At 46.9% G+C, this 142,800-nt stretch overlaps 5 protein-coding genes across 10 annotated transcripts; 1 reads left to right on the plus strand and 4 right to left on the minus strand.

The window, feature by feature from the left end:
- Positions 1 to 12,455: 12,455 nt before the first annotated feature.
- On the minus strand, positions 12,456 to 37,915 carry Gja3 (gap junction protein, alpha 3). Its single transcript, NM_024376.3, has 2 exons — positions 37,717 to 37,915; positions 12,456 to 13,846 (listed from the first exon to the last, which is right to left on the minus strand). Exon 2 carries the CDS (start codon positions 13,827 to 13,829, stop codon positions 12,579 to 12,581), a length of 1,251 nt encoding a protein of 416 aa, NP_077352.2. The 5' UTR covers positions 13,830 to 13,846; positions 37,717 to 37,915; the 3' UTR covers positions 12,456 to 12,578.
- Positions 37,916 to 44,572: 6,657 nt separating this feature from the next.
- LOC102549747 (MLV-related proviral Env polyprotein-like) lies at positions 44,573 to 51,492 on the minus strand. Its single transcript, XM_006252084.5, has 2 exons — positions 50,678 to 51,492; positions 44,573 to 47,314 (listed from the first exon to the last, which is right to left on the minus strand). The coding sequence occupies exon 2, from the start codon at positions 47,003 to 47,005 to the stop codon at positions 45,119 to 45,121; it is 1,887 nt and encodes a 628-aa protein (XP_006252146.3). The 5' UTR covers positions 47,006 to 47,314; positions 50,678 to 51,492; the 3' UTR covers positions 44,573 to 45,118.
- A 39,994-nt stretch (positions 51,493 to 91,486) lies between these two features.
- Positions 91,487 to 109,327, minus strand: Gjb2 (gap junction protein, beta 2). 3 transcript variants are annotated; one of them, XM_017599765.3, is made up of 2 exons: positions 109,185 to 109,327; positions 91,487 to 93,652 (listed from the first exon to the last, which is right to left on the minus strand). In XM_017599765.3, the coding sequence occupies exon 2, from the start codon at positions 93,628 to 93,630 to the stop codon at positions 92,950 to 92,952; it is 681 nt and encodes a 226-aa protein (XP_017455254.1). In that variant the 5' UTR covers positions 93,631 to 93,652; positions 109,185 to 109,327; the 3' UTR covers positions 91,487 to 92,949. The 3 variants fall into 3 exon arrangements, with proteins under 3 accessions (XP_017455254.1, XP_038949485.1, NP_001004099.1); XM_039093557.2 differs by lacking the exon at positions 109,185 to 109,327 and adding an exon at positions 103,125 to 103,291; NM_001004099.2 differs by lacking the exon at positions 109,185 to 109,327 and adding an exon at positions 97,197 to 97,463.
- A 6,329-nt stretch (positions 109,328 to 115,656) lies between these two features.
- On the minus strand, positions 115,657 to 126,159 carry Gjb6 (gap junction protein, beta 6). 4 transcript variants are annotated; one of them, NM_001393806.1, is made up of 3 exons: positions 125,538 to 125,648; positions 123,151 to 123,318; positions 115,657 to 117,125 (listed from the first exon to the last, which is right to left on the minus strand). In NM_001393806.1, exon 3 carries the CDS (start codon positions 117,109 to 117,111, stop codon positions 116,326 to 116,328), a length of 786 nt encoding a protein of 261 aa, NP_001380735.1. In that variant the 5' UTR covers positions 117,112 to 117,125; positions 123,151 to 123,318; positions 125,538 to 125,648; the 3' UTR covers positions 115,657 to 116,325. The 4 variants fall into 4 exon arrangements, with proteins under 4 accessions (NP_001380735.1, XP_063130801.1, XP_006252142.1 ...); XM_063274731.1 differs by having other exon boundaries at positions 115,658 to 117,122; positions 125,538 to 126,159; XM_006252080.5 differs by lacking the exon at positions 125,538 to 125,648 and adding an exon at positions 124,352 to 124,650 and having other exon boundaries at positions 115,658 to 117,125.
- A 6,899-nt stretch (positions 126,160 to 133,058) lies between these two features.
- Rpl23al4 (ribosomal protein L23A like 4) lies at positions 133,059 to 134,060 on the plus strand. The gene has a single exon (XM_063274867.1). The coding sequence runs from the start codon at positions 133,437 to 133,439 to the stop codon at positions 133,929 to 133,931; it is 495 nt and encodes a 164-aa protein (XP_063130937.1). The 5' UTR covers positions 133,059 to 133,436; the 3' UTR covers positions 133,932 to 134,060.
- The last annotated feature ends 8,740 nt before the right edge of the window (positions 134,061 to 142,800 follow it).

The following is a 142,800-nucleotide window of genomic DNA, read 5'->3' on the forward strand; positions in this document are numbered from 1 at the left end:
TGAGGTGCAATGTGTGCTTTAGTAAGGTTTCTTTTATGAATGTAGGTGCCCTTGCATTTGGAGCATAGATATTTAGGATTGAGAGTTAATCTTGGTGGATTTTTCCTTTGAATATGAAGTGTCCTTCCTTATCTTTTTTAATGACTTTTGGTTGAAAGTCAATTTTGTTTGATATTAGAATGGCAATTCCAGCTTGTTTCTCAGGTCATTTGCTTGGAAAGTTGTTTTCCAACCATTTACTCGGAGGAAGAGACTGTCTTTGTCTCTGAGGTGTGTTTCCTGCATGCAGCAAAATGCTGGGTCCTCTGGGGACTTGAGTCTGTTGATGTTGAGAGATATTAAGAAATAGTGATTGTCACTTCCTCTTATTTTCATTGTTAAAGGTGGAATTATGTTTGTTTGTCTCTCTTTTGGTTTCATTGCAAGGAAATTATATTCTTGCTTTCTGTACCGGTGTAGTTTCTCTCCGTATGTTGGAGTTTTCCATCTATTGTCATTTGTAGGGCTGGATTTGTAGAAAGATATTATGTAAATTTTGTTTTGTCATGAAATATCTTGGTTTCTCCATCTATGTTAATTGAGAGTTTTGCTGGATACAGTAACTTGGGCTGGCATTTGTGTTCTCTTAGGGTCTGTATGACATCTGTCCAGGATCTTCTGGCTCTCATAGTCTCTGGTGAGAAGTCTGGTGTAATTCTTATAGGTCTGCCTTTATATGTCAGTTGACCTTTTTCCCTCACTGCTTTTAATATTCTTTCTTTGTTTTGTGCATTTGGTGTCTTAACTATTATGTGACAGGAGGAATTTCTCTTCTGGTCCAATCTATTTGGAGTTCTTTAGGCTTCTTGTATGTTTGTGGGCATCTCTTTCTTTAGGTTAGGGAAGTTTTCTTCTATGATTTTGTTGAAGATATTTACTGGTCCTTTGAGCTGGGAGTCTTCACTCTCTTCTATACCTATTATCCTTCGGTTTGATCTTCTCATTGTGTCCTGGATTTCCTGGATATTTTGGACTAGCAGCTTTTTGTGTTCTACATTATCTTTGACAGTTGTGTGGATGTTTTTCTATGATATCTTCTGCCCTTGAGATTCTCTCTTCTATCTCTTGTATTCTGTTGGTGATGTTTGTATCTATGGCTCCTTGTCTCTTCCTTAGGTTTTCTATATACAGGGTTGTCTCCTTTTGTGCTTTCTTTACTGTTTCTATTTCCATTTTCAATTCGTTCACCTGTTGGTTGTATTTTCCTGTAATTCTTTCAGGGATTTTTGTGTTGCCTCTCTAAGGGCTTCTACTTGTTTACTTGTGTTTCCTGCATTTCTTTAAGGGAATTCTTTATGTCTTTCTTAAAGTCCTCCATCATTATAAAAAAAATGTGATTTTTCAATCCAACTCTTGCTTTTCTGATGTGTTTGGATATCCAGTATTTTCTTTGGTGGGAGAACTGGGCTCTGATGATGCCAAGTAGTCTCGGTTTCTGTTGCTTAGGTTCCTGCGCTTGCCTCTAGCCATTGGGTTGTCTCTGGTGTTTGCTTGTCTTGCTGTTTCTGAGAGTGACTTGACCCTGCTGTAGGCCTCTGTGTCAGCACTCCTATAGAACTGTTTTCCTGTTTTCTTTCAGCCTTTCCTGAGAACAGGTGCTCTGATTACAGGTGTGATGGCACTGGTGGAGACTGTCTTTCAGCTCTAGGTGTGGGCAGGAAACAAAGGGTCCTGCCCCTGATTGCTCCTAGGTCCTTGAACCCAGGGGGCACAGTTGTCACTAGGTGATTCCCTCTTGGGTCTGGACTGTGGGCAGAGGGTAGTCTCCTCTGACTTCTCAGGAGTATCTATACTTCTGAGGGTCTAGCTCTCTCTCTCCCCCATGGGATTTGGGTGCAGGCAGCTGTTTGGATGGTTCAGTTCAGTCCTGGGCGCAGAACAGAACCATTGGTCCCCCGGCTCTCTGTTCCTATATCCCTGTGTCCAGAGGCACTGTGCAGTTTACCCTTGGACCAGGGATGTGGGCCGAGGTATGCAGAGGTGGCAGTCTGTCCTGCTGCCTCAGGATGTCTGCACTCCTGGGTGTTCAGCTCTCTTTACCATGGGATTTGGGTACAGGGAACTGTGGGACGGTATCAGTTAGTTCACTCTTAATCCTAAACTCTTTTGTTATGTTTCTTGTTCTGTGATAGCAAGTAGATGTAGGAGACCATATTTGGTTATCTGTGGCAAGGTTAGACAGGCACTCAGGGTTATCTGACATCTTCCCTTCTCACAGAAGAGATAAAGGTTCTGAGTGTCTCCCTGTAGTGCAGTTGCTCATGAGTCTAGGCAGGTACAACATTCCCTGGCAACACTAATGCTGTGGATATGGTTGAATTCTGAGATGTCTTCCCTCAATCTGGGAGACACCTATGCTTTCCCAGTGAGTGTACTTCATCCATTTAAGAGTTGGGTACATGCTGTAACAAGTCTAGCAAGACAGCATCCATAAACACTCGATAACTGAATGAAACCATTTCTGGCTAATCAATGTGCAGCCAGACTTTCTGAGACAAGGTGGCATGTACACGTGTGTGACCTTTGACATACTCATCACCTCCCTCTGTCCCTACCAGGTCCTTTTGAGAGCCCGTGGATTGAGCATGAAATCTGGATCTTCCTACAAGAATGGGAAGTGGTTGAATATGAAATGGGGCACCAAGCCAATATCAAAAATAAGGCCAAGTCCCTTTCCAGGCGCCTCAATACATGGGGTGTGTGGAAGAGCTGGAATAGCTGCCTTCAACAGATGTTATCCATGATGGACCTGCACAGAATTCTTTGTACTGAGAGGCCAAGGACTGAACCCTTGTTTTCTCCTTATGCATCGGAACTGTACAGGATCTTGGGTTACAGATCCCAGAGAGACCACATCCCAGGTGAGTCTCCTGTGTAGAGAGGACTCTTCAGGTCCCAGAGAATAGCATCAGCTGGACATAGGGCAGAGCACACAGTTGAGGGAAGTCCTTTTCCCAAAATCCCTTTGCTTCACACAGCACCCTGCTCTGTGTGTCTACCCTTCTCTGTCACCCAAAGTCAATGGAATTTGGACCTATTCACAGGTGACTATGAACCAGAGGCCAGGCAATTCCTTACAGTGAGTCATGGAGAGTGAGGGTGACATTTTCAAGGTCTCTCTTTTTGTTTTTTTTTTTTTTTCTCTCAGGTGCTCTGTATGATTGGTCTGGTAACCCCATGGTGTCCATGTACCCTCAACCTCCAATAGTGATGTCATCTCAAGTTCAACAGCCATGGGCTTCTGCCGCATCTATACCATCTGGACAGCTCCATGGGAAGCCATCACTGATGATATACAGTCAGAATTCACTAGATTGCAGATGGTATGCCTGGAAGGACACCTATCCATTGTCAGTTCCGCCTGTACTTCCTGCCTCTGTTCCTGGAGACACCAACCTTCAGCTGCCGTGTTCTACTTGTGATGGCAGCCCAAGACCTTAGTGAGGACATGTGGAGACTTTTTTTCTTTTCTAAAAAAGCATTCTTTGGATGCTATTCATAGTAAGCACTCTATGGATACTCAATTTCTCTATGTCCTTAGAGGAAAATAGGAATTAAATAAATTTCTATGGCATAACTGTCTCACGTTTTATTTTGTCACTTCAGTGGAGGCCATAAGGATAGGGAGGCAAAGGATGTGGTACTTAATGTTAGAGGTTCCTTTTTATGGGGTTGGCACCTCTAATGTTCCCTCTGTTTATCAGACTCTCAACACTTTGGCTCCTGCTCCTCAAGGGGAACCTCTACTTCCCAGACATCAGCTCAGCGATTCATTCTCTCTTGCTGTAGAACTAGGGTCCATTGTTCTCAGACTCAAATTCTTCAGAATACAGGGAAAACAGATAGGAAATTCAGTTGTCTATGGGTGATGTATATAATACCCATTGAGAGAATATGAAAAATGTCAGTGTTGGATACCCAAAGAATGTGTCTTTGCTACAATTCTAAATTTGTCACTCATTTACAGGAGGAAGAGGGATTGTTATATCATGGTAGGTCTAATCGTGGCCTGGTTTTATATACAAAGTGCATTTGCCATTCCACCTGGAACAGTTACATCACTTTAGATTTAATAAGGAACCAGTTATTGTTTATTTTGAAAATCAATCCTGACCGGAGGTGATATGATTGTCAGTCAAGTTAATATTGTGATTGACTTCAACTCGATTACATCTAGAAATAAGGAATGTCCCAAATTCCTAGGCATCCTTCTGAGGAGTTTAGCTTAATCACTTGAAGTCACACGTTCTACTTCTCATCCAGATCTCTGAGGTGGGAAAATATACCTTTCCCCAATCTTTAGAGATGAAAAACCAGCCTCTTGTCAGGAACACGTTTCTGCTATAAGTCTATATGAAGGCCACAAAAGAAGGAAATTCTCCATTACCTGCACACGTCATACTCACTGAAAAGTGCAACCATTGACTGTGGTTAGAGGAGAGATTGTTCATTTTTGGCAGTGATGCCTTTGGAGTTAATGAAGCTAACACGGTAGTCACCTAAGGCTATGAAAAATACCCGATATGTGCCTTCTGATTTTTAATATTAGGAGCAAAAGTTTTATGAAGTCTCAAGGACAGCAATTTCATGGTTGGGGCTTACAAAAACCTGAGGAATTTCATGAAAAGTTTCCAGATATGGAGGTTAGAAACCACTTTTCTTGAAGATATGATGGAAGTCATTGCTCCTGCTTTGACTTTAATGAGAAGGAAACCAAGGGACAACATAAATGAATGTCTTGAACAGGAATTGAGGTGGTGGGAGTAGGGAAGGCCTCCACAGACTCATATTTGCATGCTTGGCCCACAGAACTGGTACTATTCGAAGCAGTGGTCTTTCTGGACAATATGTGGCTCTGTTGGCGAAAGTGTGTCACCCAGGGACAGAGCAGGCTTTGAGCTCTCCCATGCTTAAACTATGACACATGCTGCACACAGCGCCTTTCTGGTGCCTGGGGATCAAGATGTAGATCTCTCGGCTCCTTCTTCAGTAACGTGTCTCTGTATTGTACCTTGATTTCCACCATGGTGATAGTGGAATAGCTGTAAGCCAACCCCAGTGAAATGTTTTCCTTTATCACATTCACCTTAGCCATAGTATCTGCTAACAGACATAGAAAGCCTTCTTTAGATACAAATTGCTACCAGGGACTAGGTATTTGTTGTGATGGGCCCAGCCTTGATTCTTTTGGAGGCCTTTGAACTTTGGGACATTGTATTAAGAAAGAATTAGCATATTTTAAAAGCTGCTTAATGGACCATAGTAATAAGACCTTGGAAGACTGTGTTCCTGTGAGTGATATGAATTGTAGGGCCTAACCCAAGTGTCTTCTGGGGAATAGAATATGAGCATGTTGCCTAGACATCATTCAAGTAATAGTTTGATGAGGAATGTGTTTGTTTTTGGTCCTGTTGTGAGAATATCCTGAGGCTAAATTGAAGAGGTTTACATTAACTGCATTATCAGAGGAAATCTTACAACAGCAGACTCTAGACTGTGTTGTATGGTTGCCACTATTCATTGAGAGATTGAGGAGGAATGGGACAAGAAGCAGGAGAATGTGGGGAAAGTCCTATGTTTAAGGAGATAAACAGATTAATAAATAGAATAAAAGTTGTAATGACTTCTAACCCAGCTACACTTCCAGTTCATGAAAAGGAATTATTGAGCCGTTTAGGTTTAAGTATGGTAGTTCTGACTTTTATTCCTGTGATGGCTATTCTCAGTTGTCAAAGTGACTGTATCTGGAATGAATGGAACAACATTGCAAATTTGGAGGACACACTTGTGTTCAAGATCTTGAAACTGAAAGACACAAGCTATGATCATGGCCATGAGGCATGATGACCATGAAAATCTTAGGACCATGAAAGATTCACACTTTTCATCCCAGAGCACAAAGGCAAAGAGATCACCGCCTTCAAGGCTGTCAGACTGGGAATGGATAAATTCTAAGAACAACTTGTTTCCAATTGTGTCATTGCATACCGCTTTGATCCAGATTCTACCATCCAATGCAGGACCACATAATTCCCCTGGGAAGAGGAGCCGTCCTTTCTTCTCTACTTACTTGCTCTGAACAGTCCATCTCTTGGATCCGACTTCTTCAGGATTCCATCTTATCCACAAGACCGTCTGAAACACCTAACTTCCTGGGACTGAGCAACAACTAAATTCTTGATAGTCCCTCTGACATATGCTGATTGTTGAGTTAGGTCAACTCCAGGCTCTAAATCATTCCAATAAGTTCTCTTAATACCTACAGCATTTTATCAGTTCTGTGAGTCTAGAGAGTCTTGAGCAAGAAAATCCTATCACTTTGCAGACAGAAGCAAGCTGAGCTCTGAGTCCACAGTCAGCCTGGTCAATTCCAGGATAGGAAAACTTAGACTTGAAGGAAACCATTGCTTTCTACAATGGTAATAATGGACTAAACCTCTTGTCTTGGTTAGGGTTTCCATTGCTGTGAAGAGACACCATGACTAAAAAATCTTACAAAGAACAACAATTAATAGGGGATGACTTACAGTTTCAGAGTTTTGTTCCATTATAATCAAGGAAGGAGCCAAGTCAGCATCTAGGGTGGCATGATGCTGGACTAGCTGAGAGTGCTACATCTGGGTCCAAAGGAAGCCAAGAACAAACTGATTTTAGGCAGCTGAAAGGAGGGCCTCAAATCCTACACTGACCATGACACACTCCCTCCAACAAGGTCACAGCTATTGCACAAGACCATACCTCCTAATAGTATCACTCCTTGAGCCAAGCATATTCAAACCACCACATTCCATCCCTGGCCCCTTGGTTAAACACATGATTCTATGGGGGCCATACCTAGCCATAGCAAAATGCTTAAAATTTAGTCCAACTCCAAAAGTCCCCACAGTCTATAGCACTCTCAAAAATCAATGTTTGATGTTCATCCAACGACTTAACTGTAGTGCTGTATAAAATCAAAATAAAAAAGCAGATCACATTCCTCCAGTGTCACAGGTGATATACCTCTATCTCTATCTCTATCTATCTATCTATCTATCTATCTATCTATCTATCTATCTATCTATCTATCTATCTATCTATCTATCTCTATTCCAAAATGTCACAGTGAGGAAATAGTGAACCAAAGCAAGACCACAATCCAACTCAACTTGGCAAACTCCAATCTCTGCATCTCCATGTCTCTTGTCAAAGCTGTCTTCAGATCTCCAACTCCTTTCACCATTCTTGACTGAAACCCAATTCTTTCTCTGTAATGGTTCCACTCCTTTTTAACATCTTTCCTATGCCTCTGGCCTCTCCAACACCTTGGGTCTCCAAGGCAACTTAAACTTTACAACTTCTTGTTCCAATGTCTGGGATCTACACATGATCTTCTGGACTCCTCCAAAGGGCTTGGGTCACTTTTCCGGCTCTGTCCTCTGTAGCACTCTATGCTCAGGTTGATCCACTCCACTGCTGCTGCTGTTCTTGGTGGGCATCCCTTGATATTGGCCCCTCTAATATGTGGGTCCTTTTGCTGCAACTAGACTTTACCCATAGCTTTTCATAGGCTCTCCCACCCCCGTTTTTTTAATTAGATACTTTTTACTTATATTTCAAATATTATCCCCTTTCCCCATTTCCTGGCCATAAACCCCTATCCCATCCCCCTCCCCTTCTTCTATAAGGGATTTCCCCCTCCCCAACCACCCTCTAACTCTTGCCCTTCCCTCCTCCCCCGACATTCCCCTGCACAGGGCGTGGGGAGTTCAACCTTGGCAGGACCAAGGGCTTCTCCTCCCATTGGTGGTCAACAAGGCCATCCTCTGCTACTTATGCAGCTGGAGCCATGGGTCTGTCCATGTGTAATCTTTGGGTAGTGGTTTAGTCCCTGGAAGCTCCAGTTGGTTGATGTTGCTTTTATGGGGTTGTAAGCCCCTACAGTTCCTTTAAACCTTTCTCTAATTCCTACAACAGGGACCCCATTCTCAGTTCAGTGGTTTGCTGCTAGCATTCGCGTCTGTATTTGTCTCTGGCAGAGCCTCTCAGGAGACATCTATATCAGGCTCTTGTCAGCATGCACTTCTTGGCTTCATAGATAGATGTTATCTTGTTTTGGTGGCTGTGTATATATGGGCTGGATCCCCAGGTGGGGCAGGCTCTGAGTGGCCGTTCCTTCAGTCTCTGCTTCAAACTTTGTCTCCATATCCTCTCCTATGAATATTTTTATTCCCCCACTAAGAAGGACTGCACTTTCCTCATTCTTCTTCTTGAGCTTCATGTGCTCTTTGGATTGTATCTTGGGTAAATCGAGCTTTCAGGCTAATATACACTTATTAGTGAGTGCATACCAGGTTGGTTTTGTTTTGTTTTTTGTTTGTTTGTTTGTTTTTTGTTTTTTTTTGTGATTGGGTTACTTCACTCAGGATGTTATTTTCCAGTTCTATCCATTTGCCTATGAATTTCATAAAGTCATTGTCTTTGATAGCTGAGTAATATTCCATTGTGTAGATGTACCATATTTTCTGTATCCATTCTTCTGTTGAAGGGCATCTGGGTTCTTTCCAGCTTCTGGCTATTACAAATAGGGATGCTATGAACATAGTGGAGCATGTGTTGTATGTTGGAGCATCTTTTGGGTATATGCCCAGAAGAGGTATAGCTGGGCCCTCAGATAGTGCAATGTCCAATTTTCTGAGGAACCTCCAGACTGATTTCCAGAGTGGTTGTACCAGTCTGCAATCCCACCAACAATGGAGGAGTGTTCCTCTTTCTCCACATCCTCGCCAGCATCTGCTGTCACCTGACTTTTTGATCTTAGCCATTCTGACTGGTGTGAGGTGGAATCTCAGGGTTGTTTTGATTTGCATTTCCCTTATGACTAAGGATGTTAAACATTTCTTTAGGAACTTAGCCATATGGAAATATTCCTCAGCTGAGAATTCTTTGTTTAGCTCTGTACCCTATTTTTTTTGATAGGGTTATTTGATTCTCTGCAGTCTAACTTCTTGAGTTCTTTGTATATATTGGATATTAGTCCTCTATCAGACATAGGATTGTTAAAGATCTTTTTCCAATCTGTTGGTTGCAGTTTTATTCTAAGGACATTGTCTGTTGCCTTGCCGAAGCTTTGCAGTTTTCACATGTTTGGTTTCAGGGTCAGTTGGTGTCTAAGACTCTAAATAAAGAGATATAACAAGAAGTAGCCAGGTGATGCTGGCCCACACCTTTAATCCCAGTGCTCAGGAGGCAGAGGCAGGTGGCTCTCTGAGTTCAAGGCCAACCTGGTTTACAGAGTGAGTTCCAGGACAACCATGGCTTCACAGAGAGACCCTGTCTCAAACAAACAAACCAGGGGCTGGAGAGATGGCTCAGTGGTTAAGAGCACTGATTGCCCTTCCAGAGCTCCTGAGTTCAATTCCCAGCAATCATATGGTGGCTCACAATAATCTGTAATGAGATCTGATGCCCTCTTCTGGAGTGTCTGAAGACAGCTTTAGTGTACTTGTACTTAAACTAAAAAAATAGAAAAAGAAAGAAAGAAAGACCAAAACAAACTAAAACACACACACACACACACACACACACACACACACACACACACACACAGAGAGAGAGAGAGAGAGAGAGAGAGAGAGAACATAGTGCAGATTAAACATTATATGTAAGTATAATAGTTATATACAAATATATGCATCTTTAATGTTTAGAAAATAATTTTCAATTAAATCAAGAGAAAAATAGTGTTGGTGAAATCTGTTCATTAAAAGGCCAGAAAATATCTTTGTGGCTTCTTGCCCATAGAGGTGATTTATATATTTTTTTTATTTATTCACTTCACATCCCAGATCACTGCCCCAGTCCAGCCACAATCCTTCCTTCCCTCTCCCCTTCTCTTCTCCTCTGAGCACATAGGAACCCCTCTGAGTATCCTCCACCATTCATAATAGCCAGAAACTGGAAACAACCTAGATTTCTGTTTTTAATGCACAAGTACAGAGCGATTCCATGCTACTGAATACCATACTTCAAATAGCAACACCATGCAAGACAAGCTTTTTCTTTTCATGGTTCGCCCACTGTGCCAAGAAAAATGCTGTAGATAATGTCTTACTGCAAGATACTTTTATAAACCAGCGACTTTTAAGACAATATTCCTACCTATTAACTCAATAGGTCAGTTAGATGATGGCTAATCAAATACTGTGCTGTGTTTGTGAGCAGATTGTGGACAGAGCTCACTGTGTATGTGTGCTTGTATGTTAGAGAATGTTGCATGTATCGTGCACATGTGTGGGGTATCTTCCTTAATTGCTCTCCACCATTTTAAGGCAGGGTATCTCACTGAACCTAAAGGTAGCCTATTTGGCTAGGCTGGCCAGCCAACTCCAGAGACCTCCTGTCTCTGTCTCCCCTGCTTCAGACTGCAGGCACATGCCACCACATCCCGTTTAAAATAGTCATGGGTGCTGCTCCCCCAGTTTAGTCCTCATGCTATCCTCCCAGTCCCCATCTTCAAACGTGAAAACTAAATACTCTGCCAGAAATCGACTGTGGGTAAGCACAGGGCTTCCATACCATAAACACTTAGTCCAATTTGCAGAACTCAGAAAAGCATTCACACCCACCCAAGACTGCAAAGAACTCAGGAAGCATCCACAGTCACCAGTGACTGAATAGTGGTTCTTTGGTGACTTTAAGTGCATTTTAAAAACACTTCAAGATGTTTTATCTGAATTCTCTTAGCATGGGTTTCTTCATAACCCTTCTCTCTAAAGACTGACACCCTGCCCCCTAAGCTGTGCCGAGCCAGCATTTATGTATCTAGAATTTTCCAAAGGAGTTAACTGTGGCCCAGGCTCCAAATGGAAAGTCAATGTATTTGAAACATCAGTGATTACTCACTGCACTGTACAGCAAGCAGAATGAACCATGTATGTGTGTACACATGCAAGACTGAGTGTGGAAATTACTTTCTACCCCTTTAACACTGGAGACAGAAAATGTGTGAGGTGTGGCCCCAAATTCACCATCAGATTAACTTATAAAAAGAAATGAAATGAAAATCCGTGATGTCTGCTGAATAAGGGTGAATGCAGAGTGGCAGTGAAGAAGGGAGGCAAACCCTGCATGACCACTACTCATTGGTTTATAAAAAGAAGGAACCCAGCAAAGGCTCCAGTGCGGCGTGTACCGCAGAGGGAATCCAGCCCCTCCCAGATCAGCCCGTGTACATAAATAGCCTCCCTAGAGCACAGTGCTCAAGTGGGTGGAAAACAGAGGAGACACCCACAATCAGCCACGCGTTCTTACACAGGGAGTAAAACCAAGACAATTTTATTTACACTTTAGAAAGCAAAATGGTCACACACAAACACACACACACAAAGAAACCCGGTCCGGAAGCTTGAAGTGTTTTATTTTGTACTCTCTTTGAAGTGTAGGTCCTCAGTGACTGCATAAACATTTCCCTGGTGATAGTAGTGATCCGCCGGCAAAGAAACTTTGAAACTTCAAGTATTTGAAACGCACGTGACTCCCCCCCGAGTTTTCTCTAGCGTGCAGTCTCACAGTGATTAATTCATCATCTAGACATCCTCACAGTGATTAGTTGGCCGACGCGGAAGGTGGATTTGTTTTAAAGGAAAGGAAAATCTTAGCTAATTAAACATCTCTCTGATCAGTAATCATTTTAACAGTACTATTTTTTTTTTTTATGAAAGGCAAAAATGTGTGCACGTGGGGGAGGGGTGTAAATCCTTTCACCATCCAGGTTAAGCACAAAATGTCATCAGAGAAACACCTACGGCTGTACCTGTCATACTACCACCTTCCTTCTCTGTTGAAGGGCTTTCCAGGGTTCCTACGCCTCCACCTACCTCTACCAGGAATGTCTGTGGCCCTGTCCCACGGAACCAGCACTGGAGGACAACTGTTCTCTTCCGCTTTGCCCTGCAGCCTGCAGTTGGATGTCCTCGACTTCACATGCAACTCCAGAAGCTCAGCAACACTAGATAGATCCCCTCTAAGTCTTTTTTTAGTACAGTTTGGCAAATATCCCAAAATGAAATTCAACTCTAAGTTAAAACTATCAAACGGAGATAGACCTTAAGTGCCTCTGTGGCTCTCTGCGCTGCTTGGAGAGCTTAGGAATGGAAGCCCAATTGTCCCCCCACCGAAGGGCTGCTGGCACCTGTTGCTTCATCACCACAGAATAGTAACTGCAGATGGAGGAGGTGCAGCAAGAGCAAACACTGCTCGGAACATCTTTAAAGGCCAACAGCCGGGTCCCCTCCCCCCACCTAGATCTCAGACATGCTGGTGTCACCCCCACTCTATCCCATATAGACAAAAACAGCAAGCATTAAAACCAGACCGATCCAGTTTGTTCAGTGTTTCCCTCAGGGGACTCCAGCACTGTCAGGTTTTTTGTTTTTGTTTTTTCTCTTTCTACCTGTTGATTTGAAATGCTTTTTGGTTCTGTTTTGTTTTGGTTTGGTTTGGTTTTGGTTTCTAAGGGGTAAAGAGAAGGTTTATAAAGGTATCTGGAGAGACTGTGGCTAGATGGCCAAGTCACCTGGTCTGGCTCGTCCGCTGCTGGACTTGCTGGACCTTTCTGGGTCCAGGAGGACCAACGGTGGGGAGTGCATCTCCACTGTGGTCGCCAAAGCCTGCTCTCCCTCTGGTGTCACCACCAAGGCACTCTCCTCTAAGCTGCTGCCACTGCTGTCAGTGAGCCCCTTGCGGCCATGAGGGCTGGAGGCTGCTGAAGAGGGCTTGCTGGCTGGAGTCTGCGGCTCTGCCCCTAGGCTGGCCCAGTTCTGCTCTGTCGTCAGGTGGTGGCCATTGCAGTGCTTGACCGGGTGGCCTCTGCCTTGCGCATCGTTTAGGGTCACCACTGTGAAGTCTGCTGGTAGCAGTGGGGCCCCAGGAAACCCTGTGGCCTTTGCCTGTACTGTGGGACAGGCAGGGTGTGTGTAATAAGGTGGCAACCCAATGGAGACGCTGGGAGGGCCAGAGTTGGCGGCCTCGGATAGGGGGTCCAAGGGCTTGTGCCTGACTTCTGAGGCATCTGGGTTGAAGTGGTTGGTAACTCCCTGCTTGAGCTTCTTCCAGCCCAGGTGGTAAATCTCTAGCATGTTGAGCACCAGTGACGCACAGGCCACAGCCAACATGAAGATAACAAAGATGGTCTTCTCCGTGGGCCTGGAGATGAAGCAGTCCACGGTGTTGGGGCAGGGCCAGCGGTCGCAGCGGTAAAGCGGCTGCAGCTGGAAGCCATATAGAAAGTACTGGCCCGCGATGAACCCCACTTCGAAGAGCGTCTTGAAGATGATGTTGAAGACGTAGGTCCGCAGCAGCGCGCCTGCGATGCGCACCTTGCCACGGTCATCGCGCAGTGGCGGGTCCCGCGGGCTCCCTGTACGCATTGGTTCCCGACCACGGCCGTGCTGAGGGTTGTCTCTCCTCAGCAGCTCCTCCTCCCGCTCTTTCTTCTTCTCCTCCATGCGCACGATGTGCAGCACGTGGCCCAGATAGATGAGGGTGGGCGTGGACACGAAGATGATTTGCAGCGCCCAGAAGCGAATGTGCGAGATGGGGAAGGCACGGTCGTAGCAGACGTTCTCACAGCCTGGCTGCTGTGTGTTGCAGGTGAAGTCCGACTGCTCATCACCCCACACCTCCTCGGCTGCCGCCCCCAGCACCAGAATGCGGAAGATGAACAGGACGGTCAGCCACACCTTGCCGATGACTGTAGAGTGCTCCTGCGCATTCTCCAGCAGCCGCCCCAGGAAGCTCCAGTCGCCCATTGCTCCCGACTGCTAACCTGCAAGGGAAGCATAGCTGTTAAGACTGGGGAGAGCAGGTCAGCGCAGCATTGGGGCAGTGTTGCTTCTGGTCCCACCAACTTCAGATCTGAAGCAAGTGGAGGCCTGGAGTAGACTACATGTAATCCCCAAACCAAGGAGCCTGTCCCTCCCCCACCCCCAGTAATTCCTTGTATTTCTATTACCACCACCACCACCACCCTTCTTTAGTGGTAAAGCTGTGCTAACAACTTGAGTTAGATCCTGGGAATTCACTTGGAAGAACAGAACTGACTGCTGAAAGTTGTCCTTGACCCCTACACACTGGCCATGGCACCACATATATTGTACATATAGATACACAATAACAGTAATTAATTTGAAATGTGGGGTGGTAGCGATTGCTTTGTATCTGCATTTTCTTGTCCTTATCCCTCAGACAATACAGTATGGTAACAATTTCCATAGCATTTCCCTTGTATTCGGTATTTCAATGCATCCAGAGACGATGCACTACAAAGGGATGGGATAGGTTCTCTGCAAATACTTTGCCATTTTATAGGAGGGGCCTGGATACTGGTGATTTTGGAATCTGTGTGGGTCTTAGAGCCAATCCCCACAGACACTGTACATATCCTGTCTCGCCAGGCAGGTGACATTGGCACCAATCTCTGATACTACTCAATAGATGTCACAGTAAGCAAGTGCTGGTGTGAGTGGCTTGACCACCCCCCACCCTTCACTTCAGGGCTGGAGAAAATGGGGGTGAAGGAACGAGGAATGAGTCCCCTGCCTCTAACTCTGGGTTCCTTCTCTCCAGAATGACTCGAATACAGCTAGGGGCTTGGCTAACTCCTGACTTGGGCCTTTCTGTTCCCATGACATTAGAGAACATTTGCAAAGGGCTGCCCTTCTGGGGCACTGTCGAAATTCTCGCCTTGCTAATCAACCACCTCACCTACCATCCACTTTCTTTTTCTTCTTTATAACGCTTAAATTAAGGCTTTCTTCTACTATTATAAAGTAATAGTTCGAGTACTATAAAAGCAGGCATACCAGAAATAAAGGGCAGCTTTAAGAAAAAAATACATTGGCATTATTCAGGAGGTAGGAGGGTTGTCAAAAGTTCAGTTATCTGCTTTATTTAGCCCTTTCCAGGACATCTATGACTACATATCAACACCTGTCTCAACACAAACAAACTAACAAACCACTGATAGCATTCTACTTGATGATATTGTTTGGCAAAACCACTGATTAAACATTCTTTATCCAAAAAAGGATGAAGAGGCTTAGAAGGGGGTGAGGTGAGTGGGCAAACACCTTAACCTTGGCACTAGTGGGCGCAGGTGGGAGAGCGGAAGGCCCAGATCACCCTTGGCTCATACAGTAAGTTTGAGACCAGCTTGGGATACATGGGGCTTACAGACAAAAGAAATACCAAAAACAAGCACATAAAAACTTCCTCGGCAAAGGTGACTGGCTTCCAGCTTCTTCACAGACGATAAATACCACTGTGTGGTGTCGCACAGAACCTGTCACACCCTGCTGTACACTTCAGATCATCTCATAGGTGGTGTGGTGATTAATCTCCAGTGTCAATTTATCCAGATTTAGAATCACCTGGGAGACAGGTGAGACTCACCTCTGGGTGTGACTGAGGGGTATTTCCAGGGGCGATGAACCGAGGAGGGCAAGACCCACCCCTGTGTGTGGACAGCAGCATCCGAATGGGTTGGAGGACTGAACAGAGGGAAAAAGGGGAACGTAGGAAGGCAGCAGGACATAGGTTACAATGTGAGCTACTTTCCTCTTCCATGTCCCATCGCCATACTGGACTGGACCCTCTGAAACCATGAGCTAAATGGGTATTCTTCCTGTAAGCTGTCTTTCTGCTATCTTGCCATGGTGATGAGAAAGATGGCTAACACAGTGATATTGCATTGTTTAGGGAAACCCCACAAAGACAAAACCCTCTCGTTGGGTCAGTCTGCTGGGAGTTAGGGCCACCATGAAGAAGGAAACAACTGATAAAGGGTCAATTGTCTCACTATTGCAGTAATTAACAGACCACCTAAGATCACCTCACCTATCACGTGTGCAATCTCTGTGGCCGCCATAGAAGCCCAAACCAGATACCTGGACAACACTGGATGGGACAGCTCAAGAAGCACCCAGAGTTGGCTGGCCATGGCTACCTCGCTGGGACCAAGGCTCCAGTCCAATAGTCACTCAAAAGCATTAGTGGGCACACAACATGTCCCCACTGAGCTGCTGGTGTTAGGGAGTCTCACACACACACACACACACACACACACACACACACACACACACACACACACGATACCGTATAAGTATTAGCATACTAGCCAAAGACAAGGGGAAGAGGCCCAGGGGCTTTGGAGCACACTCCCAGCAAAGTCTGTGGGCAGGAGGCCTTCTCCCTGTGAGCTTGGTCACTGAAGGCCTAACCACGATGCTCAATCTCGTCAAGTTGGTGAGACGCTGAAGCAGCAGGAAGTAAACCTCCAGGCGTGAGGGAGTTTCTAGGTGAGCTTAACTGGAGTGAGAAGACCCACTGCACATGGAGGCAGCTTCACTGCATGGGCTAGTTTCTTGGGCTGAAGGAAAAGGAGGAAAGGGCTGAGTAGTAGCATCCTCACTGTGGGTGCAAAAGGGCCAGCAGAAGCTCCTGCCAACACAAGTGCATCATGATGGATTGTATATGAACCTTTGAATTAAGAGCCCAAATCAAACCATCCTGTGCTTAAACTGCTTTTGTCAGTATTTTGTTGCAACAATGAGAAAAGGGAAAGCAGGAACAGCCATGTATCCACACACAGGGGTGAGGGAGGAAGATGTGGGCCTTCTGTGAGAAGCATAGGGGACAGAGAGAGGAAGAGTTTCTTCATTGCTGCTGCTCACTGGGACCAGACGCACGTGAGGGAGTTCAGTGAAGAGACAGCTCCCATGTTCTCACAGCCTCTCCGCAGTGAGGAAAACCATCACGGCTGAAAGAGTATGTTCCAGTGAAAGACCCCAGCTTAGCAGCAGTAACGCCATTTTGCAAGGCTGTACTTAAGATGACTGGTTCAGGGAAAGGTTAGAACACTGAGTACACAGCGGCTGCCAAGCAAGATATGTTTGGTTGAAGGCCTGGCAACAGGACGACTTCGGTTGAGCACCTGACAATGAAAAAAAGCCCCAGGAGAGGTCCCACACCCTGGTGGGGGGCCGAGTCAGTCGTTATGTTCCAAGAAGGTAGCTAAGAAACTTGCCCCCGGGCTGAACCCTTGGGGGGCCGAGTCAGCCGTTATGTTTCTGGAAGGTAGCTAGGAAACTTGCCCCCGGGCTAAACCCTTGCCATATTAGCTGCTCCCCAAAATCCTATAAAAGCCCATCCTTGGTTCCATGGGGCGCGCCAGTCCCCCGAGTGACTGAAGCGCCCGCAGGTGCCTGTGCCTGTGTATCCCGACAATAAACCAAATCCTCTTGCTGATTGCATCCTGTGGTGTCTCGGTCTGGTCTTTGGAGTTGGAGGGTCTCCATCCCGAGGGAAAGTTCTCCCTGAGAGCTTTTCACCAGCAGCAAGCAGAACCCAGAAAGTGCTTCACTTGGAATTTTAAGATGTTAAGTGACAATCAGTGAGTACAGTGTCTGCCTCACAAGCATGAGGACCCAAGTTCAAATCCCCAGAACCTATGCAAAAGGGCAGGCTTGGTTGTACATGTCTGGAATTCTAATGCCAGGCTGGGAGGGGAGTGCATAGATCTCTGGAGCTCCTGGCAAGCAAGCCTACCCTATTGGAGAGCTTTGTGTCCAGTAAGAGATCCAGTTTGAAAAATATAAAGTGAACAGCAGCATGGAAGGTACTTGGGAACTTCACACACACACACACACACACACACACACACACACACACACACACACACACATTTGAACTGGAGAATTTGCTCAGTAGTTAAGGACCCACGTCTGATTCCAAGGGCACACATGGCAAGTCCATAACTTCATTCCCAGGAGATCCTATGTACCCACTCTTCTGGCCTTGTGGGCACCAGGAACTCACATGGTACATAGACACACATGTAGATAAAACATTCATGCACAGGAATTTAGAAAATGAATAGGTCTAAGATTTTTAAAAATTATTTATTTCGCCTAGGAAGCACAAGGCCCTGGGTTCGGTCCTCAGCTCCAAAAAAAAGAACCAAAAAAAAAAAAATTATTTATTTCAGTGGAAGCCAGAATGGAATTCTCAGGAGTTGGACCTCTTCTACACTGTAGGTCGTGGGATCCAACTGAGGTAGACCAGCCTGGCAGAAAACTCCTTTATCTTATCCTCTGAGCCTTCTTTTTTATTTTTACTAATTTTCTAAAGATTTATTTTATGTGTATCAAAGTTTAGCCCGCATGTCTGTATACCTCACGCATGCCTGGTACCTGTAGTGGACAGGAAAGAGTGTCAAGTTCCCTGGAACTGGAGTTGCAGATGGCGGTGAACCATTATGTATGTGCTGGGAACTGAGCCCTCTCTCTAGTTCATATTCCAGCCTCGATGCTAATCTTTAAGAATAGGCTTGGAATTAAATAAAACTTCACTTACTAGCAGTCTAAAGAAACAGCTAAATACTAGCTTCAAGAACTCTTCCAGTTTTCTGCTTATCGGGTCAAGATAGAAAACAAAATCTTACTCTTGACAAATCCCACAGCCCCTGTCCCTGTGGTGACACACATTGCTCTGACGTTTTTAGAAGGTAAAGCATTGCTCTTCAAGGACTTAAACTGCTGTATAGGAAGCAGCCACTCCCTGCTGATGATAAGAGAGATGGGAGATGGCAGGGATCCTTTCTAGCTCCCACTGTCTTCTCTTCTAGTCAGCCCTAAATCTACTCATCCTTCAGAACTGTCCCTAAAAAGAAGGGTACTCACCTGCCCGAGTACCCTTAGTATCAGGAAGGTCCCTTACCAAGGTTTCAATAAGGAGCCTAACTCAAGTCCTTAGGTCATGGGAGAAGGGTGGGGCTGATCCCAGCAGAGGGATGTGCATGAAGTTTAAGAATTCTTCTGGGAAACTTCTTGGGATGCTTTGCTTTTCTTTTTTAAACAATTTGCTTTATTTTTAACTATGTATATATGTGTGTGCTGTGTGTGTGCGTGGGGGCGGTGCAGATGCCCATAGAGTTCAGAAGAAGGTATACAGATCCCCTGACAAATCCCACAGTCCTGTCAAGAGGTGGGGCTATAATACAGGCGGCTGTGAGCCACAGGCCCAGTGCCACCAGTGCTGAGACCTGAACTCAGGACCTTGCCTGAACAACACATGTTCTTAACTGCCGAGCGTCATTCCAACCAGGGTTGGCTTTCTAAGAAAAGACTGTTTTTTGTACTCCCAAGTTGAGCTCAGGCATGGTGCCTGGTGTGGTGGTTTGAATAGCAGTGGCCCTCATAGACTTCCGTATTTGAAGGGTTGGCTCATAGGGAGTGGCGCTATTAGGAGGTGTGGCCTTGTTGAAGTAGGCGTGCCTTGTTTGGGGGAAGCGTGTCACTGTATGGGGTGGGCTTTGAGGTCTCTTATACTTAGGCTAAGCCTTCTGTGGGATCCATTCTCCTCCTGCTGCCTGTGAATCCAGATGTAGAGCTCTCAGCTCCTTCTCCAACACCATGTCTGCCCGTATGACTCCATGCTTCCCACCATGATGATAATGGACTGAACCTCTGAACCTGTAAGCCAGCTCCAATGAAATGTGTCCTTTATAAGAGATGACTTGATCATGGTGTCTCTTCACAGCAGTGGAAACCCTAAGATATGTGGAGATGGGCAGCCACCTTGTAAGCATTAGTCAGTAAGACTAAGGGCAGAGTCAAGAAAGTGTCAAGATCATCACTGGCACACTACAAGGCTGCTAAATCAACCTTGCCAACTGCTTCCATATTTTTTATAACCAGAGGAAAACCCACCATTGGTTCAGGCTACATTTTTTTTTCTTACCTGTAGACAAAAGAGTAATAAGGCCAGGAATAAATGAAAAATTATGGTTCATTTATAATTACTGAAAAACGAAATTCACATGATCCCTAACTACTGATATATAATATATATAAATATTAGTATATGTCATATACTAATACTAATGAAGTATAATTTTAAGCATGCCAGTGACACAAAGAAACACTACTGCTGTAATGACAAATGACAGGCACAGCCTGATGCTGTCACTTCACGCACACAGACATGCTCTCAGAGAAGGGAAGGAGCCACACCGAAGGAGTTATGGTTACTGATAATAGGGTGCTTCCTCTCTTTCCTTTCCATAACAGTAAGTCACATGTGTAACCACAAAATTCACAGCCATTGCCAAATGTGATGGAGCAGTTCGGTAATCCTAGGACCCAGTAGACTGAGGCCAGACTGGGTACACCGAGAGACGTGGTCTCACAAAATGAGGAAGACATGGAGCCATAGCTTTAGCTCAGCCTGTAAGGGGCTCGCCTTGTAAGCATGAGGCCCTGAGTTCAATCCCCAGAACCCATGGAGACAGCAGGTGTAATGGCTCCCGTGCTTGCAACCCCAGCACTGGGGAGGCAGAGGACCCCGGGAGCTCACTGGCCAGTCGGTCTTGCTTGACCACTGGGCTATGACACTAACGAGAACCCCTGGCTCAAAGAAAGTACATGTCATTTCTAAGGATGACACCAGGGTTATCCTTTGGCCTCTACACACTACAGATCACCTCAGGCCACATACGCACAAGAGTATGTTCAACCATGTGCACATGAGTAAGCACAACTGTACACACATAAACATGCACAAATGTGTGTGCATGTGTATGGAAAACAAAACCAGGCTCTTGCCTGTAATTCTAGCACTTGGGAGACTGGAGGAGGATTGCCATGAGTCTGAGGCTAGCCTGGGCTACATAGTAAGGTCCAAGCCAGCCAGGAACAGAGTAAGATCCTGTCTCAAAACATCAAGACGCAAACAAGCCAGAGACTTACGGCCCTGCCTCTTGTCTTCTGAAGCTCCAGTTTTGGAAACAAACCAGCCAATCCCTTCTATTGCTCCCTCCCTCCCGCACTTTAACTGCACCTGTGATGAGCAGACAAAACACAAAGGCTGCTGGGAACTGAAGTCCTGAAGGCCCACCACCAGTTCTGAAAATGTGGATAATGAATAAAAGGCCAAGACAAGCCCTGCTGTCCCTGTGCCAAAGGGATAGTTCTCAGATAAATGTGGGCAGGCCCCTGGAGGGGACTGTGGGACCCAGCTTCTCTTGCTTCCCCTCTGTCGCTCAGCTGATGTCAGCACCCCACTCTTGAGACTACCCTGTGAGCAGTGTGCCTCAGGTATATATATGTGGCTGCTTGATATCGAAGGCGACCCGAGTGTATTCTCTTCATAGATGGGAACTGCTTAGCTCTGTGAGGCACGTACAGTTTAATGACAGGATGCTGCACCCAGCGTTATGACAGCACTTTAAACAGTCGCATGCTGCATAGCAACGCCGTGGTGCCTGACAGACCACAGAGCAACAGGGTCTGATAAGATTGCATCACCGGGGACGGCATGCTTTAGTTTGTATTCCTAAGCTCTGTAGTCACACTGTGACAAAAATCAACCTGTGGCAGTCGTCAGAACAGGTGGAACTGATCTATGATGGTGGTAGGTAGGGACTGGGGCTACATCCCGCCTGGAGGTGACATTTATCTCTGTGAAATGGTACCTGGTCTACTTGGTACATCTTAATTGGAAAAACAACAACAACAACAACAACAACAACAACAACAACAACAACAACTGAAGGCCAGACACGGTGACCCAAGTACATAATTCTAGCACCTGCGAACTGGAGGCAGAAATAGCAGAGGTTGAGTGCTAACCTGGGCTACTTGGTGAGTCTGAGGCTAGCCTCAGGAACCTGAGTTGCCTATTGTACTGCTACAAAATGCTGCAAACAACAGCAGCCTTAACCTTATGTCACTGAGCACCAAACAGGCCTTCGGTTCTCAAGTCTCCCGGCTGCTTTCCTGGCGCTTGGCAGCTCTATTTCTTTTCAACAGTTATGTAATTTTCACTGGGGGCCTTTGGGATCTGTTGATTTTCCAGTCAGATCAAATGGTGGCTGTTCTGGGGCAGCCTGGGGTTTATTTCTGATGCACAGGTTTGGTGGACAGTTTAAGATATAACACATCTTTTCAAAATCTGTCTCTGGGGCTGGGGATTTAGCTCAGTGGTAGAGCGCTTACCTAGGAAGCGCAAGGCCCTGGGTTCGGTCTCCAGCTCCGAAAAAAAAAAAGAACCAAAAAAAAAAAAATCTGTCTCTGTAACCTAATGTGTTACCCATCTGAAATGTCTTGAAGCCCTCACATTCAGGACATTGAATTCAGGAGGGTCTGAGTTTAAAAACAAAAGTAGAGAGAGACAAAAAGAAAGAGAGAGATACAAAGAAAAGCAAAAGAAGAAAAGGAAAGAAAATGGATTTTTTTAAAGATTTATTTTATGTGTATGAGTGTGTGAGTGTGTGAGTGTGTGTGTGTGTGTGTGTGTGTGTGTGTGTGTGTGTGTGTGTGTGTCTGTGTCTGTGTCTGTGTCTGTGTCTGTGTGTCCTGGCTTCTTTTATGTCAGCTTGGTACAAGCTAGAGTCATCTGAAAGGAGGGAGCATCAACTGAGAAAATGCCTCCGTAGGATCAGGCTGCAGGCAAACCTGCAGGGCATTTTCTTAATTAGTGCGTGATGGTGGAGGCACTAGCCCATTGTAGGTGGAGCCATCCCTGGTCTGTGGTTTTGGGTTCTTTAAGAAAGCAGGCTGAGCAAACCATGGGGAGCAAGCCAGTAAGCAGCATCCTTCCACGACCTCTGCATCAGCTCCTGCCTCCAGGTTCCTGCCCTCCCCAAGTTGCTTTTGGTCATGACATTTCATCACAACAAGAGAAACCCTGACTTAGTCTGTATGTCTTAGTTACATGCCTGGCATCTGAAGAGGCCAGAAGAGAGCATCTGATCCCCTGGAGCTGGAGTTACAGATGGTTGTGAGACACTAAGTGGCTGCTGGGGACTGAACCCTGGCTTCTCTAAGAGCCACAGAAGCTCTTAACTTCTGGGTCCTCTCTCCTCCTCCTTTGTTTTCACTGTTGTCGGTTTGCATTTTGTTTTGTTTTGCTGTTTTGCTGAAGCCTCAGCTGACAAGCACCCAGCGTCAATCTGCCAACTTCAGCTTCTCTCGGGCTGTGACCACAGAGGCAGGCCACCACACCCAACTATGTGTGGAGAGGGATTTCAGAGAGATGGGTGGTTAATACTCAGATGAGCACCGAGGGAAAGCTGGGGGAGAAGCAGAACTAGAGCTGGGGTTTAGAGTGCTGCCTCTTGATAGAAGACAGCGGAGCCACAGAAGTGGGATGGGTGTGACCTGGTATGACAGTATCAGAGCTGGGGTTAGAAAGCGGTGACTATGTGGCCCCCTAACTCCTCAGTAAAGCCAGATGCTCTACCCATATTGCACCCACATTACTGAGCACATCGCAGGTACAGCCGTGTGCTGTGTAACAGGCAACAGAGACTGAAGACTGGGGACACCGCAGAACTATTGCTGTGTCCAGTGTGTATATGTTGAAGTCAGACCAAGAAAAGACATGGAAGGATGATTCCCTTTGAGGGGCCTGGGACCGTGTGTGGGAAGGTGGTATTGGATTGGGTGAGGTAGGGAAGACACGAAGACTCACTAAGGATGAAACCCAGAAGGGTGTTGTGCCTTGACTGTAGGTCAGATGAGGGTCTCCAGAGAAGTCAGTGCACTTGGATTTTAAGTTCTTGGAGTCTGTGCTCTGAGAAATGATCTTTCTTTCCTCCATACTGTTCCAAGTCTTCATTTCCATTCAATTTTGTAGAAAGTTAGTTCACAAACCCCTCCCCCTTTTCTTCTCTCTATTTCTTTTCTTTTGGCTTAAAGACAAGGCCTTACTCTGTAGCCCACGCTGACCTCAAACTTGTAATTCTCCTGCCTCAGCCTCTTGCGTAGCTGGGGATGTAGTAGCTTAGGAGTGGTCAGGCATCTCCTACAGTGTCTAAAGTCAAAACGGGGCTAGCAGGTGTCACAGGAACCTGGGAGGGACTTGAGGACAAAGGGACACAGGAATATCACTCCTGAATCAGAAGCCAGCACAGCACTAAGGGCCATAGAGGGCTTTGATGAACTCTGTGTCAACATTTTAAAAGAGTGTTCAACATGGAAGCCCAAGACCCTTTGATCTCAGAAGGAGGAGGCTACCAACAGTCCTCAAATGACCAGACTAGCAGGAAGGTAGGAATGGAGAGTCTAATCATGAGGTTACAAGGCAGTAGGTGGGAATAAATGGGCACTTACTTAATAAACCATAATTAAAGGAGGAGTCAGCTCTGTCACAGAGGGTCAGGGCCCCGCTGAAGGTGTTTTCAAGCCATGGAAGCCATGGATATAGGACATCAGAGGGTGGAGTCAATAGGAACATTGGGGGTCAAGACATAAGGAGCCTTCTTTCCCAACAGCAGTGGAGAGAGCAACTGTGGGAAGAAACCTTCCCTGAAGTGTAGACGAGACTCTGTCAGTGAGGTCAAACCTCAGTTCCCAGGAGGATAAGTTTGCTGAGAACACACCCACAGGCTGCAGCCAAGGGCAGAACACAGCCCGGAGAAACGCTGCCGCCGCTGCCGCTGCCACTGCTGCTCTACTCTGGGCCTCTCAGGGCTGAGCACTCTTGGGACTAAACCCGTCCTCACAGCACAAGTCAAGTCAAACTACCAGAAACAGAAGTTGGAAACAGGGGTCCTCATGGCCCGAGGGCAAGAGGAGACACGTAAGGCAGAGACATGGTTGTGGAAACCAAACAGAGGGCCTCAAGTGCAGAGCAGAGCACTCCAGGAAGTGACTGAGTGTCCCTACCAGGCATGAAGGATGGGATGAGGGCACAGTAAGCCAGGAGAAGCCAGGTTGCAGCAGGAGGGACAGGTACCTGGTTCTCATTTATGGAAAGACTTTTGAGGGGTTGAAGGGAGTGACAGCACAGAAGCTTAGAGGGCCTCTAGTGAGGACCACCTACCTCCCTTGCTGCCATCTAAGGAGGTCACTGCCCACAGGACAGGTGGTGAGACAGCTGAGCCTGCCTGATCACGCTAGTGCGACATTCGGAAGACTGAAGCAGACCAGCCTGTCTGGAGAGGACAATGGAGCTCATGACTCCAACTAGAGGAACAAATATGCTCTTTTCCAAGGTGGGCCATCAGAGGAGGGTCAACAGGGAAGAGCATGGTGATTGTGAATTCTATTTGGGACACATGAAGCTTGAAACGCCTTAGGTGGGCAAGTGTCCAAGCTTGAGGTCCCATCTGGGAGTTGTCACCAAGCAGAAGGTATTTAAAACGTCCAAGCTGGGTGTGGTGGCACACTCCTGTAACCCCAGCACTTTAGAGACTAGAGGAGATTAAAAGTTCCACACCACCCGGGGATATTGTGGAGACCCTAGCTTTAAAAAAAAAAAGTCAAAGTAAAAATAAATAAATAAACGAAAATTTTAGAGTAAATTAGATCAGTCAGGGACAGAAGGAAGGTGGCTGGCATCTGAATCTGGAGCTCATTGATGTCTACAGAGTGAGAACAGGGGACCCACAGGCAGCTGACTGAAAGGCTTAGATGTTTTTTTTTTAAAAGATTTACTTATTATTTTATGTGTATGAATGTTTTGTATGCGTGTATGCACATCAAGTGCACGTATGATGCTCTTGAAGGTCCTAAGAGTGTGTCAGGTGCCCTGGGACTGAAGTCACAGATGGCTGTGAGCCCCATGTGGATGCTGGGAGTTGAGCCTGGGTCCTGGGCAAGAGCAACAGTGTTCTTTTTTTTTTGGTTCTTTTTTTCGGAGCTGGGGACCGAACCCAGGGCCTTGCGCTTCCTAGGTAAGCGCTCTACCACTGAGCTAAATCCCCAGCCCCAGCAACAGTGTTCTTAACCCCTGAGCCAATACTCCAGTCTTAGGAAGCGCAGAATTTCCTAAGACCACAGAATGGTATTGGAGTTGAAAGACCGAGTGTGTAGCATTCTTTATTCCCTTTTACAATAACATTACAGAGCTAATATAACTCGGGCAGGGTTAGAGAGAGCAATTTTGTATGCAGTGTGTGAGATGGCCTGGCACACCACCAAGTGGAATTTTAAGGGTCCTATAATCCAGAGTTCTATTTTCAGCTAGTAATGTCTGCCTGGATTTGAGAGAGAGGGGGAGGGTGGTTTAGGAAATAATTTTTTGCTGCCCCTGATTTGGGATATACTCCTAGGGAACTGGTGGGCTGAACTTTTCACAAATATGAACCAGCTATAAATGGGCTGATCTAGTAAACTCGTTAGTCATGGAAAAATGGAAAGACTTTACTACTAATGTCTCAGGTCCCTTATTTACTCATTCAAGCTTTCCTCCTTGAGACAGTACAGTTGGCCTTCCAGACTCTCAGAAGAGAAATAGTTTATAAATTGCGTCTATAATATACAGACATCCTTATCATGATTTGCTAAATCATACATTATGGAAACTCTTTACATCACACTAATGTGTGCTGGGTACTGGAAGTCGCGATATGTGTACACACAACATGGCACGTCTCACAGGTAGGGTTTGAGCATCATGGACTTCCGTAAGGACATGTGGGTCCTGTTTCCCATCCCCAGCAGATAACCAGGGTTGACTACGCCTGATTCCTGGCTCAGGACTCCCAGCCTTGTTCTCCAAATGTATCTTGACTATTTTTGGCCATCATTTCTTCAATGAGATTTGAATGTACCCAGGGCCTTCTGTGCCTGACAGGGACCTTTACACCCAGCCTGGTTATTCCTGTTAGGTTTCAATCTTGTATGCAGCAGTCTGTTAGGAAGTCCTAGACAGAGCTAGCAGGAGGTCCCTCTGGGTTCACTAATTATGCAGACTCAACATATCTGCTATTAAACACAGATGGTTGCCCTTCCTAATTCTTCCTATTTGTCTGACACTATGCCTAACTCTGAGACTCGTCTGCAGCTTGTGATTCTCCTGCCTCAGCCCCTTCCCCCTTGTTTTATATAGATAGATATAGATATAGATATTTTGTTTGTATGTATGTTCATGTACCATATGCTGGCCTGGTGCTCAAGGAGGCCAGGAGAGAATGTCAGATCCCCTGGGACTGGAGTCTACAGACAGTAGTAAGCTGTCATGTGGGTGTTGGAAATTGAACCTGGGTCTTTGGGAAGAGCAACCAGTGCTCTAAGCTGCTGGGCTATTTCTCTAGCCCTGTGCTTCCGGACTGCTGGAATCACAACCCTGAAACACAATATCTGGCTTCCTGTTATCTCTTTTTCATGCTGTTTTGGACCAAATAGACAAGGTAGCATGGTGACATCTACCATGAATTCAACACAAATGCTTCTAACGTGTGACTACTGCTTTGATTTCTTTTATAATTTGAGACTTGGCCTCATGTTGTTCAGGCCGACCTCGAACTCACTATGTAGTTGAAGTTAGCTCTGAACGTCGGGCCCTCCTGCTTCTATGTCCTACAGGCTGAGACCACAGGCGTGTACTAGCATGGCTGCTTACACGTGTCTTTAATATCACGTGTTCACTTTTATCGGGCTAAGGCAGCATCTGGTCCTGGCTGGCTACAGATTCTGTGCTTCCCGTGTCATTCAACATTACCACTCAGTCCTGGATTTAATATTCTTCTTTTTGAATATATTTGAGCTTTAGCTGATGATCATAGCACTTCCGGGGTGTCTGTATCATGACTTACAAGTAATAGTCAAGAACACTCACATTCTATCATTTACTTTAGATTCATTTATTCATGTGTCAGATGGACCAATTTTTGTACTGTCATTATACTTTGACATATAAATTATTAAGCCCAAAAGGTTAAATTCTCTGAAGCATCTTGTGTAAGGAAGTCTCTTACAGGTGTCTGGGACTAGTGTCTTTCTCTGCAAAAGGTGGCAGGAAGATTTGAGTAGATTCCCACTTTATTAATAGTTCTTGACATGTGGGTTTGCTATTTCTCTTGTCAATTTTGTCTTTCAGGAAAATTTCCACTTCCTAGACATTTTTAAATTGTTAACAAATTAATTGCAATGTTAGCTTATGATTTCTAAGGTGTGCCGGGGTAGAGCACACCTTTAATCCCAGCAGTCGGGTGACAGAGGCAGGTGGATCTCTGTTAATTCAAGCCTAGCCCGATCTACAGAGTGAGCTCCAGGCCAGCCAAGGTTACATAGTGAGACCCTGTCTTAAAACGAAACCAAACCTGGGCTGGAGAGATGGCTCAGCGGTTAAGAGCACTGACTGCTCTTCCAGAGGTCTTGAGTTCAGGTCCCAGCAACCACATGGTGGCTCACAACCATCTGTAATGGGATCTGACGCCCTCTTCTGGTGTGTCTGAAGACAGCTGCAGTGTACTCATATAAATAAAAATAAATAAATCTCTTTAAAAAAACAAAACAAAACAAAAACCAACTAACCAAAACAAACAAACAAAAAGCCAAACAAAACAACAACAACAACAAAAAATACTAAGTCCAGTGGTGCTTGTACTGAAGTTTATAATTTAAAATGCTGTCTTTCATACGTGTTTTTGTTTGTTTTCTCTTTTGGAACCAACTTTGATATGCTTAAAGAGAATGCCCGTTTCGCTATTTAGCACTATTACTATAAACGATACATACAAGGGCAGTCTTTGCTTTAGGGTAAATGTAGTTATTGTTTCTAACCCCTCCATTTTGGGAAATCATTGTTAGTGGTTGGGAAACATCACTCTGCTAGCAGGATGCTGCCATCTTTTTTTTTTTTTTTTAAAGATTTATTTATTTATTCTATGTATGTGAGTACACTGTTGCTGTCTTCAGAACACCAGAAGAGGGCACTGGATCCCATTACAGATGGTTGTGAGCCACCATGTTGGGAATTGAACTCAGAACCTCTGGAAGATTAGTCAGTGCTCCTAACTACTAGAGTCCAGCTCTCTAGCCCTTATTTTATGTGGAAAAAAAATGCATATTCTTTATCAAACTTATACTATTTTTTAAAGATTTTTTAAAAAGGCATATGCTTGCGTATATACGCAAGCACATGTACGTGCATGTGTATGTTTGTGTATATGTGTGTGTGCATGTGTGTATGTGTGTGCATGCATGTATATATGTGTGTATGCATTTGTGTGTAGGCATGTGTGTGTGTTTGTGTGTGTGTGTGTGTATACAGGTGCCGTGGGGGACAGAAGAAAGCTTCAAGTGCCCTGGAACTGGAATTATAGGTGGCTGTGCCAGACGTGGGTGCTGGGAACTGATCTCTGGTCCTCTGCAGGAACAGCACAAGCTCTTAAATATGGAGCCGGGTTTCCAGCCCCTTAGTGTATTTACTGAGACAAGGTCTCACTTTGTAGTCCATGGTGGCCTTGAACTTGTGCCAGTTCCCCTGCTCCAGCCAGGTAGCTTCTGACTGCTACCACTCCTGAATTTTTACTTAACTTTTAAATCCTGTCATGCTCAAAGACCACTTTCTCCTAGAATCCATGATGTAATGAAATTATAAACAGTTCTTTGTCCACATTTCCATCCCAATCTATCGCCCGATCACTGTCAGAATATCATTCTGATGTCAAAGGATAGAGCTCCAGAGAGACAAGATTATATTTAAATTCTACTCTTTTAAGTTCATGTGTATACAGTTTGCTTCTCCTCACCTCCTGGTGGAGATCAGACCGGAATTGAGTGTTCTCCAGTCAAGCACACAACCACTGAGCTGCATCCTGGTCCTGAAGCTATACTTCCAACCTACGTGGGTGACTTTTGAAATAATTGCACAGGAAGCACCTCCTCTCGTCTTGTTTCTTAGGCTCCTGCCAAGGGGAGCTCTCACTCATTTCTGATGGCCTGAGGGGTGGCCGCTCCTCAGTGGACACTGGGCTAAGTGCAGGAATCCTGGTATGATCACTTCACCTCTGAATCAGTTTTCATTTCCGACCTATTGGAATGTGAAAGCCTGGTGAGAATTGTTTTTAACCTTATTTTACTGTGACTGTGTGTACGTGTGTCCCAGAGAACAATCTTGGGTGTCACTCCTTTGGAGACAGAGTCTCTTATCGGTGCTCAGCAAGGAGAAGGGACTGGCTGGCCAGCAAGTCTCACGTATCCCCATGTCTGTTTCTCCACCACTAAGTGCACAAGTGTGCGACACCATACTGAACCTCTTTTTTAATTAACTTTTTTGGTGTTTAATGTATGTATTAAGGGGTGGATATACATCAGTATATGCACAGAGGCCAGAGAGGCTATGTGGCTATGTGTCTTGTTTTGTCATTAACCACTTTACTCTCTTTAGTCAGGGTCTCCCCCTGAACCTGAAGCAAGCCCCAGGGACTCCCCCTGTTCTGTCCCTGACAGAACATGGGCATGATCATGGCCACACCTGGTTTTTTATGTGGGTGCTAGGGAACCAAACTCAGGCTCCCAGGGTAGCATAGCAAATTCTGAGCCACCTCTCCAGGCTCCTGCCCGGCATTGACACACAGGGTCTAGGTATTAAATTCTCATGCTTGCAAGGCAAGCACTTGTCTTGATGTTATTTAGCATGGTTTTGAACTCCTGTGCTGGAACAATCTACCTCAGCCTCCCTGGTAGTTGGGACTGCAGGGACACCACCACGCCTGGCTGCAGTGAGAGCTCATATTAATTTGTAAGTAGTGGAAACAAGTGCTCATTTCAATATAAAGGTCTTGGGACTGGAGAGATGGCTCCATGGCTACAAGTGCTATTGCTCTTCAGAGGACAGTGGTTTCAAAGGTTCCCAGCACCCACATGGTGGCTCACAACCATCCATAATTCCAATTCCAGGGCATCCATGCCCCCTTCTGACCTCCAAGGGCACCAGGCAAGTATGCATAATGCACATACATACATTCAGGCAAAAATCTAAAAAAAAAAATGTTTAAAAAATAAAGGTCTTTACTGCTTTAAAGAAGGGCAACTTAACAATACACTTACTTTTTAAATCGAATTCTATCTTCTTGAGATGCTTGAACAAAATAAATATCCTCTCTGGGAATCAGCTTTAAGTGGCCTTTTCTACAGAGCTCTAACATCAACAGAAAGATAACAACTGGCCATGCCTCAAGGCTCACTGTCCCGTGTCACACTGAAGCCTTCGCCATCCAGAATCCCATCTTCTACCCTGGCCAACTCTCCAGTCTCCTGTGCCAGTTACCCAACGGCGTCACAGGTCTTTACATGACTTCTGTGAAAGATCCATGAAGCCCAATAGAATTGTCACTTAGCAAAACACTTTACTAAACATCGCTTGTTAATTTCGAAGGACTCGCTTCACTTCTTCCTCCAAGAGTAACCACTGAATAATGAAAAAGTAATTACCTTCAAATGAAACGGGACTTACCAACACTGTACTTTCTAAGGGATGGTTTGGGCAAGGATATACTGCAGTAAAGAAATCATGGGATGCTCTAATATACTAGAGATCTCAGCAGGCTCTTGGTATGCCTAAAATGCCTAAGTTGGGCAGCCTGATTGGCTTTTCTAGCACGGACTCTGTAAACAATTAAAATGTAATTTCTGGGGCTGGAGAGATGGCTCAGCGGTTAAGAGCACTGACTGCTCTTCCAGAGGTCCTGAGTTCAATTCCCAGCAACCACATGGTGGCTCACAACCATCTGTAATGAAATCTGATGCCCTCTTCTGGTATGTCTGAAGACAACTACAGTGTACTTATATATAATAAATAAATAAGTCTTTTAATAAAAAAAGGGTAATTTCCCTGTATAGCCAGAGTGATGCCATCTGGAGTCTTACCTGCTGCACCTGGCATACAGAAATAGCGTGGTTGCACTAAGAAGCTCAGAAGTGTCTCATTTATCTTCCTCACTTACAGCCCAGGAAGTGGCAGCCCAGAGAGGGTATTGAGATTTGCCTGAGGTTGCACAGCCCACAGTGCCAATCCCAGCAAGGAGTCTCACCTGCAACTCTTGGTCACGTTCCCTCTCACGTGCCTTTCGGGGTAAGCAGCAGGCAGACCGCTCAGGTTCCACAAGTTGCCCTTTGCATCCTACCACAGTCTACGCACTCGAGCACATGCGTTAAAACAGACAGGTCTCAGTCCACTATAAGCTTTTGCCAGTGAGGGTGGCTAAAACAGGGCACTTCCATCAAAATTCCCCCTGGCTGCTGAGATGGCTCACCAGGTAACACAAGCCTGATCACTCATGTTCAATCCGCAGACTCTGCATAACCTTAGATCAACTTTATAAAGGCGGTATCGGTGCTGCAGCCTGGAACTCTTACTCCGTGTGTACTGAGGCTCACACGCGCCACACACACACACACACACACACACACACACACACACATATGCAGACTCCCTAAAAGGAATTAAGGACACCCCAGTGACCTTGTTCACACTGGCACTGGAAACATCATTTTAAATGCAAAAATTTCTACTCTTAGTGAGCAAATTCCACACCTCAGTAGTTATAGAATATTATTGTCCACTTTCATAATAAACAGAGACTGTATGTCAAAATATTTTGCTTTTTTTTCCAGCTTAACTTGTCAGGGAACTCATGTAGTCTAGGATGTCCTCAGACTCACCACAACCCTGCCCCAGCGTTCCAAGTGCTGGGATTACAAGGCACACGGCACTATGCCCGGCTAAAATATTCATTTTTAAAGTAATAAGAAAAAGATCTTCATGAATAGACTAGCATTAATTTAGTATAGAGACAGTGGGATGGGTAGCCTGAAAAAAAAAAACAAGCAATTTTCATACTTTGTACCGTGAGTTCGTAAATGGTTTAAATAAACGGATAATTCTTCAAATGAAAGAATGAAGTACAAAGCCAATATTGGTGACATAGGCTATTGCTCTAGCACTCTTTTGGGCATGTGCCCAGGAGAGGTAGAGCTGGGTCCTCTGGTAGTTCAATGTCCAATTTTCTGAGGCACCTCCAGACTGATTTCCAGGATGGTTGTACCAGTCTGCAATCCCACCAACAATGGAGGAGTGTTCCTCTTTCTCCGCATCCTCGCCAGCATCTGCTGTCACCTGAGTTTTTGATCTTAGCCATCCTGACTGGTGTGAGGTGGAATCTCAGGGTTGTTTTGATTTGCATTTCCCTGATGACAATGATGTTGAACATTTCTTTAGGTGTTTCTCAGCCATTCGATATTCCTCAGTTGAGAATTCTTTGTTTAGCTCTATACTCCATTTTTTAATAGGGTTATTTGATTCACTGGAGTCTAACTTCTTGAGTTCTTTGTATATAGATATTATATTGGATATTAGCCCTCTATCAGATGTAGGATTGGTAAAGATCTTTTCCCGATCTGTTGGCTGCCCTTTTGTCCTATTGACAGTGTCCTTTGCCTTACAGAAGCTTTGCAGTGTTATGAGGTCCCATATGATCTTAGAGCATAAGTCATTGGTGTTTTGTTCAGGAAATTTCTCCCTGTGCCTGTGTGCTTGAGGCTCTTCCTCACTTTTTCTTCTATTAGTTTGAGTGTATCTGGTTTGATGTGGAGGTCCTTGATCCACTTGGAGTTGAGCTTTGTACATGGTGATAAGAATGAATCGCTTTGCATTCTTCTACATGCTGACCTCCAGTTGAACCAGCACCATTTGTTGAAAATTCTTTTTCCCACTGGATGGTTTTAGCTCCTTTTTCAAAGATCAAGTGACCATAGGTGTGTGGGTTCATTTCTGGGTCTTCAATTCTATTCCACTGATTTATCTGCCTATCTCTGTGCCTATACCATAGAGTTTTTTTGTTTTGTTTTTGTTTTTTGTTTTTGTTTTTTTTAAATCACTATTACTCTGTAATACAGCTTGAGGTCAGGGTGGTGATTCCCCCAGAAGTTCTTTTATTATTGAGAATAGTTTTTGCTATCCTGGGTTTTTTGTTATTCCAAATGAATTTGCAGAGTACTCTTTTCAACTCTGAAGAATTGAGTTGGAATTTTGATGGGGATTGCATTGAATCTGTAAATTGCTTTTGGCAAAATGGCCATTTTTACTATATTAATCCTGTCAATCAGGAGTATGGGAGATCCTTCCATCTTTTGAGATCTTCTTCAATTTCTTTCTTCAGAGACTTGAAGTTCTTGTCATACAGATCTTCCATTTGCTTGGTTAAAGTCACACCAAGGTATTTTATATTGTTTGTGACTATTGTGAAGGGTGTCATTTCCCTAATTTCCTTCTCAGCCTGTTTATCCTTTGTGTAGAGGAAAGTTACTGATTTGTTTGAGTTAATTTTATACCCAGCCACTTTGCTGAAGTTATTTATCAGGCTTAGTAGTTTTCTGGTAAAATTTTTGGGGTCACTTAGGTATACTATCATATCATCTGCAAATAGTGATACTTTGACTTTTTCCTTTCCAATTTGTATCCCTTTGACCTCTTTTTGTTGTCTAATTGCTCTGGATAGGACTTCAAGTACTATATTGAATAGGTAGGGAGAGAGTGGGCAGCCTTGTCTAGTCCCTGATTTTAGTGGGATTGCTGTAAGTTTCTCTCCATTAAGTTTGATGTTAGCTACTGGTTTGCTGTACATTGCCTTTACTATGTTTAGGTATGGGCCTTGACTTGCTGATCTTTCCAGGACTTTTATCATGAAGGGGTGTTGAATTTTGTGAAATGCTTTCTCAGCATACTCAAAAGATGCTCCAACATATAACAAGGACACATGCTCCACTCTGTTCATAGCAGCCTTATTTATAATAGACAGAGCTGGAAAGAACACAGATGTCCTTCAACAGAGGAATGGATTCAGAAAATGTGGTACATCTACACGATGGAGTACTATCAGCTATTACAACCAATGACTTCATGAAATTCATAGGCAAATGGATGGAACTAGAAAATGTCATCCTGAGTGAGGCAACCCAATCACAGAAAAACACACATGGTACGCACTCACTGATAAGTGGCTATTAGCCCCAATGCTTGAATTACCCAAGATGCAATCCACAGACCATATGAAGCTTAAGAAGTTAGAGGACCAAAGAGTGGATGCTTCAGTCCTTCTTAGAAGGGAGAACAAAATATTCACAGGAGGAAACATGGAGACAAAGTGTGGAGCAGAAACTGAGAGAAAGGTCATCCAGAGATGGCCCCACCTGGGGATCCATCCAATAGACTGTCACCAAACCCAGACAATATTGTGGATGCCAAGAAGTGCATGCTGACAGGAGCCTGATATAGCTGTCTCCTGAGAGGCTCTGCCAGAGCCTGACAAATACAGAGGCAGGTGCTTGCAGTCAGCCACTGGACTGAGAACAGGGTCCCTAATGGAGGACTTAGAGAAAAGACTGAAGAAGCTGAAGGGGGTTTTCAACCCCATAAGAACAACAGTACTAACCAACCAGAGCTCCCAGAGACTACACCACCAACCAAAGAGTACACGTGGAAGGACCCATGGCTCCAGCCACATATGTGGCAGAGGATGGCCTTATGGGGCATTCATGAGAGGAGAGGCCCTTGGCCCTGTGAAGGCTCAATGTCCTTGTATAGGGTAAAGCCAGGGCGGGAGATGGGAGGGAGAGAGTGGGTGGGTGGGTGAACACTCTCACAGAAGCAGGGGGAGGGGGAAGGGATAGGGGGACTCCAGAGGGAAAATCAGGAAAGAAGATAACATTTGAAATGTAAGTAAAGAAAATATTCAATTAAAAAAAAGCCAAAAAAAGGGGGGGGGTGACCAGCTCTCAGAGGTTAAGGCAGATAGGTCTCTGTTAGTTTGAAGGCCAATTTGTCTACACAGAGGGTTCTAGGTTAAGCCAGGGATACTGTCTCAAAGACCCTGTCTCAAAAACAAAACAAAAACAAAAAGATAAAATACACAAGTATAAAAACAACTCTCCAGCCAGTCACACTTGTGAGCGGTTTTTAAAAAGCCAGCTCCGGACAATCTAATTACCATGGAGGGGGATTTTCCCACCTCGTACATTACTACGAGGGAAAATGTAGATGATATCTATTATTTTCTTGCCTTTATGCATTATACTGGAACGGCAAGCAGACTGTTCCCATGTGCTCTTATGGCCCCGTGAGCCATAGTGGGTGCTTTTCTCTCTCCAGGAAACATCTAGTGCCTCCTGTGTGTAGCTGTGTATGTGCTGTGAACACTCAGGTACCAAGACTGTGGTCCTTGCCTCCGGAGATTGGTTTGTAGGCTGTGGAAGAGGCAGGCATGGGGGAAATTGATAGAAATACAATTCGGACCCTGGCTACCTAGTCCTGGGGACCCCCAGAAGGATGAACAGACACCGGTGAGTCCGGCCACCAGCTGAGTTTGGCTGGGTTTCTTCACATCCAGATCCTAGGACCAGGCTTTCTGCACAAATCAGTCCTCTGAATGTCCTCACACATGCTGGCAAGCTACGGATGTGAGTGTTTATCAATGTACTTGGGACCGTGAAGCGGTGAAGAGCCTAAGGCTGTGTGTCCTAGGTACTAATCGGCAAGTGTTCAAGCAGGCCAGGGTGTAGTTCCAGTTACCTCCATAAACCAGGCTGGGCCGCAAGGACATTTCAAACCCATCATGTGTCACTTAGCTATGAAAAATGAACAGAAAAACCTGACATGTTAGTATCGTTCAGGAAATTTGGTTAAAATTCTTTCCTTATCGACAGAGCCAACTTTTGTTTCCTGCCGTTTTAAAACCCGACCACTTCCAGCCACGTGCTGGTCAGCAAACTTCACTGCCTGTCCCCACGGGACCGTTTTTTTTTTTTTTTTTTTTTTTTTTGTAAACGGCTTCACACTACAGGGCAGAGTGATGCCCTGTTTGATGCTTATCTCAACAGAGGCCAGACTGCTGAGCCAGGAGACTTTGTGCCAAGTTAGCTCATTTTTACTTCGAACACAACTGATATTTAGAAAAGTCCCTCCCTTACTCCACTTTAATCTTTCCATGTTTGTCTTGCAATATATTTCACCGCCCCACAGAAGGGCAGTGTGTGAAGTGATTCACAGATTACAAACCACTGTAGCTTTGAGTGCTCGGGGAGAGCCTGTGCCCAATTCACTTCCCGGCTGTTTTATACAACTGCTGTTAAGTGGCACATTTTGGGGGCATCTTGACAAAACGAAAACTGGAGAGCTGGCGTCCCTTTCACAAATATTCAGGAATCAAGACGGCTGATCAAGAGGGCGAATTCTAGTTACCAGTGTAAAGAGTGGACAGAAAGCAAACAGCTGCCCAGCCACTGGAATTTAATGACACTACAAGTCTAGACGATTGTTGTAGAATGCAGCTAAGGGCGCTCTTCTGAACACGTACATTCTTTACTCGGGCACACCATCACACACGTATAGATCAAGAAGTTGGGCTGTGGTATTAATAACTAAAGTAAAAGAAAATATAAACTTCAAAAAGTTTCTTACGAGCAAAGTGAGCCCACCTTGTTTCTCTCCAATAACACTACGAACTTAAGGGGACACTTGCAGGCCACTGCCTGTAGTTGGGGCGGCTGCAAAAAGGACCTTAGGATCCCTGCTCTTTGGAGATTTGATTGGTTGCTTTCCCCAACCCAAGGGCATACTATCTTTGAGAAAACCATCTCCACCCAGCTTCGGCCGGCCACCAAAGAGAGCAGGCGCTCCGCCCAGGTCTTTAGGAGCCTAGAAGAAGAGTAATCATTCCCAAAGTTTATCAAAGTTTGCCAAGGTTCAGCTTCCCCAGCCTACAGCACCCCACAACAATCCAAAGGATCACGAAAGCCTCCTAAGTTCAGGGAGCAACAGGGCCTTGCCCAGGGATGGCAGCGCCGAGTCCGGCCACCCCCGGTGCAGCCAGGTCCCCAACATGGCCCTGGGGCTCCCACTCTGCCTTACCCCGCTCTGCCGCGGCGGCACCGGCGCTCCTCGCCCAGCCGGGCTCGGCCTGCTCTGTAAAGGAGGCTCCCTCTTCACTCGTGCGGCGCCCCTTCTTCCCACGAGCGCCCCGCGCCAGGGCCGGGCTTCTCCGCCCCGGCCGCCATCCCCACCGCCGCGGTACGCACCGCACTTGGTGCCCCACGCCGCTGCCCCGCCGCCCTGCCACTCCCTCGCCACCTCCCATCCTGCCGGCCACGCCTTCCCGCCTCCCGCAGGCCACGCCCCCGCGAGCCCCTCGGCGGGATCCAGTCTGGGGAAGCTAACACCTGCTCCTTCCTCGCGCGCCCGCATCCTCGGGCGTCACCTGCACCCCAGTGCGCACCACGCGCGCTCCTCGTCCCGGCTCCCGCAGTTCGGCCGATCCGCGGCAGGTGTAGGACCGGGGCTCCGGGCCACAGACACCCCAGGGTCCGGTCCTGCATGGCTGGAGTGATCAGCCGGGGCTCAAGGCACAACCTACTGCCATGGCAGCCTGGGCGCTGACTGCGTGGGCGTCCGGAGGGCGCCTCGGTCGAGCCCGGGTGTCGCCGCCTGGGGATGCAGACTTGTTCCTCGGGCGAGCCATGGCCGGAATTCCGTCCCTCCCTGGCCAGTAGAGACGCCCCCGCGGGCAACAAGCTATAAATAGCGGCCACCAGCCTGCTTCCAGGCGGACACAAATTAGCCGACAGCTCCACGGATTCTAATTTTTTTTTTTTCATAACTTGTTCCAAGGCGCTTGAGACTTGGCATGGCCGGAAGTGTTGGGGAAGATGTCCCTGCGGGCAACTTGTTCCAGACGGTCTTGGGGATGAGATGGCAGAGCGTGGTCAGGCTAGCCTGTCCGCATCGGGGTGAGGCTTTTAATGTGTCTAACCCTGGGAGTTTCTCTCTTTGAGAATCACAGGACACCGAGAGGGACAGAATCCTGGCCTTGTCTGTTTCCTCTGGCTTCCTAGGGTCTAGCAGAGGGCTTGAACAACAGAGAACATTAATAAATAACAGTTCACTGAATTTTGGTGGCAGTTTTGAAAGCGATACCTAAATTCCCTTTTTAACTGATGGATTTATTTTAGGAATAAGGAAAAATGTGCGTTTCTGGTTGTTTTACCGTCCCCCTAAAGACTCCATTGCTTTATTCAAAAGTTTGGCTCCATTCGGATTTGCAATTAGCTAACGTTGAAGAACTCTCGCGTTCTGTTCAGATCTGAATTTAAACTTACTCGGATGAGAAAACAAGCAAAGCCTATAAAGTCACACGAAACCCCTCTCCGGCAGAACTTGGTAACACAGGGATGCAGTTTTGTTCTATTTCGTTTTGTCTCTTAGACAGGGTCTCGGGTAGCGGGACCTGGCCTTGGTCAGATCCTCCCACAGACATCCGGGGCTGTGATGACAGGCCTGCACTGCACACCTGTCTCTATTCTTATTAAATCCAGAAATGTTATTCTAGAAGGTTTTAATTGCAGTTGTTTTTATTCTAAGAAGTACAAGAATACTTTCCCCCGCAGAAGCATCAAAAGTATTAAAACTCTTGCACGCTCTTGGACAAACTCTGGTAAAACCAGAAGTATAATAATGATTTACAACGTTTTATTAGAAATAAATGTATGGGTGGAAGAGTGGCTCAGCGGTTAAGAGCCCCGACTGCTCTTCCAGAGGTCCTGAGTTCACTTCCCAGCAACCACATGGTGGCTCACAACCATCTGTAATGGGATCCGATGCCCTCTTCTGGTGTATCTGAAGACAGCTACAGTGTACTCACATAAATAAAAAAATCTTGAAAAATAAATTAAGATGTATAACTCCACTCCAAACAGTATTTGCACACCCACTTCATGTCACTATTCAACAGGGGGAAGTACTTATAGTCCAGGGAAATATTTATGGCCCCAGCATTTGAGACCCAGGCAGGTTTGGTGGGAATTTGAGGCTGTTTTGAGGTAGATAGGGATACTCTGTTTAAAAACAAAACAAACGGGTTGGGGATTTAGCTCAGTGGTAGAGCGCTTGCCTAGCAATCACAAGGCCCTGGGTTCGGTCCCCAGCTCCGAAAACAAACAAACAAACAAACAAACACAGAGACTAAGGTATGGAAGCACACACCTGTCTTCCCAGCACTTGGGAAATGGAGGCGGAAAGACTGGGAGTTCAAAGCTAGCCTGGGCTGCCAGAGATCCTGCGTCAAAAAAAAAAAAAAAAGGTATTATGTTCATAGGGATAGGAAATAAAATGGTAGTTTCTGACACTCGTGGAGCGGAGAATGCAGTGTTAGTGGTGGGTGGTGAATTTCAGTCTGGGAAGCAGAGTTCTGGAAACAGATGGGGTGGCTTTTGCAGTATGGATGTACTTAAAGCCACAGGAACCGTGTATTTAAAATGCGGAAGACAATCAGTTATAAATTACATATTTAGTACCATGAACATCTTACTTGATATGATGCAAAGACCAGAAAGACTTGCACCTGTCATAGCACACATTTTCTAGGTGACAACCAATACAATAACTATATGCTTTAATAGTTAGTTGTAAACTATTTGTTTTTAACAGAGACTGCATTTAGGTTACTTGAGAATATATATACATACACATGCACACATAAGACAAACTGACTAGACAGGGATTCTCAGTTGGGTCACATATCTATGTTCTAGCAGTATTTTGAGTGTGAAGACACACAGTGAGCCTGGCTCTGTGGTAGGTGCCCTGAACCTGGGTGTTGGGAGAGAGAGCTTCACCCCATTAGCCACTTGAGTGAAAATGTGTTTGTGTGTGGCGTCCCCTGGTGGTCAGGACAGGAATTGCTTCTCTGAGTGAATTTGCTTTGTGTGTGTGTGTGAAAATTCAACCCGTATTTGTTGACTGTGTCTGTCCTTCCTCACTGTGACAGCTCAGAGTAATAGAGCAGTCTTGTGTTTGATCTTGTTAGGACAGAGTTTAATGGGACTTTAAGCACCAAAGTTTAGGACATATAAAACTCTCCTACTTGAGTTTTTAAGAAGCAGCAGACAGCATGGTTCAGTAGCTACTTGACTAATTGACAGGCACAGTGTCTCGCTACTTGGGGATATAAATGTCCTTAATAGCACATCTATAACAAGCCCAATTATTTATCAAACATCTGGTCATCTCAGACTTTGGGCTGGGGGTAGGGGAGGCCCCACTTCCTGTACTCAGAGCGTCTAATGGTGCTGGGTTCTGCCAATCTCTGTGCTCCGAAGGATTAACAGTGTTTATTACAAAGTGATTTCACAGGCACATGTAAGTCTTGATGAGACAATGGTAGTCAAAGAAGGCCTGCTGGCACAAGCCTGTGATCTCAGGATTTAGAAAGCAGAAGAATTACTGTGAGTTTAAAACCAACACAGGCTATACAGAGATAATCTGTCATAAAAAACAAAAACTAAATAATGTTTCTCATCCTGAATGACCTCCAGCACATTCAGGGTCTATGTAGAGAACATCTCAACCATGGCAGGACTAAGTTACATCACATGCTATAAAGCTCAGGGGAGCTCTGAAGAGGGGGTGAGCTTGTCTGGATGGCCTTGGGTTCAGTCTCCAGCATCGTGAAAACAAAACGATGGGATCAATGTGATCATTCTGATACTGCTGTGCTTCTCAGCTGCTGGGAGTCTAGACATAAGCCCCCGGCCCAGCCCAAATGTGGGGTTAGCGGTGGGCCTGTAGGAAATGGCTGGGATTCCCTAAGGGCATTGGCCCAGCCTGTGGTTGATACTAGACGGTCTTTGTTTGGCTTTGCATGAATTTTGACACAGAATCTCACTGTGTAGATCAGGCTGGCCCCAAACTTGTGGTGATCATCCTGTCTATCCCAAGTTCAGGTTCCTTCTCCGGTGGCTCCTTAGTGCTCTTGTCTCTTATCATGTGATACTTCGTGTCACCTCCGACTGCCAGCAACGCCATTGCCAGATGTGGCCTCTATACCTTTGATCAAAACAGTGACAGGAACAGACATCTGCTCTTGTAATTTGTCCTGTTCGTAGCACTGCATGATGGGAACTAGGAAGTGGTGTTCATGGAAGAGTATGAAAATCTGTGGAATAGTTTCTCAATTAGTGTTGCCAGGATCCAAACTTGGGTCCCCTAGAGGCGAGTGCTCTTCACCCCCAAGCTGTCTTCCCAGCCCTGGGAAGGGTTAATCTAGCTCATGTCTGCACTATTTTATTTCATTAGAGGCTGGTGATTTTGTATTGTCTTCATAACGAAGTTGTCCTAGAAACGGATCACTTGGCGCCTTCTCTTCTCTCCTTCCAGGCCACAATGTTCGTCTCTTACAATAGCCCATGTTCCCTTCTCAGTTCCCTCAGCACATGCAAGCCTCGGTATAATCTTCTTTGTAGTGTTAGCCTTGGTAGGAGGCACAGCATGGCCACCTCTTCATAAATGCTGGCAGCCACACAGCTGCAGAGCCATCTCCTGTGGGAGGGCCTAATTAAGGACTGCCTGAGAGACCAAGGATTACTGACACAGACAATGCCAGCCAATCAGGAATTGTTGTTTAGAAGAGATGCTTTCTTGGAACCAATGGAACATGGCTGGAGGGTATTAAAGAATCGTATATCAGGTTCAGAGCTCTTGCATTTCTCGCCTGCTCCCGGAGTCTGTGCATTGAATCTGTGCCTCCCTCACTTCCAACCCCCAAGGACAAGTAGGGTCAGGCAGTGGGCACAGACAACAAGCCTTTTGAGGAAAATAGGCTTACTCTGCCCTCCAAAGCCACTCCATATCCTGTCATAACACCGCTTTCCCTGGGGAGACAGAATCTTTGCCGTTTGTGGAGTTGTGTCACTTTGTGGGGCTAGTGCTTGCCACTGTAGACTCTGGCAGATTTTAGGAACAGCAGTCGCGTCTTGTTGACAGGAATGCTATCAGCACAGAAAGAGGTGGGGTCAGAAAGGAAGTAGATTTCACAGTTGCACATGTTAGTCCACCATTTTAGAGAATTCACAGCCCTCGGAGCTTGGGAGAAGCTGTTAGAGCTGCAGCCATTCTAATGCTCAGCTCCTCTTTACTATACAAAATTCAGGAGCCTCTGCTTAGGGAATGGAGCCACCCATTATGGGCATATCTTCCAACCCCAATTAACATAATAAAGATAATTCTCCAGGCATAGTCCTTTTCCCAATTGATTCCAGGTTTTGTGAAGTTAACAATTACCACTACCCATTACATCTGGGCTTCATATGACCTAGTCTCCCACCCTCCCTGGAGGGAGATAGATAGCTCAGTGGTTAAGATCACTGACCCCTCTTCCTAGAGTTCTTGAGTTCAATTCCCAGCAACCACATAGTGGCTCACACCCATCTGTAATGGGATCTGATGCCCTCTTCTGGTATGTCTGAAGAGAGCAACGAGAAACCAAAACAGAGAAAGAATGAGCAGTTAATGCAGGGCCCTGGAACAGTTTGGGGGTTGGGGGGATCCAGAATTACCCTCACTATGTAGATCTCTCTCAGAGAGAGAGGGAGGTGGGGGTGCAGTGGAGTAGGTGGAACTTAAGGGTTCTTTGGAAAGTCAGGATGGTGTTTTGCTGGGACAAACACAGGAAGGAGTGTTTTTCTGAAGCGGACACAGGTGAAAGGCTAAGGCAGACTGGTGAAGGAACGTTTCACTGAAGACACAGGTGAAAAGACGTTCTGATAAAGCAAGCACGTGGAAGGACATGTGAAGAAGGATCCTTTGATAACGACGTGCATGTTCAGTCCATCTTGCTTTGCATAGTTGAGCCCCATTTGTCAGGACTCCATAGGAAGAAACTCACCAAAAAACCTTCTGGCAGTGTACCTCTATCTCTTGCTGCTTTCATGGACTCTAGTTGGCAGGATGATGTCAGCTGAGACAGACAGACTCATTGTGCTGAGGCAAGACACTTGGTGAGGCAAGCCCCATGGATGTTTGGAGGGAGTATAAATAGGACTCCACAGACTGTGAGATGGGCTTGCTTATAGAGCTAGTTATGCAACACTTCAGGCCTTGCATCTTTGCTGATCTTTATTTGCACAGCCGAGAACTTCTCTTGGCATCCTTGTCGGCTCTGGTTCCTCCTGCTGACTCGTGTTGAGGCCTGGCTCTTCCTGCTAGGTCGTGCCATTGCTGCCACTAACCTGACACTTCTGAACTGGACTGCTGCTTACCTGAGAACTGAACCGCTGATTCCCTGACAATGCTGATGGGATTTGCTCCAGAGAACCATTTCTTTTTTTTTTTTTAATTTTTTTTATTTATTCATTTATTATATATAAGTACACTGTAGCTGTCTTCAGATACACCAGAAGAGGGCATCAGATCTCTTTACAGATGGTTGTGAGCCACCATGTGATTGCTGGGAATTGAACTCATGACCTCTGGAAGAGCAGTCGGGTGCGCTTAACCGCTGAGCCATCTCTCCAGCCCCAGAGAACCATTTCTAAACAGGTCCACTTCAGAGAGAGAGAGCTTAGAGTTGCCTGGCATCCTGATCCAGGTACTGGGCAGAGACATTTACATATTATAAACTCATTCAGGCTCCACTTTCTGAAATCCACAGAACTTTTCACTGAGGAAATGGAGGCTCAGAAAGTTGACAGCTCCCTCTGGAGACTACACAGCCAGGAGTTTGATATGAATCATTGCCCCAAGCACCACTCTTAACCAGCTTGGGAAGGGGACTTTCTGGGAAATGCCTCCCTAGGAAATTCTATCTTTTTGCAAACCTCATAGGGTAAAACTTTACAACCCTCCATAGCGTGGGCCAGGATCCAAGCTGTGTGGAATTGCTCACTGTTCCCAGGCTACGAATCTTGAAAAGTTCTCAGGGAGAACTTTCCCTCGGGATGGAGACCCTCCAACTCAATGACCAGACCGAGACCACAGGATGCAATCAGCAAGAGGATTTGGTTTATTGTCGGGATACACAGGCACCTGTGGGCGCTTCAGTCACTCGGGGGACTGGTGCGCCCCACGGAACCAAGGATGGGCTTTTTATAGGATTCTGGGGAGCAGAAGCAAGCATACAGAAGCAGATGTATGGTTACAGGGATATAATTGGTGGATTCTAATGTGGCAAGGGTTCAGCCCAGGGGCAAGTTTCCTAGCTACCTTCCTGGAACATAACGGCTGACTCGGCCCCCCACCAGGGTGTGGGACCTCTCTCGGGGCTTTTCTCATTGTCAGGTGCTCAGCCGCAGTCGTCCTGTTGCCAGGCCTTCAACCAAACACATCTTGCTTGGCAGCCGCTGTGTACTCAGTGTTCTAACCTTTCCCTGAACCAGTCATCTTAAGTACAGCCTTGCAAAATGGCGTTACTGCTGCTAAGCTGGGGTCTTTCATTCCCCCATTTTTTTTGCTAACTTTGAGTGAAATCTTTCACTCGACTTGGTCAAGAAATTTCTGTCTCTTGTTGTCTCAGCCTATGGTACTGCTGCGTCAGTACGAGGGTCTGAATGACTGAAAGTCTATCCCTCATGAACTGTACCAGCCTATTAAGGATGCAGGGTCCAAAAAGAAGAATTAGGAGAAGAATAAGTAGGGGTCCCGTCAGGGTAGACAGGAGGGTAGCAAACCAAGGGGATCGGTTAAACCACCCCTCGAACCATCCCTGTTGGGAATCAAACAGTTTTTGTCTTTGGGCCAGGCGTTCTCGAAGCTTAGCCATATTATCTCTTACTATTCCAGTATGGTCTGCATAGAAACAGCACTCTTCTTTTAGAGCAGCACATAATCCACCCTCGCGGAGGAACAACATATCTAGCCCTCGTCTATTTTGGAGGACCACTTCAGACAACGATGTTAAGGACTTTTCTAATGCACGCACAGACTCTTCTATAGCTTTAAGATCTGCATTCATGGCTGCTTGTAACTGACGGAAATGACCAGTTTCTATGAGTGCAGTGGTCCCGGTCCCTATACCCTCGGCCACTCCCCCCAAGGTGATTCCTCCTAGGAGTAAAGCTAAAGTCAGGGTGGCAGGCTCTCGTCGGAAACGAGTCTGTCTCTCGAAAAACGAGTATATATACTCGGATTCATGGTAGGTGACTTTGGGCCAAATTTCTACTAATACACAATAGTCAGAGGATTGGTTGAGGACTGTGGCTGAGATGCAGGGTGTTAGTCCGGTATTGCAGGCCCAGTAAGTGCCTTTTGGGGCTGCCAGGAAGTAATTCCCGATGGGAATCTTCTGAGTGGTGTTGCAGAGGGTCTGGTGTGTGGGGGGTACATTCCCCAAGCAGAGCCCTCGTCCCGAGACCTCGGGCAGAGTTAGTTTGTGGCTGGGGGTATTGGCACAACTGTCTGGGGCAGCAGTCAGGTTGGTATAATTTCCAATGACTGCCACTCCTTCATAATAGGGCGGACTGGAAACGAGACACAACCAGCACTCCTGAGTCCTAAAAGGGTCTGAATAGTTGAGAGCCAGATATGCACCAGCCACCAAATTGAATAATCGATCCTCGGTGCCTGGCGACGGGGAGATCAAAATGGTGGAGCCCCCCGTTGTGGAGAAGGGGCTTGTAGGGGTACTACGCGGGGCCTGGGTGACCTTAGGCAATGATGGGGGTTGGGCTTGTGCCGGGAGCGAGGGAGGCTTCTGATCTGGTAGAACTAGGTTGGGTCCAATGGGTCGAGTGGCCAGGGGAGAGACTTGTCTATTTAGAGAGAACAGACCCACCGGATCGGTCCCTGTGACGTATAAGCGCAGGCCCCAAGATTTGGGCCCGTCCCAGGTCGCTCTTCTACCTGAGTCGGTGAAGTGGAGGACGAGGGGATTGCATTTCGCACCCCGTTTACACAAGGTGTAAGGAAGCCGACCGTCTCGTTTCAGAGTTATCAGGTCCCAAGATGAGGATGGCTTCCAATACGCATCCCCAGTAGTCTCACATCCCCACTGGGCACAGTACCCACTCCCCGGCCCTCCGCACTGCCGGCTCACTCTGTGTCCAGGGCAAACGTAGATCTCTTTGCTGTGGGAAGCCAGACTGCAACCATAGTAGGTGGTTGAGGGATGCCAATTATGGGTAGTGCCAGGCTCCCACTTGTAGTCTATCACATCACAAAGGTCAAAGTATAAGGGAGGGAAGGCATCGGCCAGCGTCCCCCTTACGGAGGTAGCATTAGCCAGCCTTCCTGTCATGAGATTAGTGACTGTCCAGGTAATGTTATAAATGTGGTGGGGGCTTATTTCCCCACTGACTCTAGGCCACAAAAGGACTAGGAGGAGCCACGTAGGAGTTTTAACTTTAAGGGGTTTGGAGTGCGCTGAACTCTCCATGTCTGGGGTGTAGTGTTGTGATTAGTCAATTCCTCAGACCGGACTGCCTTGACGTGTGATGCGTGGATCCAAGCCGTGACTCCGTCTACCTTTAGGGCGGTCGGGGTAGTCAGGAGGACGGTGTAGGGTCCTTTCCACCGTGGCTCGAGATTCTTGGTCTGGTGTCTGCGCACCCACACGGTGTCTCCAATCTGGAACGGGTGTAGCACCACCGGATGCTCAAGCTTGTCCTGGTAAGCAGCGGCCAAAGGTCTCCAGACGTCTCTCTGCACAATCTGTAGGGCCTGTAAATGGGCCCTCAGAGAAGGGCTGTCAGCAAAATCAGCAATGTTTGAATCAAAGAAATGGACAAATGGGGGTGGTGCTCCATACATTATTTCAAAAGGAGTTAGACCATGGGGGCCCAGGGTATTCCGGGCCCGATATAGAACTAGGGGAAGGAGGGCCACCCAATCCTTTGAGCCAGTTGCAAGCGTAAGTTTGGATAAAGTCTCCTTAATTGTTCTATTCATGCGTTCTACCTGACCTGAACTCTGGGGTCTATAGGCACAATGTAATTTCCAATCAATCCCCAGCAATTTGGCCACCAACTGACTTACTTGGGAGACGAAAGCGGGCCCATTGTCCGACCCAACGCTTGAGGCATGCCATACCTGGGAAAGATTTCCTCGAGGAGCTTCTTGGTGACCATTTTTGCAGTCTCGTGCTTTGTGGGGAAGGCTTCGACCCATCCTGAGAAGGTGTCTACAAACACTAGGAGATACTTGTATCCATACATACCTGGTTTAATTTCAGTAAAATCAATTTCCCAATGGATGCCGGGACGGTGTCCTCTAGGACGAACTCCTTGTCCAATCATGGTCCTTCCCGGGTTTACCTGAGCGCACGCTTTGCAACTTTCAGTCACCTTTTGTATCGCTTTGTCCCGATTCAAAAAACACAGATTTATCTCTTCCCGATCTAGTAAGGTTTTCATCTTCTTAAACCCCAAATGGGTTAATTTATGTAAAAAGGAGATCAATTCAAAAGTCATTTTTATTGGCATAACTGTCTTTCCTTTGTAGACCCACTGTTTTAGTTGAGGGTGGTAGATGGCCCCCATTTTTTCTAGGAGCTCTATGTCCTCATGGGCATAAACCCAACTGGTTTGTCCCACTGGTGGGGGCGTGGGTTGGTCTGGGCTATTTAAGGGCAAGATTTGTTTGCTCATGGCTGCTTCTCGCGCCGTGGCATTGGCCAGCCGGTTTCCTCGTTCCTCTGGGTTGTGCCCTTTCTGGTGTCCTGGACAATATATAATACTCAGTCTTTTGGGCAAGAATAGGGCTTCTAAGAGGGCCAGAATTTCAGCCTTATTTTTAATATCTTTATCCTCAGATGTGAGCAGCCCCCGCCTCCGGTAGATCTCCCCGTGGATGTGTGCCGTGGCAAAGGCATAACGGCTGTCTGTATATACATTTAGCCTCTTACCTTTTGCCATCTTGAGCGCCTGAGTCAAGGCGATGAGTTTAGCCCGTTGTGCGGAGGTACCAGCAGGCAGGGCTTTCGCCCAAATCACTTTGTCCTCCGTAGTGACCGCAGCTCCAGCCTTTCGCTCTCCCTCTGCCAAGAAGCTGCTGCCATCCGTGTACCATGTGTGGTCAGCATTCTGAAGAGGCTGGTCCGATAGGTCCGGCCTGGTTCCATGTACTTCTGCGAGGATTTGTAGGCAGTCATGCTGTTCTGCCTCCTCTGGTAGAGGAAGCAAGGTGGCAGGATTGAGGGCGACTACGGGCCCAAACTGAACCTGTTCTGCATCCAGTAACAAGGCTTGGTAGTGGGTCATGTGGGAATTAGAGAGCCAGCGGTCTGGGGGCTGCTTTACCAAGGCCTCCACTGCGTGGGGTGCTAGGATGGTGAGTGGCTGTCCCAAAGTCAATTTTCCAGCGTCCTTGATCAGGACAGCAATAGCAGCCACCATCCTTAGGCACGGTGGCCAGCCGGAGGCCACAGGGTCCAATTTCTTAGACAGGTAGGCTACAGGGCGTTTCCAGGGTCCCAACCTTTGTGTTAGGACCCCTTTAGCATACCCCTGTTTCTCATCGATGAACAGTTCAAAAGGTTTGCAGGAGTATGAGGGTGGGATGCTGAACCCTAAAGTCAGCTAAGTCCTGATGTAAGGCCTCATCAAAGAGCGTTGGGCTGTTTTTAAACCCTTGAGGCAGTCTTGTCCAAGTTAATTGTCCTGAAAGCCCTATTTCAGGGTCTTTCCACTCAAAGGCCAATAAGGGTTGGCTTTTCGGGCTCAGCCGGAGGCAAAAGAAGGCATCTTTCAGGTCCAAAACCGTATACCAAGTATGTGTAGGGGGCAGTGTACTGAGCAAATTGTAAGGGTTTGGAACAGTCGGATGAATATCTTCTACCCTCTTGTTGACCTCTCTCAAGTCTTGTACTGGCCTATAATCTCCAGTGCCGGGTTTCTTAACAGGCAGAAGAGGCGTATTCCAAGGCGACCGGCAGGGGACTAGGATGCCTTGATCCAGAAGCCTCGTAATGTGAGGCCTTATACCTTGATAAGCTTCATGTGACAGGGGGTATTGTTTTATGGAGACTGGAGTTGTAGTGGCCTTTAACTGTATAATTAAGGGGGGCTGTTGGAGCGCCAACCCCATCCCACCAGTCTCTGCCCAAGCCAGTGGAAAATTCGTTGACCCAAGTGTCTATTTCTAGGGATTGTGGCTTGTCCTGTCCCGGTTCATATAGTCTATATTCATCCTCTAATTGTAGGGTTAGAACTTGAAGGGGAGTTCCATGGGGGCTAGTTATTCGGGCCCCTCCTTCCTCAAAATGAATTTGTGCTTTTAGTTTGGTGAGCAGGTCACGGCCCAGCAGAGGGTACGGGCAGTCCGGAACATGTAAGAAGGAATGGGTCACCTTACCGGTAGCCAGCTGAACCCGGCGGTCCGTAGTCCATCGGTATTGTTTCTCACCAGTAGCTCCTTGTACCCAGGCCGTCCGGTCGCTGAGTTGTCCTGAAGCTTGGGTGAGGACTGAATGCTGGGCTCCTGTGTCTACCAGGAAAGTAACCGGCTGCCCCCCAACTTTAAGCGTTACCCTGGGCTCGGGGGCTCCTGGCCCTGACCTCCCTAATCTTTATCTAGAGCCAAGAGGGAGGTTCGTGGTCGAGGCTTTCGGGGTCCGCCAGGCTTCTTGGGGCACTCTCTGGCCCAGTGCCCTTTCTCTTTGTAATAGGCACATTGATCTTTATCCAGCTTCAGCCCCTTTTGAGCTCCCCCCCATCTCCCTTCCTTTCTTGGCCCTGAACTACGGCGGCCAAGATTCGACTCAATTCTTTGTTTCTTTTTTATCTCTCTCTTATTAAAAATCTTTTTAGCTTCTTTAAGTAAATCATGTAATGTATAGCCCTGCAAATTTTCTAACCTCTGTAACTTAGTCCTGATATCTGGAGCAGCCTGCCAGATGAAGGACATAGAGACACTCGTCATTTGTCCTGGGTCATCTGGGTCATAGGGAGTGTACATACGGTAGGCCTCCTTAAGTCTCTCTAGAAAGGCGGAGGGAGTTTCCCCTGCTTCCTGTAATACCTGTTTACCTGAGCCAAATTAGTAGGGCGTCGTATAGCCCCTCGGAGACCCGCTAGAAGCAACTGGCGATAAAGGCGTAGGTGTCCCTTACCTTCAGCTGTATTAAAATCCCAGTTTGGTCTCTTAAGTGGGAATGCAGCATCAATTTTCTCAGGCAGCTGGGTGGGACGCCCATCATCTCCCAGAACATGCTTTCTGGCCTCTAGGAACACTCTTTGTTTTTCTTCTGAGGTTAAGAGGGCCTGTAAGAGCTGTTGGCAGTCATCCCAAGTAGGCTGGTGGGTAAGTAAAACAGATTCTATTAGGTCGGTGAGTGCCACCGGATCTTTGGAGAAAGAAGGGTTGTGTTGTTTCCAATTGTAAATGTCAGCTGCTGAAAACGGCCAGTATTGGGTCTGGCCACCGGTTCCCTGTCTAAGTGGGAAAGCCTGGGAGGTTGAATCTGGCATCACCTCGCGCTTATTGCGCAATCTCCCTGCGACAGGGGAGAAACCCTTATCAGACTGTGGCCGGGCAACTGATCTGGCCGGCGGCTCTGCCTCCTCCGTTTCAGCCGGGCCTGTAGGTAAACGATATGGGGGAGGAGGATCTTCAGAGAGAAGATCTATGAGAGGGGAGTTTGGGTCTGCCGGGAGGACAGGTTTCTTCTAAGGAAGATTAGGACACAGAGAAAACAAACAACACCAACAGTCAAACAAACAACAGACAGGCGTGCTGCACGGCTTTGGTACCAAACTGAAAGCAAAAAGTCAGATGGAGGTGGCAAAGGTCCGGGGCCCTCTGAAAGCCAAAAATACAGACAGAGGTGCCGTAAGTCCGGATCCTCCTCCTCTAACCAGAGTCCCAGATTGAGCCCCGAAAAGTCGGGCCCCTAACACCCTTGGAACGTCTTCCAGGGCTGCGGGGCGAGAAGTCCGAGCTCGTCAGCTCCTTCTTCGTCCCGCCCAAATTCCAAACAACCTGGCTGAGCGCTCACAGAACAGACAGAATAGCGCAGAATGAGACAGAATCAGACAGACGCCGGCCGGCTTACCTCCCAGTGGGTGGTCGGTGGTCCCTGGGTGGAGGATCTCCTTTCCCGGCCAACGCACCAAATTGAAAAGTTCTCAGGGAGAACTTTCCCTCAGGATGGAGACCCTCCAAGTCAATGACCAGACCGAGACCACAGGATGCAATCAGCAAGAGGATTTGGTTTATTGTCGGGATACACAGGCACCTGTGGGCGCTTCAGTCACTCGGGGGACTGGTGCGCCCCACGGAACCAAGGATGGGCTTTTTATAGGATTCTGGGGAGCAGAAGCAAGCATACAGAAGCAGATGCATGGTTTCAGGGATATAATTGGTGGATTCTAATGTGGCAAGGGTTCAGCCCGGGGGCAAGTTTCCTAGCTACCTTCCTGGAACATAACGACTGACTTGGCCCCCCACCAGGGTGTGGGACCTCTCTCGGGGCTTTTCTCATTGTCAGGTGCTCAACCGCAGTCGTCCTGTTGCCAGGCCTTCAACCAAACACATCTTGCTTGGCAGCCGCTGTGTACTCAGTGTTCTAACCTTTCCCTGAACCAGTCATCTTAAGTACAGCCTTGCAAAATGGCGTTACTGCTGCTAAGCTGGGGTCTTTCAATCTGAATATGAGGTCCCTGTACTGAAGCCCACAGGTATGGGTAGTAAGCATTCACCTTTGTGAACTTATTTACACATAGATGAGGTGCAGTATATGCCTCAGTCTATAATGTGGTCCATTAATGATTGAAACGTCATTAGATGGCACAAGACTCTAGCTCCCTGTAGATGAAGAGAAAGGAGGTTGGGCTGGCGGCATAGGGCTGCAATCCCTGTACCTCTGTAGGCTGGAGCAGGTGGATCACAACTTCACAGTCTGCCTAGCAATTTAGTGAGACTGTGTCTCAAATATTAACAGGTTAACAATGGGGTAGGGTGAGGACATAGCTTAGTGGTAGAACAGGTTTCCCTAACATGGATGGGGCCCTGGATTCAGTCACCAATATTGTAGAAGGAGAGAGAAACAGAGAGAGGGAAAGAAGGAGAGATAGTAAAAAATATGATTTGGCTTGCTTTGGTAAGATGGATATGTAGGGCCTGTGGGAAAGCTGCTAGACAGTGGTTCTTGCTTCATACACACATTGGTGGTTTGAATAGGAACGGCCCCTTTAGACTCATATGTTTGAATACTTTGGTCCATAGGGAGTAGCACTAAAAGGAGTTGTGACTTTGTTGTAGGAAGTGGACTTTGAGGTCTCAGGAGCTCAAGAGAGTTCTTTGCCTACAGATCCAGATGTAGGACTCTCAGCTCCTTCTCCGGCATCATGTGTGCCTGCACGCTGCCATGCTTCTAGTCATGATGATGATGGACTGAGCCTCTGAACTGTAAGTCAACATTTATAAGAGTTGATATGGTCCTGGTGTCTCTTCGCAGCAATAGAAACCCTAAGAAAGACAGATGTTGTACCAGGGACCTGGGTATCACTGTGATAGACCTGACTGTGCTTTTGTTTTGAGGAATGTGGACATTGGAACTTTGGATTAGAAACACAACTGAATACTTTAAGCAGAATTTAATGGGTCACTGTGATTGATGGCTATTCCCAGTTTTCAACTTGACTATATCTTGAAAAAAACTACAATCCAGAAATGAAGGAAACATATCTGACCCAGATCTTGAGGCTGGAAGACACACAGCTTTAATCCAGAATTATAAAGATCTCGTGAAAAGATAAAGAAAGGCTTAGGTCTCGGCATGGTGGTAGACACCTTTAATCCTAGCACTTAGGAGATAGTGGCATGCAGAACTCTGAGTTCACAGTCAGTTTACAGAGCAAGGTTCCAGGACAGTCAAGCTTAGGCAGTGAAGGGTGTAGCAGAACAGGGAGCCATGTTCCAGCCTGAACAAGCAGCAGAACTCAGTCATATGGCTCTGGCTTTAGAGTCAAGAGCAGAAGGGGTTACTGGGACAGTTGATCTGGTTAAATGGAGCTAAGCAATTAGTGGTGATTAAGAAGAGATCAGTATCACTGAGGTGAAGTCTTCTGGGATGTATTTTCTGAGAGCACAAAGAAGCTGTGCTCCAGACATAGTCAAGGATGTACCTGGTTCTGCATCTGGAGTTGGTAATGTATAAGAGTCACCCAGGTGGTACTGGCTTTGAAGGCATGAGGAATCATGAAGAGCAGTGGCAGCTTGGAACTATGAGATGCCAGAACCATGGGCTATCTGCTAAGGAAAGATGCTAACAAGTGAAAGAGCCAGCGTTGGGGTCAATCTGAGACCAGTAGGAAAATTCCACCACAAACCTCTGAGCACAAAAGACCCCTCCCTTCCAGGAGGAGTAGAGTTAGTTTAGTTCCCAGAATAACTACAAGCCGACTCTCAGACAAAGCCAACTGTGACTCCCCAACTGACCGCCCTGGAAAGTCCTGGATGGTCCACTGACCACCAGTCAGTTTGAAAGTCGATTCACCCCACCAATACTACCCTGCCTAGTTACCATTGTTCAAACTCTGCCCGTGTTGTTTGAAATCTGCCTCTATCAAAGGCTTAAGGTCATCTCTCTCCCGAAGTGAGGTGACCCCAGCGTGTTGGAACAATAAAGCTCCTCTTGTTTTTGCATCGGTCACTGCCTCTGTGAGTCTCATTTAAGGGGTCCCAAAAGAGGTTCATTTCTGACCTCACACAAGGAATAGAACCAGCCCAAGAGAAAGAAGGGCGTTGCAGTCATCAAAGCTGAAGAGAGTTGAACATCAGACATGGAGATGTGGAGGTTGGGCTTTTAAGTCTTGCTTTGGTCCAGCATTTCCTTACTATGACATTTGGCATGGTAATGCATATCTTGTACCATGATATATTGGAAATAAGTGATCTGCTTTTTTATTTTGACTTTACAAGGGATTATAGTTAAGAGATTTCATGACTCTCAGAAGGGAATTTGAACTTTGGACTTTTAGCAATGTTGAGACTGTTACGGACTATGGAAACTTTTGAAGTTATACTAAATGTATTGTGCATTATGCTATGGCTAAGTATGGGCCCCATAGGCTCATGTATTTGAACAAGCCATTGAGGGCCAGGGAGTGGAATGTTATGGTTTGGTTATGCTTGATCCAATGGGAAGTGGCGCTATTAGGAGATGTGGCATTGTTGGAGTAGGTAGGTGTGGCTTTGTCTGAAGAAGTGTGTTACAGGGTGGGGGATGGTCTTTGAAGTCTTTATGCTCAAGCTTCACCCTGTGTGGAATTACAGACCCTCTTTTCTTAGCTGCCTGTGGAATAGTATCTTCCTGGTTGCCTTCAGATCAAGATGTAGAACTCTTGGCTCCTCCAGCACTGTGTCTGCCTGGATGCCCACCATGCTTTCAACCATGATGAAAATGCACTAAACCTCTGAAACTGAAAGCCATGCCCAATTAAAAGTTGTCTTTTATAAGAGTTGCCTTGGTCATGTGTCTCTTCGCAGCAAGGAAAACCTAACTAAGACAGCCAAATTAATAGGAGCATCAAGGACATTGAGGCTTTAAATTATGGGGACAAGGCTCAAAATATTTCAAGGAAGAAAAATTTCAGAATGTGACCTAGAGATTGTTTTTGTGATAGTCTTGTGTAGAATGTTGCTGCTTTCTGCTCTTGTTTAAAAAAGTCTGCCTGCAGGTAAATTGAAGAGTTTTGGATTAATCACATTTTCAGAGGAGATATCAAAACAGCCCAGTATTGACTCTTGTCCTTTGGTTATTAGTAACCACACTTATGAAGATTTATAATGAAAAGGAGCAGGTTGAGCAAGGAAAATTACAAAATGTCTAATTTTATTAAATGAGGTGGGAGGTGAAAATAGTAAAGAGGTTCTTTGATTCCTCCCCCAACCCCAGGACCATCTTTGCTGAGCCTGAGGCTGAGAGTTCACTGACTCCTTACCAGCCTGAAAAAGTCAAAACAAACAAAAACTGAAATAAACAAAAACTTTGAGAAGAGACTCTAATGTTCATTTCTAAGAGAAAGAAAAGGGAGAGAACTAACTTTCCATTGATCTTAAGAAAAAAAAAACTTGACTTCACTATTGTCAGTGTTCTCAATACTTATACTTTTTCAGGATGTGTGATCACATAGTATTCCAAGCATCTTTTTTTTTTTAAAAAGCTCACAAGTTCAAACACGTACTCAAGCCATAAATTGAATAAGAAGTAAAAAGAAAGATGTTTACATGAGTTTCCTTTAAGACTAGTTATCTGCCACTAGCTCCACAGGTTCATTAAAAGTTAAAAACTATAATTCTTATGTCTAAGTAACATGATATGTCAAGAGGCATACATATCATCTGTCTAGCATCTCATTAGTATTGAAGTTTTGTATAGATAAATCCAGTCAATATGTTTTCTTCTGTCCTTGTTCCTACAATAAACTGTTCATTTCCTTTTATGACATTTAGTTATCAGATAATGGTTTTTGCATCCTAAAGGAATATTTTCCTTCATCGTAAATCTGTCTCAAGGCTGCTTTCTATCTTAGTGCAAATAGCCCATGACACATGAAGGCTGACAGAATCCTAATTGCAGTTTTCAAATTATAGAGGGCCCAAAATTGCTTGTATATATTTTAGGAATTCTATAGAATTACCATTCAGAATTAAGAAATCATCTATTTGTCTGCCTAGCATTGCTACAAAAGAGTACATTTTCATTGATCTGCTGAAAATCTGCCCAATAGGGTGGGCTGATGCCCAGGAATTGTTATATTAATTTAATAATGACAGGAAAGGCATATCAGCTGCAAGAATCAATCCTGAGTCGTAGTCTCTTGGGGCCTTGCTTCCCAGGGCTCATCCATCGAAGGTCATGCAAAAATGATAGACCATCTCAGGAAAGTCATCCAGTAGCCTTCTCCTATTCTAGATGGCTTCTTACGGAGCATCACTGTGGGAGTGGACTTTGAGATTCTATGCTCAAGCTCTGCCCAGTGTGGAAGAGAGTCCTCTCCTGGCTGCCTTCAGATCAAGATGTAGAACTCTTGGCTCCTCCAGCAATAAAATCCAAACTAAGACATCTACGATGGGAACTTTTGAAGTTTGACTGAATGCATTTCTGCATTATCTTATGGCTACAAGCCTCTGGGGAACAGGGAGTGGAATGTGACGGTTTGAGTAGGAATAGACCCCATAGACTCATGCGTTTGAATACATGGTCCATAGGGAGTGGCACTATTAGGAGGTGTGGCTTTATTAAAGTAGGTGTGGCTTGATTGGAGGAAGTTTCTAGGGGTTGGACTTAGGTCACAGAAGCTCAAGTCAGATCTCTGCCTGAAGATCCAGATGTAGAACTCTCAGCTCCTTCTCCAGCACTGTCTGCCTGTGTTCTGTTATGACAGTAATGGACTAAACTTCTAAAACTAATCTAGCCCCAATTAGATGTTGTCCTAGTCAGGGTTCTATTCCTGCACAAACATCATGACCAAGAAGCAAGTTGGGGGGAAAGGGTTTATTCAACTTACACTTTCACATTGTTGTTCATCGCCAAAGGAAGTCAGGACTGGAATTCACACAGGGCAGGAAGCAGGAGCTGATGCAGAGGCCATGGAGGGATGTTTCTTACTGGCTTGCTTCCCCTGGCTTGCTCAGCTTGCTCTCTTATAGAACCCAGCACCACCAGTCCAGGGATGGCACCACCCACAATGAACTGGGTCCTCCCTCCTTGATCACTAGTCAAGAAAATGTCTTATAGCTGGTTCTCATGGAGGCATTTCCTCAAGGGAGGCTCCTTTCTATGTGGTAACTCCAGCTTGTGTCAAGTTGACACAAAAAACCAGCCAGTACAGATGTTTTCTTTAATAAGAGTTGATGTTATGGTTTCTTTTCACAGCGATAGAAACCCTAAGATACACACCCTATCAGAGATGTCAGTGTGCTGGCTTTCAAATGCAGGAACGATCCAGCGAGGGAAGCAGTAGAGGTGTCCATGCTCAGGGGCTTAATCCCTCTATAGGGAAGCACTCCACTTCATGCCTGTCAGTCACTCTCCAGTCAGGAGCGGTTATCTGTAGTCACAGTGGATCCTCATCATGTGAATCTGTCAGTTGTACTGGGGAGTCATCTGGACGATTTGCATGGTCTGTGGATGTAAGAGTCAAGTGGTTATTTAAAGGGGTGTCAGCCATGAGATCCATGAGGAATTTTGAAAGCCTCTGTCCCATGGATCCCAGAGGCCTGGTCAGCTATTGCTTCTGGGCAGTGTCACCTACCAGACGGGACTCCTCTCCTAAGAAGAGATGGAGCCTGTCTTCTTCCTGCTGTCAGGAGACTTTAGCCTTTCCAGTTCCAGAGTGTGGCTACTGCCTGTGGGTGAGTCTGCCTCATCTTGACTTGGTATTGGGCTTGGGTAACCTGGGACCCCACTTGGCACGAGGCTTGGGTAACCTGAGGCCCTCACTTGGTTTGGGGGCTATGCACACCCCTCTCCTAGTAAGAACTTACTAGCGGCTTAGGTCCCTTGCCTACATGTCTTATGCACCAGCCCCTGACACTGCATCTAGCTACCTGGTAACAACCCAGGACCCCTATCTGCATCAGGCTACACATACTCCCTTCTCTGAACACTAGAATACATTTCTCCTTCCCTTGACAGCAATCGATATTACCTTCTAGTAAGTGTATTACCAGTGTATCTAAGCATAAAAAAATCTGAACAATCTGGCCCAGACTGGTTTCTTTTTAAAGATTTATTTATTATTTATGAATATGCTATAGCTGTCCTCAGACACACCAGAAGAGGACATCGGATCTCATTACAGATGGTTGTGAGCCACCATGTGGTTGCTGGGAATTGAACCCAGGTCCTCTGGAAGAGCAGTCAGTGCTCTTCACCACTGAGCCATCTCTCCAGTCCCCAGACTTGTTTCAAATGATGTCCAATAAGACAACTGTGCCCTTGGGTAGACTTTTAGGGAGAATCCCTTTTCACCATCTTTGCTGTCTTCTGGCAAGACATAATTTGGTATGCATATGACTGAAGTCAGATGAATTATGGGAAGGGATGCATGCAGAAGAAGAAACAATTATATTAAGATTATATATCAGGATTACATCAAAACACCCCAAACTACCCTGAGTAACCAGCCCCTCCCCATCCCATTCACCTAGCAACTGCTCAGAACAATGGCACCTTTGCTCCTGTGCTCTTGGACCCTGTGTGATTGTTCTGGGTTGTCCTTTTGTTTCATTCAAACAGCCTTCCCTTGTTGCTGTGGCTAATCTATATAGGTTTTTATTTGGATTCTTTGAAGAGGAAGAATGGAAATACCAGATTCCACAGCAGCCATTTTGGCTGAGCCAACACGAGAGGAGAAAACTCATTTTTCCCATCCAACTGCTAAAAATTTCCCTCTGGCTTTCTAGTCCCTTCTCTTGTTGATGTCTGTGGCTGACAGCAGGCTGAACTCACCTGCTGGGTTGGAGAACCCTCAGTCTGCAGCTTCTCCATCCCCTGCTTGCCCCGTGAGTAGCAGCTGTTATATGTGTGGGCAGACAGGACATTCCTGAAGAAAAGTGGGCAGCTGTGGCTGGACTCCCTCGGCTAGCTGGTTCCCTTAGGTCAGAGTGCAAAAAGGGGGTGGGAGGGATGCAAGGTTAAATTACCCATAGTCCTCTGTCTTCTACTGTTTTTCTATTATCTGGACCAAACTGTCATAGCCCCTTGAGGCTTTTGAAAGTTGTTGTTTTTCCTTCTTTCTCCCTTTCCTTTCCCCTCTTTCCCTCTTGGTCTCGTATGAATCTGGGATAGTTCTGTTTTAATGTTCCTGAAATCAAAGCACTGGGGTCCACATCCCTTCCCGGTGGTTTTTGCTCTTTTAGCTTAACCTAACTTGGTTGCCAGTTAGATTTAAAAAATAAAATAAATGTCCCCCTAGGGACAGGTTCCCTGACAGTTTAGCCAATCCTGAATGTCAGCCCAAAACACACCTGTCATGAGCATCGTGTGAAGTCATGACTTTGAAAATGAGTTGGGGGACATGGGCAGAGAAGTAGGAGAGGAGGTAGGTGTGATGTAAACCCGATACTCATTTGGAATCATCAAAAACGTTTAAATAGAATAATTTTCACCCCTTTTCATTATCTTCTGCCTTCTCCTTAATCTCACATGTATCTAAGTTATAAAATGTCTGTTTATGGAATTCAAACATTAAGAACATGATTCATTCCTAGGCTGGGGTTTTTCTTGAGTAGTTTGTAGATTTGCCCGCAGAGGTAATTGAGTAGGACAGACTCATGCAGCAAGCCAATTAAATTTAACAATGCAAACAAGAATCCTAGTAACAGGGTGGGTTCCCTCCCCGTCCCCCACTCTTCTAAAGGTCCCCTGCTCCTCCCTTTTTCTCTCTCTCACCTGAATCTGAGATAGAATCCTTGCAAGAATTAACAGGTGGCAGTTGGTCTTGGACCATAAGTTGTCTTGATGAAGGGAAGCAGGGACCCAGAAATCCTTACAAAGGCTCGTGTTGCCAGCCACACGGACTCCTCTGAGGTGGAGGGGAAACCTAGCTCTGCCCATGGTCCGGTTACTGGGGAAACCAAGCTGCTCCCGCCCTTAGCGTGACCAATCTCCTTCCTGTCTGTGCGTCGGTTCTTCTCGGCGTCTTCTCCAGGATGACTCTTCCTTACTATTGCTTGGCTGCTTAACCTGTCTTCTAAACGTTCTGTTATCTGCATGGATCACAGAGCACAGGTTAGACCGTTAAAAATCCTTTAGAGTATGCACTGCTTTAAACCCTCCCGTGCTGACCCTAGTTTTGTGTCACTGTGACATAAAATAGACATCTGAAAAGGAAACACAGTTGTAAAAATAAGGTTGGCTTGTAGGCAAATCTGTGGAGTACTTTTTAAAAATTAAGAGTTTGATGTAGGAGGGCCTATCCCGCAGTGGGTGGTCCTGGGTCCCATGAGAAAGCAGGCTGAGCAAGGCATGGGGGCAGCATTTCTCCACAGCCTCTGTCTGCTTCGGTTCTTACCTCTAGGTTCCTGCCTTGGCTTCCTTCACTGGACCATGATGTGGGTTATATAAGCCAAACAAACCCTTTCTTCCCTTAATTGCTCATGGTATTTTATCACGGCAACAGAAACCTGACCATGACAGCATCCAACACCACTAAGTCTGGAAGGAAGGGTACTTTCCCGATAGTGTTATGCTTGCAACAATATCATTGAAACCATTTTTTCAATAAAAGAATTTAGGAGTTATACTATAAACAATGTGCTCACCAACTTAACCTCAGAACACACACACACACACACACACACACACACACACACACACACACACACGTCACTCTTAGGAATATCGTCTACCTCCTTAGAGACAGAACCTCTCATTGGCCTGGAGCTCACTAGGTAGGCTGGCCAGTGAGGCCCAGAGACCCCTGTGTCTGCCTCCCGAAACTGGGATTTCTCTCTACATGCCCAGCATTCTCACATGGGTCTAGGGATTGCGCCTGTGCCTTTGAGGTAAGCACTTCACTGAATGAGCTCCTCTCCAGACAAGTCTTACTGTGGGTGTACAGGCTGGTTTTGAACTCCTGGCCTGGTGTGGTCTTTAGCCTCAAGCCTCCCTGGAAACTGGAGCCACCGGTCCGGCTTCACGCCTGTCTGCACTGAGAGGTGATTTTATTTTGCAAGTAATAAAAATATGTTCATTTAGAAATGAATATCTTTACTGCTTTGTATTGGAGAAGGGCAATGCCAATACCACACTGTGTCTCTGAGGATACTGAAAAATGGCACAAATACTCTCTCTGCAAATCAGCCCAGAGTACTATTTCCATAGGCTCCAGATTAAGCCAGAAAAAACCTGGCTGGCTAAGATGGTCCAATGGACAAGAGGATGTGACAGCCCCTAGGACCCATATGTGGTATCCTACCCTCCTCTCTGCAGGGTCTTCCTCCTCCTCCTCCTCCTCCCTCTCTGGTTTCTTCTGCCAGTTACTAAATGGCTTTGCGAATCTATTAGTGACTTCTGTAAAAGACCAGTGAAGTCTACTAGGAGAGCCACAGAGTCAAAACCTACTAGCTGGCATTTAGTAAACAGTGATTTGTTGTATGAGCGGATTTCCTTCTGTGTTTGAACAATTGAGTAATGTAAAAAAAAGTTTTAAAAAATGGATACTTTTAAGTGAAATAGAACTTCTCCTGCCCCACTTCCTGAGTTGCAGTACAATTTTTAAAAAAGCAAGCTACAGTTACTTAGTTACCACGGGGAAGAATTGTCTTCCTCTGTTTCCCATAGGACCGTTTTGTGAACTACTTCACACGCAGGGACAGTGAACTTACTGCCTGCCTTTCTTTCATGCTTAGCGCAGCAGGTGCCAGACTGCTGAGCCAGGAGATTTTGCGCCACGCTAGCCCTAGCCCGTGTTTACTCTGAACTCACTCATATGATTGATGGGAAGAAGTGCTCCGTATTCCACTGCACAGACGCACTGATTTACACTGATTACGAATCTCCATAGTTTTGAATTCCAGGGGCGAGCCCGTGTGTAACTCGCTTCCAGGCCTTTTATAAGCAACCGTCGTTAAATAGCATATTTGGAGGCATTTTGATAAAAGGAAAACTGGAGTGCAAAAGATCCTTTCACAAATGTTCGGGGAACCAAACGGCTGAACAAGAGGGTGAATCCCAGACGCCAGTGTGTGGAATGGACAGAAAACAAACAGTGCCCAGTCAGGGCCATTTACGGTCACCATCAAGTCTCCTAATGACGAGATTGCTGCAAAACGCAGATGTGATTTGCTACTGAGCATGGGCATTCTTAACACGCGGGCGCCAACATATACGTACGGAACAATTAATTCTGTCGTGGCTGAACCATTAAAACAAAACAAAAACAGTTTCTCAAAAGAAAGTAGGGGAGCCCACCGCGATTCTAACTAATCCCATCATGGCTTTAGACCATGGACAAACCTGAAGCCATTGCCTGGGGATGGGGCAACAGCTAAGCTGACTTGATCTGAGCATCCACGGGGCTGGGACGTGCCCTCCCCATCCCCCGCAGAGGCACAACATTCATCAAGGAAAGCAAGTGCTTGCCTAGATCTTCAAGAGCCTGGAAAGAAGGTCAGTTATTCCCCAAGTTTCTAGAGACTTAGCTTCTCAGACCTGGGGCATCCCAGGATCTGGGAGCTACAGAGCTCCGGTCCACCCAGTGCATTGCCAGGTCCCCAGCACAGCCTGAGGGCACCCAGACCTCCTTTTCCAAGTCTCTGCTGATCAGTCACCCTGCACTCCTCTCCATATTCCTCAGCTCTGCCCACTCAGACAAGGAACCCACACCATGCCCTCACCGCTGCCCACCCTGCTGTACCACTCTTTTCCTGGCAAAGCCACACTTCTGCGCATCCCTTGTAGGTCTCTCTTTGAGTACGCAGGTTCCTGCATCCCGTACCCGAATCCCGCATCTGCACTCTTCCTTAGTGCCGGGATCCTCTCCCAGTACCCGCACCCCACTTGGTACCACACTTTGGGTTGCCTGAGCAGGCCAGGACACCTGAGCATTGGCTCAGGGACCGGGTGGAATTTGACTGAAACGCAGCATTGGGTGTGAAGTGCACATGCGCTGCTGCTGTCTAGTAGCTCCTGGCTTCTTTCTGCCTGGCTTCTGACTGGGCTCTTGCAGTATGACCAAGGCAACAAGCCACACAACAGTACAACAGAATCAGGTCCCTGTCCATGTCACACTCAACTCAGTGTCCACAGACCTCCTGTTCCTTCTGGTTCACCAGGGTCTAGCAGGAAGACATGACAGCAACAGATATTTAATAAAAGTAATAGTTGAATGAATTTTGAAGGCAATTTTGAAAATGGTAACGAATTAACTTTTACGGGTGATGGATTAATTTCGGGACTAAAGCAAAATTCAGGTTTCTGGTCATTTTGTAGTCTCGACAGAGAAACCTGTATGGTCTTATTAAAGTTTGGATCTTTGGGTTAGAAAGGTGCTCCCCTCTCTGGAAGAATTCACTTCTGTTCTGACCTGAATTTAACTCATTCCAGAGACAAAGAAAACATTGAAGCTGTAAAGACTTGTGAAGCCCTCTGGAACTCAGAGCTACAGATGTGCACTGTGTCCGGGTTATGTGACTTGGGGTTTTTGTTTTTAATTTAAGACAGTCTCACATTTCTCAGGGTGGCTTCAACTGACTGTTCTGATCTTTCCTGCCCTCACTCTCTGAGTGCTGTGATTACAGGCCTGCACCACCACGGCTGATATGGTAATCTAGAAGGTTTTAAGGACTTTGGCGTCTGTCTTAGCCAGCGTTTCATTGCTCTGAAGAGGCACTATGATCACAGCAACTCTTGAAAGGAAAACATTTCATTGGGACTGGCTTACAGTTCAGAGGTTTAGTCCATTATCATTATAGAGAGAAGCAAGGTGGCACGCAGACAGACAGGAGAAGTAGCTGAGAGCTCTACAGAAGGAAGCGAGGGCTCTGGGCTTGACTTGGGCATTTGAAACCACTAAGCCCACCCCAGTGACATATTTACTCCAATAAGGCCACACTTCCTAATTCTTTCAAATAGTGCCATTTCCTAGTAGCCAGGTATTCAAATCTATGACTCTCTGGAGTCCGTTCTTGAACACAGTGTTTATAGTGGGCTGAATGGTGTGGTCACCCGCACAGCTGCTTCCCTGTGGGGCATCAGCCATCTTTGTTTGCCAGACCAAGGAGAGGCGAAGTGGAGTCGGGACAATTAGGCTCCACAGGACTCTGGTCTACCTGGGAATGCCAGGAGCACTGCAGCTCTTAAGAAGACAAGCAGCGGGTGGTCTGCACCAGGCAGGTAGCTGGGGCCCCAGGTCTCTTGATAGCTACAGCGGCAGCAGCACAGGTGGGGTAACCTGTCACCCTGATGTGAGCCTCTGCTGGCAGTGAGAGCCTGGCCAGCCAGGTAGGTCCAAGATCCAGCAATACAGATCAGTAACGACAACCACTCTCGGACGACCCTCTGTGAAATAGCTTGTGTGCTTTATCCCATGTGGACAGATACTTTATGAACCTCGGGAAGTGGTTTTCTATTGGCTGAGTTTGAGATGTTAGTGATGCTCTATTTGCATGGGGGAGAGGTGCTAGCTACATTGTGTTTCTGCCTGCCTGCCTGTGGTCCTCTCAACTGGCTGTCATGGTTGTGTGTTCCAGAGCAGGCGTAGAGACAGGTAGCAGCTCTACTCCTGCTATTCTCAAATCTCTGAGATTCCCAGGACTTGAGCTCACTCAGCCTCACTGACTCGTATGCCTGACTGGTGGCATGGAGCACTTGCCCTACAGAATGGGCTTGGCTTCCTTAGATTCATGTGTTTGAATAAGGAGTGGCACTGTTAGGAGGTGTGGCCTTGTTAGAGGAAGTGTGTCACTGTGGAGGCAGGGCTTTGAGGTCTTAAATGTGTGACACATTCAGTCTCCTCTTGGCTGCCTTTGGGTCAAGATGTAGAGTGCTTGACTCTTCCAACATCGTGTCTGCTTGCACACTGCCGTGCTTCCTGTCATGATGACAGTTGACTGAACCTCTGACACTGCAAGCCATCCCCAATTAAATGTTTGCCTTTAGAAGAGTTGCCTTGGTCACGGTGTCTCTTCACAGCAATGAAACCCTAAGACAGTGCTTTTCTGTGTTTTTTATTCTCCTAACAGTACAGGGATGGTTTCCATGGTTTTTGTTTTGTTTTGTTTTCTAATCACAGAAGCAATGGATGATTTGTGGCTTCCAGAAAGCTTTATTATTGTCTCTACTGGAAGTATAGACATGATTTACAACTTTTCATTAGAACTATAGATACAAAATATATAGCTTTAACAAACACTTACACACCCCATGTATAAAATTATTCAACAGTCAAAAGGTGGAAGCAATCCAAGCATCCCTAGGTTGATGATGGATACATAGATGAGGTTCATGCCTACAGTGGAATACTGTCTGGCCTTCCAAAGGAATGTGAATGTACAATGTACCTGTACTTTGAAGAGATGCTGATTGAAACAAGACAGATACAGCAGTAATACATATTACTACAATCCAACTTATTAGAGCTGCCAAGAGTTGTCAAACTGAAAACAGATGTGGTGTTTCATGCCTACGATCCCTGTGCTTGAGAAGCACAGGGAAAGGACTGCTGAAGTTGGAGGCCATCTTGGGCTATAGTGTATGACTGTGAGGGTGGGATGGGGTTGGTGTGGGGGAGCAGGCCATAGGACACTCTCTGTAATTTTAGCACTTGAGAGGTGGAATTGGGAAGATCAGGAATCCCAGGGTTACAGGAGACTCTGTCTTAGAAAAAAAAAGAAAAAAAGAAATCATAAAGACAGAGAATGAAAAATGGTAGTTGCTGGGACTGGGGAGCAAAGATAGGAGAGTTAATGATAGGTGTGGAGTTTCTGTCTGGAAACAAGAGATCTAGAAACAGATTGGGTTTTGGAGAATGCATTTAGTATGGATGTGCTTAAAGCCACAGGGACTGTGTACTTTCAGGAAGACAATCAATTATAAATTACACACACACACACACACACACACACACACACACACACACACACACACACACACACACACATTTCTTACCTGAACGTTTTACATGATATACAAAGACCAGAAAGACTTGCACCTGTCATAGCACACATTTTCTAGGTGACAACCAATACAATAACTATATGCTTTAATAGTTAGTTGTAAACGTTTGCTTCTTGTTTGATTTTAACAAAGATTGCATTTAGGTTACTTGAGATTATATATATATATATATATATATATATATATATATATATATCTCAAATATATATATATATATACATACATACACAGGCACACATAAGACAAACTTACCAGACAGGGATTCTCAGTTGGGTCACATCTCTATGTTCTAGCAGCATTTTGAGTGGGAAGACACATAGTGAGCCTGGCTCTGTGGTAGGTGCCCTTAACCTGGGTGTTGGGAGAGAGCTTCACCCCATTAGCCACTTGAGTGAAAATGTGTTTGTGTGTGGCGTCCCCTGGTGGTCAGGACAGGAATTGCTTCTCTGAGTGAATCTGCTTTGTGTGTGTGAAAATTCAACCCATATTTGTTGACTGTGTCTGTCCTTCCTCACCGTGACAGCTCAGAGTAATAGAGCAGTCTTGTGTTTGATCTTGTTAGGACAGAGTTTAATGGGTCTTTAAGCACCAAAGTTTAGGACATATAAAACTCTCCTACTTGAGTTTTTAAGAAGCAGCAGACAGCATGGTTCATTAGCTACTTGACTAATTGACAGGCACAGTGTCTCGCTACTTGGGGATATAAATGTCCTTAATAGCACATTTGTAACAAGCTCAATTATTTATCAAACATCTGGTCATCTCAGACTTTGGGCTGGAGGTGGGGGAGGCCCCACTTCCTGTACTCAGAGCATGTATGGTGCTGGGTTCTGCCAATCTCTGTCCTCAGAAGGATTAACACTTTGTTCATTATGAATTATAAAATATGAATTCACAGACACCTTTCATCTTAATAAGAGCAATGTAGTCAAAGTGGACCTGGTAGTGCATGCCTGTAATCTCCACATTTGGAAGGCCGAGGCAGGATTGCTGTAAGTTCAAGGCCAGTGTGGACTACATGATAATTACGGGCCAATGGGGAAAGCACAGTAAGACTCTGTCAAAAACAAAACGAAAGGAAACAAACAAACAAACAAACGAACAAACCTAAAATCCCTGCTCCTAACTTCCACAAAGCTAGGTAAGGAGCCAGTGGTTCAGAGAGAACGGCTCAGTTACTATGTATCTGGTGAGCACTTTCTTCCCCAGCACTGGCTAGAGACATTTACATATATGAACTCCTTTAATCCTCAATAAGTCACTCAGAATACAGGATCCCTGGGTTTCCATTAAGGAAATAGAGGCTCAGAAAGTCTACTGCAACTGGCCCAAAGCCAAGCCGCTGGTAAGGGCACAGCCAGGCCATTGACATGAGTTGCTGCCCCAAGCCTGCTTGGCACTGACCACATGCATGCAGCCTGAGAAGGACATTATCTGAGAAACAGGCCTTCAGGCAGTTCCGTCATTGTGCAAACCTCACAGAATGGACTGTCTCACACCCAGGCTGTGTGGGCTTGTGTGGCCATTGTAGGATGGGAGTACATGTTTGTGTTTGTAAACATACCCAGACATAGGAAAGGCATCACAGCAATTCTTAGCTGTAGGAATTGTTAGCTCCGTGATTATCTTATGAAGCTGTGTTGTAATGTGGTACAAGGCTGCCTGCCTACAAACAGAGGGGGGACAGATCTGGGACCATAGCCCTGTCTGTACTCAGGAGACTTAGATGGGCAGATTCCATTGTAGGGACCGCCTTCCCCAGTAGTAAATGAAAGTGAGGAAGTTTTATCAGTCTCTTCTCCTTCAGCTCTACAACCTTCTCTGGGGTAGGAACTCCATTAATATCCATCTCAGATGCATTTACAAAGGTTTTTATTTAAATGTATTGTCTACTTGAATTTCTATAACTATTTATTGTGGATATGTGCGTTTCTACACATGTGTATGTTGTGAGGTGCATGTGTGACAAAATACATATGGAGAACATAGGACAACTTGGGAGAATCCGTTCTCTTCTCCCACCATGTGACTCTTGAGGCTCTGAGCCGTCTCTCTCCTGTTTAAAGAGACAGCATACCCTTTTACTACCCAAAGGCAGACGTGGCCTCTCAAAGCAGCCAGAGCAGCCCCAGTGGATACTGAAGGAAACCAGGCAAGGTCTGCAGGGGGCTGTAGATGCTGCATTTGAGAGAACTTTCAATGCCAAGCAGGAAGGATTCTTCCAAAACCTCGTTACTTGTGGCTCTGGAGAGGACCATAGTCCTCTGAGGACCTCAACATGTCCCAGCAGGGGTGCACCATGTTAGCAGTCTGTAAAGTGCAGGGGAAGAGGGCTGTGTCTCTGAGTCACATGCTTGGGAGCCCAAGGCTCTGTAAGTGGAGCTGATTCCACCCAAGGCACCAAAGGAGGCTGTCAGCAATGGTGTCTGAGTTTAAGCCACAGGTCTCTTCTTATAGGCCCTCTGCTGTTGGGCAAGTGACTTCACCTCATGCACCCCAGTTTCTTACCCTATGAATGGGGGTGAATATGACGTTTATAGGACCCAGATGTAGCTCACAGAGGCTGCTGGAAATTGGACCTCATTTTTATCACTTATAAAATTGCCTGTTGGTGCACACGTGTGTGGGGTAGTGTATATACTTGTGAGTGCAGCGATGTGTGTGTGTGTGTGTGTGTGTGTGTGTGTGTGTGTGTGTGTGTGTTCCCATACGTGCTTGTGAGTGTGGAGGCCAGAGTTGACACAAGGCATCTTTTCTCTGTTCCTTACCACCCTTGTAACAGTAGTTCTCTGAGAAAGTGTCTCTTGCTGAACATGGCGTTTGTTGACTCAGCTGGATTGCCTGGTGGAGGGGCTTCGGGGATCCACCTGCCTGTGCCTGTCCCACAGCCCTGGGATACAGCTGTGTGAGGTGGGGCTGGCCTTTTTCGTGGTTTCTGGGCATCTGAAGTTAAATGCCCATGCTTGCGAGGTGGGTCCTTATCAACCAAGCCATCTCCACACTCCTGTACCTTTTAAAATTTATTTTAATGAAGCAGGCTGAATTTTAAGCAGATTTAAGAGGGGGTGGAGAGAAGGAAGGAGTGAGGAAGAGAGGAGGAAGACAGACAGAGAGACTATAAATCAGGCTCAGGAAAAGGACACACACACACACACACACACACACACACACACACACACACACACACACCAGAGGTTGGAGTGGGCTTCTCAACTTGCCTAGTTCTCTTCTTCCTTTCTTTCTTTCCTTCTTTCTTTCTTTCAAAAGATTTATTTATTTTATTTATTTATGTGAGTACATTGTCACTGTCTTCAGCCACACCAGAAGAGGCATCAGATCTCATTACAGATGGTTATGAGCCACCATGTGGTTGCTGGGAATTGAACTCAGGACCTCTGGAAGAGCAGCCAGTGCTCTTAACCACTGAGCCATCTCTCCAGTCCAGTTCTCTTCTTTCTTGCCTTCTGGGGTGGGACCCTGGTAAGCCTTCCACCACCAAGCCATCCGCAAACCCTTTCCTGAGAACCTGTGTAGGAGTCTGACATTACTGTGACATTTATGTTGTAACTTACAAAAGTTTGGGTTCTTCTGAGGTGGAGGGGGGACCCCAATATTTTACTACTAATCTCATTTCCTTTTCTTTATAAAACTTCCCTGCTGTGTCACTGGATCACCAGCAGATTCCTCAAATATTGAAGGAATCCACTGCAAATCAAGCTGCCTGCTTAATCTTCAGGGAGAAGAAACAGATTAAAAGGAAAAACAGCTCCCCAGCCTCCTGTCCACTCCTTTTTGCCTGTGGGAACACCCATTCCTCTATTAGCCCAGCCACTAAGAGTGCATGCTACTGGGCTCAACCTGGCCTTGGGCAGTCACACTTGAAGAACCCAGACCAGGAACTCCAAGTCCCCTCCAAGAGAATTGCCCTTCCCCCTCTTGGACAGAGTTTCAAGGTGTAGCCCTGGCTATCCTGGAACTCGCTCTGTAGAACGGACTGGCCTCAAACTCAGAGTTCCACCTGCACAAGAGGATACATTTCATTTTCTACTCATCAATGAGTCATTTGGTCTGACTCTTTGGGGACAGCCTGATTGTAAACAGCTAACTACTGTAAAGGTTATAGAAAAGCAATATTTCTTTAATAGACTAAGTCATCAGGTCTCCCGGAGGGAAAACCTGACATCATTTTCAAAAGGATCCCTTTGTGACGTCCCCATTGCATAGCATGTTTGTCTTAAATCAAAATGGAAGACCTCAAGCGTGTGGGTTTCAGCTTACAAAAGCCTTCTGTTTACAAAGGCCAATTGTCTGCCAAGGAAAAGAAAGCAAGCCAGGGCTTTGTCAGGGGCAGGACTCACATCCTTCTTCCTCTAAGAGTGAGGCAAGGTAAAGCCTGACGTGAGTGTCTGCGCATAGGCCCAGGGAGCACAGGCCCGGTGAGCGGGAGATGGTATCTAGCACAGCCATTGTTTTGTGGGTGTGTCTAAGTGCCGGTTCGGGAAGCATAGTGCATTCACTGGCTTATAATTCAATATGGATTAACATCAATTGTTTCCTAGCAATTCATCAAATATCTGGTGAGCACAAAGGCCAGCGCTAGATAACATCTTCCATTTTGATTTAAGCCCCTGGCCCCTGCTGTCTTGGGATTTACAGATGACAGAGACCTGTCCACATAGGTAAACACAAGCAAACATGCACCATGTTTCATTGAAACCAGGGTATTATTGATCATAAGACGTTCTGTAGCGGGCAGGGATGAGCATGTGAGGACCCCAGAGCCTTAGACCCATGGAGGAATGGCAAAGCCCCCTTACCCTTACCCCTAGAGTGAGACTCGGAGGAAAATGTCAAAGCCTTTCTCTGGTCCATGTGTGGATTTGTTATTATGCACAGAAAATGTCCACAATAACACCCCTCCCCAGATTTATGGATAGTTATGTCCTAAAGCCTGCTCCCCTACAGAGACTGCTCCTACTGAGATTAGCTAAACTTGTCCCTTTTTCCAGCTGTTTATCATAAACCCCACCTCCTGTTCAACTGTACGCAACAATCACGCCTCTCCATCCAACTCTATAATAAACACACCGAGTGTCCTCCGGCATGCTGTGGTTTCTCCAGTAGATGGCTCAGTTCACCAGCCCAAGCTTTCCTGCCTGTGTGTCAGTATGTCTTTTCTTCATTCGCTTGCCACCAGGCTGTGACCCTGGAGGCCACATATGAACAAAAACACAGAGCATCAGTCACATACCAACAGAACAGAAACTATAGCCATGGTCAGGGCTCACCCATGCTGAGACCCAGTCCTCCATTTTAGAGCCGCGACAGCGGGAAAGGACGCTGTGTCTTAGTCTCTCTGTGTGTTGGAGGGGTAGCCCTGTTGATAGAATGCTTGCCCAATACCCACTGAACCTCGAGTTCCCTCCTCACCACCTAATAAGGCAGCCGTGGGGAGTTCCACCTGTGATCCCAGCACTCGGGAAGTGGAGACAGGTCTACAGTGTGAGTTCCAAGATGGCCAGGACTACACAGAGAGACCCTGTCTAGGGGAAAAGGAAAGAAAAGGTACAGGAAACAGTCAAGCCACAGCTCAAAGTGCGTGGAAATAGTGTGGAGGCAGGAAATGGATCTGGAGTTGGAATGGTTCAACTCCCAGCAGGAAGGAGAAGGCGGCCAGCTCTGCCTGGTGCACAGGTTACTGAGGAGGGCTGAGTCAGAACTGTGGGATGGAAGACTGCTTGGACTGCAGTGAGTTCAAGGCCAGCCTCAGAACCCTGAGACAAAGACAGCTAAGGAGAAAGTTCAGTGTTAAAGCACATGTGGGAGGTCCGAGTCCAGTGCTTAATGCAAAAACAAAACAACAACCAAAACCAATCACCAACGAGAAAGGAGTACAAGGTCCTTACATGGGACACAGTACTTAACAGCAAAGGCACAGAAAGGCCTAAGCTGATAACCCATCCTGATTCTCAAGGGACGTCTACTAGGTCATCTGGGAACGCCAGAAGAAAAGCTGATGTCAAAACTCAGCACCAAGTCCTCAGAATAGTGTGGTCCTGACAGAAACACACACACAGACTGAGGTCAGAATAGAGCCCGGGAGGAAACCTTTGTACACACGATCACATGGCACAGGTGGGTCCTAAGAGTATCCCACCCAGAATAGGACAAAGTTTGAATAAATAACATTATTACTAATGTTGGAAATTCAGATACCAAAAAAAAAAAAAAAGTTCAAAGGCCAGAATCACTAGACTTTTTGTTTTGTTTTGAGATAAGTCCTTGGCTGGTCCAGAACTCACTATTTAGACTAGGCTGGTCTTGACCTCAGAGATCCTCCTGCTTCTGCATCATCAGGCTCAGCTACAGTACAACTTTTGAAAAAAATATAGTTAAATAAAAATGACAGCCTTGGTTTTGGCAAGGTTTCTCCAATGTGGTACTAAACGCGTAGGAAACAAAGGAACAAAAACCAAAGAGAGAATGTTGTGAAACTTAAAACCTCCGTGCTTCAGTGGACACTGTCCATAGGGGGCGGACCGTGAGTGAAAGGAGAACATAGTTGTGGGTCAATGTATCTGGTTAGGGATAGGAATCTAAAACTGTGAAACACCACAGTACACAACTATCCTATAACACGGACAAAGGAGCTGGCGGCGGGAGGGGGGGTGATTCACCAGACAAAGCACTGTCCTTACAACCCAGAAGACTGGAGTTCAGAGTCCCAGTGCCCACAGAAACCCACAGGGTCCCACCTATAGCGCAGGGTTCGAGAGGCAGAGGCAGGAGGCCCTCAGGGAGAGGGGGAAAGTTAGACCAGCTTAAAACTCGTGTCAGTAAGTCAAATATAGAAAGACCAAGGAAGACACCTGATATCAATGCCTGGCCTCCATATGCCCACACGCGTGTCCCCCAGGTATGTCTCTACACATGTAAAAACACATACACACACAAACACACACGAAAAGTGGGCAAAAGATTTGAGAAGACATTTCTCCAGAGAAGGTCCCTATATGGCCAAGAAGTACACAGAGATACTCAGCACACTAGTCATCAGGGAAAGGCAGATTAAGCCTGCAATGACATGTCCCTCGTGTCTCAGAAGGACGACTACTGACAAAAACAGAAACAACAGCAATGAAACCAGAAAAATGAGCACCGTTACCAGATATGAGAGAAAAGCAGAATGTATGCCTGGGAGGTGGAGGTAGGTAAGTCAGGAGTTCAAGGCCAGCCTCTGCTACATGAAACCCTACTAATGAAGCAAAATCCTAAGACAGATCCTCAGAATGGTATTGGCTCGCCCATGTTCATAGTATTCAAAGCAGCTTTCATGTAAGCACACCAAATGTCTATGGACATAGAATGCACAAGCAAAAGGTGGAGCAGGCCCATCACAACACTTACCCAGTCTCACAGAGGCAGAAAATTCCAAGATACCGTTAGGGTTTCTATTGCTGTGATGAAACACCGTGACCAAAGCAACTTGGGGGGGGGGAGGGTTTATTTGGCTCACACTTCCACATCGCTGTTCATCACTGAAGGAAGCGGGGACAGGAACTCACACAGGGCAGGAACCTGGAGGTGGGAGCTGATGCAGAGGCCATGGAGGGGTGTTACTTACTGGCTTTCTTCCCCTGGCTTGCTCAGCCTGCTTCCTTATAGAACCCAGGACCACAGCCCATGGATGGCACCTCCCCCAATGGGCTGGGCCCTCCCCCATCCATCCCTAATTAATAAAATGCCCGACAGCTGGACGTTATGGCGGCATCTTCTCATTTGAAGTTCCCTCCTTTCAGCTGACTCTAGCTTGTGTCAAGTGGACACTAAATCGACAGGACACACTGCAATGCACATTATATTGGTAAACTGTCAGATGCTTTGTAAGATCTTGAAGGCAGACTCTGAGGAAGGAGACCATTTCTTGTCTCTTTCAAAACTCCTTGTCCTGGGTCAGGCTGACCCTCTAACTCCATAACAAGGAGGAAGGAAGTTAGCAGGCAGTAAAGGGCATTGAAGCATCATGTGGTTGACTTTGAACAGGTCAAAGTGCCATGCGTAAGTGACTCTGAGTGCCCAGCTGTGGTTCTATGCTGGGTCTGTCAGCTTCTCACATCCAAGGCTTAGAGGACTCATGGAGGAGGCTATGGGAAGAACTTAAGAGCTGGTATGTAGGGCAGAGAGCCATGAAGTGTTGACTTCTAGATATAACATAGCTATTGCACTCACTAACCCATAGAGGGCGTGGTTTTCTGAACGAGACCTATACAAGATCAAGCCAGTCAAAATTCCTGTGTGGATGGATGAGGAGGGTTCTCTGAGTTCAGATGTTTCAGGTCGGGGGCAGAGGTTGGGGGAACACCAGGATGTGAGTGGACAGGGGAATGGGAGGAGGATCTTATGGTAATGTCGATGGGGGTGGAGGCGGTGTGCACTAGAACTCATGGATTTTGATGGGCATTTGCCGTGTGTCAGTGGGAGCCTGGGGCTGTGGCACAGGCTTAAGCTGGTGCATTCCCACCTCTTTTGTCAATGACAATGAGAAAGGGCAGTTTCCAGTTTAGTGGTCCACTTTATATGGTCAGAACCGTTTCAGATTTCATTTGGAGTATCTCGGTCCAAGAATACAGAGTACATACCTCCCCAAATCCCTGGGAAATAGGAACAAAAGTACCCAAAGGTCAAACTGTCAGCAATGGTCTGCTACAGGGGAGACAGGTGACTTTCGAGAGAAAATGTAATTTCTGTCAGTGCTTTGCCCGGGACTGATCTCAACCATCGCTTCCTCCTGAGTCTATCAGAGGTAGCTATGGAGTCCTGCGACTGCCATGGGCCATGTTTTCCTGTCCTCTCAGACCTTTGCAGGTCGTCCCACAGCAGCAGACCCTCCACTATGGTAGAGGAAGACCCAGGAGCTTTCCAGACAAGACCAGTTTGAAGTTGAACAAAGGAAGGCACTGAGGAGAGTCAGGAGCGTCTTAGCGAATGCCTTTGACATCAAGCGGGGATGTGGTGGGCCTCCACTGTGAAACACTGACCCTGGTCTCTAGGTTGGTCTGCTGGATGGGGGTCAGCTCTCAGGAAGGAGAGAAGCCAGAGAGAGGCCTGCCAGCCGAGTCCTGAGGATCTGGGATGCTCTTTGGATGCGCTGCCTCGCTTTCCCAGCATGCTTTCCCAGCATGCTTGGCTTGCCTCTTTCCCAGCATGCTTGGCTCGCCTCAGTGGATTTTGCTCTTCTATACCACGCTTCCCTGTTGTTTTGGGAACATTCCTACCTCTGTGGAAATTACCTAGGCACCTGGGACAGCGGAAACCTCCGACCTCTTTGTTCTGTAGGTGGAAATGCAATAGACACAGGGATGAGACGGGAGGTGGAGGGTGTACTCCATGGATCCAGAATTTCACCTGCGTGTATCCAAGCCAGTGTTGGGTGGCCAGGGCGCCCTCTGTCTGAGTTCCCATTCTGTTGTAGAGTGCTTGAATCAAGTGAGTTATAAAGAAAAAAAGCTAAATGTGAGGATGCGCCACAGCTGTATTTCCTGAACTCAGGAGGCTGAGATAGAAGGATAGCTGTAGGCATCTGGCCAACCTGAGCTATGTAAGACCCTGGCTCAAAATACACTAAAGCAAGAAGCAGTCTCCGAGTGTGGTAGGGCATGCCTTTAATGCCGGCACATGGGTTCGTGGACCTCTGTGAGTGAAGACAGCCTGATCTACATACTGAGTTCTAGGCCAGCCAGGGTGTCATACTGAGACCCCCACCTAAAAATAAGTAAATAAAAATGAAGGAAAGAAGGAAGGAAGGGAGGAAGGGAGGGAAGGAAGGAAGAAAGGAAGGAAGGAAGAAAGAAAGAAAGAAAGAAAGAAAGAAAGAAAGAAAGAGAGAGAGGTTTGAGATTAGGTGCCAGTATCTAGCACCTTATAGTGAGGGTGTCATGCTTCTCATAGATGGTGGAAAAGGAGGGGTGATAAGTACTTGAAGAACAGGGGAGGTGGACTCTTATGGTCACTAACCCTTTCCCATGAGAAAAACATTGGTTTATTCATGATGGCAGATTCCTTGTGGTCTCTTAAATGCCTCGCCACCTCTCGGCACCACTACACTGGGACCAAACGTCAACACAAGTTTTGGTGGGCCAAGCCATATCCAAACTTATACCTCCCAAGCTCAGAAAGAGACAAGAGGTCACGCGCAGGACAGGCAGATGGAAACTTAAGAGATTTCCACTTTAAAAAGCTAGAATAAGGGGACTTCATATTATTTTGATTTGATTGATTATTTTTGTGTAACTGTGGTAGTGGTGTGTGTGTGTGTGTGTGTGTGTGTGTGTGTGTGTATGTGTGTGTGTGTGTGTGTGTATACACGCGCGCGTGCATGTGTGTCTGTGTTTTGCAGGCTAGTGATTGAAGGACCGGAAACAGAAGCGTTAACCCTGGAACTTACTGATGGACTCTTACTATCCCTGGAGCTTACTGATTGGTTCTTACTAACCCTGGAACTTACTGATTGGCTCTTACTAACCCTGGGGCTTACTGATTGGCTCTTACTAACCCTGGAACTTACTGATTGGCTCTTACTAACCCTGGGGCTTACTGATTGGCTAGGCTGGCTAATCACACAAGCTCTAGGACTACTGTCCAATGATCAGGTTACAGCCTGTGGCACCTTTAATGTGGGTGTTGAGGATCCACACTCAGGTCTCCACGCTTGCACAGGAAACATTTTAGCAAATGAGCCTTTTCTCACTTTCGATTTTATTTTATTTTTTGAGACAGGGCCCCACCCTCTAGCCCAGGTTGGGTACAAACGTATGATCCTCCTATCTTGGCCTCCCTGAGTCCTGGGATTGCAAGTATGTGCCACCACGACAGCTGGAAAGGTAACTTTGATACCTCTGTTTAAAATAAACGCTGTCCTTTTGTAAGGACAGACCAAACACCCCTGGGCTTGAGGGTGGTGCCACCCAGAACAAGGTAGAGGGTATTCGGCCTTACAGGTTGATTCCATCTCCCAGATGGAGGTGGGGGGGAAGTATGGGTGGATGGCGGGTAGGGCAGGGAGGGACAGAAAGAGGAAGACAAGACATAGAGTGTTACTCAATCCGCATACTCTCTTGAAGTAAGATTGCACAGGGAGGGGCCTCATCTGAGGCCAAGAGGACAGGGGCACCTCCTTTCGTGTTGAGCTCGTGGATCTTACATTCTCTAATGCTTGACGAAGGGCGGGAGTGGAACTAGAACATGTATCTTGTCCTGGTCACGGCCCAGGTTTCCTGCGATTTTCTTACTCTGCATGCCATCCTCATCTCGGTGGGCTGGTCTCTGGCTGCCTCCAGCTTGTCCCCTCGGCTCATACGGACACCCTCTGGCTTTTTATTGTGCTGGCCCAGGACCCTGGGGCCTGAGGGCCTGTGATTCCCCCCTGCCTCCAGCTCTTCCTCCTCCAGAGTCTGCAATGCTATCATTCCTTCACTGTCCAGAGACTCTTAGGCTTCCTCATTAGATGTGGGAAACAAGGCTCTAAAGCCTCTCCGACAAACCAGTCTTGACCTCGTTCTGGCACGAACTCAAAGAGAAGTCAGAAGCCTGCTGAATCACCCACACTGGCCCAGTACCCCGGCAGTGCCTGTAATTAGAGCCTCTTTTTCACACCTTGAATCCTGAGGGGCCTCCCGTCTGAAATGAGGGGTGTCCCAAGTGCCTGCTGCAAGTTTACAAGCAGTACATAGTCTCCTTTCCTTTGGAACTCGGGGTGCTGCCTGCTTCTGGCTTCTGCGGAGGAGGAAGTAATACGTGTGGATTAGTAAAAGATCATTTTCCTGCTGTTTGTCTTGGCCTCCCTACTTCAGAATTCATACACTTGTACTCTTGACCCTGAAGTGGTGGCTGGTTTTTGAGTCCACTTCCTGTCTGCTTGCTAAAAGATTCCCTCTCTGAGGAGCTTTAGTTGAAGTCACTGGCCTGCTAACAATTAATTAATAATTGATATTATAATGTTTTTGCAGGGTTGGCAATGAAACCCAGAATCTCACACATGCCAAGCAGGCACGGTACCATCAAACCGTGTTCTTAATATTTTTACTTTTTTTTTTTTTTTATGTGAAAGGGTCTCAGGTAACCCAGGCTGACCTCGATCAAACTTTCTGTGTGGCCAGGATGGCTTTGAACCTCTGGCCCTTCTTCTCCCTCCCACGGTGCTGAGATTACAAGTATGTACTACCATGCCTGATGCCCTGATGCTGTGGTGAACTCAAGGAAAGCACATATCTAAGGCTGAGTGCTAGCTGTTGAAATACCAGAGACATTAAAATAATTTGCCAGTTACGAAAAGCTCTCTAGGGCCTACAGCCCGACTGAGTCATAAAGAAACACAGGAGACTTAGGTCTTTCAAATTCCAGCTTGGTGGCTTGTTCTATGTCTTCTTTGGACAAGCCCTCTGGTTCTCCTCAGTCGGTTTGACTGTAACTCGGGGAAGGCCACACCCACTCTGTTGGCATCCTAGAGATGCCAGCATTGGCAAAGAGAAGGGACAATTAGATTCCTTGAGACCCATGTGGCAGGGACTCTGTCAACCACTTTCTTATCTTGGTATCATTTAAATTAGCTTGAACACTTAAAGGTTGTGTGAACGTGGGTGTCTGGCATTAGAAGCTGTTTTGTATTATTATGAGTCCCATTCCCTCAGGGGAAGCGAAATGCACTGAGCTCAGTTTCTTTATCTGAACACTGGGCCTAATACCTCCAGACTCAAATGGCTGTCACAGGACTTAGCTATGAGAGAAAGGGTTGAGGCAAAAGTCAGAGCAGTTTACAGATTTTAGACGCGCTCACCGATACTCATGATAAATTCTTCAAATCGCTGTGTGATAAAGATCTGGCCAGGGCTTCTCAGACGGCTATCTTTCTCATTAGGGCTGCCCGTCCAAGTTAAAGACAGCCTACTGGAATATTTCCGTACCCTTTTATCCAATCCAGGATTTAAATATACCCTGTGATTAGATTGCAATGCCAATTAAAGAAAAGGGGGAGAGGGTAGTCAAAGCCCAAACCCACACAGTAGCAACCCTGGGTGGGGTTGGCATTCTAAATTCCGGGAAGGAGACTCTCTTTCTGGGAAGAGAGGCTCATGGAGTTTTGCAGTTTTTGTTTTCTGTTTTAAGACAGAAGTTGCTTTGGGGAGTTTTATCTTCAGAATCGGAATGGTTGTGAGAGCAGGCAGGCAATGCAGGTACTGTTTGGGTGGCCTAGTTCTGCTGCAAAGGATTGTACCATGGGAAGTGAGTTCAGGAAACCCATGAATAGCCTTGGCACACCTGAGATGTGAGGTTTCCTAGCCCCCAAAGAGGAGGCATTTAAAGAAGGAGGATGGGCCAAAGAAAGGGTCACCTAGGCAACAGGGATCTGGGCACCTGGTAGGAAGGAAGCCTTATTTACTCCTTGACTGTTGGGAGAGAACAGCCAGCCACGGCCTTGCCCTAGAGCCTCACTCATGAAAGCTGAATCAGGAACTGTGAATCCTCCCCTCTCTCTTCTCTCATTTCCACTGTCATCAAGGGGGATCCCAAGTGGGACTTTTGTACATGGCCTTCATTCTGGTGCCCAAGCCCCACTCCATGGACCCCTGTCAACTGAGTTGGCCTGAAGTCGGTGTGAGGAAATGTAACATTTAATAGTATGGGTCTGGGCCACACCAATAAACTACCAGGCATTGTATTAAAAGCTGCTGATGCCTTTCAGTCACCTGACCTCGGTGGCCATTGAATAAGTGACCTTGGTCTAAAACAATTGCTCCAATGTTCTGTTCCGATGCTCTGGGTGGCTCATTGCTTGTGTCAGGGCTGATGTTTTCAGGCCGTTGCTGGGGCCAGTGTCTCGCCATTATTGTTATTTTCGGTTTGTAGTTTAGTTCTAGACAGGGTCTCATTAGGTATCCCAGCATGGCTCAAAAACTTACTAAAGAGAAGAGGGGCTCAGATTCTCTGGAACTGGAGTTACAGATAGTTGTGAGTTACCACGTGGGTGCTGGGAACCAAACCTAGGTCAAAACCGCTAAGCCATTTTTCTGCCTCCCCAGGCTGGCTTTGAAATTGCAATCCACCAGCCTCTCGCTGCTGATATTGCAGCTGTAGCACTGCTTCATTTGGCTCTGTCCTTGTTTTGGTCAGGGAGCTGACTGGGGTGGGGAGGTATTGTTTCGCTGCTTCCAGTTCTCTGGGAAAGGCTATAACAAGGCTTCTGCTCATAGCTTCTGACTGCATGGACAGGCTGGAGGGGGCAGGGACCTCCATCAGACCTGTGTCCCAATTTTGATGCTCTTCACCTCACACAACCTGCCTTGGAGGTGTGGAGGCAGGGAAGGCTGAGAGAGCCAGGTGCCCCAGATCCTGTGTGTAGAAAGATTCCCTGCTGCTTGGTAGGGGAATAAATTAAAAGTCCAATGGTTGGTCTCAATCCTTGCAAGCTCAGTAAGGATGCGGGTGGGGCCAAGAGCACAGAGCACAGCCAAGAAGGTGGAGAGACCGGGCAGACATACACAGCAGGGTCAGGACTCTGGTTCTGCTAGACTTCCATTCACACCCACTGGCCTTTGCCCCAAACCTCTCACATTTTAAAGTTTTATTTCTCTTTTGACAGAATAGCTATATATGTTTATCAGTCATGTGTTGTTTCTTTACATGTAAATACAGCACCAAGATCAAACAAAGCCTGGAGGTTGTGGCTCAGGCCTTTGATCCCAGCACTCAGGAGATAGTCTAGGGTCTAGAGCATATTCATACAGTGTTCTGTCACTGAGCTGTGCCCCAGTCCCACTAAAGGTGACTCTAGTCACCGCCCTGTACAGTAGCCAAGACTCAGTCTTCTGCTGTGTTCTTGACTCAGATCCCCACATCCTCAGTGTCCCCAGTGTCCTGTAACTACTACCTTAACTAACCTCATGCAACAGTCCACACGGCCACGAGGCCATTCACCATCTTTCTGCGTCTGGCTTATTTCCCTTAACAGGATATCCTTCATTTTTATCTGTGTGCTTCCAATGGACAGAGTTTCTATTTCAGAATTGTTTTCAAATTAAAACAAATCAATACATTTATTTATGTTTTTGAATCGGGGTCTTGTGTCCCAGTCGGCCCTCGAGTTCAGTGTACCTAAGGACAACCCTAAACTTGTATGTGATCCTGCAGTCTCCACCCCCAAAGTGTTACACCTTCTTTCCTCCAAACTTATTTTTAGCTGGCACATTAAAAACATATACGTTGTACATGTTTTTTTTAAAGTGGCGTGTGTCTGGACATGCCCTGGAACACAGGTGGAGGTCAGAGCAGAACTAATGGGATTCTGTTTTCTCTTTATGCCCCGTGGGTCCCAAGGATTGAACCCAGGGCATCGGGCTTGGTGACAGGCTGCCCCTCCCTGCGTATATTATAGCATATTTTTCTTCATCCATTCATCTGTGGGTGGATTCACATGTTGATTCCATGTCTGTGTGGACAGAGTCAACATAGAAGTCAGCATGGAAGTGTGTGTCTGCCGTATCAGTTTCCCGTCTTTTAGGACTATACTCAGTTGGGGTCCTAATGCACTGTTATTTTTACATTTGAGGCAGTCCCATGTGGTTTTTACAATGCCTATACTCTTTGCATTTCCAAGCGAAGCTATACCCACATCTCAGCACTTGCTATCTGGTCTTTTTGGTAAGCCATCCTAAGAGCTATGAGCTGTGTGTCCTTGTGATTTTGCTTCAAAATTCTGCTGTCTAGGGATGTCTGTCAGCCCACCCAGCGCCCTCCAGTACTACCTCCTCAGTGTTGCCTTCTCAGTCTCACCTTTGGCTTCATTCCTGCTGCCTGAGCTCTGGCCATGAGATCTCCAAATACCATTCCTGGTCAGATTGCCCTCAACACCTGCCTTTCATTGGACTTTGCCTGCTAGCTGTCTCACTGTGCTTTAACTAATGATTGACAGGTGTGGGGTATACACGTCCAGTCCTTGTGACTGTGTTAGCAGTTCTAAAAGTGCCCTTCAGGGAAGCAATCACCCACTCTAGCTGGCTCCACCAGCCTCCCTAAGGTTCCCTGTTATTTCCCTTGCGTTTCCCAAGAGTTACAAACATTCTGTACTGTTACAATGTTACTCTATGGGATCCCAATGCCTTTTCTGACCATAGGGAGAGCTCAGCATTCTGTTTTCTTTCTTCCCTTTCCCAGCCCCTGGTACTCTCACTCAGAATCCAGACCTTGTCCCTCCCCCGCCTGCTCTTCTCCTGTTTTCCTTCAGTGATTGTGTCCAGAGATGCCCATTACGTGACCCCTGATAGAAGCTCAGAGGACGCTGCCCACATGCATGTTTCTGGCCCTGATGATTTTGTGCAGCAACACAGGACTTCTCGCATGCTGATCAAGACTGGGCCACGCCCCTATCCCTTGGGCCATGCCCCTATCCCATAGCCCTGATCATCTACGTCATGAGTTTCTGCCGATCCTTTCTAATGCCTGCCTTATCATCCCACTTCATACATGACTCTTTTTCAACATGCTTAACTCAGTCTTATCTGTCAACATAGATACCCCAGTTACCTCATTTCTGTTTCCCACTGCTCCGGCATGTTTCTGTGACCCCTCTGTCCTCTGCTGTGTGACCTAGACTGGCTTCAAACTCATTATTCAGTTAAGAATAACCATAACCTTGGTCCGCCTGCTTTTATTTGGGGAGTGCTGGGCTGACAGATATGCTTCACCACGCCCCAAGACCTTCTGTTCAGGGGTCTGCACCCGGTATTCAGCGCCTATCCTGACACACACCCTGACCCCCCCCACAGCATAGCCCCCCCACAGCATGACCCCCCTCACCCCCACACCCTCACACACACACACACACCCCTGACCCACCCTCCCCCCACATACACACACACACACACTGACCCCACACACACCCCTGACCCACCCTCCCCCCACATACACACACACACACACACACACACACAGAGCTCTGAAGCACAACGCAACTCTGCGTGGCTGTCCTTTGTTCTACAAGTTTCCAGGCCTGAGTTCAAAGGGCTTTCCAACTACTTTAGAGCCTAGGTAAGTTCATGTTTTTGTTTGTTTTTCTGTGAAGTCGTCCTTGGATTCAATTAAGCTTTCTCCCAAACCTTCTGGATTTTTCTATTTAGTTCTGTAAATAGATGCAATAAATCATCTTTTAACACTTTGGGCAGATATAGGGAACTCAGAGAATTAATCTTGTACGTTTGTCATGCCTTCCTTTTTGAGAAGATTTTACCTTAACTCGCCCATAACAGTCCTGAAAGCGTAGATCTGCCCTGGCTCCCTCTCTCCTGACTCAGTGGTTCTCAATCTTCCTAAGGCTGGGGTCTTTTCATATGTCTCCTCATGTTGTGGTGACCTCCAACCATAAAATTATTTTGTTGCTACTTCACAACTGTAATGTTGCTGCTGTTATAAATTGTAAATATCTGATATCATTGCCAAAGGGGTTGTGACCCACAGGTTGAGAAGTTCTGCTCTGACTGAACCCAGACCCCTCCCTGTCTTCTCCTCTCCTTACCCCAGAATGAAGAATGAGCCAAGAGGAAAATCGAGCAAGGAAGCGAATGCTAGAATTAAAAGGTGTCCATGTCCTGCCTCCCTTAAAAACTTAGTTGATGGTGGGCCCTGATGGCACAGGCCAATATCCTCACTGTTCAGGCTGAGGCAGGAGGACTGAATCTTAAGGCCTACTTGGACTACAGAGTGAGTTCAAAGCAGCCTAAGCAGCCTGTGGGACTTTGTCTCAAAGTAAAGAATGAAATAAAACAAAGCAAAAACCAGGCCTGGAGGTATATCCAAGTGGTTTGTTCCCCAAAAAGGCAAGCAGAGGAAAGAAAAGGTGGGAACAAGAAAAGAATGGAAGGGAGGAGAAGGGAAGGGAGGGGAGGGAGGGCAGGTGAGAAGAGGAAAGGGAAGGAAGGAGGGGGGGAGAAAAATGCAGCCACTTCCAGGAGTACTGGGAGTGTGTTTTGGGGAGACTTTTAAATTTTTCTTCTATTATGTTTGTTTGTGTGCCCATATACAGACACATGTTGCAGCCCATGCATGGAGGTCAGAGGAAACCTTGCAGGAGTTGGGGCCCAATGCATTGAACTCAGGAAGTTATAGTTGGCAGCAGGTGACTTTGCAATCTCACACCTACTTGTGACTCTAGGAGATGTGATGATTATTAAAACTTCTGTTTCTGAATTGGATAGAGATGAAAATTCCTAAATAAGTTCATTGACATAAACATGAATCCATGCGGGCTTTAAGAGATAAGCTGTCCCGGGCTCAGCCAGCCAGGAACCTAGAGAACTGGAGCTCTGAAGAGCTGCCTTGGGGCTCGACCCCCATTTTTAATCAACATTGTTTGAGGATAATATTTGCAACATTCTACTTGGCATAGGCTTCCAAGAATACTGTCCGTGGCTCTCAGAGGAGCAAAGTCACTACTGGCTGTCTCATCATCGTGAGGCAGGATGGTTTTCTGGTATTTCTCCCTCACAGAACTTGAGCAGACTAGAACACAGTTGTTTTCCACAAGGCTGGTTAAGCTTCAGTTACCTGTGCCAACTTGCCTCACTTGTTCAATGCCTGTGGTTAATTTCTATAGGCATTGGAGTTTACTTTGGTGTAGCACAGCACTAATAAAGCAAGCCAGAGTGGTCAACAGTGTCATCGTGTCTGCATTCGGAGCACGTTCTCAATGGCTGTGTCTTCCACTGTGGGCCGTCTACTGTCTATTGTGTGCACAAAAGAGATTTTTTTTCCTCCTCATTAAAACCTTGTGGTAAGAATATTTAAACAAGCTGTCATTTTAACTGGTTTTTTTTTTCTTTCTTTTTCCCCGCTTTTCCCCTCTGTATAGTCTTGGGTGTCCTGGAACTCACTCTGTAGATCAGGCTGGTCTCAAACTCAGAGATCCACCTGTCTTTGGCTGGAATTAAAGGCAAGAGCCACCACCACCCAGCTATCTTAACTGTTTTTAAGTGTGTAATTTATCGGATGGCTGTGTGACCAACTCCACCAGCCATCTCCAAAACTGTCTCATCCCCCAAGCTGAGCCAAATGATACCAATTAATCAATACCCCCTTCCCCTGCTCCTCTTTCCCTCTAATTCTTGACAGTCATTCTGTCTTTATATTGTCTTGGCCTCTCCTGGAACTACAGGAGGATATTTGTACCTTTGTGTCTGCCCTGTTTAACTTAGCATGGTGTCCTCAAGGTTTGTCCAGGTCACGTGAGTCACATTCTCCCTCCTTTTTAAGGCGGAAGGAGCCTCTATTCTGTGAACAGAGCATACTTTGTTGGTAGACATCTTGGTCGGTGTCAATAGTGATTCTCTGAAAGGGGTTTACAAATCTGTTCAGTTGAGATTGCATTTTCCTTTTGGAAAAGGTTTGGTAGGTGGGAAAATGCCTTTTTGAGTTATTATGATTCAGAATTTTCCTTAACTCATTTTTTGAGGTTATGAGGAATAAATGTCACATTTGTGAAAGGCCTGGAATTGTTTGAATGGTGACCTCTGTCCTTAAGAATATAAAGGCGCCTGGGTGTAGCTCAGGGGCAGACCACATGTGTGAGGCCCTGAGTTCCATTCCCTACCACAAGCAGAGAAACACGGGGCAGAAAACCAAGGAATTCTGACCCTTCAGAGATGTCCCACCTTGATATTACCCAATGACGTCAGAGTAAGGAATGTCCCTGCATAGAAGAGTGTTGAGAAAGAAGTCACCAGACTTCATTGCAGTTATGATATAATGGAAGAGCCAACGATTGAAACTATGTAAGGCCAAGTACAGCTTCAAAGCCACACAAAGTGGCTAGGACTGTCTTTGTCCCATTTGTGAGGAAATACTGCGTATGAACTTCAAGATCCCTTTTACACTAAGTGTGTGTGTGTGTGTGTGTGTGTGTGTGTGTGTGTGTGTGTGTGTGTGTAAAATGCAAACCCCAGAACCGTTTCTGTGTAGGGTGGCTGAGGAATGTCTTGATGCGCAAGGGAATTGCGAGGCGACACCCTGCAATTACTCACCCTGGACTGCAGGTGGCAGCAGAGAGAGGCATTCCGCCTGACTGCCTATTCTACTTGTGGGTAAGAGCTTCCAAGAAACCCTTCGGTCAGGGTCAGTTATAAATGATAGCAACCAGTGAAAGGAGCCCTTGGAAAGTTATTAAGCGCCTCACCGAAACAAAAAGAGACCAAACTAACCACGAGTCTCAGGTCTTTCCTGAAAGTTAGTGGTCTGTCATGGTCCACAAAATCCAATCGAAACCCAAACCGTGGGACCCCCGCCCGAGCTGTTGCGGGCTTTGGCACACCTGTTGCAGCTCTCTGCTGTACGCAGTACAGCAGCCACTTCTCCCACGTCTTCCACCAACATGGCGCCTTCCACACCCATCTTCGTCTTCGAGATCATAGGAAGATCTCAATAAACAGCCCTTTTCAAATGGTTCATGAGGTGGCAAGCATTATTTTTTTTTCTTTTTGCAAATTGTGTGATAAAATGTCATAGTCACTTTATATCAACACAGAAGCCTGAAAACTAGATATCACTAAGTTCATTTATCCCTAAAAGTCCAAACTCAAACCTTGCAGCGCTGAAAGGGAGTCTTTGGTGACATTCCATATTTAACACTTTTTATTGGCTTAAGTGACCATGAAAAGTCAAGCTTACAATCTACAATCTAAAGGAATTGTTAATAAACAGAAGACAGGGTTCCGGGTCTGGAAGGACAGGGGGGAATGGATGGGTTAGAAAAGCTCTACACAAGGGAAATGTGTTTTGTTAGGGAAGGGAAGGGTAGTTTTTGTGAAAACTGGGTAGCTATGTAACTGTCCCTTAGCAAGGAGACAGTTATTATTGCAAGGGACAAATATTTAAATATACTAATCTAGGAGGAGTTCCAAGACACATCACCGAGTAGGAACTGTCACAGAAAAACTGACATTAGAAGTGGAAGCAAAGGGGAGTCATGTGACTCGTCTGGTAAAGGCACTTGCATCCAAGACTAAAGATCTGAGTTCAATCCCTGGAACCTACATGGTGGAGAACTAACTGACTTCTCCAGGTTGGCCTTTGACCTCTACAGACATCATAGTACTTACCTACCATCCTTATATGCAGATAAAATAAAATAATAAATAAATAAATGTGAGAAAACACAGAAATGTGAACAAAAACCATTGTGAGTCTTTGCTATATAGACATGTGTATGCATACAGGTGGTCCTTGACTACAGACTTATATCCTAAAATCTCATTGCAAGTTGAAGATACTCAATTGATCACTGGGCAGTGGTGGTACACACCTTCGATCCCAGTACTTGGGAGGCAGAGGCAGGCAAATCTCTAAGTTCAAGGCCAGCCTGGTCTACAGAGTGAGTTCCCGGGCAGCTAGGGCTACAGAGAAACTCTGGATTGAAAAACCAAAACAGAACAAAACAAAAAGGGAATTCTATTATTCCACTCACGTCACTGAGCATTTTAGCTCGTTTCACAGCAGCACACTGTAGAGTGCTATGGTTTCCCCTCAGGATCCTGAGGCCAGCTAGGAGCTTCAGTCACTAATGTTGCCCGGGAAACAGGATCAGACAAATGGTGCCCGAGCCCAGGAAAAGGTCCACACTTGGATTCCAAGTCTGCACTCTGATACCATCGTGAAGTAAGAAAGACATTCCCAAACTGACCCACTGTTGTTGTGGCTGTGTATACAACCCTGTGGGAAGAGACCGGAGGGGTTCATGGGAAATAGGATAAATGAGATTTCCGGGCAAGAGGTGAAATGAGGCTGAGTCCCACTTCTGACTGTCTACACCTCTGAGTGACTTAATTAGAAATAGAAACGTGTCTCTATATTAGCATCTACACAAGTCACGGCAGCTGCCTTTTCATTTAAAAGTGACTGAAGGAGATGGTGCTGTTACGCCGTCGTTAGGCTGAGATTAGACTGCATCGTGTCTAGAAGAGCATCCCTGGGGCATGGTTCTGCTGCAGCACCACATGGAGCACCAGGCTCCTTGTGGCTGGTCATCTCTCTTCATCCGGTCACCAGTGAGTGCACCAGGAGGCTTTGGGGAGGGAACTCCTGGCCACAATCACAGCCTGAGGGTTGGAGTGTTTCGTTCATTCCTGGGGGAGCTTAAACCAGCTAGTGTTTGCTAGGACAGTGTACAGCAGTCGCTGAACGTTGGACGTGTAGATGACCAGCCTGAAATCACGGCTGGGCTGAGCTCGGCTCTGTCCTTGGTTATTTGCGGAGTGCCCAAGTAGAGAACAGATGTGCTTTTGATCCTCCGAGTGAGAGCAGAGCAAGGCTGGACAGAGAGCGGGGTGGCAAGGAGGCCGCTGTGGGCATAGCAGGAAGAGACTCAGGGCCATAAGTCCTCCTGGTGGCCGCTTGGTCTCGGTGTGGTCAGGCCACCTCCTTTTTTGGCCTCATCATCTCCTTACACTCCCCTGCTTCCTGGAACCCATCCCCAGCCTTTTGTCTTACTGCCCCGAGACAGGTGGTTCCCTGGCTTGCTTCCTTTAGGCTTCTTCTAAGAGTGAGCCTTCCACACTCGCCTGTGTGGGCGCCATGCCCTGGTGCCTGGCAGTCCCTGCTCTCTCTTTTTGCTGTGGCATCGGCCTGCCACAGGAACAATCTGTTGGATTTGCTGACATGCAGCCTTCTTCAACAGGAAGGCTCAAGTTCTAGTTGTCAGCTCCAGTCCCAGGGACTAATCGTGCCGGGTGCTTAGATGGTGTACAGTACATAGCAGCCGATGAAATAAATCAGGAGGGATGTGCCGGAATGGACCATGGGATCCTGTGGGGCCGCAGTTACACCGTGGATTCCAGAAGCGTTGCAACAGATGTAGGTTGCAGATCTGTGGAGTTAGTCTTCCTTGTGGGAGGGATAATTCCACAAGGCCTATCAACCTAACCTCCGAGGGGTTGAACCATTCCTGTTGGCCTTTGATCTTGACCAGTACCAGAGCTGTGCCTTCTTCATGACCCCTTCCCCCCACCCCTCCACAGGTGACGACTTGATGGTTTTTATGTTGCAATGAGGATGACAGGAAGCAAGAGATGTGGTATACACATCAGGTAGTATGGAGGCCCTGACAGGACAAACCTGTAACACTCATTCTTACCATACTGGCCCCTTTCCTAGTCACTTATTTATATTCATTTAAGTTGTTTAGTTTCTGCTGTTTTGAGGCAGAGTCTTGGGAAGTTTAGGCTGGCTTTGAACTAATTATGCAGCTGAGGATGACAGTGAACTTCAGATTCTCCTACCTTCGTCTCCGAGGCCTTGGGATTGCAGGCATCCGCCTGGAGGGCCATTTCTATTTACTTACTCTCTTCAAGGGAGGAGATGGAACCCGTGTCTGTGTGTGGTAGGCACAGGCTGGGGATGGAGCCTATGGCTGCGTGTGGTAGTAGCCATTGATCTACTTATTCTCCGGCCCTTGATTTCTCAAGTCACAGAGTGCTACAGCTGCCTGCCACTCATCTTTACTGTGCGTCTGTGTTTGCACTCAGCCCTCCTTCTCCTGCTGACACAGCTGGTCTCTGAGCTCACCGTGTTAGGTTTATCTCAGTGTCAGCCCGCACGTTCTCACGCTTCCAGTGAATGGAGCTTTGCAGGAGACATTCCTATTTCCAGTGTCATTCGCCATGTCACCCAGGGTCTATTGAGTGGAAGAGAGATGACATATTAATGATAATATCATTCTACTGTCCTAGGTGGAGGAGAAGGTCTGTGTAAATCACCCCCATTGATTTTCCCAGGCATGGGAAGTATTCAGGAAGCCCACTGTAAGGTGAAGGGCCTAGGCCAGGGTAAGCAGGGAGCTCCCTTCTACCCACCGCAATCTAGTCAGCATTTGCAAGCTGCTCCCAGGCGGGCGAGTCACCTAGTTAGAACAGTGGTACCTGAGACAGCTTAGGCCCAGGGAAACCAATAGAACACTCTGTTGTTCCACTTAGACTAGCAGTGGCCCGTTTCTTCACAGGAGCACCATTCCTTAGTCAGTGCCACCCAGGTTGGGGGCGGGGGATGGGGGTGGGGGGGAACATCACCTGTAACCTTCAGAGTTCACTCACACCAAGGCTTCTCCTCACGGACAAATTGCCGCCTGCTAGTTCAGGAGGATCATATTCCAGAGGTCAAGCTTTAATTTTCAAGCTTGTGGCCGGACCTCTCTGTCAGTCCTATGAAGTGGTTGTTGGTGGTTTGTAATTATTTTGGCCCTGTTCTTTAAGACCTCAAGAGTGATAATCTTCACAATGTGTAGGAGTGGAACTAGCCATTTAAAAGGCTGTCTGTTCTTTCAACAGGGTGTGTACAGGGCACCCTGGCAGGTAGGAGAAACTATTCACCTGTTCTATTGCCTGAGTGGAAGTGGGCTGAGTTTTATCTCTTTCGAGCTGTGCTGTATGGTCCTCTATAAAAAAATTGTCATTCATGTTTAAAATGCTTTGATGGCCTCAATGTGAAGCTTAAAGGATGAAAGTGTTGGTGGCATCCAGGAGAGAGCTGTGTAAAGGCAGTCACTTACCTGGGACAGGTATGTCCCATGGGAATAGACATTGAGGAAACATAATGCCATCCATGGGCCACATGCTTCTAGACACACAAAAAATCTTGGGAAGTTCCGCAGAGGATGGCTCTCATGTTGTGGTCTTCCCAGTGGGAGATGTTTTACTTTTTAAATATAAAGAATATTATTTATTGATTTTTTTTGTGATACTGGTATTCCACATGAATGGGGACTCAGTCATGGAGACAGGTGTTTTAGCACTGATTACACACTGAGCCTAAGAACCTTGTAAACCGTGAGTTCCCGATTCTTCTAGAAACCGGACTGATCCTGTCACCAGGGCTTAGCATTCTGATGCTGTGCTCTGACTCTCAGACCTTACAGTCCTTAGAATGGGGTTCACTGAACCTCTTAGAGTGCCATGGATTTGGGCAGCAATGTTCTGTCCCCTCTCTCTTTACCAAGTTTTCTAGCCATCTGGTATTTTTTTGTAATTGGAGTAGAATCCCAGAACAGTGGGTGTTGTAACATGTGAATATACTACTGGAATGTTTTAAGATATAAACTATGAACTATATGTAACAAATTAGTATAGTTGGGCATGGTGGCGTGCACCTTTAATCCCAGTCCTTGGGAAGCCGGGGCAGGCAGATTTCTGACAGGTCTAAGCCAGCCTGGTGACAGAGTGAGGCTCCATCTTAAAGACAAAAAACAAAGCAAAGCCAGAAAAATTTACTATTGATCATTAAAGTTTGGTATTCTATTAAAAACCTTATTTAATTTTAAAGTATACAAAATAATCATATTTTAATAAATGACATTTAGGAGTTTACAAAATTATATCAGTGACAAGCATGAAACCACAACTCTTATTTATTGTTACAGAATGGCTTCCCAACGACATTCTTGGCAGGAAGAAGTGTCCCCTGTTGGATTTGTTGACTGTCATCTTGTGGACAACACATCAGGCAGAATGACAATGCTAAGGTTCAACTTGTCCTAGAAAAGTTACACATTGACCTAAACTAGTTTCTTCTATTTTTTCCAAATATCAACATTTCTGTTTCCAGTTTAGAAGGCAATGCTGAAAAGGGAGGCAAACAGACATTCAAAGTAGAAAAACTCAGTTTTAATCAACAGGATTTAGAGTCTAGAAGTTTCATCGGTTCTTTGAAAACCACCCCATCTTGTTTCTGCACCATTAAATTGTACCATGGCAGTGAAATTCCCAAGCAAACTCATGAAGTCTTTTGATACTGACTGCCACATCCCACAGCTACAGAGTAGACGAGCTGGGGGTGGAGGGGGGCTGAGTTAGGCTCATGGCAGGGGGCAGTTGTAGGCATAACCTATCTGCCTCTTACACAAAATTACGGTTGAAAATTTTAATCAAGGCCTCTTCTTGTCAGAAGCTAACACGAGAAGCTTCCAGTTTGTCTCATTTGAGACAGGCTGTAACGTTGTTGCGGGCTGTACTCAGCACACCAAGGATGAATACAGTAGGTGGGCTCTCAGCCACAGCCCAGGTTTCCCATAACCAAAAGGCCAACGTTTTAAAGACCTTGTGAGATCTGGTTATACACCATGCTCACATCACAAACCGAACCTCTGAAATAGGAGGAATGTATAATGCTTTCCAGATCATTTTAAGAACAAAAGAACCTATCATTTTAAGGTTTTCATTTAAAAAAAAAAAAAGGACACAGCTAGCTTGAAACATTAAATAGCTTTTGTCCATTGTTGCAAACTTAAACTATGAAAGAAAATAACAGAACGAAGATTCTTTACCCTTAACTGGGGGCAACTTGGGGAAGGGGACCCGGAAGAAGGAACTTTCTCTGTACCTTCCTCAGGACTGGGCTCATGTCTCCTGTCCTCAGAGGAAGAGAAACAATGTGAGATCCCTTTGTTTAAACTGTGAATGTATCCTAAAGCATAGTCACACCAGCACGGGGTCTAACTAACTTTAGAACCCATTAATACAGGCATAGAATTGGGCCTTTGTTTGGGAGCTTTGGGGGAAGGGAGGCCCATGGAGGCTTCTGGAGTTTCATGGGAGGCCTGCGGGGGACTTCAAATGGCGGCATTTAAGGTGGGAATGTTTGCCCGGGAGATGCTGGTAGCTGAACTCTGATAACTAAGCACAGGTTGCCTCATCCTCTCCCTCATCTTTGCTTAACAGCCAGGCAATGCATTAGACTGGTCTTTTGGACTTCCCTGAGCAATACCTAATGAACAGATAGCACAGCTCTGTGATGTTTAGCAGGATGCAAATTCCAGACACAGAGATCATGAACACCGTGAAGACAGTCTTTTCTGTGGGCCTGGAAATGAAGCAGTCCACTGTATTGGGACAAGGCCAGGCGTTACACTTCACCAGACGCTGCATGAAGAAGCCATTGTACATGATGTAAAAGACATACATGAAGACAGCTTCGAAGATGACCCGGAAGAAGATGCTGGTGGTGTAGGTCCACCACAGGGACCCTTCGATACGGACCTTCTGGGTTTTGATCTCTTCGATGTCCTTAAACTCGTTCTTTATCTCTCCCTTCATGAACTTCCGTTTCTTTTCGTGTCTCCGGTAGGCCACGTGCATAGCTACCAGGAGGGCCGGCGTGGACACCATGATCAGCTGCAGAGCCCAGAGCCGGATGTGAGAGATGGGGAAGTAGTGGTCGTAGCACACATTCTTACAGCCAGGCTGGAGAGTGTTGCAAACAAAATCGGCTTGCTCATCTCCCCACACCTCCTTCGCGGCCACCACGAGGATCATGATGCGGAAGATGAAGAGGACAGTGAGCCAGATTTTCCCAATGCTGGTGGAGTGCTTGTTGACACCCCCGAGGATGCTCTGTAGTGTGCCCCAATCCATCTTGTCCTCTGGATGGTTGGCACTAGAGAAGACAAAGAAATGTAAAACAGGAATCATTGATTTGGCCAGAAAACGGGTCCTATCTCTGGTTCTGGGTGTGTATTCTTAACTCTCTTTCCCTGGGCAAACACCACAGCACACGCTGCCTCCTCCAGGATGCGGATAGGTGACAACGCAATTGACTCTGCCATAGGGTTAAGTGTGTTGCTCCCAAACCATCGCCAACATATATTTCTGTGTGCTCTCTAGTATAGTTCTCAAATAAATAAATAAATGAATAAATAAATTAATTAATTTTGAAAAAGTTTGTTTACCTGACTTAATTCCCCTAGTCTTTAGCACATAATAAAGATGTGGGTATGGAGTGCACCAAAGCGGAGTCCTTGTTACTATAAAGGCAAAACCGAGTTCTGGCTAAGCCCACCTCGTATGTTCGAGTTTCCATACAGGTCACTCGGTGTATCGCACTCAGTGTATCAGTGACAGACAAAAGCTTTGGCCAACCTCACCTTAGAGGCATGGCTGCCCAGTTCTTAGGGCGGAATGGGTGAAATTCCACAGGACCCAGTGTTGTTTCCCTGTAGTTTCTAGCCTGAAGCCACTGGTTTAAAATACTTTAGTATTTATGGGCTCGGGAGGCAAGAGCCATATGTCATTACTGATGGTTTATATTTACATTTGAGACGCCCCAACTTAACCTTTCACTACAAGCCCTGCTTCCATCTTCTGTGTGAGAGGAACAGGGCAAGAAAAGGACAGAAACCGACCAAACAACGACACTGAAATGAGTCTGCCCTTAGGTTTGTACACGCAGGCTGGGAATTCCATTATTGAGCTGGGACTGTTGGGTTAACGCTCCGTGTCTGTTTTGATATGTGTTGCAAGTGAGCGTTGCACTGTGGACTACGGTTTTAACCTTGAAGTGATTCTAAAATAAATATATGATGAAAAATGATGGGAAATTTAGTTCAGTGGTTCATCCCAGGAGCCACCGGATGGGGCTTTTTTGCCTTGGGTGGCACCACAGTGTATATTGCCTTGGGTGACACAGTGTACATTGTCTGTGTCCTGACTGAGCTTCCATGAGCCAATGACCTTCTATTTCATCTATTTCAGGGCGGGAACCTTCCTCACTGATTCATAGCTACAACTCGTCTGTCACAATCAACCCCTCTTTTGAGTAAATTCCACCCTCCCCGCGGTCCTGACTCACTCGCTTCCACCCCTTCCAAGCTGTAATGAATCCTCTGGCTCTTAAAAGCATCCTATCCTCCTGCTTAGCAAAAGTTACATCCTGTTTCCCAAGAGACTCAAAAGCAGGCACAGAGAGAAGTCTCCCCTTGCCCACAGTGGCTGTGGCAGAGCACCGTACTTGCTGAGCCCACTCAACTCTGAAGTTAAGGGAAGCTGACACACACAGGTGGGACAGCAAGTCCAATCCAATTTGGAAAACAGAAACGTGACCGAGAGAAACAGTGGCTCGGCAGGTTCAGCCGTGACCCATTTATACCTAGACTGTCAGAGGCCCTTAGGGAAGCTGGTTGTCCTTTGAACGGTCTCGCAGCTCCATGTGGTCTGCCCCCAAGAGCAGAAGGATTGAAAAGCAACGGTGTTCCAAGTTTAACAAAACAATCTGATTGGAATTAGACCTTCTGTTCTTCCTGCCCCCCTCTGCTGAGTGGAGATCAGGACATGGAAATAAACATCCACACACCTGACCCCAAATACAGAGCTGGAGGATCGCTGAGGCATGAACCCTCGCCTGCCTATAGCATCCACAGACTAGCCAATTATTATCAACACAGAAGAAAAAAATCAACTTCTGCGTAAACTTTGCACTTGTTTAGGAAATGACTTTAAAGTATTTGTTGAGTTTGCTGTGTTACCCGGGTTGGCTTCTAAATCCATGCAGCTGGGGTTAGACAACACGGCGCGGGGGGGGGGGGTGCATCTATAGTAGCAGAACTCTGGAGGCTGAGGCAGGAGGATTGTGCTAACTGGAGGAAAACTTTTCTGTAGAGCAAGACCCTGGCTCAAGAAACAAACACCAAAAAAAAGACAAAAACAGAATAGAACCAAAACAAATTTAAAAAGCAAATCAAAAACGGGAAAGAACCAAAACAAATAAAAAACAAACCAAAAACAAATCAAAACCGGGAAAGAGGTAGCCGAATTGAACAAACAAGGCCGAGAAGAAAACAAACAAACAAACAAACAAACAAACCCCCCCCCCAAAACCCAAACACTCCAAAAGAAAACCAGGTAGCTGGGTCATAGCTGTGGCTCCCGGCATATCTAACTGCAGCTGCTTGTCTTAAATGGCCTTTCTAAGAGGAGGAAGAGGTTAAAATTTGACCTCACAAAGGGTTAGGAGTACTAAGCCAGCAGGTGAAATCGTCAATATTCAACTGTGGTGTAGGAGGTGATTTCCAAGCTGGCCTTAGGACTAGGAGGTCACATGCAGGTCCCCATTTGGCCTGGGCCACCTACAGATTGCCTTGAATCCGTGACTCAATTCTCCTAAGAAAAAGGGAGCTTCTCCTTTATAATATGTATTGTATATATGACCCTTGTTTGCCTTGAAGGACAGACAGTTCGGGGAGCTGGTGGAACACCTCATTTGCTGACCCCACCTCACCCTCCACCCTTCTCACAATTGACTAGCTCAGCCCATAGTTTCCAAAGGACTCCGGGGTAAAGGGAGCCATGACTGTGCCAGGCTTCTCAGGACAGTCTCATGGACCCGAGCAATTGGTCCCATCTAGGCTTATGCTCCCTTCCAGTGTGGCAGCACCGAGGGGCTGATGCAAGAGTCCTAACTAAGGGACACGTTTCTCGGCAGCACAACGTCTCCGAACCCCTGCCTGGAAGCTTCCCTTCCAGCTGCAGCGTCCCGCCTGGACGCAAATCCTTAAAAAGCATTTAAAAAAAAAATGAGAAAAGGCAATCAAAATCTCCACCCGAGTGCAGGCTGGGGTTCCCCAGCTCGCGGGAGCGGCTACGGACGCGCGTTTTGGGCCGTTGCCCACGTCACCCCAGTGCTTCAGGTGGTAAAGGTCAGTGTCTTCCCACGGAAGCCTCCTGCTTAACAAATGAAACCGAGTTTTCCTGCTAAGCTTTCGGTTAGTTAAAAACTTTCAATGGCAGCAGACAACGCAGCCAGGAGGCCTCGGGAAAATTCTAGCAAAGGAACACTGGCGACACGTCTCAGTCGCGCGCGGAACAGCCTGGTCCCCGCGTCCCTCCCCACTCCGCGCTGTGCGGGACCTCCCGGTTCAGGCTGTGCGCGGCGGCAAGAGCAGCGGGCTCCAACCCGGAGCCCGGCCAGACGCCTCCAGCCGCAGAAACGCGTTCACGACTCGGGTCCCTATGCGCGGGTGGCGGTGGCCCGTGGAGACGGCGCGGCGCGTTCGGCCCTCGGTTTCCCAGGACCGCAGCGGCCCGCACCCCTCCTCGCACCCCACGCGTCCCTAGTGGCTGAGTCTCGCGCCCCAGCCGCCGTGGGGCGTCGCGACCAGGGGCGGGCTACACCAATGTGACTCGGTGGCGCGGATTGGCGGTCGCACCTGTGTCCCGAGGAGCGTGCGGCGCTGGGCGGCGGGAAGCGGCGAGGCGCTGTCCCCTGTAAGGAGCAGGTCCGGAGTGGGTCCCTGGGTCGGTCGCGGGTTGGTCGGGAGTGGGTATCGGGCCGCTCCTGGGTTGGTCAGAAGTGGGTCGCCGGCTGATCCCGAGCTGGTCCCCGCGGATCCTGGTGGAGGCTGCGCTCAGTAGGCGGGAGCGCCGCCGACTGGCTGCGAGTTGGGAGAGCGGAGCGCGCCGCGCGCTGCGATCTTGGACACCTGTTGGCCGTGGCGCCTTTTAACTGAACCCCTCACCCCGCCTCTCTCACCCTGGAGCGATTGAGAAAGTTGCAGAGGAGGCGGCTCCCAGTAGCCCGCCACCCCCAGCGCCGCGGGCGGAGCTCTCCCGGCACCCAGAGCCGTCAGAGCCCGCGAGCCGCGAGCTCTCCTGGAGCCTAAGTCACTCCCCACCCCACTCCACCCTACCCCACCCCCAGCTCTCTTTGAGCTCAAGGCTCTCCCAGTGTCCCGTCCTGAGCGCAGCCTGAATGGAGCCTGCAGACTCTGTGTCTCACCAAAGACGCGGGTCGCAAAGCTCCAAGACCCAGTTCCTGGCTTTTAAGGGGGGCGGGTGGTGTTGAAAGAGAATTGATGTCGTTATTAAAACTCTCACTAGTGGAAAGCATGCCGTTCCGTTCGGAGCTTCGCTGTAGTAATATACATTTTATATATTAGATAAATGGACATTCCAGTTTTGTGTAGGCCAGCAGCTTCCAGTATCGCACAGGAGGCTCCTTTTCCTTAGGGGACCCGCAGTGCAGTGAGCCGAGGTATCTAGAATTTGGGTTCATGGCGGACTAACAGAGGGCGCCGCCGGGGCTGGCCAAATTCTGTCTTCTATTTCCCCGATTTCCCGATTTAATTCGATCACTTTGAACAGGGTGCCAGGGGCTAGGTCAGGAGAAAATGGAGAGGTGAGTCTCCAGGGATGGCCTGGAAGTGGACATGCCACAGTCTTTGGAGGGTTCTCTGCCTGTGACCCGCTCTCCGTGTCCTCTTTTCCACAACTGAGATCATTGCAAGGAAGGGGCCCCCAGATTCTCGGGTGGGAGGTTGATTGTAATGGGGAGGTCGGAAAGAGCAGAAGAGATTAGGCAAGCCCATCCCTCTTGGAGTCCAGGCTGCTGGGAAGAATCCGGGCAACCTGAGTTTACCACTCAGTTCTCTCTCCACCAAGCTGGCTGTGGGTTATGAGGGCCCAGTGTTCACATCGCTTGGCTGTCTGCATAGTTTTGAGAGGCAGGTGGCATTACAAAGACTTCACAAGAGCAAGCTACGTTTGGGGATACCTAGGCCAGCTAACTTCACCCTACTCAGTTACTTGCAATCTGAGTCCTTGCGGCCAGGTTTGGGATGCAAACGGCGCATCCTCACAAAGTTTCTTCAGATCAGGTTTAGACGAAGTGAAGAGACAGTGATTCATTCTGACAAGGCCCATCTGGTCTGAGGAATGGCTTTCAATGAAAACGACGGTAGCTGAAGGTAAATGCTTTTCCTTGCAAAACTGGCTCACTGCCATGGGCAGACCTGACTGCTCTTGCTTGGGCAGAGGAGGGTTTTGCACACACGGACGCTCCTACCCCCACGTCCTTTCTAACTGTAAGTTTTAATCTAAGAGGGAGTGCCTCTAAGGAAGAGAGCCTCAGATCCTTGAACAGCCCTTCAGAGAGAGACTGCTGAATCAGCTTGTGAGGAATAACTGGCCAAGCCAGATGGGGTGGTACAACTCCCTTGGCCTGAGCACATCTGGAGATGAATCGATGAGGGCGGTAGCAGCCAGCAAGGGGTAAAAGCATGTCGGCACCTTTAGCTTCTCATGGGTAGCACTGTTTTCAGTCATGGAGCTCCTGTTAGGTGCGAATGAAAGAAACTTCTAGAATCACTGTAGGAAGCTGACTGGTAAAAGATAGGTTGGAGATCAGAACTGATTCACTTTCCCTGTTGAACAATTTCTCCCGAGGTTTAGTGCTCACGTTATGATTATAGGTTCAGCGTCTAGTTCCCCAACTTGCTTCCACAGATTTGCATAATGGCTGATGGTCACAGCTGCTGGGAATATTAGGATTTAGAGTTCATCTCCTCCTCTGTTCCAGCCACTCCTTGTTTCTGTGTGTTATGTTTCCTTCCCAACTAGACCAGAGGCTCCTCTGGGGCGAGAAATGTTAAATTTATTTGTGTACGCGCATACCCCAGAGGAGGAGAGGGGAGAGGCAAGAAGAGGGGAGGAGACGGAGGAGAGAGGAAGCTAGAAAAGAGCTGGGAACGGTTTGATTGAGATTCTCTTCAAATGAGGCAAGTTGTACATCGGGTCGTAAAAAAGAATTTGTGTACCCTGTATTCCCTTGATAAAGTGAGCCTTGGAATTGAACCACAGTCTTCTTCTCATCCCAGCTCCCCATGTCTTCCTCTTTCAACACTTGGACCCCCGAGAAGCTCAGCTCCAGCAACACAGCAGGAAGAGAACAGGGGGAGCTCATAGACCTGCAGTGGACCCGCTCGCCCTTGTCTCAGTCATGTGCAGAAACTAACCAGATAGAGAATAGGTTTTAATTTGTCTTTAAGCAGAGTCCCCTGGCATCTTTTAGGTTGGCAGGGAATGAAGGGAACAGCAAGGCCAGATGTGGTGAGGGGTAAGCAGGGGCCTGTGAAGCAACTTTTGATGATTAACCAGTGAGGATCCCTGACCACAGCACCTTGCCATGTCCACGTGGCCAGACAGGCAAGGGCTGCTTTGCTCTGGTCAGAACTGAGAACAAAGACCCTAGTTCATCAGCTGAACTTTCCTGATGATCCTGAAAGCCCTTATGAGGTGAAACGGCTAATGTTTGGGCTACTAGAATTAAGAATTAATCTTAATTCTATAGTTGTGTTTTAATATATATATATGTATGTATTTACACATATACACATATATAAAATTGTACAGCCTGCCATTTTGATGGATGACTGCTTGCCAGCTCCCTTCTGGGGCCATCTCTGGAATCCTGGGAAGTTTACTCCGAACACACATTAAAAAAAAGTCTCGCATTCCTGACTCATAAAACAAATGTAGGTGAGGGCAGAGAATGTTTCAGAACAAGAAAAGGCTTGTGAGTGTCTGGAACCCCTGTCCTATTACTTGATGAGTTTTCAAGCAAGATGGGCCCATCGATGGCCTCCGGGAGAGTTGTCAGCCCTTTGGGTTCCATACTCTTTTCCTGAGTTTGCTATTGAACCACTAATCCTATGGGCATGATTAATAAATCATATTCAACTCTTCCCAAAATAGCCGTTGGGAACCGAAGGCCTCTGGCTTCCTTGGATAGTTAATAATGCCTTACACTTGATAATGTAATGTCATGGCCGAAATGGCTTCCCTGGGCTCTGCCAGTCTGTGTGGGTGATTATTAAATGGGATGCGCTTTCACCACAACTTCTGTTGTTGTTTTGTTTGTTTTGAGTCAGCTTCTCCAGCCCAGGCTGGCCTTGACCTCCCTGTATGGCCAAGGATGGTGTGAATTATTGCTTCTGCCCTGGGACTTTAGCGCTGGCATCGCAGGCTGTGCCTCTGAAGTGGTGTCTTGATTCATCCCCCAGTCAAACCCATCTCTATGCTTTCTAAAACTTATCAGTCCGAAACCATTTAGGGAGAAGAAACCAGCTGTTATATCCAGGGCAAAACCAGAAGGCATTGCAGACTTCCATCTATTTAAACCTCTTCCAAATGAAAGACATCTAAGTCCCTAACTTTCTAGCAGCAGCAGCCTGCCATCAGTGGTGGTGATGTTTCTTCATTTCTTTTCTTAAGTTTTGGTGCATAAGGTGTTCTGGTGAAACCCAAGTGGCCGTGTCTCAGCTGCACGCACAAGGTGGAAGAGGTCTGTCTCGGTGGCAGGGCTGGATGAGCACGGACTCTTGCCGGCACACTCTGTGCCTCTTCTGTGGTTATTTAAACAGACTGTGGAGGAATGACAAAGACTCTTCCCAACATGATTGTGTCAGAAACACACATAGATTACTCTGAAGTGAAACAAAATAGCTGCCCTTGCTGGCTAGCAGGAAACATTCTTTTCTACTGAATATTAAATTCTGTGTGTTACAGTGGCTAGGCAGCATGGAAACTCCATTATTCACAGAGAGCTGATGGGATTTCTGTATTCTAATTTTTGCGACAATGGTATTGTGCCCTATGTTATTTTTAATTGTTTTTGGAGAAAGCTGGTGGAGGCTGAGGAGAACCCCCCCCCAAAAGTTCTATTGCAGAACAAAAGTATAGTCAGGATTGATAATGGATTATTGGTTCTTTGTTATATTATATTTGATAGACAATAGTAATTCAGTGTGAAGCACTTGTCTACAGTGCTCTGGATTTAAGATTTGTTTCCTGGGAACCACTGACTATGGTTAGGCTTTTGTCCCCGAGGCCCTAGTTACAGTGTGTTCTGCAATCAGCAGATCCCCCTTTTGAGGACTGAATGTGAAATACTTGGTCTTAAGATTCAGGATAGAAGGTATGTGATAGGTATTCACGTAAACCTCTTCTTAAACTGTTTGGGAAGCATCTCCACTTGCAGGGGTTGGCAGGGGAGGTTGTTCTTAAAAGAAAAGGGGGGAAACTAAATCTCAGGGCCACAGAACAACAAAAACAAAGAAACCAAATCCCCAATGCTTGCAATACCCAGAATGCACAGTAGATGGCACTATTAAGACTCGCTCAAAGGCCCTGGACTGGGAGAACATCTTTTTTTTTTTTTTTTTAAAGATGTTTAAACATATATTTTTCTAGTTTAGTATTGCCCTCTTGATCTCCTGAGTAGGCTGGGAAATAAATTTATTTCTTCCTACCCTCTCCCCCTTCCTATTTCCCATCCCCCCTCTTCGTCCTTAAGCAGACATGAAACATTTAAACGGAGAGGGACTGTCAGAATGTATTGCTCTTAACAGGGGCGAGCAATGCTTCGTGAGATATTTGCACATACGGACTCCCAGCTCCAGTGTAAAGGCCACTTCTTCTTGCTGTCAGACTCTTCCACAAGCAAATGTGGAAAGCCACCGTTCCGTTCCATTTCCAGAGTGACAAGATCTGTCACAGTGACTGCAGGTGAAGAGGCTTCTAACACAGAGGAGAGACACGGGGCCTCTAAATGTCTAAATGTCATCTCTGCTGTGCCTTAAGCTCGCAGTTGGCAATTCCAACAGGCTCCAGGCTGGCAAGCTGTATTATGACGCATTGTGGATGGACAGAGGTTGGAAAGGTCTATTACTAGACCTCGTTCCCCAGGACTCCCCATTCTGAGCTGAAAGCAATAGCAACATCTGGGGCTATGTCCTTCTCTCCCCCACCCCATCCCCCCTCCTTTCTTCCTTTCTTTTTTTTTTTTTTTTTAAATCAGGGCTAGCCTGGAACTTGCTATGCAGACCAAGCTGGCCTAGAACTCACAGAGATCCACCTGCCTCTGCCTTCTCATGCTGAGATTAAAGGCATGTGTCACCACGCCTCGCTTTTAGGTCTTTTACTAAATAAAAAAGAGTATAATTAGAGCTTTTGTAAATAGCACTGTCGCCTATCAGTCATTTTAGTGGATTTATGTAAAGAACGGCGTGGGAATGTGCATATGTATGATGTGTGCATGCGTATATATGCACACTCGTGTGTGTGTGTGTGTGTGTGTGTGTGTGTGTGTGTGTGTGTAGGTATACATGTGACACAGTTGTGTTGGAGGTGGGAGTAAAAAGAACACCTTAGTTTCCGTCCTTGCCTTCTACCTCGTTAGAGACAGACAGACGGCTCAGCAAGCTTCCAGGAATTCTCCTGTCCCTGCTTTGCTGTGGGAGCACTGGGGCTTCCTGGGGAGCCAGAGGTGGGTCTTTATGCTTACACGGAAAGTAACTTACCCACTGGATCGTCCTCCCCACCTCTCCTTGATGCTTTCAATGGGAAAGTTTGTACTGGATCATTGGACTCTGAGAAGAGACAGCAAAGGTTGAAGCATTGCACCATCTCCTGGACTTGAAATGAATGTATTGGTGAGAGGTGTAGGGTGCTAGGCTGCTGCTGCTGCTGCTGCTGCTGCTGTGCTGCTGCTGCTGCTGCTGCTGTTGTGCTGCTGTGCTGCTGCTGCTGTGCTGCTGCTGTGCTGCTGCTGTGCTGCTGCTGCTGTGCTGCTGCTGCTGCTGTGCTGCTGCTGTGCTGCTGCTGTGCTGCTGCTGCTGCTGCTGTGCTGCTGCTGTGCTGCTGCTGTGCTGCTGCTGTGCTGCTGCTGCTGTGCTGCTGCTGTGCTGCTGCTGTGCTGCTGCTGCTGTGCTGCTGCTGCTGTGCTGCTGCTGTGCTGCTGCTGCTGTGCTGCTGCTGCTGCTGCTGCTGTGCTGCTGTGCTGCTGCTGCTGCTGCTGTGCTGCTGTGCTGCTGCTGTGCTGCTGCTGCTGCTGCTGCTGTGCTGCTGCTGTGCTGCTGCTGCTGTGCTGCTGCTGCTGCTGTGCTGCTGCTGTGCTGCTGCTGTGCTGCTGCTGCTGCTGTGCTGCTGCTGTGCTGCTGCTGTGCTGCTGCTGTGCTGCTGCTGCTGTGCTGCTGCTGTGCTGCTGCTGTGCTGCTGCTGCTGTGCTGCTGCTGCTGTGCTGCTGCTGTGCTGCTGCTGCTGTGCTGCTGCTGCTGCTGCTGCTGTGCTGCTGTGCTGCTGCTGCTGTGCTGCTGCTGTGCTGCTGCTGTGCTGCTGCTGCTGTGCTGCTGCTGCTGCTGTGCTGCTGCTGTGCTGCTGCTGTGCTGCTGCTGCTGCTGCTGTGCTGCTGCTGTGCTGCTGCTGTGCTGCTGCTGTGCTGCTGCTGCTGTGCTGCTGCTGTGCTGCTGCTGTGCTGCTGCTGCTGTGCTGCTGCTGCTGCTGCTGCTGTGCTGCTGTGCTGCTGCTGCTGCTGCTGTGCTGCTGTGCTGCTGCTGTGCTGCTGCTGCTGCTGCTGCTGTGCTGCTGTGCTGCTGCTGCTGTGCTGCTGCTGCTGCTGTGCTGCTGCTGTGCTGCTGCTGTGCTGCTGCTGCTGCTGTGCTGCTGCTGCTGCTGCTGCTGCTGCTGCTGCTGCTGGTTTGGAGATCCGGTTTACATGTAGCCTACAGGCATGGGAATGGTGCTGATGGGTTTGCAGAGCCTCGGCATAGCCGAGGAAGAGATCCTTCACTTTTCTGACAATTCCACGACCAGCATGCAGTCTACTAGGCTGCTCAGATTTTGATTATGATTTCGTTTTTATTTTTTTGAGACAGGGTTTCTCTATGTAGCCATGGATGTTCAAGAACTCTCTGTGTAGACCAGGCTGGCCTCAAACTCATATTCTCTTGCTTCTGCCTCCCCCGTGCTGGGATTAAAGGTGTGCGCCACTATGACTGGTCTCTTGCTACTTTTGTTTCCCTCTGTTTTTATTTTTTATTTTATTTTTTTGTTTTTTTTTGCCTATGATTTATCAAAGGAAAAGATGTTGCAGATGTAACGGCTGTTGAGATTGTGTAAGTGATAGAAACACGAACACACACACACACACACACACGTGAAGGGATCTCTGGGTATACAGCAATGCAGAACAGTGTGCTAATCATTTATGCAGAATTGAGTATTCCTACCCATGCAGATGTTTCATGCTTATCTCATTGCAGAAGTGCATGAAGACACTTTCTGCTCTCTCCCATGCTTTCCTGCTTTCCCCCTAAGATGAAGCCTCGCTGTGGCATCCCCGACTACCTGGAACTCACTGAGTAGACCAGGCTGACCTTGAACTTACAGTGCATCCCTCTACAGCTTCTGCCTCCCGAATCCTGGGTTTTATAAACACGTGTTACCAATCTATCCTTTCGACCAGACTAGAAACAAAGTTAAGAATCAGAGAGCTCGGCAGAGTCAGTGGCTCAGTTGGCAAAGTGACCATGGAAGCAGGAGGGCCTAAATGGGATCCACGGCGCCTGTGAAATACTGCTGGTGGCATCGGATGTCTAATCCAGAGCAAGTGCGGGGAGAAGGCAGAACCCTGGAGCTCAAATGAGCTAGCCAGTCTCCTCACTGGATTGATGAGCGCTCTCTCTCTCTCTCTCTCTCTCTCTCTCTCTCTCTCTCTCTCTCTCCTTCCCTCCCTCCCTCCCCGCTTCCTGGCACCCAAGAATGTCCAATGCTCAGCACCTCGATGCTCTGCTTGCATTGCAGCCAACTGGTTAAAACTGGTTAAAACTGGTTAAAACTTCTCTTCCCTCCCTGAGGATTCATGGCAGTTAGTGGTTGGTGAGTGAAGGAGAGGCATTTTCATTAGTGGAGTAGCTACTGGTGAGTTTCCTATGCTCATGAGACCTTATAAACCTACAGCTATATTCCCGTAAGTAATGCTAATGGAATTCATTTGTTCACATGTGGAGACGACAACGACGACGGCGACAATGACAATGACAACAGCAGTAACCCTTCTTCAAAGAAAAACCACCCAGAACCTGGCATGAAAGTAGAAGGAAGAACTAGCTAAAAACGGAAGAGGATCGGGAGTGACAGGGACAGAGAGAAGCTAAGGGCCATGTAAATATGGTCCAAAGACACGATGTGCAGATATGAGGAATCATACTTAATATCCCTGCTGATAAAAACTCCAAAACACCAACCATGAAGCCCCCAAAGCTTCTCCTCCCTTTAACCTTTCTCAGGTATTTTGTGACAGAGACAGAAACCTGACTAAAGGCAGGGATGACATCTGCACTTTGATATCACACCTTCTCCCAGTTGACTCTAAAAGTGGCAGTTGATGTATGGCTGGAAAACGGAAATGAAAGAGTTTCTCGGCGTTTGAGTTCTGGAACCAATCGAGTTAGAGTTGACCACAGGTATGTCTTGAGCAATACTCTACCTAGCTCAGACACGGATGAGACCGGAGACCATAAGAAGCTTCACACAAAGAACAACTGAAACTCAGTGTTGGTGTAAACAGGCAGTAAAGATAAAAGGGTTTAGATTGGCGTCACAGGATCCTAAGGCATATGTGTTGACAGGCGAGAAATAGCAATGGACCTCTGATAACGGATCAGGAGATGGTCACACGCAATCAGACTGGGAAGGAAAGTATCCTTGGGCAGGCTCTGAGTCACCTAGCAGGTTATTTCTCCCCAGGTCAGCATACTGGGATGTAGTATTTGAGGGCAAACCATAAAACAACACATTGGAATGTTTTTGATAAGACAACCGAGGCAGGCTGTCTGTGCCTTTCACCATATCTCTACCTCCTGTCCTTCTCTGGTCCTTCCTCTTGTCAACTTGACGGCCATAGGCAGAACAGCCTGGCTCTCTGACCCTGTTGTTGAGGTTGAATCTTCCACATAGGGATAACACCTGGTACGGCATCATGGTGGGCTCTTGAAGAAAAGATCCCTTGGTATAACGGAGGGAATCCTGGTTGGATGAAGTCATTACTGGGCCAGAGCTCTCTCCCTGCCTCTATCCTGGGAGGAGAGACTGATTGGAAAGAGACCTTGTATTCAAATAACCACACAACTGTGGGGTTGGACCAATTTATGGTGAAGGCCCAGAGCAAATGGGGACACTTGGTTCTCACCTGGGGATGAGTTTGCCTCCTGACCTTTTGTGGTACCAGAGGAGATAAGAGAGAACATTCTGAAAGAAAGAGAAAGAAGATAGCCCTAAAAACAAAGCAGGCTTCTGGCATAGAAGCCACGAGGGCCAGGGCAGCAAAGGACACGGATTGGAGTAAAATGAGTGGATAAAAGAAGGAGGGAGACCCAGGGGAACTCAGCAGACGGTCACAGTGTGGCCTCACTCGGGAAGAGAGCATGGCCCAGTGTGGGTTTGCTGGAGAGGATGACTCACTGACCTCTGGAGGTCACCATCGTAATGCTAGAGGCGTAGCTGTGGGGTGGGAGGCTCTTCTAGGGGATTGGTGATTTTATACCCCCAGAACCCCTCCTTGAAGGGGACAAGTTGTGAAAGACCAAACTCCCTTTTTGAGCCCATTGAGCTATAAAGACCTGAACCGTTTTAGTGTTCAAACAGTTGTTTTTATTATCCCATGGCTGAACAAGACGGATTTCCAGAGTGGCAGCTGTTTTACAGAACTTACTGGAAACTGTAGGTGTCTCACTCTATACAGAGCAAGTGCAGGGATGACCTAAGGAGCTTGGGAATTTCTGGGCTGTGAGATTAGGCATTCTGATCGTAGACCTGGGAGCCTCTGGCCAGTATCTGTGTGCATGTGACTCGTGTGATCCGGTGACTGGACTCACATGTTGAAATCCTGCTCAATGGTTTTAGGAGGTGATGGAATGGAAAGAAGTCCTCATAAGAGAGCGGAGAGAGCTCACTCCATCCCTCATGTCCATGAGGGCACAGGCACAAACCACTGTCTGAAGTAAGAGATGGTTCCTCACTGGACGCCAAGGGAAATCCGTGGGTGCCTTATCTTGGACCACGAAGTCTCCAGGCTTTGAGTAATAGAGCTCCATTGTTTTTTGTTTTTGTTTTTGTTTTTTTTGTTGTTGTTGTTGTTTTTGTTTTTTTAAATTTTAGTTTGTTCCCATTCTTTGTCCCTTCTTTTTTAATTAAAGATTTATTTATTATATATAAGTACACTGTAGCTGTCTTCAGACACACCAGAAGAGGGCATAAGATCCCATTACAGATGGTTGTGAGCCACCATGTGGTTGCTGGGAATTGAAGTCAGGACCTCTGGAAGAGCAGTCAGTGCTCTTAACCGCTGAGCCATCTCTCCAGCCCACTCCATTGTTTTTGAGCCACTTCAGTTGAAACCAAAACAGGGTTGAAAGAGGTGCCTTAGAGGACCCTTAAGACCTTGACCCTTCCCCAGAGAAAGTCACAGATCCTGTGCATCTGGTCCATGGCTGAGCAGTTGTGACACAGTTTTAGCCATGATTATCTCTGACTCAAATACTAATGTTTTTGGGACATGACTTCCCTCTCTAGGCCAAGCTGCCCTCGGACCACTGTCTGCCAGCGCTGGGATTGTAGGCACACGCACTGCACCACAACCAGCTCAAACCCCAACCCTTGGCTGCTAGGAAGCCCCCTCTCCTGGGGCTATTCAGAGGCCCCAAAAGCAACATGCATTCCCCTCTGAGTTTCTCTTTTCCCTTTTCTTGCCTAGGTGAGTCCAGAACTCACTCTCTAGCCCAATCCTGATACCCCTGCCTCAGCCTCCTAAGTGCTAGGATTACAGGTATGAACCACAAGTTCAATTTACCCTCCCACTTTCTGAGCATGAGACATTGAATGGACTCTGATGACCAGCCTCTAGTTGTATTGATTTCTTTAAAGTTTTTTTCTTTTATTGAAAATTGATTATGGTTTCTCCTCCCTCTACTCCTCCCAGTTCCTCCATGTCTCCCATCTAGCTGGATCCACCCCCTTTCTGTCACTCAGTAGAAGACACACAGGCTTCTAAGGGATAATAATAAAATATAATGTAATAAGATAAAACAAAAGCTAACACATCGGAAGAGGACAAAACACACAGAAGGAAAAGAGCCCAAGAGAAGGCATGAGAAGCAGATACAGACATAGAGACCCACTCCTCACACTATGGAATCCCATAAAACCCTTAAACTGGGAATCTATAATATATATATATATACACACACATGTATACACATACATAAATATACATATATACATATATATGTGAAGAACCTGTAGGATTAAAGAAAAAGGAAAAATAAATAAATATATAAATAAAAGAAGATATAAAAATACCTTTACAAATGAATTCTGAATAGACTAGCCTCTCAGTGGCGCCTGAGAGTAGCATTGCAAACAGTTAAATAGTTCCTTACAACACGGTTAGTGCTAACCAAAAGTCAAAATGCCACATAAATTCTGAGTCCATAAATACACAAAAATATTAGGAAAAGTGAGAAAGGTTATCTTATTGCCTGTCTAATAAATCATATGTAGAAATGATCTGGGCTGACAAGTACCTTCACGTTTCTGAGGGTGACGAATGATGGAGTCTCTGCTCCTGGTTATTATCTTTAAAGAGATTCTTGGCTGTGGAGCCCCAGTTCTCCCACTGCGCCCTGCCCTCTGAGTGGTTTCAAGGCATTCTTTTACAGCACCAACCTCCCCACCCCCACAAGTCAGCCTGAAAAGCCCTTGGCCAGCCCAGCTCCGTTTGTCAATCAGCATTCACCTAGTAGTCCTTGGGGGTGGGAGAAACCATGGCAACGGCAGTGCTGGCAGACAGGAAGCTGTTTACTGGTCTTGGAGCCCCTACAGTAAGGGTAAGGAAGCTAATGAGCCTTCTCCCCTACCCAATAGACAGCCAAAAATTTGGGAACAAAAGCATTGGTATTCCCGGTGCTGATCAATCCAACACACGTTTAGGGGTTCTCATTATGTGAAGCATGTTGGGGGACAAAGGAGCAGCTCCCCCGCTCCAAGAGGAGGACCCCGGAAGTAGCAGGGAGAACTCCAGAAAGCCTAGAGAGTTTAAGAGCAGATTGGAAGAGAGAGTGTGGGGGAGTGAGCTTGCCTATGGCAGAGGGAGAGTCGCCACGGTGCAGACTTTGAACTGGTCCAGAGGACCCGCTGAGAAGAAGACAAGGCAGGAAGGACATTCCAGGGTTAGACTTTCTGCACCGCCCAGAGGCCAGGGCAAGCAGCAGACACTAGAAGCTGGAGGACCCTTGACCGTGCAGTTCTGAGTGAGAGATCACCAGAGAGCATTGTGTTGAGGGCACACAGGAAATCCAATGATCAGAAACACCCATGGGTGCAGACAAAACCACTAAAACCCCACGAACCCCTAACTGACTAAATAGAAATAACTTCAGTCAATATTTTCTGACCAGAAAAATTGACTCCTAGTGAGACAGAGAGAGTCTAGATATGGCTACTGAACTTCAGCCTGTCACTCCAAAAAAGGCCCCAGCAGAGCCAGTAAGGTAAGGCTATCTTGACAAGACTGTGGTGAGTGCTCTCTCCTCTAATAGTGTGTCAGGGAAGCTTATGTAGGAGCTTGACTCTCATCCCAACTGGAACCCAGGCCTCTCTGCTCCGCGTTATGGTGTCTGTCTGGACTAAGGGATTACCTTCCTAACCCTGTGTTGTACTCTAGGGTGTTGGTGGGAGCCAGGATTTCCACCAGCAGCCTCCCCTCCAGGGTGTTGGTGGAGATCACAGTAGGAGCTCTGGTTCTCTCTCAGCAGCAATAAGGAATCCCCACAGGCTTTGGTCGTCAGTGGAGGCAAGCACAAACTCCACACTTTCCTTCCAATTGACTGTCCGGCTGGTCCAGCTGGTGGCTACCTTGCTTTGGGAAGGATCTCAGAGAACACTGGCTGAAATAACAAATTTCAGCGAAACCCACAAATGCTCTAAATACATCTGGTACTCATTCTCTTGTTATGCCAAGAACCAAGAAGATTTCAGCATGAATCACAAAAGAAAACCAATAGGGCTGCCTTTAATGGCTAGCACTCCTGTGAAAAGCCAGGCCTGGTGCCTTGTGCCTGTGATCCCAGGACTGGGGAGGCTGGGGCAGATCTCTGGGCCTTGCTGGGTAGCCAGCCTAGAAACAACTGTGAGCTCTAGGTTCCGTGAGAGTCTGCCTCAGAGCTAAGATGAAGAGGGATTGAAGATATCTGGTGCCAGCTACTGGCCACCATGCACACGCACCTGCACACATATGTGCACACATATGTGCACACACACGCACACACAAAGAGTTCAAGCAACTGTAACAAGAATGCTTCAGTGAGCAATTACAAACGTGTTTGAAACAAACGAAGGACTAGAAGCCCTCAGTGGAAAGATGGGTGATTCCAGGGCTGGTGAAGTGGTTCAGGGGAAGCGTACGGGCCTCACATGTATGAGACGCCCACCCACAGCGCCATCAGCGTGATGTAAAGGAGCACCAAGTGGAAATGTCAGAACTGAAAACTACTGAGGACAGAAAGCTCAGTGGGCAGCCCGGAAGCAGGTGAGTATGAAATCAGGACTGGGGGAGTAGAGAGCACTCTGCTTGAAAGGGGGGGGATTAAGACTAGGGGGGAAAACTTTCAGGAACCCTCATCCAAGAGATGCCCCAATGTCTCTGTGTCAGAAGCAGGACTGGAAAAGTTCACGGAAACAATATTTGCTGAAAACTGCAAATTTTGCAAGAGACCTAGCCTCAGAGCCAAGAAGTGAGAGTTGAGCAGAATAAACCCAAAGAAATCAAGCCAAGACATCACGATCAAACTTACTAAACTACGTAAGGAGTTTTTGATCGAAGTTAGGACCAGGAAAAAAGAACCTTGAGCAAATCAGGAGGCACACACTTTACCTGATGAAGTAGGGGTGAGGGGAGCAGGCAAACAGAGGGGCTCCTGTTGGAGGTGGCAGGGGTGCAGGCAGTGGAACAACTTCCAGATCAACACAGAATTCCTTTTTCAGCAAAACTGCCTCCAAGTGCCAGACACACTTGGGATTAGGAGTTGAAGACAGAAAAAAAAATGGTGTTTGAGTCTAGCTGGGTACACACTGAAATCCTATCTAAGAGAACAAAACCAAACAAAACCCTCATGAATGAAGAGGCCATGGACGCCTGTCAGAGGAAATGCATCACTAGGTAGAGCAAGCGGGGGAGCACATGCCTGTGATCTGAGCGCCTCAGAGACTCAAGTGGGAGGACTCAGTTCAAGGCCAGCCTGGGCTGGATAGCAAGATCTGGTTCAGCTTGGTTTACATAGTGTGGTCCAGTAATAAACAACAGCAAATAATCACCAAGTGAAGTTCCCAGGTAGAAAGGAAAAGACAGAGGGAATCCTCAACCAGGTCAGCAAATATGGGAGGAAGCACTAACGCTCTCCTTGTGTCTTCTGGATTATGTTGGATAACTCAATCCAACAATAGCACCTTCTGGCGTGGCTCTAAACGTAGAAGAAATAAGGAAAGGGCTCGTCGGTGGGGAGGGGTAAGGGATAGAGTGGGAGGTGGCATTTCCTTGTGTCACTCAAACTAGCAAAATGGTGACACTGTTTATGTGTATGATAAAATGCATAGAAAGTTTTTTAAAAAGCAATTTCAAGATATATACAGAAACACTAGCCAGGTCGAAGTGAGATTCTAGAAGGATATAAGCAGACAACAAGAAGGAGACATTAAAAAAAGAAAAGAAATCAGGCTTCAGGTATAAAATATCAACGAGGTTATTGGGCATTACCAGGTTATTGGGCAGAAATGGTTTAACTCAATTAACTAAAAGATGGGCAGACAGAATTTTAAAATGACACAGATACACGCTATCTATAAGAAAAATTCCAATTTAGTGACACAAGTGGGTTGGAGGCATAGGAACAGAAAGGTTAGATTATGCAAACACCAATTTAAAAAGAAGTCACAGCTGTACTGATGACACGCAAAGATTTCCGGAGGAAGAGAGTGGTGTCAGAATGGGACTAACGTACCCACAAACAAGACTCACAAATGTGCACCATGAACAAAACAGAAGACTATGGGATGTAAAAACTGCCCCACAGTGACTTTTAGGAGTGGGGGGAGTTGTCATTTTATGGCTTGATTTCCTATTTCTAAAAGCTCCAGTTCAAGATACAAGTAAAACGTATCTGAGGGTTTCCTCACAGTTACACAGAATAAGGGAGAGGCAGGTGGGGTTGTTCAGAACAGTGGTTAGCCAGCAGCCGTTCCCATGTCACATGGGGTAGACATGTGGATTCTGTTTTTGTTCTGTTTGAGACAAAGTCTCGTGTATCTGAGGCCGGCTTTGAACTCATGTAGCTGAAGATGACCTTGAACAGATCTGGCCTCCGTCTCTGAGACTTTGGGCTGCTCAGGAGGCTGTTGGGTGGATTAGGCTCCTGACTTTGCGGACTGGGTTGGTGCGAATCTTCCTTCAGTGTCTGTTATCTTAGTAACCTTGGACATGTTATTGAGGCGAGGAAAGGGGAGGTTCTCCACGGTCACTTCACCTCAGGAGACAGCTCAGAGCTGAGAAGAAGCCCTTAGAGTCAATGTTCAGGTCTTTGCTGAAAATGGCTTTGGTTCTGTGGAGAGCATGGGACCAAATTAGGTGCTGAGAAATAGGTCTCGGCTCTCAGAACAGTGGCAACAACAGGAGGAGGGAAGGGACTGAGGGGCAGAGAGGAATTGGAGAAGAAGGTGTTGAAGAACAAGGAGGGACTGTTTCCATCCCTGGATTCTGGAGGGTGGTGGTTCTGTGCATGTGAGCATGCATATGTATCTTTGACCTTCTGTCACCCTGTCAGGTGTGCACTCAGAAGTGCACATTCTAATCTGGCTGCTGGGCCAGACAGTAGATCTGTTTTCAGTGCTTCGTGGAGGCCCAGAACTGTTTTCTGTGACAGCTGCACTGTCTCTCATCCCTCAGCAACGCAGTGCTTCCCGGTTTTCCACGGTCTCCACGGACTCTCCAGCACCTGTGTGCTGTATTTGCTGTGTTGAAATAGGCATCCTCTGAGATGTCAGGTGATGTCTGGTACATACGTACATGCACACACATACATGTAGTGGAATATTATTTAACCTTAAAAGGGAAGAAGAGAACCCTATCTTAGGTCACAACATAAGCAAACCTGAAGAACATTATCCTCAGTGAACAGAAGGACACATGCCAAGTGCACCTCTGTGCTTCTGTGAGGTAGCTAACATCTCTCATAGAAGCAAAGAATACAACGTGGTGTCCAGGACTGAGGGGAAGCTTGAGGAAACTATTGATAGTTTAATTGCTGTGAAGTTCGAGTGACTATAGACTTTTAAGCTCTACTAGAGACTTGAGGTACACTGTGTCTACAGTGGACAAGGTGATCTAGTGCCCTCCGCATTTATGCAGATGGTGGACATCATATTTAATGTAGTTTGTTTGCTGGGGTTTTTTTTATTTTGGTTTGTTTGTTTGTTTGTTTGTTTTGCACAAAAATAAAGGGATACCAGGGAACTTTATAGATCACACATTACCTTGAATGGTGATGGGATCCCAGGTATTCATAGAGTTCAAAGCTCATCAGATCCGTGTGTATTAATCATACCTCAAAGCTGGAGAGACGGGGAGGAGGGAGGGAGGAAAAGAGGAGGGCTGGTCTGTCCTCAGTAGAAAGGTGGTCTCAGAAGTCAGTCATTCCAAGCAGACTGGGACTGTACCCAAGGCTGCAGTGTCTGCCTCCGAAAGCCCCTTCCTCCCTTTGGGTTCTATTTGATACCCACTCAAGAGAAAGGGACAGCAGAGGAGAACCAGGAACTGTAAAGGCTGACTTTTCTTCAGCACAATGGTGGGACTGTGGTGTTTTGACAAGTTAGTTTCTGCTTTCTACATTGGCACTAACTTCTTTATAGATGGAAGGTGTCTGGGACTTGGTTTACTCTGCCCGGAAACCAAGGATCACTTCTTTGTTCTTCTAGAGAGAGGCTCCGAAGCAGGTCTTTTAGGAACGGGAGTGCCACTCATCATTGACTAGGTGCCCTCCGGGCGATGATGTCGTTAGTCACTTGGGAGGGTGAGGCATTGAGCAGTGAGCTAACAATCCCCTGGCAGATTCCCGCTCATTATTCTCAAGCGTGGCCAGTCTACTCTGACTCGCTCACGCCCACCGGGAAGCCTGTGTGTCCAGTCTGGAAATCCTTGGGCAGAATGACATTTCCCCATCCCTGGGTGTGGGGTACAGGTGCTTTGCTCAGTCACTGTGGACTGGAGGGCTCAGTCCTGCAAGGTCAGCTTTGTCTGAGGCTGCTACCGGCTAGGTGTAGTTTGAGAGGGTTATGCAACCGTAGTTAGTGGGTGATGTTGATGGCAGAACCTGAGAGAGGAGGAGCCTACCGGAAGGTATCTAGGTCATGGGAGCATGCCCTTAGAAGGAAGGAACACTGTTCTTGTGGAACCCCTAGGTTGTGATAAGCAGCCTGACACATCCCCTGACTCACTATCTCTCTTTGCCTTGCATATGATCCCTTCCTCTCACACCTATTCCCACCCACCATGCAGCTATCCTCCATGTCCAGGTGACCTTGAAGGCCCTCAGTGTTCAGCAGATGCCAGAGACCTCCAAGTCACATAGTCTCTGGCACTTTGTGACAACATCATGAAATGGACCAAGATATTTGTGTAAGACTTCCTCCCTCTTGTCTTTAAAAATGTTTTTTTTTTCTTATACGGGGTCTAATATGTAGCCCAGGCTAGCCTAAAACCCATTCACTACATAGCCAATGCTGCATCCTAAGGAGCGCCATCAAGGTTGAACTGACAGAAAAGACATTTCCCAGAGTTCTAGGAGCATCTCTCTCCAAGCTGAGGGAGCTAACCTCAGCCTCGGTTGGTGCCTACAGATGTACCTATAGTAACTGGGACCTCTCCAGAAAAAACTTACTAACACGTCACATCTCTAGGGATGATGGTGTGGGGCCTGGAGGGAACAGAAGCGCCAGTGTACACAGAGGCTGAAGCAGCAGGGTCAAGCTTTATTGGAGTGATTGTATTTGTGCTTACACTGTTCGCCACCGGTGGAAAGGCTAATTTTAGAGAGGGTCTCACTTCCTTGCATCCCATTCATACTTAGCAAACGGCGATGTATGTTGTCCAATGACCATGTCCCATCCCAGGCACACACACTAGCTCACCAAACCGTCCTCAGACAGTGTGAAGACAATGTTTATAAAATGCTAGACCCTTTACAAGTTCAAACTTTAGATACTTGGGGGTGCTCTTGTAAAGCTAACTTTGTTTATTTTTTCCAGGTAAAGAAGGCCGGTCATTAAAAAAATACTTTATATAAATTCAAAGTCAGAACTAAAATATTCATTCCTATAAAAATATCTTACTGATAAAGCTATCAATTTCTAGATAAATTGCTCTTTATAAACAAGTTATATAAATTTTCGGGAAATACTACGTCACAACAGTTCACATAGGACTTGTCCAGGTGACTTCAAGGCCCAGTTGTCATGAGGACTTGGTTTTCAGAGCTGGATCACAATCGGTGTCCTACAATAATTGAACTCAGGTATCTATTTGCTGTGACTCATCTTGGCCTAGAGAAGTTGTCAGATCGATGCCTACAAAGAGGGAGCGCACTCAGAAGGGCTCACCTACGCTTGACCTTGAAATGCTTAACTTGGGAAGCTGGTGATGGCATTCTGACCGCTATCCGAGATCAGCTCATTCATTTCATTCTGCTTGCTCTCTTTCAGGGCATGGTTGGGGTGGTTTCTCTGGGCCTGTGTTCTCTTGGATCTCCTAAAACACAGCTTAAGCAGCAGGTAACACAACTCGGCCACATTGAGCAGCATGCAAATCACAGATGCGGAAATCATAAAAACAGTGAACACCGTTTTCTCGGTTGGCCTGGAAATGAAGCAGTCCACGAGATTGGGGCAGGGGTCAATGCCGCATTTCAGCACCCAGGGCAGGTGGTACCCATTGTAGAGGAAGTAGAACACATACATGAAGGCGGCTTCGAAGATGATGCGGAAGAAGATGCTGCTGGTGTACGTCCACCACAGCGAGCCCTCGATGCGCACCTTCTGCCGTTTGATGTCCTCCAGGTCTTTAAACTCGTTCCTCTTCTCCCCGCGGATAAACTTTCGGGCAGTTTCATGTCTGTAGTAGGCCACGTGCATGGCCACCAGCAGGGCTGGGGTGGACACAAAGATCAGCTGCAGGGCCCAGAGCCGAATGTGGGACACGGGGAAGAAGTGGTCGTAGCAGACGTTCTTGCACCCCGGCTGCAGCGTGTTGCAGACGAAGTCCTCCTGCTCATCTCCCCACACTTCCTGGGCGGCCACCACGAGGATCATGACTCGGAAGATGAAGATGACCGTGATCCATACCTTCCCTATGCTGGTCGAGTGCTTGTTCACGCCGCCGATGACAGTGTGCAGGGTCCCCCAGTCCATTGCGCACGCTCCTTCTTAGATAAAAAGAAGCAAAGCTAGTAAGTAGAAGGCACCTCTGAATTAACTCACCAATACCATAGTGAAATTATCATCAGGTCGTGTGAATCTAAGCAAGTCTCAACCACCCCGTCTGCTAATTGCTGGGCTTTTCTGGTAAGAAACGCCCGTGATAAAGGTGTTCTCTCTTTCCAACCACAAACAAGAAACAGTGGACAAACAATTAGTCCCTCTAGGCCGCAACATCAACCAGACTCCCTTATTAGGTGAACGGTTTGTTTCAATAAGTGATCGTCAGTGTAAATAGAGACTTGATTTCACTTTTTGCATAATAGCTGTGCCTTTCACATGCAAAATAAGTCACCTAAACTCAACTGAGCACGGGTTGTACTTTAGATCACTGTCATTAACTCACCAACCAGGTAAACAACCACGTGCTCATTCCTTTTCTTCACTATGCAAACACATACATTATCTCCGGGTGGTTTTATTCAAGGACTCAGGTTTGAGTCATTAAGCAGCTTATCCAAGCCACAAAATACAGCCAAACAAAAAAAAAATCATTCATTAGAACCACACATTCTGATTAACCCAGCGGACTAAGAAAAAACAATGCCACTAATTGACCTTTTAGGATGTATATTTATATTTTTAGCTTGACTGGAACATCTGCTACAATCACATGCTCTTAGGAAAGTTAATATCTTCAACTACCCCTTCCAAAAGAGAATCACAAGGTTCGACACAAACTGTTTCCTTGTTCTCTGGTGGAAGCAGGCCATGTGTCAGCTGTTGCCCCAAAAATACGGGTCCCATTGCACTAGGGGCCACAGCAGCCCAGGGCTGTCCTCCCTTCTGAAAGACTGGCTTGGCAGAGAAAAAGACCTTCTTCTGTCTGTGGCATTGGTTGTCAACCTTCCTAATCCTGGAACCCTCTAATACAGTTCCCCATGTTGTGGTGACCCCCCAACCATGAAATTATTTTTGTTGCCACTTCGTGACTGTAACTTTGATTCTGTTATGAATCATAATGTAAACATCTGTGTTTTCCAATGATTTTAGGTAACCCCTGTGGAAGGTTCCTTCGACCCCATAAAGGCTTGAGAACTGCTGTGCTATGGTGGCAACTCTTGCTACTACTGAGTCCTTCCCCCACTGCACCCCGCCCAGAAGCCATCAACTGCAGAGAGTCATTGGCTGTTCAACATCCTAATCACTTTAAAGAGTTCTCTTCAGTGGCTTCCTGGCTACAAACAGCCACTTCTTATCCCACATGACCAAGAAGAAGAATTGGTTGGCAAGCTCAGAAAAAAAAGGTATGTATGAGTGTGCCTCAGTGAATGACAGTCATGGGACCTCCTTAGAGACAAGGATGCTCAAGCAACTTTTCATCCACTTGGAGGGGATAAGAGAGTCACTAGAGTCCTTCTGTTGCTGGTCTCAGGAGAACTTTCTCTTGTAATTGGTGAGGAGCACTGGCCCCTCCCCGCCACGTTAACCAAGATCAATGTCTAACCATACCAGGTCCTCAGCCTTCCCTCAGTATTGCTGGTCACTCTTTGCCTGACTACCGTGCCCCTTGGGGTATCCTTGGTTTGACTAATTTTAGAGTCTGTACTCTTCTCAGAAAGCCACTCAGTAGATGTCATGTCCATGTGACATTTGTGCGCTAATTTCTGATCCTGCCGGGTCAGACGGTCATCTGAGATGTACACAGTGTGGGTGAAAGTGGGCATGATAGGGTATATCTATACATTTTCCTGTTTTGGTTCCAAGAACTTGTCCCCCTGCCATGGGCCAGAGCATCGATCAGAATGTTCGTAGTTCCCAAAGCTGACCACATGCTTGTGAATACAAGAAAGTTGTCACCAGAACAGGTGGATTCTTTGAGCCACACTGAACTTAGCTAAAACCTCTCCCCCAGGGAGGAACTGAATTTCATCATCAAGGATTTGTAAAAGTGGAGGGAGGAGGGTTCTTAAAAATTGTGTCCCTTGTTGTGAAGGGCAGGTGACAGTGGGGGACCCAAAGCTACAGAGAGATAGGAACAACTCAGATCGGGAGTTAATAGGTCTAAATCTGTAAAACAAAAAGGAAATGGGAAAAGAAAAATAAAACATCCAACTATGAAAAGGAAAGAGAAACACTGTGCCCAAAGTATCAAACAGTGGTGGGTACGGTCTTGGATTATATTGCTATGGTTAGCTTTGGGTGCTGTTGGTTTTGTATTTGAGACAGTCTCATGTAGCCCAGACTGGCCTTGAACTCCTGAGTCTTCCTCCTGTACCTCCTGAAAGTTGGGTTTATAGGCATGTGCCAACACGCCTCACAGCAGACAGTACCGTTTTAATTGTCAACCAATACAAGGTATTTATTTATTCCTAATGCTGGGGGTCGAACCCCAGAGCTTTGTATGTGTTAGGTAATCTACCAACTGAATTGTATCCAGGAGGCTGACCTACGATACTTAGTTTAACCTCCAGCAAAGTTCTAAAATGATACCCTGTAACTATTTCGGTAACAATTACCATGGCAATGGCAACATCTTAGGTAGAACTAGTGTTTGTCGACATCTTATAACATCAGTAGCCTAGCTGATCCTTACAGTTTTTTTAAGAGCGCATCACACTCTGAAGGAGAAGTTCTATTATCAGCAGGACATTAGTGTCTTTCCTCTTACTGTGGAGAAATGAATAAGGCTATGTGAGAACTGAGTGTCCAAGGTCCCTGAAGACAAACCCATTTCATGGTTCAGGTAAGATCCTGGTATTATGCGAGAGTAAGTAGGTGGTGGAATCTTGAACGAGAGTCTCTTATTTCACAAGGGGCCCAAGACAAACTAGTTTGAGGGTCCCGACTGTGGGGCACCTGGCGGTAATGTTGACAGTTGTAGCAGAAAGCTTCAAACCCTGTGCTGATCTGGAACTGAGAAGCTGGACTGAGTGTTTAGCATTAACAGCAACCTAGGGGGTTGAAAAATTGAAATAGGCTCTCCATAAATCACTGATGCTCAGCCCTAGACATCTTTAGTTAGAGGCAGGGTGAGTCCCAGTAGGCAGATCACTGGAAGAGTATTAAGACAATACTCTTTTAAGTCGTGGAGTCTCAAGGCTCCACGACTTAAGAGTATTAAATCTTCTCTTTTATTTACTACATACTCATGCTCCAAAGAGACTTTCATTGCTCACCTTAAGTATCTGTGTAGTAAAAAAACAAAAAACAAAAGAAATATTTAAATAATATAAATTACGCAAATTAAGTTTTAATCCTTGCTGAAAGCCACTGTATTAAATTTCCTTAACTGCTGCTCCCATGCTCTGGCGGCATGTCACTAAGTGACCTATGGGGAGCAGAAGTGTGTGAGGAAGTCTTGAAATTCACACTTTGCCACAACTGTTCCCCCATGAGGCCTTACTTATTTTAAATGTCCTCTCCTTGACCAACTAGCACATAACTCCCACATTTGCTCAACAACTTGCATGATGGATGAGTTTTATGAAATAAAACCTTCCCTTTCCCCCAGCCCTGCAGTGTCCATGGGTTTGAATGGTGTTGTTGGTAGAGCTCTGTCTCCTCTATAACCTCTCTCATGTCCCTTGTCACCAGTCACCTGACATCTAGGCAGCAAATGGATCAGTGCCTCAAAGAACCACAGACAGGGCTTGAATGAATGTTGAAGGACTGAGGTCAAGAGATCATGCTTTCTCCCTTGGAATATGGGTCCTACAATCCTAGAAGTAGGACAGGTCTAAATGCTGGCACTAGCATTACTGCTTATCCCTCCATGACCCTGGACCTCCAACACTTTCTTTCTATCCATCTACCATACCTAAATGGAAGATAATCAATTTTCAATACACTTACTTAATTTATTATTAAAACCCAAGAATTTAGCTGTCTGTGGTGGTAGTGCCTGTAATCCCAGCACACGGATGGCTGGGCAGAGGGATTGGATGTTCTAGGCCCACCTGGGCTACAGGATCCTATCTCAAATACTTCAAACCAGACAACAACCACAAAGGAAAGCAACCTCAATGATGGACCTAAACCTTTCGAGCAGCGGTTCTCAACCTTCCTGCGACCCTTCAATACAGATCCTCCTGTGATGACCCCAACCTTAAAATGATTTTTGTTGCTGCTTCATAACTGTAATTGTGTTGCTGTTACAAGTCATAATGCAAATATCAGATATTTACGGGGGTCTTAGGCAACCCTCGTGAAAAGGTAGGTAGACCCTAAAGGGGTCATGACCCACAGGTTGAGAACAGCTGCTTTAAAGGAGGGCATGGGAGTTCTAAATCACCAAAGAAAACAGAGTTAAACTTAAATATTGGCGTGTTTAGCCTACTGGTCACTCAAGACAATGGGGCTGCATCTTCCTGAAAAGCAATAAAGACTTGTTTATTTGTAACAGAGGAAAGGAGTGAGAAAGAGAGCTGTTCCTATTTTTCGTAGCTCACTCTAATTGGCTGTAGGCTCTAACTGGCTGTACCAAGGACATGAGGTGAACGTCAGCCAGTCCTTTCCGTCAGTGAAATAGCTCTTGCAGTTTCTCTGTCTAGACCATGTCATCCCTGAGGGTGTCTCCCATAAAGCCTTGAGCACAGCAAGTCACATAAAGTCCTACACAGCAGTTTTGCGTGGGCCCAAAGCAAGAAAGTGGAGATCACCTTACAAGTATTAGTTGGAGCCAGTTCAGGGTGGTGAAAGGGAGGTTCCTGAGCCCTACACTTCTCCATACAGGACTTCAGCTCCAGGGAAATCTGGCTGGTTCTAGGAGATTCTTCCCTATCCAAAGAGCCCCACAAGGAGTGAGCATGGTAGACAACTGAAGATTAGAGGACTTGTTCCTCCTGGCTAGTGGGAGACAGACTGAAGACTGGGCCTGGGACGTTCCTGCATCCTGTCACCCTGTTGCCCTTGTAGGTACCCTGGACCTTGAGGCATCTTTGATTAGAGAGGAGAGAGGAAGTAGTCACCACTCTGAGAAAAGGTCACTAATGCAGAAATCATTTCTCAAATTACTGCAGCCCCCAGAACCCTTTGCTGCCTGCAGTGAACAGACCCCCACTTTGTGTCCATGCTTCAGTGGGGCCAGAGCTGGGGGGAGGAGCCTTTATAGTGAAAATCAAACTATTAACTGTTTCTTTGTACACCAGACGGGTTCATTTAATCTGATAGCTTCCTGGCTTGCCGATAAGGAACAAATACATAGATATTCTTAGCCCCATAGATGTCACCTTATAGGAATGTGGTTCCATTTAGGTTTAGGAAGACAAATCACATATATTTCTGTGTTGTATTTAATTACAGTGCATCACTCACTCTATACATCATTCTCGATCTTATAACTCTAATGCTGAATGTTATAACTTAATGCTAAAGACACAGCAGTGAGCTCATTTTGGGACACACTATTAGGAAGCGGCTCTGTTCCCCTTTCACATTTCAAATAAGCTGGGTCTACTTTTGTTCCAGCAGTGACATGATTCCTCGATCATTTTTACAATCCTGTTTTGAGACAGTTCTTGCTATGCATTTCTAATTGGCCTTGTACTCCTAGGGTGGCCTCAAACTCACAGTAATCCTCCTGTCTCAGCCCTCAAGAAGCTACATGTCATAATAAACGGCTTTTGAAACTTGGTATTTGAAGGCTGAGGACAATTTTATTTGAGTTGAAGAGAAAACCTCAGGGCAGGAGAGTTTCGATTGTCAGCAGCTGCTGGGAGGAGGGGGCGGGTAAGAGGAGAGAAAGCCTTGCCTTCATGTCAGCAAGGACGGTCTGAATCTTTTCACTTAGGAGTTTAATTACAGCTGGCTAAATCTTGTCATTTTAACTCTATGGATGATAGAGCCCAAACAAACCCCCTCAACACACAAGAAGAGCTTTCCTCTTCTAGATCAATCTACAGGGCAGTTTGAAAAGAAAAATCACTTGATGATTATTTAATAGACCCAAGAGAAAGCACACTCCTTACAATACCCCTGTGAGCTCTGCAGAGTTGAAGGCACAAGAAAAACGTTCAAGCCAAACACCCAAACCTGAGTCTCGTTCCCAAGGACTTCCAGTGCGTCGTCCAGTCCAAGAACCACTGCAAAATCCCTCCTCAAGGACTTCTGGCTTTCCCTTCTACTCCTCTGGCAGTCAGCAGTGTTAGTGGTGGTGGCCCTGCCCTGCTGCTCTGTTTAGGGTGGCAGTGGGAATGTCACCTGTTGAATGAAAAGAAAATCATTGTTGCTAATGTTGTCAAGTTCTGTGCAAGTTCATTGGGTGAACTTTGTATCACCAGATGCATTAAAGGGTAAATTTGGAAATTGTCAGTTTCCCGTGCTTTACTCCTCTGCCCCATGAAAGGCTCTCCTTAGGGTAGCTGTATTTCCCTGGTAATTACAACAGCAGTGCTGGGGATGATAACCCACTCTCCCAAACCTCCATCCCAATTTTCAAGTACGCAAAAAGCGGTAGAGTTTGAAAAGCTGGGCACACCCACCTCCCCAGCGCCGGAGTTTTAAAAAAAGGAAAAGAAAAGAAGAGCAAATCTGAAAAGTTGTCCTTTAATCAAGAAATCTCTAGAAATCTCAGGTGACCCAAGAGACAACCTGATAGTCCAGTTTGAAATTTAATGACGCAAACCATCAGAATCTGTGATTTCAAAAGAGTGAGTAGTGATGGCATCGGGTTTGGGATTCATATACCTTGTCAACATCTGCTCGGAGCCAATGAAACCTTTGCTGTACCCTCAGATATAAGAATGGGCAACCCACAAAACTCTGCTTCTCATTCTACCCGAGTTCCAAAAGACAATGGACACCAACATCCCATCCCCAGGCCTTCTTAGCAGTTGCCTGTTCCTAGCAAGGCTCTCCCCTCTTCAAACATTTCAGTTAGGTTCAATTAGGAGGAAATGACTCTGAAGGGGGCAGGGGAGGCTCCTGGGGACCAGTTCCACTCTCCCAGATTAAGCAACAGCTCCTGGAAATCCTGTCTAGGACAATGTAAGATTATGGCCTCAGGGGGCGATAAACTTGGGTTAAAAACAATTTCCCTATAATTGTATTCCTCTTAACCAATGCATCCAACCTAGTCTCTGGAGTTTTTTAGACTCAGTCAGAACTGTGTGGTGAGGACGTGCAAGTCAGAATTTTCTTTCTATTGGTGAAATTGTTCAGAGACCCTACCCTCCTCCCCCCACACTGCAAGAGTGAAAAAGAAACTGAGTACAAAGCCACCATGAAAATTTACCTTTCAATAACAGCCACCAGTATGACCTGGGTTGATAGATCAGTCTCCTGGGTCTCAAGTCCCCGTGTGAGGTGAACTGGAACCCTTCACACCCCAGCTATGTGACAGGCTAGCACCCAGGCTCTCTCTCTCTCACTGCCTCCCTTTCTTGGCACTGTTCAGACGACACCCCCCAAAGACTCTGCGGGATCCAAAGAGCTGACAAAGCTCTCCACAGGGGCGGCTCTGAGCAGCATCCTGCAGTTCTAAGGAAGCTGCATCAGGACAGGACGTTTCTCTTCTAGAACACTGGTCAGATTCTGCTAGAACTGGGGCAAAGAAAGCGTAGCATCTACTTGAAGGGAAACAAGGCTGCAGCATTAAACTTAATCAGGCACCAACTGACTAAAGTCTCCTGGTTGGTGTTCCTTACCGCGGCTTCCAGGGTCCATAGCTGTATGAAGGCCACACTCTCTGGGACTGGAGGCCTGGTTCCCAGGAATAGAAGAGAGCCCAGGACTACCAAATCCAGGCTAACACCTGGGACTAGGCACATTCAGGAAGTATTACCCACATCTGAAGTTTTTAATCCTACATGTCACCAATTACTTTTAATTACTATTGTGCACTCTACTGTCATCTTCGTTCCCGAGTCTTAATCATGCAACCTGAATGGGCATTTCTCTCCAAGTCGCAGGGTAAACATCATTCCTTGTTTTGACTTTCTGCTCGCTCCCCAAATCCAAGGGGAACAAGTCAGTGACAGCCCATAACCAGCAAAGGAAATGAGAAAAGGGACTTAGTATGAACTCTGGTCACTTTAAACAACCTGATGGATTTATAAAACCTGTCGTGCAAGTCAGAGGGGCATGGTGCATGCAGAAGTCAAACTAGTCCATCCCAGTTCCCACTGCAGGGCGCGAGGGAGGGGACAACGCGGGTGACAGCCACCCTGCTGCGGTTCCAGTCCCCGGGGGGCGGCAGCGGGGGATGCGGATGGGAGGCAGATAAGAATGCGGGCAGCCCCCTCTCCCCCCGCCCCCGCCTCCTGCCCCGCACTGTCAAAGCTCTGCCTAGAACCACCAGGCAACCTGGAACAGTCGCCCCCTTCGTCCCCCAGCGAACCACAAATCCGGTGAGGAAGGGGACAGACCACTTCCTTCACCTGCTCGGGCTTCTCGGAGGAAAAGCTCCCACTCGCACTTACCCGCTCGGTGGGAGCCGGCTCCAAGCTTGCAGCGGCACTCAGAGCTCCTGCCCTGAGCGTCGGTTGGATCAGAAGCCGGCGGTTCGCGGCGGGAACAGAATCGGGAACAGAATCGGGGACAGTGCAGGTGGAGCCTCGGTTTCCACCTGCGGCTTCTTTTAACCGCGCCCCACCCCGCCTCTGCCTGACGCCGCACGGGAGGGCTGCGGGAGAGGAGCGCGGGCACACGACGCGCCTGCTGCGGTGCGCACCGCCCTCCCTCCAGGACAGAGGAGTGGGGCGGGTCCCCTTCTGTGGAGCAGGGAGTAGGGGCCCCTTCCCTGTAGGAAGGGGAGCAGAGCTAGTCTATCTTAGGGGTCATAGATTAGAGCAGTCGTTTGGACCCTTCTTCTAATGCTAGAAACCACTGTCCCCTAGGAGAGACGCCAGGTGTAGGATGCTCTTCCCTTAGGTAGGGGACACAAGGCATGTCCCTTCTTGTGGACGTGGGTGGAGCGTGGACGGTGATGGGCAAGCTCAGCCAGATCCCATTGAGGGCAGAGAAGAGTTGCCCGCTGAGGCCTTGCTGGGGCTGGACACTGGAGGGCTCCTTAATGAGGTGAGAGCTGCCCAGAGTACCAAGGGAACAGGCTTTGGGTGAGTGGACCCAGCTAGCAGTGTGTCACTCCCCTTAGTAGTCCTGTTAAGGAGGCAGCTGGCTTATTTTCATCCTTTCTGGACCCTTCAGGCACCCTCTCCTCTAGAGTAGCCTGGAGGTTCTTCATTTCTTAATGACCACTTCTCAAAGGTTTGTTTTTATTAGTCACCTGAATCCTTTACTGCCTCATCGGGGAAGTGGAGTGGACTTCCCTCTTGAGAGACCCCGCTGTGTCTGCTGTCACAGCCAGTGGGAGGGGGAGGGGTAAGGTCAGGGCAAACATAGAGGGGGGTGCAGGGCATACTGGACTAGAAACATTGGAAGCCATTTAAGGACCCAGGTTTTATAGGCCTGCCCTATGTTACATCAGACAGGAGGTGGGTAACTTGGTTATTTCACAAAATTGGTTGGCGGGTATGTTCTGACCTGTTGGGTCATATTCTTTCATGAAACAAGAATAATAGGACGTCCCAACGCTGTCTCTCCAGGTCATGGAAGTTGAGTCAACACTTTATAAAAACCCACCTTATAAAATACTTGAACATAGGGTTCTCAGAATTGGACCTGAATCAAGAAAATTTGGAGCATGCAGAGGATCTCTGGAATGACCTTGAACCCAGGGACGGAGACGAAATGAGACAGCTGTAGGCTGCCCTGGCATGCCTTCCTTCCTCCACAGTCTGGTCACAGCACGTTCTTAGTTCCTTCTCCACCCCACCCCAAAGCACATGAACCCAGCAGGCTCACCTGTGGCCATCCTCCCCCCCACACCCCCAAGCAGATTGCAAACTTCTTTGGGGTTCATAATTTTTTTTTAAGTTTTTTTTTTTTTTTTTTGGAGCTGGGGACCGAACCCAGGGCCTTGCGCTTCCTAGGTAAGCGCTCTACCACTGAGCTAAATCCCCAGCCCCTTTTTGTAAGTTTTAAATTCTTGCTTTCTTTCTCCTTTCTTTATTCCTACAGTAATGGCCACTTTTCACATAGTAGATCCACAAGGATCCGTGCATTGCTTGACAAAGCTGAACCAGCACAGCAGATAGTCCTGGAGGACAACTTTTGCTTCTTCGTATAGAATGACATGATATTACTCTGGTTCTGGCTCCTTGTACAAGGTGCCAGGGCAGGCAGGTGGAAGATACTGCGGGACAACATGGGACAGAAGTCAGACGAAAGAACCCAGAGGTTTGCCTTATCACACGGGCATCGAAAGAGGAGCCCACTCAACCCAGAAAATCACCTGGCTCATACCCTTTGTGCCAGTGCAGAGGCCTTTGATCTCGGCACATATTTCTTGTCACCTTTATTGTTCAGTGTTCTCTTCTTGTCAGGCAGTCTTGCTGGCAACAATTAATGTAGACTTGGTGAGCTTACTGATCTGATGAGCTTCTCAGCAGGAAACTGAAGTCAGTTAAACATCACGTGGTAAGGATACAAAGATGTGTGGAGTGGGGACGGACCATGTGGCTTTGTGTGTCAGACATGAAAACATTCAGGGGACAAATCCACCATCTCGAAGCACCAGACCACACTGAGGCAGACCCTTGTAGACTTGGTTGTAACTGGCAACCAGAACTAATCTGAATACTGCCTTCCCTCTGCATTGCAATGGTGATTTCTAAGGCCTCAAATTTAATAGGCACGAGATGTGTGAAGTGTGGATTCTGAAATATGAGACGAGAAGAGGTGAGCACAAGAGGCTCTTTTTGCAAAAGGAGGGAAGAGAGCCCTGTCCCAATGCTCAGATTTTCACAGAACCACACTGCCTTTGTCACTGCCAAAGTTCTCCATGCCAGGAAGACAGGAAAATTTGTGTTCTTTGAAATAAAAGCAAACATTTGTCTATTCAGTCAGCAATGGGCCCAGGTTGTATTTAGCAGACCATCCCTTGTTGGAGTTTGTCTGATTCTGTCTGCAGGATTGACTGGGGGTTAAGTGCTTTGAGAGACCGGCCATGGAAGGGAAGAGTTGTTTTCCACACATCAAAGACACATGACTAATGAACTGCCCTTCCCCCCTTACTTCTGACGTCCACAGTGGCCAAGTGGCTGAGGTAGTGGCTGTCAGGTTTTGCCACTGCAAGATCACTCTCTCCCCCTTCCATAGTATTTCTCTGAAGGAGATCTCGTGCACAGCCCACACCATCTGTTAGTTTATGCAGATGAGATTTGTCCCCTTTCCCAGCCACTTCCTCAGCACGTCCTCATGGGTATTTATTCTGCTCTTTGGATGATGATCCAGAGCATGCCGGCTTGCACAGTTGCTGGTCTTCCTGCTCTGCTGTGACATCCTCACTGACAGCGTCTTTTGGCTCTTCAGACCCCTGTAAAGGCACAAGTTCTGATGTACTTCGGGATCCCAGCAGGTGTCAGGAGAATGTATCCGGGAAGTATTGTGTGTGGGGCAGGAGATGTAGCTCAGATTGATTCAGTTGCCTAGAATGCACGGAGCCCTGGCTTTGATCCCCGGAATAGTCTAAACTAGGTGTGGTAGTAGAAATCTGTAATCCCAGCACGCAGAAGGAAGAGGCAAGAGGATCAGAAAACGGTATCTTCCACTACACAGAGAGTTCGAGGCCAGCTTGAGTTAGTTGATGGTTAATTGCAAACGTTAGAAGAATCTGGTTTAAAACAACAAGAGTGGCTCTAGCAATGTGACCATCAGGCGAATGCCTTGCACATAGTACGGTGGCAACTAGAACATAGCATTGTGCCCTCTGTCAAGAATGGTTCAACCAGACAGTGAAGCATCTCGACATATGCCACTATATGGTAGAAGGGTATCGAACACAGACATGCTCCCTGAGCCAGCCAGCCAGACATTAAAAGGCTTTTACAGAGAACTATAGGGGATGGCATTGTGGGTGTTCACTCTCCAGGTTCAGAAATAATGTTTTGAAGACACCACGCTCAGAATGGATCCCATCCTAGGCCACAATGCCAGTCCGTTTTCTGTTGGAGATGTACCTGCTAGGCAATGCCCACACATGGTCTGCTGTCAAGCCTAAAGAGAGGGTCATAAAACTTGCATGATTTGAAGGGTTATTTCCACCATGAGAGCCTGATACCCTGGCCTTCAGGGAAAATCATCTGAAATGCCTACAAGTAGGGCACCTTCCCAAAGGATTCTGCACTGTCCGTCTTTGGTTTCTTGCTGACGAACAGGTTTCCAGCCAACGGCCTGCAATGGGGTGAATATTCCCTTTGAAAGGACCGTGCATGATTTAAGAATGTGACAGGGCTATGAGGTGATTAGGCTATGATTAGGCTTCCCCTCTGAAGGGATTAATGCCTTCATAAAAGGGGGATCTTGGTCCCTGCCTTTGCCCCCTTCCTTCCTCCCATGGAATGTTTTTGAAAGCAGAATTGGTCAACTGGCCAGTTACCCTTCCCAGTGTTCAGGACCGGAGCCAGTAACTTTGTGTTCATTATCAACGGCTCTGAGGTGTTCTGTTAAGGCAGCGTCAAACCTGCTCAGACAGTAGCCAGCAGCTATGGAAATTTGGATGATATCGTCTAAGCTAGTATGAGCCAACCGTCCCCTGCCATGTGCTCCGATACAGGAAAGAGTCACAGCTGAGAACCAAGCAAGCAGATTGGGCGTGTCAGGCGATACCACGCAGAGGCCAGAGAACGACTCACAGGCAGGGGCTGCTGGAAGGGGCATGGAGTGAAAGGTTTTCAAGTGACACTGTAGAACAACTGAGCCCCCAGGTCTGGGAGTGAAGACTGCTGGGCCACCATTGCCTCTCAGGAGGAGGAAGACATTCCCGTGAGCCAAACTCACTTTCTTTTGCCACTGGCAGAAAAGAATGCTGACAGAAAACGTGGTCTCAAGAGTACCTGGTTTTGGTGATCTTGGCCTTGGGCTGAGCTGAAAAAGCCCTGTGAAATGATATGGCAATCAGCCACTCTGAGGAGAATAGAGGCCCTGCTTCTCACCCCTTCACCCTTACCCCCACTCCTGTCAGTGCAGTTTCCTCCCGGCCCTGTGCTTGCTGCAGACACGTACCGCACATCCATTCTTCTCTGGCTTCACTCCTATGGAATCTTCTAGACCCTGCCTCCTCTCTGGCCTGCCCCCACCCACCTACATTCTGGAATGCTCTAACAGATGTCACGAAACAGTACAGTTCAAACGGAATTGAATCACCATACAGTTTGTTGATCGGCAAGAGTGAGTTCTCTGTTCAATGCCATTCAAGGCAGAGGAAGCCGTTGTACTCAAGTCCCTATGCAACAAAACGCAACCTACCATAGTACAGATAATCAGTCAATCAATCAATCAGTCAGTCTTGGCCACTGAGCTTCAGCCATTGCAGGTGGTCAATGGACGCACATGAGTTGGAACTCTAAGCGGGGGACAGTTAGGCTGTCCCGTAAGTGCCCATTCCGGCTCTCTTCCATAGACACCACTTAGGCAAGCTATAGTTCTGCCGTTCTCAGTGGCTGCTTTGGCACTGAGGCCTATTCGACTCTAGCATTGTGAACAAAAGCCAGTTTAGATGTGTCTTCTGGGTTTGCCATAGCTTTGCGTAGGAAAGTGGTTGGCGACAATATGGGGGATCAAGAGCCCACAGGCTCACCTGGGGTGGGGGTGGGGTGAAGAAGGAATCCAGGAGGTGAAGGTGAGGTAGGGAGGCAGCTGGGCCAGGGGAGGAGCCAGTGTGGCAATGTGTGCTCAGGCAGGCGGGGACAGTTCCCTGAAGGATGATGTGGGAGTGAGTCAAGAGTTCTCCAAAGACAGAGAACCCACAGGCAGTGTGTGCCTGTGTGTATTCAGAGAGACTCACTTTAAAGAACTGGCTTTTGAAATGTGGGGCCACCACATCAGAAACTCACAGGGCAGGCTGGAGAACCAGGTAGAGCGGGTGACTCAGTGCAGAGTCTCATGCCCGTCTGGGGCAGAGTTCCTTCTTCCTTAGCCTACCTCAGCCTTTTTTCTGGTGGCCTTCAGCTGACTGCATGAGGACCACTCACATTATGGAGGGTCATCTGTGCTATTCGATGACATAACTGTTATTCACATCTAAAAATTTACACACATCTGTCTTTTAGTGACATCTAGACTGGTGCTTGTCAAGACACATCTGGGACTTTTGGACTAGGCAAGTTTGTATGTAACATTAACCAGCACATGTGGGCTCATTCACCCCCCAGCAGATGCTAACTGATTCCTGTGTCAAGCCTTTGAACTCTGCAGCCCACAAGTTACTTCTCCTTTGAGGATAATGGTTTGTAAGCAACCGAGTGTAGAACATTGGTAAGGACCATGCTAAGGTCAAGGGCTACACTCCCTGTGGCCAAGAGTGTGAGAGTTACTAAAAGGTTTCTGGATGGAGCCCGCGCTTGCTTAGAGCCTCATTTTGTCTGGCTGGGCTATGCACTCCCACAAACGCTTTTATTTGCTGTGAGCCAGGGGTTTGCAATACAACCCAGGCTGGCCTTGAACTCGAGATCCTCTAGCCTTGCTTCCTGAGCATTGGAAATACATCTCACCCAGCAAGATGTGAAGTGTTATCTGTAATATGTGATTTTGCAAATAACTTTAATTCTGTATTCTGCTTTTCCCCACAATGAATATGTAATATATTTATCATGAGAGAAGAGATTAGAAACAAGCCAGAAGAGAGCCAGGATATTTAAGTATAACTGCCTTCATGTTTTTTCTATTAAAAAAGATTAATAATACTGGAGACATTTATATGTATGTGAGAATGCTCTTGGGAACGAAGAGTTTGCTACCATTAGATGTCAAGTCCATTAACTACAAGCGCACAGATGCATACTTTTAGAGCAATAGCTTCTCGTGCTGACCTTTGCCTATTTACTCCTTCCCCTTAACTATGATCTTTTTTATTTTGTCTTTTTTTTTCTTCCCTGGAGCTGAGGATCGAACCCAGGGCCTTGTGCTTGCTAGGCAAGTGCTCTACCACTGAGCTAAATCCCCAACCCCTTAACTATGCTCTAAATCAGAACCTGAGGATTTGACAGTTTTAGCAGGTGGGTAAGTTGCCAATGAACGCTTCCAGGGCTTGGGCAGAAGACTGCAATGTTTTCAGTCCTGAAGGAGAACTAAGGAACCCAGCAGGATTCCCAGGCAGCACAGAACACAAGACTTGCTGTGCCAGGAAGTATAAATCAGACCATCTGCTGGTAAGTTCCACTGGAGTCTCCCTTAGTGTTTCTGTGCAAACTTTCTCAGTAATGTAGCATGATAGCTCACCCTCCGATGTCAACCTGCTTCGGTTTGGAGTCACCTAGGAGACACTGCTCTGGGTGGGAATGTGAAGGCATTTCCAGACAGGACTGATGGGGGAAGGAAGACCCACCCTGAATGTGGGCAGCCATTCTTTGGGCAGAGGTTTCGGGCTGGATTTAAAGGAGAAATAGAACCGAGGGCCTCATGCAGCTGCAGTGTGACTCCTGTCTACGCCTGCCCTACCATGGAGGTCTATGTCCTTCTTCAACAGTGAGCTGAAAAGAAACCCTGAGTTCCCTTTGTCGGATAATTTGTCATAGCAACTAGACAAGTGATGAGTAGCCACCCTTTCCACCTTCTCTTGGCTGCAATGGCTCTAATCGTTCTTCCTGGTGAAGGACATTTTTCCTTAGCTGGTGGCAGTATGTTTGTTGCGTAGAGGTGGAGGGCATGTGGGAGCCTTGTTTCCCTGACTCTGGGAACTCAGTGGGCAGCAAGTTGTAACTGTATTTTCAGACCGTTCTGGGTATCCTTTGATAGAGCACAGGGTGTCTGAGGCTGAGTATGCAGAAGGATGGGAAAGAAGCCCCAGGTCTGAGGGAGGCAATGAGCTGTGCTGGGGTCTGTAATATCTTCCACGATCCCTAGATCCAGTGCTATTTTGGGAAGTTCTGGAAACTTTGGGGGCTTGGGTTCTATCTGATAGAAATAGGTCACTAAGGGTTGTATCTCATCCGAGTTCCTGCCTTCCCCTCTCTGCTTTCCCCTACCATCACTCTGGTCTCCACAGATCAAGCTCTCCCAGTGTGTCTTCCAGCCAGGAGGGAACCTTTTGAAACTGTGGTTGTCTGCACCACGTACTTTGGTTACAGCGTCATGACAGTGACTAATATAATACAAGCAGCTCCTACAGGATTCCAAACTCCCTGTCCTGTAAGTGTTTGCCTCAGAGTTCTAGCCTCAGGAAGCCCTTCCCTTCCTGGGTTTCCAAACCCAGTACACCCATCCTCCGATGAGGAGAACATACTACTGAGAATCGTGTCATGTGAACCCTTTTCGCCAAGATGGCGCCTAAAGCGAAGAAGGAAGCTCCTGCCCCTCCCAAAGCCGAAGCCAAAGCGAAGGCCTTGAAAGCTAAGAAGGCAGTGCTGAAAGGCATCCACAGCCACAAAAAGAAGAAGATCCGAACGTCACCCACTTTCCGGCGGCCCGAGACCCTGCGGCTCCAGAGGCAGCCAAAATATCCTCGAAAGAGTGCACCCAGGAGAAACAAGCTTGACCGCTATGCTATCATCAAATTCCCACTGACCACCGAGTCGGCCATGAAGAAAATAGAGGACAACCACACGCTTGTGTTCACTGTGGATGTTAAGGCCAACAAGCACCAGGTCAAACAGGCCGTGAAGAAACTCTATGACATTGATGTGGCCAAAGTCAATACTCTGATACGGCCTGACGGAGAGAAGAAGGCGTATGTTCACTCGGCTCCTGATTATGAGGCTCTAGATGTTGCCAACAAGATTGGGATCATCGGGGTTGGGGATTTAGCTCAGTGGTAGAGCGCTTGCCTAGGAAGCGCAAGGCCCTGGGTTCAGTCCCCAGCTCTGAAAAAAAGAACCAAAAAGAAAAAAAAAAAAAAGATTGGGATCATCTAAAGTGAGTCCAGATGGTTAATTCTAAATATATACTTTTTTTTCCACCATAAAAAAAGAGAATTGTGTCATGTGTCACCTATTCACAGATACCACAGGCGAGGCGGGATCTCTAACTAACTAACACTAACTCGCAAGATAGCCCCTTTCCAGGGAAATCATGATTCTGGGATAGCCCAAACACTTGGTACTCTCTACTGAAGCTGAGCTCTGCAACATTCCCTCATTTACTCTCTTTCATTCTTGCTCTTTAAACTTTTGATCCATCGACATTTGGTGACTTCCTGGATGTGACTGTCACTCTGAGCAGACTTCAGTGTCTGAAGCTAGCCAGCCATGGTTCTGAAAGCCTCCCAGGCTGTGTAGGTTGTAGAATATTTAACTATAGTCATGACCCAGCTCTCACCAATGATAAATCTCAGCCAAGCCAAGCTGTAATTATAAAACCTTTGAAGGTGCAATCTGGGATTTAGACAAGTTTCCACCAGTAGCTGACACCTGTGCAGGATGTCCTCGAGAGAAGTCACTCTTCCTTCCCTTCTCTTTCCTTTTCTCTATTTCATTCACGTTCTTACTGCTTTCTGTTAGTGCTGTCCTTGGGACAGAGGAGCTAGCTAAGTTACAGAATCATGATCTTAGTGGTGACCTTGCCTTAGAAGGTCCAGGCAAATTGTTTGGAGTGTAAGGAAGGTTCTGTATACGTCTCCTCTCTTCCCAGTGACATTTCCCACACAACACACAAACAGCTATTTGGACATTCCTATTCGCAATGTCTCATTTTTTATCTTTTGCTCATTTCTCGTGTTGTGCTGTGCTCATGGTGTCACTGTGATGCGGGTGGGGGAGCAGTGTCTAGTGTAAATGTGGACAGCAGTATGTTGTCACGGATGGTCCTTTGTACCCATGGTCTCTGGCGTCTCACTTAGCACCTGTGCACCATTGGGTTGCTTCAGTCTCCTGCTGTCAGATAAGCACAGGAAACACACGGCAAGGAAAGGTGGTAACGTCCCCAGGGCCACAGAGGCCATAGCCAGGGAGAATCTGGGCTGTAGAAGAGGAGCATTTTAAAGCATAGGCCTTGGGTTCAAAGCTGTCCAATGGGTTTCTTGTGCTTTATTTTGAAAGATATTTCTCTGGAACATCTAATTGTTCCCTTCTGTTGTTCAAGATGTGCTAAATGTGTGTTAGGTGTCACAGTGCACACCTATAATCCCAGAACGTGGCAGAATGGGATGGCGAGACTGTGAACTTCTGACCAGCCCGGGCTACACAGTGAGGCCCTGTCTAATAACAAAAGGTGATTTCTGTTAATTTGAACTTCAAAACTTTAGATTTTATGAACAAATGTAATTCATTGGAGAAAAGATAATCTTTCTAAAAAAATTGTGACACTTCTCACAAAATGGATCTCTGACTTAAAATGGGCCATAGATCTAAATGAAGCGTGCAAAAATCTTCTAGAAAACAAGTGGAAGAGAACATTTAGCCATGGTTGATGATAGCATATTAAGTAAGACATTAAAAACATCATCCCAGAAGACGAATTGGAAGTCAGACTCTATGTCCCATTTAAGACACTGCTCTGACAGGGGGAATGTAGAAGCTAGGCATGCACGCTTGCACATGTACACACACACACACACACACACACACACACACACACACACACACACACTTAATTATGAGCTAGTATCAAAGACAGACAATGAATTCTGTAAACCTGGCCCCAAACTCTCTAAACCATTCAAACCTGGGAAAGATGGCTCACATCTGTAATTCCAGCACTTGGGAGACTAAGACAGGATTTCTACAAGTTTGAGACCAGCCTAGGCTATGCAGAGAGTTCCAGGCCAGCCCCTGTCCTGCTCCAGCTGCCAAGTTTATAATTCAAAAGGGCAAGAACCTCAACAGACATCTCCCCAAATACACTGACACATAGCACACGAGGATGTCCCACGTGAACGGTGAAAGTTCAGAACATCAACAACACCAAGTGCTGGCGAGGATGTGGAGCAGCAGGGACTCTCTCATCACTCCTGGCAGGGTAAGATCTTGGAAGACAGTTTGACACTTTCTCAAAAAGCTACTTTATGATCAAGCAATCAAATTCCTTGTTACTTACCCAAGAAAATCAGAACTGATACCCTCATAAAAAACCTCTACATAGTGCTTATAGAAGTTTTATTTATGAGTGGCAAAACTTTGAATCAAACAAAATGGTCTTCCTTCTGCAGGTGAAACAAAGTATGGTATATCCATACAGTGAAATATTACTCACCAACGAAAAAAATCCTCTATGGAACTAAGAACACATGGAGGAATTGTGTGTGAGCTCTGGTAAGTGGAACAAGGCAGTCTGGGAAGCTTGCCTACTGCAGGATTCTAATGGGACTGAAAATGTTAGTGGATCTGAATGGTTGCTGGATGTAAGACTGAGTAGGTGTGGCACAGGATTTTAGATACCGAAATGGTTCTATGATGCTCTAATGGAGAGCACATAGCGTTATACATCAGAACTCACAGGCAGTAGTGCACCAACTCTGGGCCCTGAACTGGACTTCAGTGAATAACAGTGTGTTGACATTGTCATACCAGCTCTAACAAATACACCATCATGGTGAGGGATGTGAATAGCACCGGTGATTGGGAGAAGGGACCTGTGGGGCTCTTGATGCAAATGCAAAACTACCCCCAATATGTCTCTTGCCAGATCTGATGGTGTCCAATGTGTAATTCCAGCACTTATGAATTACAGAGGCAGGAGGATCACATGTTTGAGGCCAACCTGGGTCCATAGAAGCTTCAAGGCTAGCTTGGGCACCGTAAGAAGACTTTGTTTCAAAAAAGATCAAGGCTGGAGATCAGCTCAGCAGTAAAGAATTTGCATGAGTGAGGTTCTGTAGCAGAAGAAGTAAGATACAGTGAATAACAGTGATATTACTAAGAACCCTTGGCTCATTGATGTTAGGTATTGTATTAACTGATAGAAGCATATCCAATAACAGCATTTACATAAAGATAAGAGAATAAGACGGACACGTGCTTTCTTATCTCAATAAAGGTGTTGTCATTTGCTTCTTGTATTGAGTTTGTTATCAATTCATTCACAAATCGTCAAATACTCATTGTATCCCAGGCTTGATACAGTGTCCAACCCTTGTGGAAAGAATAAATCTAGCTGGGAAATCTTAAGCTATGGCACATTTGGACTTTAGAATGACTTTATAAATGTCAGCTCACTCCTCACTCCAATCTTTACAGCCTCCACGAACAGGTCACATATTTACAACCTCCGTGGCGTGGCCCATTAGGAAGTTTAGAGGTTATATATTCTCTCTTCATGTTTTTGCTGTTGTGTTGTTTCCCTCTCATCGGTCCTCCCGCCTTGGCCTCTCAATTACCGGTATTAGAGGAGTGGCCCACCACACCTAGCTCTGATACTTCCTCAGTTTCATAAGAAACCAGCCAAGGACAGGACCCAAGTCATTGAGAAAGCTCTGCCACTTTCTCAGGCCAGGGTTTTGCACTTATAACCTCCTCCTATGGCAGGCTCAGAACTGGGGCGCTGAAAAGAGCATAAGGCTGGAGGGTTTGGGGGTGTGCTGTGAGATGCCTCTCCTGGGCATATGTCAGTACTGCATACATTAGCCCACAGCAGCTGTGGTCCCCTCGAAAGGCTCACACAAGATCCAGCTTGTAAGCTTTCCAGCAGGAGGGAGGCTGGGCTCTTTTAAGAAACTCTAGGCAGTTGGTGACTGATGGGAAAGAGGGAGTCATTTTTCTTTAGGAGTGTGACCCCTGCACCTCCATTGGAGCAAAAATGGGCAGCACTAGCCGGACTTAGTAGGTTAGAAAAATAAAATAAGAGGAGTGCACGACGTTGGTAGGAGGAAGTGGAAATGTGCCGGGAGGGGACAGAAGGGAGCTGGAGTGGGGTAGCGGGTCTGAGTAAAATACATGGTGCACACATACAAGATTCTCAAAGAATAAATTAAAATATTATAAATGAATAAAAAAGAAGAGAAGAGATGGGCGATGAGCTAGTTCACAGGTATCCAATCTGACTTCAGCCTTTGGCTCTGTGGACCAGACTCATACCCACACTTGGCCAGACTTTGACTGGGAATCTAAGCTGTTTATCTTCCGGGCTCTTGTATCAAAGCCCCATAGCGACAGCAATCCAAGCAGACAGGATCCTCTCTCTTAACCGATGAGACGAGATTAAGATGAGACGAGATTAAGTCTCACTGGTTCTGCTTTGAATCTTTAACTAAGACCTTGGCTCAGTGGAGAGAGCTGGCTGCGTAATCACTACCCACAGCCCAGGGAAGGATCAGCAGCCATCTTAAGACTGTCAATAAAGGAGTCTGTCTTCACCACGAGCTGTTCCAGCTGGTGTCAGAAAGCACCAGAGCGGTGGGTACGCCATGATGCTCTCTTGTGTCTGGGAGGCATCAGGCTGGAGGAGCCTCTCTGACCGGTTGGATTATAAGCCAAAGCCACCACTCACCTACTTGAACCAGGCAAAGAAGATTGCCTGACAGATTAAGAGTGAGGTGCTTGATGTTGTTCCTTGCGTGTCAGTTTTCCAGGGAGCCAGGGGAATGGGAGAGCATGAAAGCAGAGACTCTGAACATCTACTGTTCATAAGCCTCAGTTTCAGCTCCTAGCAAGGAGGTGGGCAGCCTGGTGGTTAGTGAACAGGTAAGAACAATCTGAAGATTGAGGGAATCCTCTCTCCCTTCCCGGCCTGTCTCTAGCCAGGCTCTGGGAGCCTTCTCCCCTCTGGCTAGACACCTAAGCATCCTCTACGCCTCTGGAGCAGTAGTCAGCCACCACCTCCATTCTTTCCTCAGATTTCAGTTCTTCTCTTCTCTTCTCTTCTCTTCTCTTCTCTTCTCTTCTCTTCTCTTCTCTTCTCTTCTCTTCTCTTCCCTTCCCTTCCCTTCCCTTCCCTTCCCTTCCCTTCCCTTCCCTTCCCTCCCCTCCCCTCCCCTCCTCTCCTCTCCTCTCCTCTCCTCTCCTCTCCTCTCCTCTCCTCTCCTCTCCTCTCCTCTCCTCTTCTCTCTTTCTATCTCCCTCCCTCCCTCTCCTCCTCCCCCTCCATCCCCGTCTTCTCCCCCTTCCCCTCTCTCTTCTTCCCTCCCTCCCCCAACCTCTCCCTCCCCCTTCCCCCTCTCCCTTGTTCTGTCCCTCTCCCAGTAGTACTAGGGCTTGAACCCACGACCTTGCGATGCCAGGCAAACGTCCTACCACTGAGTTCTTTTCCCTGCTTGTTAGAGACAAGACCTCTCCATGTAGTTCAAGATGGCCTTGAACTCACTCCTCTACCACCCAGCAATGCAGCACCACACCTGGCTGGTTCCCTATCTTTTCCATGGTTCACTTTAGGCCCTTGGATTTCTTTTCATTCACTCAACAATCCTCTGAGTATCTGCAAGTATATGAAGCCGAGGCCATAAATAGGTCCATAGGACACCCTGCCATAGGAACAGTGAAGGAATATCGTAAGTACAGAGAGGATTTCAAAAGGGAAGGATGGGACATTGGGAAGCTGGGTGTCGCTGCATGTGGCTTTCAGAGAAAGCATCCCAGAGGCTGTGACATCTGACAACAAAAAGAAGGGACTCCTGAAGCACCAGGAGTGTGTCACTCAGGTACCCATCTCGCCCCTCACAGACAGTCACAGTCTCCACATCAAAGATTCCCAGAGCACACAGTTCCCCTACTGCCCTGCAGCCCAGCAACCCGAATCCTCATGAAGCTCCTCCCGTTTAAGTTTCTCTTTTTTCATCTTCAAAAGTCATTTTTTACTCTTCAAGATTCAAAGGTTATTTAATTCTCACAAATAATGGTGAGTCTCCCTCTGTCCTGAAACATCTCTCTTTCCCCCATGTTATCACGGAAGTTGCTTTGCATGCCTTTAGAGTACAAAACCCTTGGTGACAGAAACCTCATTTCCTCAGCCAGTACCTAGTAGTACCTCATAGCACCACCAGCACCTAGTACCTAACACTACCACAAACACACAGCACCTAGTATCCAGCACTAGATCCAGCATGAGAACCGGCCTTCAGCGTAAAGGTGGCGTGGAAAGAGCAGGGTTCCCATGAAGTGTACTGAGCTGAATGAACACTGACTTCCTTTATCGTGTTGTGAGGCTCCTCAGCTGAGACGTGTGAAAGCCCTCCATATATCCCATATTCTTAGTTAGGTAGAACATGCATCTCGTGAGACAAAAACCTGAGATTGACTGTGCCTATAGCACACATGCATACACACTCACATACGCATGCATACACACTAACACACACACACACACACACACACACACACACACACACACACACACACACACACACTGGCCCAGGCAGGTGACAGGATGGGCCACACTTCCAAGCCCTCTCCAGTGCTTCCTCACCCCTCATGACTGTAGGGAGACCTTAGTACAGGTGACATGTAGGGAGTAGACAAGGGCAATGGTAGATGACAGACCTGGGCTGTGATTCATACTGAGTTTGGGTCACAGCTGAGTCCCCTAGCTTCCTATTTGGAAGTAGCTCTATTTTTTCCACCTTAAAGCTCCCACTATTGGCCGGATCCTATGCGTGGCCCCATGGAATGCTTTTGAGCTGAATGTTGTCACTTTCTGTCTTTTTAGGCCCAGCCACCTATTACATCGCTTGGAAGCTTCATTGGTTTTGGTCTGTATTTACTGTAAGCTACACTTAGAGAACAGCACTGTGTCCATGGCAAGAGCTGCTCCTCGTGAGTCTGTGGGTATGGACGACCATCTCCGCCTTCCTAGGCAACATTTCCCCACAAAGCACCCACTAGGCAGTCTTTTTAGAACAGATAAATGCCCGATGGCAAAGCCTTTTGTGGGTGCCTCTGTCTGGGATGACAGCACAGCCTGTGGCCTGGTATGAAGGGGACTCCCTGAGATGTCTGTGGTTCATGGGTAACTTGGGTGCAATGAGACAAGGTCATTGTAAGAGTAGAATTCATTATGTAGACCACACTGGCCACGAACTCACAGATACCTACCTTCTTCTGCTTCCTGAATGCTAGGATTAAAGGCATGCACCACCAGGCCCAATTTGAGGTCCTGTTTCTTGCACAAGCCATTGTGGCATCTACCAGGGCCCCTACAAAGGACTTGCCCCAATAGACCCTTGAACTACATGGGGCCCAAGGATGTGGGTTGAGTCTCCACCATGCTAGTTGTGTTGTTCTTAGCAGCATGTACTAGAACAGTGACACAGGTTAAATCGCCTGGGGCTGGGGAAGGAGGAGACAGGAGAATAGACAGAAGCTGGTTGGGAAGAGGATGGGGAATGTGGAAGGGAAGGGGATGAGAGAAGGTGGGGAGGTGAAAGTATGATCAAAACACATCATGTACATGTATGAAAATATCATAGTGTTGGGATGATACTATTGTGTACTGTGCCAAGATTGTCTTTGTAGGGGCTGGAGAGATGGTTCAGTGGTTAAGAGACCTTTGCTGTTTCCAGGGGAACTGGTCCAGAAGGTAAGAGCTGGGCAGATGCTCATGGGGAAAGGGAAAGACTTTATTAATGCTTTGTCCAAAAACCCATTCCAACATGGGTAATGATAGCTTTCAGACCTCAGCCATATCATGTATCAAGGGTTTTGAGATGTTTAAAGGGAAAATCATTCATTATAGGAAAATGTTCTAGGGGTTGGGGATTTAGCTCAGTGGTAGAGCACTTGCCTAGCAAGCACAAGGCCCTGGGTTTGGTCCCCAGCTCCGAAAGAAAAAAAAAAAGGAAAGGAAAATGTTCTAATTCTGTATCCAGTACTGCCTTGGGTCAGTGTTGGGAAAAATTTCTCTCATTTTGAGGGTTGGGTGATCCTGCGTTCTTCAGAATGATATAGGATTGAAGACAATGAACTATGACATGGGGGTGACCAGCTGTGACTTCACCAAATGAACTTTCCTGTGACACTTGCAAGCCCTGATGTACATGGATATAACTCAAAGAAGGGCTGAGGTTACCCCTTGCACACTTCAAGCCACAGATGGACGCAGTGCTGAGCCTATCATTTCCCGTGCATCTTGGGAGGGATGTGGATCTGCTGGCCACACTTACACTCATGACCATCATCTCTAGGTGCAAGAACACCTTACCAGGGTTTGAGAGCTGGCTCAGTGGTTAAGAGCACTGGTTGCTCTTCCAGAGGTCCTGAGTTCAATTCCCAGCACCCACATGGCAGCTCACAACTGTTTGTAATTCCAGTTCCAGGGGATCTGACACCCTCAAGCAGATATACACGCACAGGCAAAATACTAATGCGCATGAAATAAAAATAAATAAGAACACCTTACCACTGACTGTGGGCTTTGTGCCCGACACTGCTAGCTGCCGTTAGTGAATTTAGAACTTGCAGGCCATGTTTTCTGCCATCAGATTTTTATTTGGTTGTATGGAAATAAGGAACTTTTTTCATTTGATTATTCATTATATATATATATATACATACATATATATAATTTTATCTTAAATTACCTTTAACTGTGTATGTCTGAGTAGGTATGTGCACATGAGTACAGGTGCCCAAGGAGGCCAAAAGAGGGCATCAGATACCCCAGAACTGGAGTTAAAAGTTTTGAGTGCTGAGAACTGAACTCTGAGCACATGTTTGCCCCTGGATAGGAATTACTCTTGGTGCCAGGCAACAGACCAGCTCTGTCTGGGTAAGTGGAGTTTAAACACTATCCCAGCATGCCATAGTCCCATGTAATTTTCCTATC

This window comes from Rattus norvegicus, chromosome 15, assembly GCF_036323735.1.
Source record: "Rattus norvegicus strain BN/NHsdMcwi chromosome 15, GRCr8, whole genome shotgun sequence".
In the NCBI taxonomy this organism is placed as follows: Eukaryota; Metazoa; Chordata; class Mammalia; order Rodentia; family Muridae; genus Rattus; species Rattus norvegicus.

What these genes read in the sequence shown, in the direction of transcription:
- Gja3 (NM_024376.3), bottom strand. Translation starts at nt 13,829, where the DNA reads ATGGGCGACTGGAGCTTCCTGGGGCGGCTGCTGGAGAATGCGCAGGAG.
- LOC102549747 (XM_006252084.5), bottom strand. Translation starts at nt 47,005, where the DNA reads ATGGAGAGTTCAGCGCACTCCAAACCCCTTAAAGTTAAAACTCCTACG.
- Gjb2 (XM_017599765.3), bottom strand. Translation starts at nt 93,630, where the DNA reads ATGGATTGGGGCACACTACAGAGCATCCTCGGGGGTGTCAACAAGCAC.
- Gjb6 (NM_001393806.1), bottom strand. Translation starts at nt 117,111, where the DNA reads ATGGACTGGGGGACCCTGCACACTGTCATCGGCGGCGTGAACAAGCAC.
- Rpl23al4 (XM_063274867.1), top strand. Translation starts at nt 133,437, where the DNA reads ATGGCGCCTAAAGCGAAGAAGGAAGCTCCTGCCCCTCCCAAAGCCGAA.